Source organism: Rhineura floridana, chromosome 8, assembly GCF_030035675.1.
Source record: "Rhineura floridana isolate rRhiFlo1 chromosome 8, rRhiFlo1.hap2, whole genome shotgun sequence".
Lineage (NCBI taxonomy): Eukaryota > Metazoa > Chordata > Lepidosauria > Squamata > Rhineuridae > Rhineura > Rhineura floridana.
The window spans coordinates 69,548,887-69,693,065 of NC_084487.1; the positions used below are offsets into that span (position 1 = coordinate 69,548,887).

Sequence of the window (144,179 nt, forward strand, 5' to 3'; positions counted from 1 at the left end):
TTTCCAGTCTTCCATAGAAAGAAACGCTGAGGAACTTGAACTCAGGGCACTACAACATGCTGAGAAAGTGGATTTTCAGCAATCTGAAAAATATGATCCCTGGTCACTCTATTAGACTAACCAAAGAGACTCATCTGACCCTCTGCTTCAGAGCCCACCTCCAAGCACAGGATTCCAAATCAGAGGCTGGAAGGGGACTCATAGAAATCGTCCATCTCAACCCCAAGCCCATAACATTATGATAAGCAGCCTTTGCCAACCTGATGCTCGCCACATGTGGGTCTCCGGGAATGATGGGAATTGTAGTCCAAAACATCTGGAGGGTACCATGCAGGTATGTGTTCCAAGGGCTTAGAATTGGCTACAGCACCCTACCTCATGTATATCAAGATGCGGTTATGTTGGATAAATCTTAGAGAAGTGATAGAGAAAAGAACCTATATGGAATGGCTAATTTTAAGCCGAACTATTTACTGACATATTGATCCCCCCCAGCAGTTGTTTTGATTATGCAAAGATTCTTTGGAATTTCAATCTTTTTAAAAACTGAAGTGATATAATACAAGTGGGGCTAAGGGCTCCTCTTGCAAATCATCTGAAGAAAGATAAAGCAATGACAGAAACAAATTGTTTTTCCCAGTAGATGCTATGTTTTAAATTCATTGTCAAGGCCAGATGTAAAATGTATCTGTTTATGGAAATGGTTTTACAATGACTTCCTTTATTCTAACTGAGTTAACATACATGCTAACAGAGTTTCCTTAATTACATTTTTGGTTTATAATCATGAAGCATCCTTCATTTCTGGCGTTCTCATTATTTGATAACATTTGAGCAATTTTTATGGCCTCATTTATAAAGCTTTATTCAGTGATGTTGATTTGCATTCTCCAGAAGCTGAATGTAGAAACCTTTACAAATTACACATCCACCTCTAGTATATTTATTGAAAATTTGGGCAGTGAAGAATCTCAAAAGATAAAGATTAACTGTACACAATACATGGGACTCTTGCAGGAGCATAAGAAGCTACCTTATAGCAAGCCAAACAATTGGCCCATCTAGCTTGGTATTGTCTACACCAGAGTTTCTTAAATGGTGGACTTGGGGCAACCAGTGGACTGTAGCCCACTTTCATTGGGCTTCAATAATAATAATAATAATAATAAAATTTTATTTCTAGGCCGCCTATCTGGCCGAATTAACGGCCACTCTAGGTGGCGTACATAGACTAAAATATAACATAGAGTAAAATATAACATATAATACAAAACAAAACCCCAGTAGTCTATAGACATCCCGAGCAGCAGGTTCACGCACACATACACACACACGGTCTCTGGCCCCTTCAGCAGTTGCTGCTTTTGTAGCTGGAGAGAGACAGGGCCCCGCCCTTCCAGGCCAGGTGGAAATTAGCCAGAAATGCAGGGAGCAGGTCTTGCAGAAACTCACACAGGTAGATGATCTCTGGCCCCTTCAGCAGTTGCTGCTTTTGTAGCTGGAGAAAGACAGGGCCCCGCCCTTCCAGGCCAGGTGGAAATCAGCCAGAAATGCAGGGAGCAGGTCTTGCAGAAACTCACACAGGTAGATGGTCTCTGGCCCCTTCAGCAGTTGCTGCTTTTGTAGCTGGAGAGAGACAGGGCCCCGCCCTTCCAGGCCAGGTGGAAATCAGCCAGAAATGCAGGGAGCAGGTCTTGCAGAAACTCACACAGGTAGATGGTCTCTGGCCCCTTCAGCAGTTGCTGCTTTTGTAGCTGGAGAGAGACAGGGCCCCACCCTTCCAAGCCAGGTGGAAATTAGCCAGAAATGCAGGGAGCAGGTCTTGCAGAAACTCACACAGGTAGATGGTCTCTGGCCCCTTCAGCAGTTGCTGCTTTTGTAGCTGGAGAGAGACAGGGCCCCGCCCTTCCAGGCCTTCCAGGACATTGGGCTTCAATGTCCCCTCACTCTCTTGTCCTGCTGTTCACAGCTGCTGTGAACTGCAGCAATTTCCCCCATCACTTGGCCTTTTAGCCTGGATTGGTATGGCAACAAGAATCCTTTTTTGCTGTTCAATTATTGTGTTACCTTCTGGCATTTAAGCATTATTAACATCATTATTAATTTGTACTCCATGCACTTTAAACTATAAGTTGCCCTTTGGGGTGTTACAGTCTGAACATATTCTTCTTCTGATTGGTGGTACTAGCACTATTTTTATATCTCACGTTGCCCTCTGACTGAGGGTTGGGTGAGAATACTTTGGACTCTCCTGCAGTGGAGGTAGACATGTCAATTCAAAGATGTAATTTACAAGCTCTTCTCTATCATATTTCTGTCAATGTCATTTATTGAATGTATATCCTGCCCTTTCTCCTGAAGGAGCCCTGGGTGGCAATTAACACAATAGCAGATTAACCATTGTTGCTAACTAGTAATATTGGAGAATTCCACTATAAGTGGACATGGATTTGGAAATTCCCTCCATTTACATCCTTGCTCAGTGTTCAGGAGCAGAATTCCTTGATGGTAAAGCAAGCAGCATTCATTCACAGCATATATATGGTTTTTTAAAGTCAGCAGATTATACATAATCAGTGTTGTATTTTTTGATGTGTCTCATTGTTTCAGGTTTCCTTTGTGAACTTTTACTTGTAACTTTAGCTTAAACATTGTTGTCATTATGTTCAATAGAGATGCAGAACCTTGACGGAAGATGGCTAATTGACGGATCATTAACCGCTTCATTTACTTGGAAAGAGAACACACACAAAATATATAGAAAAGATAATGAGGCAGTGAATTACCCAAGTATCTGTTGATGGCTGAGGGAGAGCTGCCAAGGTGATGATGAGAGTCGAGAATGCATAGAATGCCTAATATTATATGTAGTAGTGAGTTGAACTGCTTCAGTACTTGATACATCCTGAAGAAGTGCAGCACACAACACTGTCTACATTAAATTAAATATTGATGACCAAATGAATATTGTTAGAAAAATTAATGGAGTAGATGAATGGAAGGTGGGAGGACTCTAATCCAAGCTACAAGCATATATGCCATTACGAATCAACTTCTAGAAGCACACAACACTTTCAAAAGCAGCACAGCTCTTATTGCAATAGTCTAAATGGGATTAGTTACTTGAATGGGGATGGGTGAAATAATGGGGAGATGCAGAGAATGGCAACCCAGTAATAGCACAGAAAAAACAATGAATAGACTGAAATACTGTGAAATCACACAAAAAGGGGCCACAATAGCAATTACAAAAAAAATGCATAAAATTCCACTGCAGTACAAAAAAATTAATACACTGAAATAAATAGTATGAATCATGTAAAAAGAGGTCTGAACTGCAACAATAATTTGTATAATTCTGCCACAGTGGACAGTGAGACAAATAGCATTGTATTTATTTATTACATTTATATCTTTCATCACAGAACCCAAGGTGGCATACATGTAGTTCCCAGACCTGCTTAGCTTCAGCAATGTGGTGGCCTCATGTGCCTTCAGACCATAGGCTGACAAAACTGGGATTATGTTGGGTGGAAACAACTGCAGTGGAATGGAATCAGCTCAGGTTGTGATGAATAAATGGAAGAAAAAAGGAGGGGGAACCCAAGATGCCGAAGAAATGGATTTCTTGAATGGAAAATCCAAATAGATTTTATTAAAAAGGAAGAAGCCCAATGTGTTTTGGCCACTCCAGACTTGGTCTTCATCGGGACAATCAATCTAAAAGGTTTATCTTGATTATAGACTTAGATTGATTATCCCCTGACAAAGGCCAAGTCTCGAGTGGCGAAAATCCATTTCTTCAGCATCTTGGGGTTCCCCCTCCTTTTTTCTGCTGCTGTCTTTGGATGCCAACCACTCCTGTTGTTTTATGATGAATAAATGTCATTTTGGGACAATTGAGAAGAGATCCTTGCCCTCCTCTGTGTGCCAACCTTTCAAATACTTGAGCAGCGCTATCATATTTCTCCTCAGTCTTCTCTTCTCAAGACTAAACATGCTCAGTTCTTTCAGTCTCTCCTCATAGGAATTGTTTCTAGTCCTCTGATCATCCTTGGTGCCCTTCTCTGAACCCGTTCCAGTTTGTCTGCATCCTTCTTAAAATGTGGTGTCCAGAACTGGATGCAGTATTCAAGAGGAGGCCTAACCAGTGCTGAATAGAGGGGAACCAATACTTCATGCAATTTGGAAGCAATACTTCTGTTAATGCAGCCTAAAATATAATTTGCCTTTTTTGTAGCCATATCACACTGTTGGCTCATATTCAGCTTGTGATCAACAATGATCCCAAGAATGTAGTATTGCTGTGACAAGTATCCCCCATCTTATAACTGTGCATTTGGTTTCTTTTTCCTAGGTGTAGAAGTTTGCACGTATTCCTGTTAAATTTCATGCTGTTGTATTCAGCCCAATGCTCCAGGCTGTCAAGATCCCTTTGAGTTTTGTTTCTGTCTTCCAAGGTATTAGCTATTCCTCCCAATTTTGTATCCATTCCATGCATCTCCTAATCCAAGTCATTAATAAAAATGTCGAAGAGCACTGGGCCCAGGACCAAGCCCTGCAGTACCCTATTCATTACCTCTCCCCAGTTTGAGAAGGAACCACTGATAAGCACTCTTTGAGTACGATTCTGGAGCCAACTGTGGATCCACCTGATAGTTGTTCCATCCAGCCCACATTTAGCTAGCTTGCTAATCAGAATATCATGGGGCACTTTGTCAAACGCTTTGCTGAAGTCGAGATATATTATGTTCACACTGTCTACAAGGGAGGTTACCCAATCAAAAAGTGAGATAAGATTAGTCTGAGCAGGATTTGTTCTTGATAAATCCATGTTGGCTTCTAATAATCACTGCATTGTTTTCAAGGTGCTTACAGATTGACTGCTTTATAATCTGCTCCAGAATTTTTCCAGGGATTGATGTCAGACTGATTAGTCTGTAGTTCCCAGGCTCTCTTTTTTACTTTTTATGAAGATAGGAACAACATTAGCCCTCCTCCAGTCACCCAGCATTTCAACCATCCTCCACGATTTCACAAAGATAATAGACGGTGGTTCCGAGAGTTCCTCAGCCAGTGCTTTCAATACTCCAGTTCGTTGGGCCCTGCAAATTTGAACTCATTCAAAGTGATTAGGTATTCCTTGACCATTTGTCTATCTATTTCAAGCTGCAATCCTGCCCTTTCAACTTCATGTTTTCCAGGAGGGTCATAGACCCTCTTTTGAGGAAGACTGAGCTATAGTAGGAATTGGGTACTTCTACCTTTTCTTTTGTCATCTGTTATCATTTTGCCATCCTCACTGAGTAGCTGTAACACCATTTCTTTTCTCTATCTTTTACTATGGATGTACCTGAAGAAAACTTTTTGTTGCTTTTGGCATCTCTTGCTAACCTCAGCTCATTTTCAGCTTTAGCATTCCTGACTCCATCCCTGCAATTCTGTGATACCTGCCTGTACTCTTCCTTTGTGGCCTGGCCTTCTTTCCACTTCCTGTATGTGTCCTTTTTTGTTTTCAGGTCATCTCTAAGCTTTCTGTAAAGCCACATTAACTTTTCTGCTGTCTTCCCCTTTTTTTCCTTGATTGTGCCTTTAGGATTTTCTTTTTTAGAAATTCCCACCCATCTTGAGCTCCTTTTTTCACTAGAGTCTCACTTGACATGGAACCTTACTCATGTATACTCAGTGAATATTTCTAGTTGCCCCTAAGAGGGTAGGCATATGTGGGACCAAATAAAGCAGAATCAGGAGGTGCTGGCTAAAGGTCATCCCCACGCAGGCTATCCACATGAGGCTTATTTTTTGGTCCCATCCTCAATTCTGCTGCTGTGTTCCCCATACTTATAGGAACTTTGGAAGCCAGAAAAATGCTCCTGGGATAAGCCCTCAGATAGGCTCAGAAACAATTATTTGGGTTCTTCTGATTCCCCTCCCCACAGAAGAAAATGTTAATCCAAGGAGAGTGTTTTGTATGTTTTTCTGGCTCTAATTTTAACCCTTTCAGGCTAAAACCCCTTTGTAAACCCAGGGTGCTGCATGACCACAAGTGAAACCATGTGTGTAAACATCAGTGACCTTTGAGTGAAGTTAATTTTAACAGCAGTGCCAGGGCAATAAATTCAACAGCTGAAATTCAAAGAAGAGTTGGAAAGCAAATCAAACAGAACCCCAATCACAGGTTTTATCTATGACTAATGTATACTGCTGAGTAGGGATGTAGTTTGCAGGTTGCTGCTGGTTCAATTGTCATTTTGATGAACTGGCAGCTGGGTACAGTCTGTTGTAGTTAGCGCTTCATTATCTTTGGTTTTTCCTGGTTTGTCCTTTTCCATTGCTGAAAAATAACATTATTGTTAAAATTCGCAAGTAAATGAGCCAGGTAATTGCCCATCAAGTCAGCATCTTGCCTCAGGGTTATTGTCTGTCTGAGGAGAGAAGACACAAGTCCTCTATCCATGTAATTAAATGAGGCTTGTGCACTGTAAGTTTTATTCAGCTCAGCTATTTGATGTAATTCTGAAAGGTGGAAACTGAACCCAATTTATCTTCAGGCCTTGAGCTGTGCTGTCTGCTGATTTGATGACCTTACAGTTAGCCTATCTGACCAATAGTTAACCAATGTATTTTGCTTTGTCCCTCCTTCCTGCCTCGGTCAGTTTTTCAGTGTGGTGGTGGTAAATTTGGCTAAAGTCACAGAGATTTAAAAAAAACCCACAGATACAAGGGGGAGACAGATTAGGAGTCAAACAATGAATATTAATGGCTGCCATCTTCACCTCAGTGACACAGAAGTTAAAAGGAATGTACATTTCTGCTGTTCAGATTGACTATGTCATCTATAACAATGTTATTATATTCACCACTTTAAAAAAAATCTGGAATGGGGAAAAGCCACAGAAACTTGTAGTAAGCAAGACTGCTCCACAATGATAGTGATTGAGCAAATTGTGGGGTAGTCTGATATACAGTGCGCCTTCATCAAATTTCTCATCCATCCCTACTGCTGAGTCATGCATATAATGATAATGTAGTTCCTCTGTGCCAGCAAAGAAATCTCCAGATGGCCAGCGAATCCATACTGTTGGAGTAGAAATTCAAACTTCGTATCATGTGTTATGGAAATACAGAAATATGCTCGTAATAGATGAACCAGACATTTTTACTATGTTTAGTATAAGTGATAATTTAACACTAGTGTCTCCATATAGAATACTAAAGTGCTCTTCCATGTGGAGAAACAATCCATGTAGTGACTACATTACTTGGGCATAACACTGGCAAAATCTGGTATAGCTGCCAGTGGCATAGTGGGACAATAAGACCAGGCTCCATTTGTCTTAAACAAAAGTTCCATAACTTTCTCAATCCTAACTACATTGTGCAGTAATATATACATTTGCAATTTTATAATACCCTTGGAACGACAATGCAGCAGAATAACTGGAACAGGCTTTTGGGGGGACAATTCTTGTTCAGTGTTATCAGTTCTAATTGTTCCTTTTCATTTTGTTGGACAAACCTCAGGTTTTTCTGTGTCATAATTCAGAACAGTATCATAACTGTGAATTGAAGTCCCTAATTAATCTTTTCTGCAGATGATTTACAGAACTGTACTGATGCAAAAAAACATAAGTGCCCAGAATGGAACTTTACTGATAGATCAAAGTTTTATATTCAGCAGTTCCCTTAGAAACCTTCTAAATAAATTGGAGACAGAAGGTTCCATCCTGTGGGATGGCTTGTAACATGGGGAAATATACTACTGGAGAGTGCTGATAGCATAGTTTACCTATCTTCCCTTGCCCTTTGGGTTTTAGGCTCTATTGTAACATGGCCAATTTCATAAATTATACTGAATCACTTAAAGTATATAGTGATGAAGCAGCAAATAAACAGAGGTTGTTGTTTTGCAAACCACAAATAATCACAGATTATAACATTTCTAGATAAAGGCTATATATTAAATTGTTTAGAATGAAATCTGCTATAACATGGCAGATTTCTGCTGGTGGCAAAATGGTTCAGGCACTGATTACTTCTATGATTGCAGTCTGATTGAATTTAAATTTCATCACATGTGATTTTTACTTTCAGTCTGCCCAGCTATCTGACTACATAAATCACTGCAGTGGGTAAGTCAACAGTAGTAATACTGACAGCATCACTCTGATGAATGCTAGGGGTGTGTGCTAACCACAAGATTTAGTTCAGATCCAAATTTACCACTTTGTAAAACAGCCTGGTTTGGCTCAGGCCAATTTGGAGGCTGTTGAATTCAGTTCAGTGGTCCAAGTCTACTTAATCCCCCCATCTCCATTCACTATTCAGAAATAAAATAATAGGTATAACATTTCTCCCTTTTGACAGAAGTGGATGAAGTTTATAGCCAGTCCAGAATGGATAATGCCTGCCAAATTACAGTCAAATAGGTCCAGGGAATGTTGTGCTGGACATCTCTAAAATGTGACAGCCCTCCCAATGAACCATCGGAAACTTTTAAATTTTTGGCCAGAATTGGATAAAATTTACAGCCAAGGCCTGTCAAGTTTCAGAAGGATAGCTGCAGTGGCAAGGACAGTCAATGCTGTTTTGGAGTGGGTAAAAAAACAAATTCCCCAAGTATTTTTGTGGGTAGTTGGTCTGAAAATTGCAGAGCATGAGAAAGATGCCCTGGCATAAGAAACATGCCAAATTTCAGACAAATAGTTCTGGGGCCTTTTGTGCTAGACACCTTTAAAGTTGATTTTGGAGTGGGAAGAACTAAAAGGGATTCATTTTCTCAGGTAAAATCATTCCCTCTGATTATAGGCTAGACCTGTCACTCATGAAGGAGCTCCCTGTCTCCATCCTGACATCTTAGAGATAAAAGGGTTGCTCTTGCAATGCTGTTCTCTCCCCCAAAGCACTCAAATTTAAGAGTGCTGGAAATATCATTCCATCTGATTACAAGCTAGACCTATCAGTCACAACAGAAACCTTTATCCATGTCCTATCTCCACTCTGATGTTTGCTGTCCCCTGCTCATCCCACCCTGGCATTAGGGTAAGCTTACAGACACTACTTTCACTTTCAGCAGACACTTGTCTGCACCATTTTTCAGTGTCTGAATTGCCAAGGTGCCAAGAAGCACTTATGGCATTCCTGTTTAAGGGGCGTTTTTTGCCTCCACCCTAATTAAATAAGAAGACTCAGGAATGATCTCGAAGTTCAGCAGTTGTGCCACGTGGGATCATTGCGCCAATTAGGACGGGGTTTGAGCAGCGTATTTAAGGCTGCTCCTTCCCCTTAGCGTTTGCCTTTTTCGCCTCGTGGCACCCTCCCTCCCACCCTTATTTATTATTTATTTATTTATTTATTTATTATTTCAATTTATATACCGCCCTTAGCGAAATAGCTCTCAGGGCGGTGAACAAACAAAATAAAATACAATATATCATAATAAAAATACAAAAACATATACAAACAAACAACGAAAAGCACAGCAAAAACAAAATAAATACTACAAAAATTAAAATACAGATTAAAAGATTAAAGATTTAAAGATTAAGATCTTCATTTTACAAGTATTAGACACAGTGGAACAGCTGCCCATTTCCACTGCAGGTAGGGAAGGAGCATTACTGAATGCTCCAGAGAAGGGTAGGAGGGAAATCCCTGCACATAAAAGTAACTTATCAGGAAGAAGGCCAGACTAGAATTCTTCTCCCCAGTATTGAAATTTAAACACATGGAGAGGAATTTGATAAAAGCTTAGATTATTTTTATTGAGACTGTACCCTGACAATTGTTTTTCAGAGAGTTGAAGCTGGTATGTCAGAACCATCATTGCTCGTGGTGTATCCCTGGTCAAACAGGGTTTGCAGGCTTTTTTGTAGTGCTTCGGTCCCTGCAAAAACTGTGGGACAAAAGAGGGTGCATACCACTCGTACCACTTTCTGCTCTGAGAAACTACTATTAATCTTTCTGATTCCTAGGTTGCCATTCTAAATATACTTTGTAAGGAGTAAGTCCCATTGCATTCAGTGGGACTTATTTCTGTGATTAGGTTCACATTTTATCATGCTATAGTGCAAAGATAAGGTCCCCACTTCAAACTTTTTTTTAACTACTTCTATTTAGTTAGAACTCTTTTCTTACGCTGGAGCATAATATCTTTCTCCTTCACTTTCCCACCCTGTCTTCCACTAATCCTTCCTTTCCCTTGCCTTTCTTACTACTCTCCATCCCCCCCCCCGATTACGCACCAGGAATTCTATTTACAGTTGCTTTTATAAGAGACTCTTCTTAGGACACCAGCTGTGGCCCCTCTGCAGAATTTTATGATGGATCTTCCAGGGCCTTTCCTCTCTCTAAAGAATTCTTAGCTGGCTCTTTGCATTTTGGAAACAAAAGGGGCATATATTTCATAATGCTTGCTAAAGAAAAGTACAGATTTTCAGTTTAAAATTCATACTATATATTACACAGCTGTCCACTGAAGTTGATTGTTCCAGACAACCTCTTTGACAAGGTTGCCGATTGGTTTCAAGAGAGTTAGAAACATAATTCATTACACAAACTCTGGCTGTACGTGTTCAGTAGCTTCAGCTGCCAAATAATAAAAGATTAATGAAAGAAGCAGAAATTAAACAATATTACCCTGAAGAAACAGGGCCTAGTTTTTTTATATGAACATATTCCAAACCACAATAGTGCATAATATAGATTTTACCATTAAAAAAAAAAACTTTTAAAGAGAATGAATGACAAACTTCTTGGCATATTACAGTGGTGGTAACCAGCAACAGCAGCCGTTAGGAATTCCTCGTGCCAGTAAGAGCAAAGTATGAGACAGTGTGACCAGGATTTCTCATCTTCTGCTGAGGCCAAATAAAGTGTGCCACAGTGGGAACTGTAACCCCAAAGAACCATATTCATGTATTTTGGATTCTGTCCATTTTATATACATCAGGTGCTAGAATCATCACCATACTTCCCTATACAATCTTTACATCTGTTCAGTACTCATATGTATATAACCACAGCTATTTCAGGCTGTTGTGGTGTCTAATTCCTGGTCCCTAAACTTCAACAAGTGGGTTTGCATCACTTCTGTAGCTAATCAGAGAGTTTCTGAACTAGGATTTTTCTTATCAGATGCCTGCAGCTGCTTCTCAGTCTCTCCATTTAGGTTTTCCTGGTTTCCATTCTTCATAAAAGAATAATCAGATTTCTTCTTTTCCAGATTCTGCTTCAGTTTGAGGGAGGAATCTCTCCTGGACAGGAGTGCAGGACTGAAACCAGGGAACCCTCCACTCACTGCTGTACGCTTGTCTCCTGGGGCAATGGGGTGCATCAGCCGATTCATCTGAACATTCCAGTGTTTTACATTCGTGCTGGCTTGTTGGAGCTTCTGCTGGGCCAACATGACGTCCTGGTCCACCCTTTCTCTGTTAACTCTCACTTCTTCCAGCTGCTGTTGGGCCTCTTCCAGAAACTTGCTCTTGTTTTCCATCTCTTGCTTGAGGACCAGCTTTTCATGTTGGGCCTTGATGATGTACTCCTCCTGCTCTTCCTTCAGCTTCATCAACTGCTTCAATTTTTCTTCCTCTTCAGTCAACAGCCTGGCTTGTGCATATCTCACAGACTCTTCATCCTGACGAGCTTTAACCTCCTGCTGCAGTGCATCTTGGAGTCGTTGTTGCATCTCCTCCAGTTCTGTGATGCGCTTGCGCTGACGTTCCGCCTCTGCCTCTTTCAGAACCATCTCAGCCTGCGTGTTAGCACGAGCCTGTTCAGCCTCCTGCAACTGTATCTCCAGCATCCTCTGCATTTCCTCATGCTGCTGCTGGCGCCGCTGCTCTTCCTCCTGGAGCAAGAGCTCGGCCTGGCGCTGGGCCTCCTTCAGCAGCTCCAGCTCCTGCAGCTTGCGCTCCTTCTCCTCCTGCAGGTGCTTCAGGTGCTGCATCTCCTCCTCCTTGGCGGCCTTCTTTCGCTCTCGCTGCTCTCGCTGTTCCCGCCTCTTCTGCTTCAAATCCTTGTGCAGGGACTTCTTGCTCTCTGCCTGGAGGCGGATCGCCATCTGGATGGCAAGAGTCCACTCCTGCCTTTGCCGGGTGTCGGAGGCGCTCATTTCATAAGTCCGAGAAGCTGTTTTTACACAGAACATGCACCGTTTCCCATCCTTGTCGGGCAAGATCTCCACGCATGAGTTTCTGTCCAAAGAAATGCTCCCCTTTTTCTCCTTCCGTTCCTCACTCACATAGTAAGAGAGATCACTGGGTTTTAGGGTGAACCATCGCTCAGACCAGTTCCGCCTCAGATGACCTTTCTTCCACAGATAGCCCTGTTTGAGCACATCTCCAATGATCTCCTGGTAGACCTCTTCAACAGCCATACTAATGGCCTCACGCTCAATTCCCCGTAAAAACCGGCCTGAGTTAACCAAGTCAAGAAATTGCCAGACTGTCAAACCACTCTGTTGTTGGGCTTCTTGGGAAAAGTAGTCCTCTAACTCACCACTGCTGAGCTCAATGCTCATGGCTGTACAGATCTTCTTCAGGAGGTATTCCACCTCATCAGGAACCATAACAAGAGGGTACTTGTCTTCCGATAAGAAGTTAAAGAGACACCAAAGTTTGAAAGCATCTTCATGGGGTACAACACTGTTCCCATTCCGGTTTGGCTTGTAATTCTTCTTTGCTGTCAATGTCCAGCAAAGCTCATCAAAACTCTCTTTGACGAAAGCACCTTCTTCTACTTTATCCAGGATGTATTTGTTGAGATATGGCATATACCCCTGACTTGATACTGGCCCATCATCATCATCCTTGAAGTGTTCCTCCAGTGCCACAGGATCATGAGGGATGCAAAGCACAGTGTAGAGGTTGTGAGAGAGCACTTTCAGCTGAGATTTGGACACTTTGCCGCTTTTCTCCGCGTCCAAGGCCGTGAAGGCGTACCAGATAGATTTTGTCAGTATGGGCTTTGCCAGTCGCCACAATGGGGCTGAGTAGGAATTTTTTGGGGGGGATTCTGATTTCAGAATCCCTTTGGTTTTGCCTACTCCATACTGCTTGGGTTTAATTCAATTGGCTTGTCTGGTTGGGTTGTGGTGTGTCTGCTTTGGCTGGCATGGAATTCGGGCAGGTGAGGTATATTGGGGTTAAATTGAGGTGGTTAAGGCATTCAGGTAAAGGGCACTCCCTAGGGAACCATCAGGGCTTAATGCCTGGTGGGGATCTGGAGAGTGTCCTTGTGGGACCTGCTTGCGCATCATGATGAACGCCTGTACGGCGGGGCCATGGTGCGGAGGTTGGAACCACAGCTGACTCCAACAGCAAGGAGGGAGGATTTCACCCACATCCTAGACTCTGGAGTTACAGTATGAGGAGAAGTATTTGCCTTTAGAAGGCGAGGGAGTATTCCCTCACAGTAAGGTTTGCCTCACCTGCCCGAAGTAATTTAGATTTGAATTGGATAATTTGCATTTGATGTAGTATGTTATATTTAATAAATATAACATTATTCCACCTCCGTGTCACGAGTCTTCTTGGGTGTGGGGGCAAAGGGTCCCTATATCTCTTAGGTATCCCACTTCTCCTCAGGATTTTCCCCAGTCCAGTGTACGTTCCCAGCGTATGCCTAAAATCCAAAAACTGAATGTCTTTTAATCAGCAAACTGAGCTAACTGTAATTTTAGGGGCTTTGTGAAATATCTTTGTAGAAGAATGTTACTAATTCAAAGTATACCAGAAACATAAATATTATAGACTCTGATTTTCCTCTTCTGACCTTAACTCATATATGTAAAATACCCCCGCCACATTTGGTTTGGCCATACAATTATGACGTTGCATGACCTCCCAATTGTTCTTGTGGATGTATATGATTGAGGCTTAGTAGATATTTGGTAAAGACACCCAATGGGCCTGTTTTGCAGACAGTTATTAAAACAGAATGGGTTTTAGGCCATTGCCTTTCTTTCACTGTGAGAAAGAAACAACAAATCAACTGGGCAGTATTGCATGTATTTGAACATGGAATGTCCCTAACAACCCAACCTGTTCCATGAAACAGTGATGTTTAAACTTGGTGGCCAAGTAGATACTGTGCTCATATAAATGCCATGCAACTCAATTCATTTATTACCTTGGCCTTAATATTATTTATTTACTTGCAAAAATTTATATCCTGCCAACATTAAAAAAAATATATCAAGGGGGTGAACAGTGTAAAATCACAATAAAATTACATTCATAAATAAGCACAACATATATCACAAATCAGTAGATCAGCTCAATACATCAACATAACTGGATCACCAGCTATCCTCAGTTACATTACTGGATTACCAGTCTCCTCTGGGAAAGCCAGGGTGAAGTTTTAAGCAGGCACCTAAATGCCAATACTGCAGGTATTGCCTGGTTTTCATTGGGAGTGCATTCCAAAGGGCAACTGCCATAGCCATAGTAAAGGCTTAGTGGTCTTAGTGGATATAACACAAACCTCTGGCACATATAGCATAATTAAGAATGTCTTTCCTGAGAACTGAAATGACCAGACAGGGGTATACAAGGTGAGGTGTTCTGGTCCCAAGTTGTTCATGGCTTTATATGCCAATAGCATCATACAGTGTAATGGGGATGAGATGCACACCTGGGAATCATTTGACTTTAAGATACTTCAGCCTACAATATAATGCCTGAACATGCCCTGAATTTTAGACATAGATGAACAGATGTTATGGTTAAATGATGTTCAAAAGTCAATGTGGGGGGTTATCTAAAAACAACAACACAAAACTGAGGAGTTTCTATGCCTGCCTATTTAGAATGACAATTTAAAAGGCAGCACTAGCAGGTGGCTAATTACTGTGATTCTTAGCTTTCTAGACAGCCATTATTTTAAATCTTTGACATGATAATTCAGACCTGTCTTGCCACAAAAAAGTGAAGACTCTTCAAGGCTATTAACATTCACTGTTGGGGTTCTTCTGATACCAAATTACTGTACAATGGAGCACATAAGTTTGTTATCTAAGGAATCACCTTATTGTTCTGAAATGTTGGAGGAAGCTTGCCTAAACTTCCTATAGTAGGGTAAGATGTATACATCACCTCCTACATAGGGTAAGATGTTGGATTCAAATTCCTTTGTGTACAGAAATATACTGGTACATCTGTGGGCTAAAAATAGTCAGGGAGGTCCTTCAGGATATACTTTTATTTCTGCCATTTGATAGAATTTCAATGTGTCCTCTAAAATAAGACCCCTCTCCAATTTTAGATCTTCATTTGGGGTAAAAAAGTGAAGGCCCAGTGTACCAACTGCCATAGAGGCCATTTTGTTTCCTGGATGTGGTGGCTTCTTCCTTATAGTAAACAGGTGGTTGTATAGCACATGGCAGTTGCAGGTCACCATCTTTTGGTTGCATACTTACTGAGTTGAATGGGATTTACTCCTTTGCAATCATGCTTGAAAACGAAATGGACTACCTTCAAGTCAATTCCAACTTATGGTGATCTATGAATAGAGTTTTCATGGCAAGCAGTATTTAAAGGTGGTTTGCCATTGCCTTCCTCTGAGAGGCAGTGACTGGCCCAAGGTCACCCAGTGAGCTTCATGGCTGTGTGAGGATTTCTCCCTGGTCTCCCAGGTCATAGTCCTAAAATAGGTAAAACTGACCGTGGGCAGAGAGGAGGGGGAGGGGAGGAGGAGGGGGAGGGGAATTGGAAGGGGATAGGGAGAGAGAAGGGTGAAGAAAGGTAGAGGGAAGGGGCAAGAGGGAGGGGATAGGAGGGGAGGTTTGATCATTTACATGCTTTTTCAGTTTAGTGGGATTTACTCCAGTGTAGTCATGCTTAGGATAGGTGAAACTGACCAGGTGGGGTGGGGGGAGGAGGAGGGCAGGAAGGGGAGGGGAGGGGGAAGGGAGGAGATTGGGTGGGTGGGCACTGGGCAGAGGTGAAGCTCCTTTCTATTCCAAAAGGAAAATATTGTGAACAGTATCATTCTTTTTTAGGGTTTCCCCCACCTTTTTATTCTACAGCAGGCACATGTAGCCTCCCACCCAGATTTAAACCCAGAATCTTGGGAAGTGTAGTTAGTGAAGATTGCTGAGAGTTGCTAGGAGATGCTCTGTTCCCTTCACAGAGCTTCAATCTGAGCGGCTGACTGTTAAACCACTCTGGCCACTGGAGTTCTGTCAGGGGAATAGGAGACTCCTCTCAGCACCCTTCACAAACTACACTTCCAGGATTCTCTGGGGAAAGCCATGACTGTCTCACATGAAATCAAAGTCTGGTGTGGGTGTGGCCCCCTGATTAGGCAAGTCTGTGAGTCTGGCTTTTAGAACACTGACAGTTGGTTCTTACTGAGTGTGCCCGATATTATCATTGAGTTCAAGGCAAAATTTCTTAAATTAATTAAAAATCAGCCAGACATTTTTAAAAAACTTAAACTGCAGAAGATGAAGGTCAGAGTATGGGGCAAGGTCAGTAATGGGATTACAGGCACCCTGTGAATTTGGCTGATTTTTAATTAATTTCAACAGATTATGAGAACTCTGACAGAAGAAAGTCCAAACGGGCTCTGTTTTTTCTCTCTCTCTCTTTACACTTTGAACTCTCGATTCTCTCTGACTGTTTTGTGTATCACCATGAAAATTTAGAGGGTTGTTAAGCAAGCATTTCTGAGTTCAGGACTATAAGTTTTGTAAGGTTTTCTTTTGAAATGAGCTAATGGGAAGGATCAGAATGGCATGGAGGGTATCTTCAATATAACATGGTGGAATGTGAAAAATCCATGCTGACTATAGTATACAGCCACTCTTGTGGCTGTATAATTTATAGGCTGTCCTCCTTTAATCCCTCTTTTAATTAACTTGTAATTACCATCTGAGGCAAGGCAGGTGGTGAAAGAGAAAGCAGTGTTCTTAATGACAAAATACTGATATATGATAGTATTGTTTTAAATACATTTCTGTTCATAGGTTAATTCTACAAGACAAATTCAATATTTTGGTGAGTGACAAATGATCCTCCATTCCCAACGTGAATGTGTGAAATGAATATTAGGTTAAGGCTGTATAATAAAGAGCCGATATTATTTGTTCAGGAAGCGATCATAAGTATAATCACCTTCTTAAATTTCCATTTAGCTCCTGCAGCTGAAATACGTATGAACAAAAAAGTCGTATTTATTCTTTCCTCAGTAGAAGAAGGTAATATTTCACGTACCAATATTATATGCTTTACATGAAACTGAATGATTTAATAAGTCAAGTTTTGATCTGAAGAGGATTGCATACACCTCAGGTAAGAAGATAGACAAAGATGGTCTGATAGGAAAAAAAGTATTAAATGAAAACAGTACCTTTTTATTTCCTTTGCAGGATGTTTTCAAGTTTTATTTTCAATCCCATCTAACAAGTTCTGAAAATCAGAAGATGTTAAGGCTGTAATGCTATGCAATCCATTGACAACTGCCTGACTTACTTCTGAGTAAACATGCGTAGGAGGGGTGGGGACCCTGATCTAGCTGGTGAATTAGATCATTATCTCCCCTTCCCCTCACTGGCCACCCCCAATGTCACCATGATGTCACCAATGTCACAATGATGTTAGATGATTTTTTTTAAAAAAAATAGCGTTTATTATAGTAATAACAAAACAATACAATTCAAATACAATTCTAATACAATTAGGGAATATACATTTTAAAGTTGTTGTCATTGTCACATTATAAAGCCACTCATCTAGTATTTACTGTTAAGCAAGATCAGTAGAGAAACATAACTCTTTTATAAATCACAATTGCGAGGTCCAAATTTCAGATGATTATTGTTGGGATTTCAAAGCACTACGCAGTGCTTGCAAAGAGCCCTGCGTGGTGCTTTGAAGTGCTGCTGATCAGGCTTGAAGTCACTAAGTATCAGCTGATGGGTGGTGACTTGAAGCCTGCTTCCTCCAGGGATCAGCTGTACAATCAAGTTCCCATAGGGAACTGGGTTGCACAACAAATCCAGCTGTACATCTACCTGCCCCACCCCTGATGTACTATATGACAGGTGTAGGGCAAATGGGCATAGTTTGGGCAAAACAGCCTCATGGGCAAAATTAGGATCTGTCCTGGGCTAAATTTGGGCTGGAGGTTCCAATTCATAGGATTATACTTGACATGACTCAGAATAGTGGCAAATAATGTACACCAACTTGTAGCATAGCTGTTGACATTGCATAGACAGCAAGGGATTGTGGCACACCAGTATAGCAGCAGGAAGACCCATGGACCTGGCTAGGACATTGAATTCATGCTTGAATTCCCCTTCATTCATTATTTATCAATTCTATAACCCACTTTTTAAGAAATATCCTTCACAATGTTGCTTACAAAATAGATATTAAAGCACAGCCAATAAAATAGAATTTAAAACCATTTGAAACATGCTTGATAATACTACTAAAAGCTAGCACAAAAACAACAAACAGCCCAACATAACTTAACTGTAGAAAACCCAGACCACAACACCGTTTGCCATTCTTCTGTGTCCTAATCACAGGTTCAGTAAAGTCGATAAACACCTACAAGGAGGCACTGGAGGCAGGGGTGAGAGGAGCACAGTACACAATACTGGGCTGAATGGACCAGCTATTTGGTAATTTCCTCTGTTCCTAATATGGTGGGGAAGGAGAGTTTAAGGGCAGAGGAATGCATGTAGGCTTGAGGGATCCTTCTGACAATTTTAAGTGTCCAGTTACTCTTTGTGTGTGTGTGTGAAAGTCAGACGTGAAGTCACTTCAACAGCTGCAACTTTGTACAACAAAGCTGCAATGATAAGGAAGCCCATGTTCTCGTAATTATAAAAAGGCCTATAAGCGCTTTGCAGCAACAGTGACTTTCTCTTTGAGTTCTTGTTGGCAAGAATTAGGTCAGAAATGCACTGTCAGCATTCAATGAGTCATCCCAGTATATCTGGTATGAGCCAATGATCCACTACGGCTGAAGTATTCTCTAACTATCAGTTCTTTTGTCATTTATTGAATGGCTAAGAAAGATCCTAATTCAATGACTGCATACCTGGCATTTTTCCTGGCTGGGATGAAACTAGAGTTGACAAGTCAGAAGCATCCCAAACCTTCAGATTTCAGGGGCAGGCACTAGTGATGCCATGGGGTTGGCCCTAGTAATGTCACAGGGGGCGAGCCCTGGTGATGTCATTAAACATGATACATTAAGTATCAACCACAGTTGCTTGGAGCATACCACTCCAAAAAAAATCTGATTGGAAATTAAGATAGAAATCTTAGCTAAATGAGGGGGTTTCCAGATCCAGCAGAAGTGATGGGATCATTCCTTTTCACCTGCTTAGAGAGCCTGGGTAAGGAACATTTAATCTAGCCTACATGCTTCTGGCAAAAAGAGTTTAAGTGCCCTCAGTCCAGACCAGTCACCAGAAGGCCATTGTAGGAAGAAAGCCTAGTGTCGTGGAGATGTTAGATGGGAGCACTCAGGAGTAAAGATGGATGCCCCTGAAGGCTGCAATTCTAAACACACTTAATAAGGGACTAAGCCCCATAGAAGGCAACAGGACTTACTTTTGAGTAGCTATGGTTAGGATTGTGCTGTTGGTAAAGCTTGACTAGGGATCCTCTGCAATGATATCCATATCAAAGCAGGGTTGGCAACCCCCTGCCTGGAATGCCCTGCCTGCCTTTTAACGTAGCTGCTCCAAACTTCCTTGCAGACTTGACTCTTTACTGCAGAGAGAGATTTGAGAAATGAGTAACTTGAGAAGATTCTTTACTCTTTCCTAAATTCCCTTTGACAGCCAACCCAATTCCAATGAGTTATAATTGACAGAGAGAAAACACACAGTGTTTGGTCTACCTTCACAGGCAATAGATTGGGAAGAACAGCAATTAAAGCTACACTTCTCAGTATCTGAATTCTCTTTTACCACTACTGGGCAAGAAACAAACCATCATGCAAATAACAAGGTGCATCATCAGTGAGTTTAAGGGGGTTGAGCTGACCACATGGAACTACTGTTAGTGCTTCTATGGATGTAAGGGAGGGAGGTCAGAGGTACATGAAATGCAAATAGAAAAATAAAGTGATGATTTCCTAAATTCAATACCATACAACCACAACAAGATTTCTATGAGTAAGACAGAAAACTCAGCATCCCACAACCAGTCAGGGTTCCTAACGAAAACTAAAAAAATCCTGGCAGCCAGTCAGCCAAGGTCACAGAAATCCCCATGCAGCACAACCTGACCCGGGAACTGCAGTTAGTGCAGAATGCTACAGCACAATTGCTGACATGAGTGAGAGACCAAGTGAGACCATCAGCACATAATACCTCTGCTCTGAAATCTGCACTGGTTGCCGATTTCCTACAAGACCAAGTTCAAGGTGTGCTTTCCAAGTTACAGGTTCCACATAGTACTTGTTCTGCTCTTATAAGAAATCGATCCTTTAGTGTGGCAGTACCTATGCTTTGGAACTCCCTGCCTATTTACATTAGGCAGGCGCCTTCATTGTACTCATTTTGGCACCTGCTAAAAACATTTTTGTTTAGGCAAGCCTACCCAGGCATGTAGAAACTACTATGTTTTTAATCTGTTTTTAACTCATTGTTGGTTTTATTATTTTGAATGTTATTAAATACCTGTCTTCAACTGTTTTTGCCAATAATTTTGTTGTTTTAATTCCTTCTGTAAACCGCTTTGAGATTTTTTTTACAATAAAGCAATATATATATGTTGTAAATAGAATACATAAATAAATTTTGGAGTCACTGTGCCCTTGGGTCTCTTTCCACCTTTAGGATCAAAGGAATCTGTCTTATACTGGCTCAGGCCATTTGGTACCATCTAGCTCACTGATGATATGGACTAGCATTGGCTTTCCAGGTTTCTAGGCAATAATCTTTTCCAGAAATTGAATTTTGGACCTTTGGTTGCAGAGCACATGCCCTACCACTGAGCTACAACCCTTTCCCTGTTTAAAAAAGTAGCTTTTCAATTCACTAATGAATGCACAGCATACCTAGGGAAGATCCACACCATTCATTTAAAGCACATGACTCACACCACAGAATCATGGGAACTCTAATTTGTTAAGAGTGGTGGGAACTATAACTGTGAGGGGGAAACTACACTTCCCAGGATTCTGTAGTGGAAGTCATGCACTTTAAATGTAAGTTGGATGTGCTTTAAATATATTGTGTGGATCTACTCAATATACTTTGCCTGCATGTAGATAGTTTTAATTAATTGTTAAAATGGAAATGAGCTATAAAGTTTACTGAGTGACTATGGGCTACTCACCATCTCTCAGCCTAATCTGCCCTTCAGGATGGAAACAACAGAGGGGAACCATGAACACCCCAAGGAAGAAGGGCATACTTAAAATGTGGAAGAAATGATGTACAACCATAATGTGAAACCAGATATAGTATGAAGAAATATTGATGTAAACATGACTGTCAAAGATGTTTATTATTTACACAACCTGTAAAGGTATTTATAGTTCAATCCTATGCTTGTTTACTCAGAAGCAAGTCCCAATGTATTCAATGTGGCCTACTCAAACATGGAAGCAAGCATGATAAGGAACTTCACTCAACCAACCCAAAATTCGGAATCATGCTACTTTAACATGTTTTGTAACTGTTTATACTTGTTTTTATGGTTATTGGATTTTAAAGGGATTTATTTCTTATTGTGAACTGCCTTGGTTTCCAGTTGGCAACTCTACCTCACAGGGTTATTGGAAAGACTCCATATATATAAATACCCAGGAGATATAAAAATACACACCTCCCATATAATACTAGTTGGTCATTGCAGAACATTTTTAAAAATAAAATAAAATCAGTATTAGTTTCCTATATAATAAAAGCAGTGATGCCTAAGTAAGCAGTGCCTAACTGCTTTAAAAATAGGATTGGAGGGGGAGAAAAAGATTTACAACACAAATACAATTCTTTGCTATGTTCACTTAAAAGTCTCATTACTTTACAGCACAATTCTAACCACGTCTACTCAAAAATAAGCCCTATTGAATTCAATATGTAGTATTAGCATTACAGCTTTACTCCCAGACAAGCACGTACAGTATTGGACTAACACTTCATATTGGGAAGGTTTTCAAAACAGTGTCCTCTTCAACAGCCCAGGAAAATTTAAACTTGTTTGACTCCTGCACACAAGAGAGAAAAAAGACTGAAAGCTATATACTTACTCAATTTATGAGATTTTCATATAAGCAGGAAAAACAGTTTTCTGGCCTTGCAATGAGGTCTAACTACTTTCTGGATATCAACAGAATCACAATCCTGACTTCACTTATTGGCTCCAAAACTGAAAGGGCTGGGTTAGAACAGCCAGCTACGAGCTCCTTTATGAGTTTCCATGGCCACTGGATTGGGCTGATGGGAAGTTGTAGTTCAAAAAAGTAACTTTTCCAAGCTATGGTGGGGGTGGCAGCTGATGTTTTGGTGTATATCTGGTGAATCATATCACCTAGAAACTTAATTTTTTTTAAAATGAAAGCTGAGAGTCTGAAGATTAATGCCACCCACCCGGGAACCCGGAGAGGACCAAAAAAATCTAGAGTCTCTGGATGAAACCTAGAGACCTAGCAAGCCTAGCTGAAACCTTTCAGTCAGTCTGCCTGCCATGAGCATGGTACCATTTGGGCAGAAACACAGAAAAGGATTGAGGGAATTTAGACTAAACTTATTTCGAAGATAAGCAGAGAGGGAAATTGAATGAATTTTATTTTTTTTAAAAAAAATTAAGTTAAAGTAAGGATCAGCAGAAATGTGAACCTTGCAGGTCATGCTTAGGGCCAAAACCACACTATGTTGTGTTAAAACATACTGGCCACTCTTTCTTCAGAGAGGGAGGCTGCAGACTGTGGGGAGTGTGATCTGGATTGGGACTGCAGAATGAAAAAGGGTGAGGAAGGCCTTACTTCTTTTACAAGTGTTACATCCTGAAAAAAATGTTCCCCAACACTGCTACTTGCCTCCCAACAATGTTATTTGCTCCTGAGAGATATTGAGCGCCTGGCCAAAGACAACCTGGAGCTGAAGGAGCTCTGCCTGGCCCTCGAGGAGGAATGCGCCTCCGCACGGCCCAATGCCAGCCCAGCCCCAGCAGCGGCTCCTCGGAGCTTAGCCTGCCCTGCGGGCCCCACGTCCTGAGGGATGGCAGCTCCAGCACCGGCAGCGTCAGCAGCCTGGACCAGTTCCAACCCGCCTGCATCCCCTATGACTAAACCCGCAGGGAGGACGCCTCGCTTCCTTCGCCCCCATGTGGGAAGATAGGCGCGCCCTGCCCTAGCCTGCAGACTCTCTGTCCTTTGCTCCGTGCTCCTGGCGTCAAAGAACCTGGACAGGGCGCTATGTTTGCCTCTGTTCCTATTTCTCCCGCCCAGCTGAAGATGTCATGCCTTGGGAAACCTGGGGAAACTCGTACCCTTCTCAGTCCCAAAGCAGGGCAGCGGTGGATGTATGCAATTTATTCTGAGTTTCTTTCCTGGACATTTTTTTTCTTAATAATGTTATTTGTTATTTAGTTTAATTTTTGTAAATTGTATTGCTTTCATTGATGTATTTTTATACTTGTTTTTATTTTTCTTTGTAAGCCTTTGGCCAAAAGGAGGGTTATTATTATTATTATTGTAGCTGCCTTAGGAGTGTAGTTCATTTTTTTCTTGTTGGAAATATCTTATCTAAAGTGAACATGCAATTGCATATCCGCTGTTTGTCAATACTTTTGTTCTGTGTGCTTATATTTCATCTCTTAAGCTTTGTATTTTAAGTCACTGATGAGTCACTATTGGACCTAATCAGCCCTAGCCTAATGAGGTATCATTTTAAATACCACTCTATAGAAATGTTGTATATGAGTGCTTACAAAATATATCATTTACAAGATGTTTTATTTAGCATGGACTACTTTTTAAAAAATTGATACTGTTGGTTTGCTTTAGGGGAGAAGCTAAAACGTGCTGTGCAAAATATATTTTTTGTGTGCTGTATTGAGCTCTATGTTACATGCTATAACCTTCAGTAAGAAAAAAATCACACCACAACTCAAACTATAAATTGCCCATTGCATTTTTGTTTGGTTCTTTTTCTGTAGGTTCCGTCTCTCCCATCTCAAAATGCTCAGGATGAGTAATATGCAGAAATAGGATATCAAAATATTTAAATCTCTAAAAATATACTAAAAATAAATCTGCCAATAACACGGCCTGCTGATCATTTCTTGGCTTGGAAGGAAAATATGCTTATGTTACATTCTTCTTTGGGGACAATTTGAGCAGCTCCTCTTCATCTTGCACACAAGACCTAACTAGAGTAAGACCTCCTTAGCTTTCACAATGTAACAGCATCATACCACTGACTGTTAGATAGCACTTGAGAGGGTTGAAAGCACTTCTCATACATCAGCTGCAATTCAGTATTATTATACCCATATAACAGATGGAAGATTGGGACTGGAAAGAGTGGCTTGTTTAAGGCCACCTAGAGTCTGCATTTTTCCTCATGGCAGAGAAAAGTTGAAACTGACTACATGCATCAGGTTTCATGGAGTTCAAGACCCCACTGTCTTGACCTAAGCTGTTATACTCACCATCTCAATCAAATTCCTTTCCCTTTTGCATCTGTTCCTATTTCAGTGTAGTTTGCACACAACCTTCTCATGTGTAATGTGTATGCCTCCCCACCACTGCCATTATTATCTGTGACACAAGAGAAGATATCAATTCACATATGATTGGCCCTGGACATTTAAACTAAACTACAAAGGCAATAAATAATACAATAATTCTCTACAGAGAACATCATGTAACAAGAAAGAGCAGGAGGGAACTTAAAATGCAGGTCTTGCTTAGAGGTGGTGGACGATTGTGTTTCCATGGCAACTTAGGTTGTAAGAAGATATTGCTTGCTTTTGTTAGATTTAGTTAATACAGTATTCTGGCAACATGTTGGCACATTCATCCTTATAATCCTGGCCCCTTTTCCATCTTTTCCCTCCTTTCCTTTTTTACCTGCTGGGACCCACTTTCAAAATGTAGATTGTAAACTCAGGACAGGGACCTGCCTTTTCTCTTGCATTACGCAGTAAAGTAAAGTTCCATGTGCATCTATTCTACTCTAGGAGCAAACAGGGCATTGTAACAATGGCTAACAATAACAATAAGAACAATTATATACTTTACATGTAACTATGAACAAACATTTGTATTACCCTAACACCTGCTTTTAAAAGTCATATGAATAAAAGTGGCAAGTGGATAGGATGATTGATATTCAGTGTGAAATCCAACTGTTTTCACTGGGGGACCCTGAAAGGAAAGAAACATAAAAAATACTGTTTTCAGGTTCCTTTGTTGGGGGATTCTCATGCTGTCTCAGGAGTCATTGGGAAAATATCCATGATCTTATTTTTGACAGCTTCTCTTGCAGCTACTTGAAGGAAGGTGTGCATCTGGTGGTGGTGGTGGTGGAAAAGAAAGAAGGAAAGAAATCTAGTGCATCAGCTAGAAATTACAGCAATGGGAAAGTCACTACAATTTACTAGGAAGAACTAGCAGGAGGAAGAAGGTGATCTTATACCATACTGTCCAATTTGGCTTCTATTGCCTTTTCTTTCTTTCTTTCTTTTAAAAAAACCAAACACACCACCTAAAATTAATCTGCACCTTTATCAGTCCAGTGCAAACACACTCCTGCCTGTGCATTTCCACCGGTGCTAGACTCCCTGCTGCCTTGCCCCTCTCTCTCTGCTTCCCAATAAGAAGCAGTAACTCAGCCGTCAGGGGGTCAGGTAAATGGCGCCATCCCATGACACTTTCTGCTACTGATATTAGTATACAAAAATCAAGGTGTATATTACTTCAGCCTCTTGGTACTTGAGATCTGTGCAGTCAAGAAATTGTACCAAGAGAATGCTAAATCACTATAGAGCTAACAACATACTCTCCTCCATCTAGGGATGGGCAAGAAATTTGATTCAGTTTGCATTTCAAGACAAATTTATCAAATTTGCACTTTCCGAAACGATATGAGAACTGAAACACAGCCATCGTTCACAATTCGCACTTCTTTGAATTTTGCAGTGCAGTTCACCAACCAGTGTTTACATACTGTATATTAGGTGAAAGAGTGCATAAACATGAAATATGAGTGAAAATATCATGCAAAAATACATTGATGAGAAATGGCTTGCAAAAATGTGTACTTTAGTCAAAACAGCCTATAAAATGTGTTTATTAGGAGAAATTCATACTAAAATGCTGGAGAATCTTCATGAGCATATTTTTTTTAAAAAAAAATCACAAAGTGCTGCAGAAATGTGGAGGACTGAATTTAAGATGGGAAAATGAGAAACGAAGAGAACCAGAACTGACAGATATTTATATCCCTGCCTCCAACACACTGAGGACAGACACCTTTTAGAAACAATAAGGTATGGAATGTTCTGTATGAACATCTATTTATGTATTTTTAAATTGAGGCAAATGGGAGGTATTGCAAGAAGGAAAAGGGTATACTGATGGAAGTGGTCTCTTATTTCTGCAGAAAAACAAGACAGAGGTAAAAATGACCCTTCCAGTATCCTTAAACCCAAAATTGTGATGGTGTGAGGAAGACACATGCACAGATCCCTCAAATTCAAGGAATGTCTACAGCAGCAAGGAAATAGCACTGGTGGCTCTGCTGCTGGAGAGATTCCAGTGTGTTAACTGAAAAGAAGTGAGCTGAAAGAAAGTGAGCAGCTGCCTATCTCCTTCCAGTCTAACACAAGGTCTTCTGCAGGTTTCCTCATGGGTGGAGTTTGACTGAGTAAGAACATGTTATTGTAAACTGCCCAGAGAGCTTCGGCTATGGGGTGGTATATAAATACAATAAATAAATATGTTGTTATGTGCCTCAAAGATGACAGCGACTTCCAAGAGCATCTGTCACAAACCACCCTGTTCAGATCTTGTAAGTTCAGGTCTGTGGCTTCCTTTATGGAGTCAATCCATCTCTTGTTTGGCCTTCCTCTTTTTCTACTGCCTTCTGTTTTTCCCAGCATTGTTATCTTTTCTAATGAATCATGTCTTCTCATTATGTGTCCAAAGTATGATAACCTCATACATAAAATGAAACTATCATTTTAGCTTCTAGTGACAGTTCTGGTTTAATTTGTTCTAACACCCAATTATTTGTCTTTTTCGCAGTCCATGGTATCCGCAGAACTCTCATCCAACACCACATTTCAAATGAGTTCATTTTTCTCTTGTCCTCTTTTTTCACTGTCCAACTTTCACATCCATACATAGAGATCGGAAATACCATGGTCTGAATGATCCTGACTTTATTGTTCAGTGATACATCTTTGCATTTGAGGACCTTTTCTAGTTCTCTCATAGCTGCCCTGCCCAGTCCTAGCCTTCTTCTGATTTCTTGACTATTGTCTCCATTTTGGTTAATGAGTATGCCGAGGTATTGATAAGCATTGACAAGTTCAATGTCCTCATTGTCAGCTGTAAAGTTACATAAATCTTCTGTTGTCATTACTTTAGTCTTTTTGACGTTCAGCTGTAGTCCTGCTTTTGTGCTTTCCTCTTGAACTTTCATCAGCATTTGTTTCAAATCATTACTGGTTTCTGCTAGTAGTATGGTATCGTCTGCATATCTTAAATTATTGATATTTCTCCATCCAATTTTCACACCTCCTTCATCTTGGTCCAATCCTGCTTTCCGTATAATATGTTCTGTGTATAGATTAAATATAAAATACACCCCTGTCTCACACCCTTTCTGATGGGGAACCAGTCAGTTTCTCCATATTCTGTCCTTACAGTAGCATCTTGTGCAGAGTATAGGTTGCGCATCAGGACCATCAAATACTGTGGCACCCCCATTTCTTTTAAAGCATTCCATAGTTTTTCATGATCTACCCAGTCAAAGGCTTTGCTGTAATCTATAAAGCATAGAGTGATTTTCTTCTGAAATTCCTTGCTCCGTTCCATTATCCAACGTATGTTTGTGATGTGATCTCTGGTGCCACTTCCCTTTCTAAATCCAGCTTGGACGTCTGGCATTTCTTGCTCCATATATGGTAAGAGCCTTTGTTGAAGAATCTTGAGCATTACTTTACTTGCATGGGATATTAAGGCAATAATAAATAAATATAAATCAATAAATATGAAGAGCATGCTAGATCCGGCCAGTAGCCCATCTAATCCAGCAACCTGTTCTGACAGTGGCCAACCAGATGCCCATGGGAAGCCCAGAAGCAGGACCTGAGTGCAAGGGCATTCTCTCCTCCTCCAGCTTCTGGCAACTGGTTTTCAGAAGCATGCTGCCTCTGACTATAGTGGCAGAGCACAGCCATCATGGCAAGTAGCCATTGATAGCCTTATCCTCCATGAATTTGTCCAATCTTCTTTGAAAGCTGCTCAAAAGGCCATCACTGCATCTTGTGGGAGCAAATTCTATAGTAATAAGCCAAGGTCTTAGGCTAGATGCCATAATGGGCAGGGCAGGGCCCTGGATGGAGGGCAGGAAATACAACATTGTTCCCTGATCCCTTCCAATCCCCCCTTTCCAACAGCTAATCTCAGCTGAGATTGCTCTCTTTCTCTCCTTACTCCCATCATCAGAGTGAGAGGAAGTGCATTCTGAAGCTTTTCTGTTCCTTGCTACTCTAGCAGGGAAGGAAGGAAGCCTTTGGAAAAGATTCCCTCCCAGTCTCCAGTTGAGGAGATGAGGAAGTACAGGGAAGAGACTGAATGAGCAAAGGGAAAGAGATAGCAAGCTTGGAAGCAGTAGTGGCTAATGTACTTCGGGATGGGTAGTGCAGAAGGCAGGGAGACCAACGGTAGGTGAAGCAATAGCCAATGACAGGCAGAGACAACTAAGCCTAGTTTTCTTCCCATCCTCCTTCCTGCTGTTTCCTGACTGCTAACTGAGCAGAGGGAGCTGTGTCAGCTAGTCCAGAGGAGATACAAGCAAGCCAGCTCTCAGAGAGAGCGCAAACAAACTGAGAGAGCTAACAGGAGTTTAGCAGAGGTGTTTGATGGGGGAGGTCAAAGGAGAGGTCCCTAAAACTTTTTTCCTTGCACAGTGCACCACATATCAGTTGAACTCTATTTATCTTGAAGGAGGACAGGACAAAGCACAGGCCATTCCAATACAAACAGAAAGAAACAAAAGGCGGTAGAGACTATGGATGGGAAGGATGCTCCAGTGGTGCAGTATGACAGTCTCTCAGTGCTGCAGTATGACAATGGAACCAATTACCTAGGGGGAGGATGGGCTCTCCAACACTGGAGGCATTCAAGAGGCAGCTGGACAGCCATCTGTTGGGCATGCTTTAATTTGGATTCTTGCATTGAGCACAGGGTTGAACTCAATGGCCTTATGGACTCCCTCCTACGATTCTATGAGTTCTACAAAGGCAACATTGAGACTGAGAAGGAGGAAGCTAACATACAGTGCCACACCCTGGACTTGTTGTAAGCTAGGAGGCCAGCAGGTGGGGCTGGCTGAGGGCAGACAGAGGTTGATTGGGCAGTGCCCCATTCACTCTTGTGGGCCAGTTTCTACTGCTTGAAAGATCTGAGGAACAAGAGAGAGAGGAGAGAAGGGAAAGAGGCAAAGAAAGAAACTAATGATGCCCGTTCATCCTACTGTGACACTACTACTACTACTAATGGCATGGGAGAAATGCTATTATTTCTGCTGCTTTTAAACTAGAGAAATAAGTAACAAAATAAGTAACATCTTCATCACTAATGAGAACCTGTTACATATTTCTGTGGCAGATTTGAGGCTGATAGGGTAGTCATGTGCCCTACTTTATAGACTTCTATTTTGAAGGGCTGACAGAGGGCAGTCCTCTGAGGATGTTCTCTATCTGATTTAAAGTTGTTATATGCCTTGGTGACCCTATGGATTTTTTATATATATATATTCATAGGGTTTTCATGGTAAGAGGTATTCAGAGGTGGTTTACCATTGCCTTCCTCTAAGGCTATGGAACCCGTTATTTCCAGGCGGTCTCCCATCCAAGTACTAACCAGGTCTGACCCTACTTAGCTTCTGAGATCAGACGAGATCAGGCATGTTCAGGGTAGTATGGCCATAGGGTTTAAAGTTAAGGAATCATAAAAAAGGAGACTCTTGAAGATGCCCATCATCAATTAGGAGCACCTAATCAGCAGACTGAGTAGGCAGGCACATGGGTCGGCTGAAGTCTTTCCTACTCTGGAAAGATTATTCTATTTAAATTGTAGTAATTATCTCTACTGTTATGCCTATACATATACACTACTATATGCAAATTTTATGCAAATTGGGAATCTATACTTTTTGGTGATGCAGATCCTTTTGTTTAGCAATACATAGCTGGCCACCCCAAATGACAACATTATATTTTCTTCTCTTTAATGAACAAGAGGAAAACATTTCCAGAAACTGAAAGCATGTTTGTAGTTCTAGGACTAAAGAGCGGCGGGGGGGGGGGGAACTGCTTACAACCACTTTATGATGTAGTATGCCAGTAAGAGATGATGATGATGTGAGATTAAGCCATTCCTTTTTCAGATGGACCAAACTGTTCTCCGTGAAGGGTTATAACAAACGGGCAGATGGTGAAGTGACATCATTGCTGGCAGTAAAAATCAAATATTGCTGAGTAACTATCATCCCACTGCACATGAGAGAGGGCCTTCTAGACTCTTAATATTTATTTAAAACAGGAGTTCCCAATCAGGGATCTGTGGACCACCAGCGGTCCACAAGCATTCAGGTGGTTTGTGGCATGTCTGTGTTAAATATTATATGGATTTTTAATTGCTTTTCATTGCTTCTTTTACTTTGTATTGCATTGTAGTACAATTTGAATGCAATACAATACAATATAAGAAACAAAAGAAGCAATTAAAAATCATACAGCATGTAGCCCTGCACATTACAGTTGCCACAACAGGCAAAAAAATAATAATTAAGTGATCCATCAAGACCATTAGCAGTTTTCAAGTGGTCCATGGGGGAAAAAATGTTAGGGGACCACTATTTTAAAACATTTCTAACCCTCATGATTCCAGATAAAATCTTAGAATGAATATACCAGATATCTGTTGAAATGCATCTAAGGAGGACTTCCTGAAATCTGCACTTTTCAAGAGGTTCCTGGAGAGCATTCCTGATGCATGGGATGGCACCTCCTTGTGGAATGTTTATGTAGGGCCAAACAGGTAGAGGGGCTACCCGACTCCCAGTCTGGTTCTGCCTCATGAGCTACTTGTTTGGACTGAGTCGGTGCTCCTAAAAAGGTAAAGGTGTCCCTAAGAGTCCTAATATTTAGTGCACAAGTACTTTTTATTTTTATTTCTTTAGTTCATGCTTCCCCTTTCCACTTCAATCCCTGCTTGACATGTCTTAGGTAGGGTTTTTTTTGCAAGAGTAAAAAAGAGGAAGAGTGGGCATGGGCCAAGGGGAAAGCATTTAACAGATCTTCTAGCTCAGCAAATCTGAATTAATTTGAATAGGATTGATTTGTTCTCCAGAAGCCCAGATAATTGATCTAACATTTCATCATTTAATACTGGGGTATAGAAACAGTGGCTCTTCTGGTCTATAACTCCCATCATTCCTGAACACTGGCCATGGTGGCTGAGGATGATGGGAGCTGGAGAACATCAGGAGGACCAGAATCCCCATCACAGATTTAATGAGGTTTTGGCTGCAAGTCTATACACACTTACTTGGAAGTAAGTTGAAGGAACTTGATGAAACTGACATCTGAGTAAACACACATAGGATTACAGTGACATTGTGTTTTGGACTCAGTAAATCAAGACTGGAGTCCAGTAATTTTAGATGATTAAAAAAGGAAAACACAGCACTGTTAGCAATTATATGTAAGGCACAGAGACAATGGAATATGGAAAGTTTCTCTAATCCAGGACTGAAGCAAATGGTCCACTTATGCCAATCAGTCCACGTATCTGATTTACTAAGATGGCAATACTTTTCTGGGCCAAAGGTTTTAAAACATGATTTGTGAAATATGACTAAGATGGGGAAAGGGTTTTTGTTGTTGTTGTTCTTGAAAAAACCTACCCATTTTTTTTACTGATGGTTCTATTTGTCATATTCTTCATGAAAAAACCCAAACTCTCCATAGTGGTATATAAAATATTGAAATACTTAGCTGGAAGTGACATTAATCTGTCTCCTTCCCACTTACATGCCAAAGTGTAATAAAACTTTGCATGCAATGGCTTTAATCAAAATAATTAGCAAAGAGATTAATCAGCTCAAATGTCCATTGTCAAGGGGCCTTTGGAGTACTTAATGAAATACAAAATGATCTTTCTTTCTATGTAATTCTTATATAACGGATATTCTTTTTTTTAAAAAGCCTGTTTGTTCAGTTCTGGCCAAAGACTAAAATGCATTGGCCATATCTAGTACAGCGTTAAGCATTCTTAAACCCATTAAAATCAATAGGTTTAAGCATGCATAAGTCTATGCTGAGCTATGCCCTTTGTTTTAATCCTTATAAGCTTTATTTACCGCCTTGTTAGAGTAGCTGCTTTTTCACTGCCAGTGCTCTTTTCCCTGCAGAATCAGGAAACAAACAGAATTGCAGCAGAGGAAGCTATATCCTAGCAGGGAAATAAGTGGTAGAAAAAGTTACACTTGCCAACTTTCTGGATGGCATGCAGCTGCTAGATATTCAGGAGAAAGGCTGGTCCATTAGACCACTGAGATCTTGACTCAGATGGTGCAATGGAGAGGGCAGTGAATTTGCACAATCTCACCTGGCCACCCATCTCATCTGCTGATGTTTACCACTTTAGTCACATGGCCACTGCAGCAAAGTAGTCAGTGGCAGTCTTGCAGGGCTCTCCAGTAGCACTTAAAGCAGAATGCCTTCTCTGACGAAGGATCCTTCGTTGCCGGGCCTGGCAACCAAGAGGTCTTCTGTATCTTTAAAAGGTGTGCAGGGGGAAGGGAGAATTCCACCTTGTGGTTTTTCTCATTACAGTGTTGCAAGAAAACCTGCACTTGGCTGACTTTCTCTTCTCCTAAAGATACAGGATCAGTCTCAGGCCAGGAACCTGGCAACCCTAATTCTGGGAGAGGTGTTCTTGGAGATCAACTCAATTGCCACTTCTTTGACACAGCAATACTGTTTATATTTAACAGCAGTAAATTGTTAAATTTTAAAGTTACTACTCTTAAGCCTTAAATAGTATTTGTGGTTACTACAGCAAAATGACAGCAGCACAGTTCCTCCTTGGAGCTACCTCACTCAGAAAGCATTACACTGAGACAGGACCCTCCCTAAGAGTGAGGCATCTGCTGTGCACATCACTGGAGAGGTCTCCAGGAGTGTTGCTGATCACTTTGCTGCAGCAGCAAAGCGGCGGTGATACTCCAAGAATGGTAAATGGCAGAGAGTAGGTAGTTTGGCCACCTCACTCACAGTGACTTGCTCTCGAAGGCTCCTGTGTTTCCTAGCATACTTTGTATACACGATAAATCAGGTACAATAACAAACACAATATACAGAAAGAATGCAAAACAATGCAAAGCTGGAAAATAATACAACAACAGTATAAAGCCTGTGAGTACACAAAATTAATATGCAGTCCATAAATAGTACAAAACCATAAAAGGTTCAATTTCTTTACAACAAGAGAGTAGAAGTTTTATATCAGAAGAGTAAATGTTAATGAATGCTCTGGATTGTGTTTATGTATCAGTGCTACATCAGAAAGATCTACTGTATTGACCAACAGCCAAGTTTGGCTCTCCCACTACATAACAAATATAAATTAGGAAACAGAAAGCTACAGTCCAAAAAGAATAACCACTATAATTAACTTTACCTGTACCCTTCCTAAATTCAGGACCAAAAACAATTCTGCCAGGGAATAACTATCCCTGAAATTATCAAGTGGAAAGTCTAAATTAATGTAATAAATAAATATAAAACTGCTACAAAAATAGCCCTTGAAGCAAACCTTACTAACAATATGTCTTTGAAAAAGGGCACTGAAGTTTCACAGGGAGGTGGCCAGAAGCTGCTGGTAAAATATTGCTGGCCATACTGTTTAAATGGAAAATCAAGATCAGCTGCCATGAATCGTTTAAAGAAACAGAACAACGTTAACAGGCAATTCATAAAATTAAGAATATAACAATAACTAAGAAAAAGTCCTACTCTGGACAAGAGGCTACTGTAAGGACAGAATATGGAGAAACCGATTGGTTCCCCATCGGAAAGGGTGTGAGACAGGGGTGTATTTTATCACCCTATTTATTTAATCTATACGCAGAACATATCATATGGAAAGCAGGATTGGACTAAGATAAAGGAGGTGTGAAAATTGGAGGGAGAAATAGCAATAATTTAAGATATGCAGACAAAACCATACTACTAGCAGAAACCAGTAATGATTTGAAACGACTGCGGATGAAAGTTAAAGAGGAAAGCACAAAAGCAGGACTAAAGCTGAACGTCAAAAAGACTAAAGTAATGACAACAGAAGATTTATGTAACTTTAAAGTCGACACTGAGGACATTGAACTTGTCAAGGATTATCAATACCTTGACACAGTCATTAACCAAAATGGAGACAATCGTCAAGAAATCAGAAGAAGGCTAGGACTGGGCAGGGCAGCTATGAGAGTACTAGAAAAGGTCCTCAAATGCAAAAATGTATCACTGAACACTAAAGTCAGGATCATTCAGACCATGGTATTCCTGTATGGATGTGAAAGTTGGACAGTGAAAAAAGTGGACAAGAGAAAAATGAACTCATTTGAAATGTGGTGCTGGAGGAGAGCTTTGTGGATACCATGGACTGTGAAAAAGACAAATAATTGGGTGTTAGAACAAATTAAACCAGAACTGTCACTAGAACCTAAAATGATGAAACTGAGGTTATCATACTTTGGACACATCATGAGAAGACCTGATTCACTAGAAAAGACAATAATGCAGGGAAAAACAGAAGGGAGTAGAAAAAGAGGAAGGCCAAACAAGAGATGGATTGATTCCATAAAGGGAGCCACAGACCTGAACTTACAAGAGCTGAACAGGGTGGTTTGTGACAGATGCTCTTGGAGGCCGCTGATTCATAGGGTCGCCATAAGTCGTAATTGATTTGAAGGCACATAACAAGAAGAAAAGGTCCACTGACTAAAAGGGAACTGAATCTTATAGGGCTAGTTTATTGAAAAACATACAAATCCAGTGCTGAAGGAAAAATGACTTTCCAGTCAAATTCAGGAGCAGCAGTCGCTGAGACAAGCTTTATTAACATAAAGAAGAAATCATTGATGTACATCAGGAGAGATAGAGTCTCCCTGCCTGTGACATAGACACACACAATTATATAGGCATGGCAAGGATCAGCAAGATTACCATGTATGGAGGGGTTTTCAGAGCATATGCTAAGTGCATGTATCCCTTGTGCTAACTCTATGCTCACATACCTCTGCTGCCCACAACTTCCCTTTCCACCAGCTAGCTAGCAGAGCACAGCTCTTCCTCATCTGACTTGTGTTGGAGATAACTTTCTCCTATAGAAAGTGGAGGAAGCAACCAGAGGATCAGCTATCCTGGACTTGATTCTAACCAATAGAGATGATTTGGTGGATAAAGTGGCAGTTACGGGAACTCTGGGAGAATGTGACCACACCATACTTGAATTCTTTAACAGTAGCAAAAACTGAGAGTAGCCATATGTGCACTGTGGACTTCAGGAAAGCTGATTTTAATAAATTCAGAACAATTGTAAGTACGGTTCCATGGCAAGCAACCGTAATGAGAAAAGGAGTCAAAGATGGGTGGGAGTTTCTAAAAAAGGAAATTCTAAAAGCGTAATGGCAAGCAATTGCAACAAGGAAAAAAGGGGGGAAACAGCAGAAGAAGCCAATGTGGCTTCACAAAAAGCTTAGAGCTGACCTGAAAACAAAAAAGGACACATACAGGAAGTGGGAAGAAGGCCAGGCCACAAAGCAAGAGTACAGGCAGGTACAGTAGGGCCCCGCTTTTCAGCGTTCTGCTAATACGACGGCGCCAGTGGGGCAATCAGATGTAGCGTGGGGAGCTCCATCCACTGTGCTCCAGCTGACAGCGATCAGCTGGAGCACGCAAGCTCCCCATGCAATTGCACTACAGCTGACAGGGATCAGCTATAGCACAAGAGCTCCCCGCGCTACAGCCGATCGCATGCTCCAGTTGATAAGCTGTAATGTGCAATCAGCTGTAGTGGGCAGTTCATGCACTCCAATCAGCTGTAGGGTGGGTAGCTGCCATGCTACAGCTGAGTAGGGCCCCACTTTCTGGTGGTTTTCACTTTTCGGCAGGGGCCTGGAACGAAACCTGCTGTATGAGTGAGGCTCTACGGTATCATGGAATTGCAGGGATGGCATTAGGAGGGCTAAAGCTGAGAATGAGCTGAGGTTAGCGAGAGATGCTCAAAGCAACAAAAAAGCTTTCTTCAGGTATGCCCATAGTAAGACAGAGAAAAGAAATGGTGGCACAGCTGCTCAATGAGGATGGCAAAATGATAACAGATGACAAAGAAAAGGCAGAAGTGCTCAATTCCTACTTTGGCCCAGTCTTCTCCCAAAAAAGGATCTATGACCCTCCTAGGAAACATGAAGTAGAAGGGGCAGAATTGGAGCTTGAGATTGATAGACAAATGGTCAAGGAATACCTAATCACTTGGAATGAGTTCAAATCGGCAAGGCCCGATAAACTGCATCCTAGAGTATTGAAGGAACTGGCTGAAGAACTGTCAGAACCGCTGTCTATTATCTTTGCGAAATCATGGAGGGCTGATGAAGTGCTGGATGACTGGAGGAGAGCTAATATTGTCCCTATCTTCAGAAAGGGCAAAAAGGAGGAACCGGGGAACTACAGACCAGTCAGCCTAACATCATTCCCTGGAAAAACTCTGGAGCAGATTATAAAGCAGTCAATCTGTAAGCACCTTGAAAACAATGCAGTGATTACTGGGAGCCAACATGGATTGATGAAGAACAAATCCTGCCAAACTAATCTTTTCTCATTTTTTGATCGGGTAACCTCCCTTGTAGACAGTGGGAATACTGTGGACATAATATATCTTGACTTCAACAAAGCTTTTGACAAAGTGCCCCATGACATTCTGATTAGCAAGCTGGCTAAATGTGGGCTGGATGGAAGAACTATCAGGTGGATCCACAGCTGGCTCCAGAATTGTACTCAAAGAGTGATTATCAATTGTTCCTTCTCAAACTGGGCAGAAGTTGGGTACCACAGGACTTGGTCCTGGGCCCAGTGCTCTTTAACATTTTTATTAACGACTTGGATGAGGAGGTACAGAGCATGCTTATCAAATTTGCAGATGATACAAAATTGGGGGGCACAGCTAATACCATGGAAGACTGAAACAAAATTCAAATGGACCTTGATAGGCTGGAGCATTGGGCTGAAAACAACAGAATGAAATTCAACAGGGATAAATGCAAAGTTCTACACTTAGGAAAAAGAAACCAAATGCACAGTTATAAGATGGGGGATACTTGGTGCAGCAATACAACATGTGAGAAGGATCTTGGAATTGTCATTGATCACAAGCTGAATATGAGCCAACAGTGCGATGTGGCTGCAAAAACGGCAAATGCTATATTAGGCTGCATTAACAGAAGTATAGTTTCCAAATCATGTGAAGTATTATTTCCTCTCTAGTCAGCACTGGTTAGGTCTCATCTTGAGTACTGTGCCCAGTTCTGGTCTCCGCACTTCAAGAAGGATGCAGACAAACTGGAACAGGTTCAGAAGAGGGCAACAAGGATGATCAGGGGACTGGAAACAAAGCCCTATGAGGAGAGACTGAAAGAACTGGGCATGTTTAGCCTGGAGAAGAGAAGACTGAGGGGAGATATGATAGCACTCTTCAAGTACATGAAACGTTGTCACACAGAGGAGGGCCGGAATCTCTTCTCGATCGTCCCAAAGTTCAGGACATGGAATAATGGGCTGAACTTGCAGGAAGCCAGATTTTGACTGAACGTCAGGAAAAACATCCTAACTGTTAGAGCCATACGACAATGGAACCATTGACCTAGAGAAGTAGTGGGCTGTCTGACACTGGAGGCATTCAAGAGGCAGCTGGACAGCCATCTGTTGGGAATGCTTTGATTTGGATTCCTGCATTGAGCAGGGGGTTGGACTTGATGGCCTTATAGGCCCCTTCCAACTCTACTATTCTATGATTTCCCTTGTGACCACAAAAGGTACCTTAGGATGTGATCAGAAGCCTCTTAGCTTTTATAAGCAGATGTAGGCATATTGATTAGAATCCTTCTGATCAGTAAAGGTCAAAGTTCAGCATTTCCTTCCACACCAGTTTGTCATTAAGACCCATAGGTGATAAGGACCTTAATTTGTGGATCAAACACAGCAGATTTTTCTGATGAAGCATAGAAACATAAACACAATCTGGAATATTCATCAACATTCACTCCGCTGGTATGAGACATCTACTCTACTGTAATAATGAAACTGAACCTTTTATCTTTTTACTATTTATGGACTGCATATTAATTCTGTGTATTCACAGGCTTTATACTGTTTATTATATTCTTATCCAGCTCTGCATTGTTTTGCATTCTTTCTGAATATTGTGTTATTTGTTATTGTACCTGATTTATTGTAGATACATCTTTATACCTATGCACTAGTTGTGTTTTCCGTGGTCCGCAACTTTGGTTTTTTGTGTGTGTTTCATTGATGGATCTCCTCCTTTATTTTTTTTTTACCTTAGCAAACTTTGTCACAATCAGTAGTATAGTGGCAAATTCAGAAGTGCAGGGTCTCTTCATGATAGTCACAGCCATGCCCCCCCTTTAGCTGCTGGGTTGAGAATGAGATCATTGTTAATGCCTATCCATCATATATAACAACAAGCAACAAACAGAACTTCACCCAAGCTTGCTCTGGATCCCTATATACTGAGGTGTCAAAGAGCAGACAGCAACGCATTCCATTTGTGGTGGATTTCCATCCAGCTTCTCCTAACTATCACCGAGCAATCAGGGAGAGCTACCCATTGCTGACAAACTCTAAACATCTTGCTAGAGCCATCAGCAGGCCTCCTGTTGTAGCATTTATTTATTTATTTATTTATTATTTCAATTTATATACCGCCCTTAGCGAAATAGCTCTCAGGGCAGTGAACAAACAAAATAAAATACAATATATCATAATAAAAATACAAAAACATATACAAACAAACAACGAAAAGCACAGCAAAAACAAAATAAATACTACAAAAATTAAAATACAGATTAAAAGATTAAAAAAGTTAAGAAGATTAAAATGCCTGGGAGCATAAAAAGGTCTTTACCTGGCGCCGAAAAGATAGAAGTGTAGGCGCCAGGCGTACCTCTTCGGGGAGGCTGTTCCACAACTCAGGGGCCACCACAGAAAAGGCCCTAGATCTCGGAACCACCCTCCGGGCTTCCCGATGGGTTGGTACCCGGAGGAGGGCCTTAGATTCTGAACGAAGTGAACGGGTAGATTCATAGCGAGAGAGGCGTTCCACAAGGTATTGAGGTCCCATGCCGTGTAAGGCTTTATAGGTCAAAACCAGCACCTTGAATCTCGCCCGGAAGCAAATAGGAAGCCAGTGCAGACGCGCCAGGACAGGTGTTATATGTGAAGACCGACTGGTCCTCATCAATAATCTGGCAGCTGCGTTCTGCACCAGCTGAAGCTTCCGAACTGTCTTCAAGGGCAGCCCTACGTAGAGCGCATTACAGTAATCCAATCTTGAAGTTACCAGAGCGTGGACAACGGAGGCGAGGTCGTCCCTGTCCAGATAGGGGCGTAGTTGGGCTACCAGACGAAGATGGTAAAACGCATTCCGTGCCACCGAGGCCACTTGGGCCTCGAGAGACAAGGAAGAGTTGAGAAGAACCCCCAAACTACGTACCTGTTCTTTCAGGGGGAGTGTAACCCCATCCAGAACAGGGTAAGCATCCACCATCTGAGCAGGGAAGGCGTTCACCAACAATGTCTCGGTCTTGTCTGGATTGAGTCTCAGTTTATTAGCTCTCAGTTTATTAGTCCATTATCGCGGTCAGGCAACGGTTCAGCACATCAACAGTCTCACCTGAGGAAGATGAAAAGGAGAAATAGAGCTGCGTGTCATCAGCGTACTGATGGCAACGCACTCCAAAACTCCTGATGACCGCACCCAGCGGCTGCATGTAGATGTTGAAAAGCATGGGGGACAAGACCGATCCCTGGGGGACTCCACAATGGAGAGTCCATGGTGTCAAGTGATGTTCCCCAAGCACTACCTTCTGGTGACGATCCGCGAAGTAGGAGCGGAACCACTGCCAAGCAGTGCCCCAGACACCCAACTCCGCGAGTCTCCCCAGAAGGATACCATGGTCGATGGTATCAAACGCCGCTGAGAGATCAAGGAGAATCAACAGAGTCACACTCCCCCTGTCCCTCTCCCGACAAAGGTCATCATACAGGGCGACCAAGGCTGTTTCGGTGACAAAACCGGGCCTGAAACCGGATTGAAACGGATCTAGATAATCGGTTTCATCCAAGAGCGCCTGGAGTTGGCTGGCAACCACCCGCTCCAAAACCTTGCCCAAAAAAGGGACATTCGCCACCGGTCTATAGTTATTCAGATTATCTGGGTCCAAGGAGGGTTTCTTTAAAAGAGGTCTCACTACTGCCTCCTTGAGGCTACCAGGGACTACTCCCTCCCTCAAGGAGGCGTTAACCACTTCCTTGGCCCAACCGGTGGTCCCAGCCCTGCTAGCTTTCACTAGCCAAGATGGGCAAGGATCCAGAACAGACGTGGTTGCCCGAACCATTCCAAGCACCTTGTCCACTTCCTCGAGCTGCACCAACTGAAACTCATCCAATAAAGAAGGACAAGGCCGTGCTCCGGACACTTCAATGGATTCATCTGTCACAACATCAGAGTCAAGGTCCCTGCGGATACATGCGATCTTATGTTGAAAGTGTCCAGCAATTTCGTTGCAGCGGGTCTCAGATGTTTCCATAGTATCGTGGGGGCCTTTCACCAGCCTCCTAATTTGTGCAGACTCTAAGTGAGAGCTATGCTTAAGCCATCTATCACCAATCCTGGGTCTCATCCTGTCACTCCAAACGCTGTATCACCTGTGTGTACCTCAGGGAGACAGCTACATTCACAAGCACTAGGACAGGCAGGACATATTGCGTCAGACAGAACATCACCTGCAGGTCTTGCAATATAATTTATGTCATCAAATGCAAAAGACCAGGATGTAGAGCTTGGAAGTAACTAGTTACAAGTAACGAATTACTTGTAATTCATTACCTTTTGAGTAACGAGTGGGTAATTCCTTTACATTTTGATTAATAGAACTAGGAGTAATTTTACTACTTTTGTAGAGTAATTTTCCAGAATTACTTTTGGGCATTACTTGGGGGGGGGAGCAGGGGAAGTCTTCTGCTCCTCTGATTTGTGGATGACAATCATGTGCATCAAACTGGGCTTCTGTGCAGTGTCGCTCTTTCCTCATGCTCTGTGGATGGGTAGGAGGTGACGAGGGAGGAGGCGGAGAGTGAGATGGGGTGGAGTGGAGAAAACAATTATTTAAAAAAACAGATAGTGGTGGTGAAGAATGGAGTGGAGGGAAAAAGGATCCGGAGGTCAAGAACATGGATAAAGGAGGAGAAGGAGGCAGCAGCAGAGTGGAGATAAAGAACTGTGGAGGTGAAAGATGACACGTGTGTGTGTGTGTGTGTGTGTGAGAGAGAGAGAGAGAGAGAGAGAGAGAGAAAATACTGTGTTTGCACATGGCACACAAAGTGGCCTCCACCACCCTCTCTGGCTACTGTGCTGTATTTGCAGTATTTTAAGTTTTTTGCATCTCAGGGGAAAATGTTTGCTTGAGTGAGTGTCCCTTAGTTGGTGGCAGGACAGAGTCTGGGAGGTGGTTAAGAGACAGAGATTATGCTGTCTGGCTGAGTGGAGGGAGTTGCACTTTGTTTGATGTGCAAAAATCTGAGTAGTGGCCTCAGCCTCCCTCCCCACCTCCCTTACCAGCGGAGAGACCACCATTGCTATCTTATGAATAAAAATAATTATTCTACTATCTCTGTATGTGTTTGTTTATTTTTACTGTTGTTTTAGGCTACTTAGATGTGCAGCAGCCGAGGCCAGCACCTTGTAGGTGTTTTTTTAAAAAAGTAACTGAAATGTAATTGTAGTGATTACTTTCGAGGAAAAGTAAAGCAATCAGTTACTTTCAGAGCAATTGAAATTGTAATGGTAATTACTACTTTTTGGGCCATGTAACTGTAACTGTAATTTATTACTTTTTAAAAGTAATCTTCCAAGCTCTGCCAGGATGTCATATCCAATATGCAGGAAAAACCACAACTGACCTACGCACACGCTTCAGAAACCACAAATCAGCAATCTTAACAAAAAAATTGGAGCAATCAGTTGCAAAACATTTCAACACTGAGGGTCACAGCCTGTTGGACTTTTCTATAATAGCTATAGAGATGCCAACAGATCCAGCAGCATTGACTAAAAGGGAGAAGTTTTGGATATACTCTCTGGACACATTGGCACCACATGGCCTGAACCTGGAGGACAGTACAAACATTGTTTGGCTTCTGCAAATAAAGCTTCTCTGAGCATTCCATCCTCAAATTTCTATAACTGCCACCTTGGTAACAGCATTTGTATGTTAGCAGCTGATGAAGGCGGAAGCCGAAACGTTTTGATAGTGTGTATATATATTATACACATATAATACATATCTTGCCAAGGGACTAGAAAATTAGACCACCTAACATTCCAATCCTGACTCTGTTGTGCTAGCAAATTTGTGTCACATATATACAATACCATTTTTATTTACTGTGAATACAGTGCATTCCTCTTCTTGGGAGCTTTGGTATGAATTCATTTTTGTCAAATGAACTATAAAAAGCACTAGCATTAATTACTGCAATCTGTGGCAGATGGTTACCTATTTTTGTTCACTGGAAGCTGCTATCTATAATAGGCACCTACAGTATAAATAAAAGGCTCTGTATTCATGAACTGTGCACACTGGGATATTCTGAAGACTGCAGATGATTCATATTTTCCAGTGCCCTCTGCTCTTCCAGTAGAGTTGTATATGAGTGTGAAATACTCTCATCTACTTCTTAGCTTCAGTTATAAATCATTTTAACAAACTGAACCTAGGAATGCCACAAGTTTTTACGGGTTTGCAGCAGGAATGTTGCATTTTGCTGTGGAGTGGCTAGCAAAAGAGGAGGAGGAGGAGGAGGAGGAGGAGGAGGAGAGGGATAGGGAACAATGTTATTAACAATACTTGGGCTGGTATACACTATTCAGGGCTTAAGTTGACAAAATGGTCAACATGGAGAATTTCTGTAATCACGGACCAAATTGAATAGAAAATGGCAATACCAACAAGACTACTTCACAGGAGGAATAGTCTAGTCATGGAAAGACTTCCTTTTTGAGCAGAAGGGAAACTTCGGGTTCAACCCATTGTCAAACAATACTTTTCTGGAACAGAAACTTTAACCCATGACTTTCGAGTGTGATTTTGGCTACAGTGGATCAACAGGAAATAGATTCACTATCAATTGCCTGAATTCTCAACATACATGTTGTGCATTTCAAAAAAGAAGTTCACTTCAGATCTTCAACTCCTAACTCTTATTCTTCTTTATTTAGTGCTAATGGCATCCCACCTGGAGAAACTATAGGCCCTTATACCTTTATAATGTTGGGGGGAAATTGTGCACAAATGCACTCATGCCCTGATTCTGGATGCTGCTGAGACAATAGGGCACCTTACAGAATGAGGAGTGAGCATTCACTGTTAGATAAAATACAAGCCATATCCTTGAGATGATGCTAGGTCCCAGTACCAGCTTGGGTGCTCCACTGGCACAGAAGTGCAGTACTGCCTCCTTACATCTCTTGGGTGGACCTTGTTAGGAATGCTGGAGCCTCAAATCTGGAAACCAGTTCCTTGTTGGTATAGTAGGTGCCAAAAGACCAGGGTAAAAACCAGCCCTGTTAAGTAGAAGCTGCCACCACTCCTTAAGTCCCAGCAGCCTGGGTCAGGAGATTCCTAACCTGTACTTCAGATGTCACTTGATATTCAGTAAAACAAGCTAGAAGTCAGGCTCTCTGTCCCTTGAGCCCCAAGTCCCCAAAAGATTACTCAGTAGCAGTTGACCAAGAGGCCAAAGAACTGATTTTAGTACCATAACTCAGTTCCAAGAAACTACACCAAACTAGTAGAGGTAGATTTATTAATAATTATGTAAAAATAGCAGCATAAAAGCAGAATCCATATACCTGTGAGAAATATAATTATAAAAGGTGATTAAAAGTACAGAAGTACATTTTGGGAAATATAAGAAAAAAATAAAAATAACAAAAGTTTACTTGTCCAACTCTGATACAAGCCAATAGAGCAACTGACCTCACAGAAACCAGCAAGGAGCACAGAGGTGTTCACAGGTATCAGGATGTGAGGCCTCAGATGACAGGGGCAAACCTGCTTTTATAGAACATGGCCTAGTAACCGCAAGCCAGTCTTCCTAGCCAATCAGAGGACCACCTGGCTGTAACTTTCCAGAATTGGAGAATGTATGTGGTAGCTCTCCAAAGAGTAGGGTTACAAGGTCTCTGGTTTTCACCCGGAGACTCCGGTTTTTGGGGGTTCACTCCAGGTCTCCAGGTGAGTCACCTTAATCTCCAGACTTAGCTTTCATTTTTTAAAAATTAAGTTTCTAGGTGGTCTGGTTCAAGAGATATACAAACATCAGCCACCGCCACCCCCCACAACTTGTTAGAACCCAGCTGCTCTAATCCCTGCCCTTTCAGGTTTTTAGCCAATAAGTCAGGGTTGTGATTCACAAGAGATTTGCTGACCTTCAGGCAAGAGCTAGACCCACTGCAAATTTTGAAAATGGTTTCCTTTTTGTGTGTGTGCACATCAGAAGTTGAGTGAATGTATAATAGATTATACTTTTCTAATTATAACGAATGAAACAAGTTTAAATCTTACTGGGCTGTTGAAGAGAGCAGTTTATTTATCTAATTCATAGCCTGATTTTTAAACTTTCCCAATATGAAATTTTAATCCATTACCCACTTTTCTGGGAGCAAAGTGGCTATGCTAATCCCACATACCTGGGAGTAAACCCCATTGAATTCAGTAGGGCTTACTTTTGCATAGACATAGTCAGGATTGTGCTGTAAATCAGTGGGAGTTTTGAGTGAACATAGCAAAGCATTGTGTTGTATATCTTTCTCTCCCCCTCCAATTTTTTTTTAAAGCAACTATGCAGGGTTTCCTTAGAATTATTATTAGAAATTATTACCCAACCTTTACCGAAAGATCAATGCTTTTATTTGGTATACTGTTTTTTTAGGGAAAAAAAAGTTCTGGAATGACCAACTGGTTTTGATGTGTATTTTTACATCTCCAGTGTGTGTATATGGAATTCCAACAACCCTGTGAGGTAGGGTTGGAAACCAAGGCAGCTTACAACAAGAAATAAATCCATTTAAAATCCAATGACCTTAAAACAAGTATAAAACAGTTGCAAAACAGCTTAAACTGGCATGATTGTGAATTTTGGGTTGGGTAAGTAAAGTTGCTTTTCATTTGAGGTTGCAGTCCTGTGCACGCTTCCCTGTTTTAATACACTGAATACATTGGGACTTGCTTCTGAGTAAACATGCATAGGATTGCACTATAAATATCTTTACAAGTTGTGTAAATAATAAACATCTTTGACATGCATGCTTATATAAATATATCTTCATACTATGTCTCAATACGTATCTGATTTCACACTATGTTTCTACATCATTATTTCCTCTATACTTTAAGTGTACCCTTCTTCCTGGAGGTGGTCATGGTCCCCCTCCATTGTTTTCACCCTGAGGGGCAGATTAGGCTGAGAGATGGTGAGTAGCCCATGGTCAACAACCAGTAAACTTTGTAGCTGATTTCCATTTAAAAAAATAATTAAAATGATTTATACAAAGACAAAGTTTATGAAGTAATGCAGATCCACATAATACATTTAAAGCACATGTAACTCGCATTCAAATCACATGATTCCCTCAAAGAATCCTAGGAAGTATAGTTTCCCCTCACAGTTATAGTTCCCACCACCCATAACAAACTACAGTTCCCATGAGTCTGTGGTGGGATTCATGTGCTTCATGTGTATGTTGAATGTGCTTTATATGCATGATGAGGTTTGGTCCTAGGGATGTTGTGTATTCATTAGTGAATTGAAAAGAGCAATTTTAAAAGATAATTTTTAAACAGGGGAAGGGTTGTAGCTCAGTGGTAGGGCATACGCTTTGCATACAAAGGTCCAAAATCAATCTCTGGCAAAGACTATTGCTTGGAATCCTGGAGAGTACACCAGTAACAACCCTAGTTGCCTGTCTCCTTGGCCTGGCACCAGGTGCAGGTCCTCACAGCCAGCTCCAAGACAGAGTAGTTTCCTGGTGACAGAAATGGAAGTTTTGTAGACTACAGCAACTCCTCCCCCCCCATCCCTACAGCCTGTTCTGGTGTTGCACCATTTATCCAGGTGGGCAAAACTGGGTCAGATCAACTCCTCCCTGCTCACCTACCCAGGTCTTGGTAATGCACACCAAATCGACACCTTCATCTATGATCAAATCATGGATGATCGTGGTCTTATTGTTTACCAATATGGCATTAAATAACAGAACACACAGGCCAGTGGTCACAACAGAAGAGCAACAAGGAACCTGTCCATGAGAGGAGTGGGAAAAAGGAACAAGGGATAGATAGTCTTGCCCCCGTCTTCTATGGTAGTTCACTACCTCCCCAGGACCATTCCTTCCTCTACTCATGATAACTGAAATTGGGGTGGCATCACCCATATTCCTCCTTTCTAAGACTGCTCTTAAATACCTGATATGGACCCAACAAGAGCCCCCCAACAAAACTTACCTGAACTAGTTATCTCAGTAGGCATCTGCGAGAATTGGGAATAGTCAGACCAACTCACTAACTTTCATACAGGGCACACTATTCCCCCCCCCCCGTCTCACACCCAAGGAGGGCCAGCCTTCTGCCAGTTGCAGACTTCACTCTGAAGGCATCTGGTGACTTTCTGCTGTCGTTCAGGTCACTGCACAGGCTCTCGCCCTGCACAGAAGCTACATATGTACCACTTGCCCTCCCCACTTTCAATCTCCTCTAGACTGGTTTTTTAAAAAAAATAGAAGGGGGCAGCACCCTCACCCTTGTGACTCCCCAAGGGGCAACTCCATTTGGTGTCTCCCCTTAAGTGACAACCCCACCAGCAACAGACCTGCCGCCCAAAGGCAGCTGGGCTTTTATGCCTCCTGACCCAGCCAGGAGCTGATGCACGAGGCTGCAAGATTGACTGCAGCCTCTCTCTGGAGTCAGGGTCAGGCAGAGAATCCCAGTCCCTGCAGCATTTACCTGGGACCTCAGCTGTCTCAAAACCCAGAGGAATGAGGAAGCAAGTACCCAAATGCTCAGGTACTCACTCTCAGGACATGTCTTCTGCAGTCCCCCAGGGCTGCAGCTGTTCTCCTACAGGCTCCCTACCCAGGCTCTCTAAACAGGCGAGAAGGAATGATCCCGTCACTTCAGCTGGACTTGGGAACACCATCATTTAGCTAAGATTTCTATCTTAATTTTCAGTTGGAGAATTTCTTTGTTTGAGTGGTATGATCTAAGCAACTGTGGTTGATGCTTAACATACCATGCTTAATGACATCACTAGGGCCCAACCCTGAACTCTTGGTTTGGGATGTTTTTGATCTGGCAACCCTACCAGAGAGGCATTCATTTCAGTTAGCAGGGTTGCCATATTGGCCTTAAAGTATAGCTTGAACCAGATAACACAGGTGCAAGGATGAGCTCATGTCTAATTAGTGAAAAAGAAACCTTTTCACATAGGTCAACTCCAACTCTCTATCCAGAAGTCTGAGCAAAGGAACCATTTTGCTGAACCAAAGAAATATTTTATTTGTCAGACCTAGCAACAGTCAGTTTCAGAGCACACAAAGTGCTCTTCAGCCAATCAGGGGCTCCTCTCTTAGTACAGCCCATAGTACAGGTCTAGGTTTTAGATCTTTTTGGTAGTATGTGGAATAGAACTGAATTATTATTCAACAGATCATAATATAGTGAACCATATCTTTTAACTTACAGATTCTATTTTTCATTCATATTTTATTTCCTTAAACTTTATCTGGTGTGCCTGGTGGCAACACTGTTATCTTTTTGGCGCCAGGTCAAGACTTTCCTCTTCTCCCAGGCATTTTAACATGTGTTTTTAAATTGCTTTCTAAAAATGTGTTTTTAAATTTGTATATTTGTTTTTAATGTTTTTAATTGTTGTAAACCACCTAGAGAACTTCAGCTATGGGGCGGTATACAAATGCAATAAATAAATAAATAATCTGGTGACATAATCATAGAATCATAGAATAGTAGAGTTGGAAGGGGCCTATAAGGCCATCAAGTCCAACACCCTGCTCAATGCAGGAATCCAAATCAAAGCATTCCCGACAGATGGTTGTCCAGCTGCCTCTTGAATGCTTCCAGTGTCAGAGAGCCCACTACATCTCTAGGCCATTGGTTCCATTGTTGTATGGCTCTAACAGTTAGGATGTTTTTCCTGACGTCCAGTCGAAATCTGGCTTCTTGCAACTTGAGCCCATTATTCCATGTCCTGCACTCTGGGAAGATCGAGAAGAGATCCTGGCCCTCCTCTATGTGACAACCTTTCATGTACTTGAAGAGTGCTATCATATCTCCCCTCAGTCTTCTCTTCTCCAGGCTAAACATGCCCAGTTCTTTCAGTCTCTCCTCATATGGCTTTGTTTCCAGTCTCCTGATAGTCCTTGTTGCCTTCCTCTGAACCTGTTCCAGTTTGTCTGCAGCCTTCTTGAAGTGCGGAGACCGGAACTGGATGCAGTATTCAAGATGAGGCCTAACCAGTGCTGAATAGAAGGGAACTAATACTTCACGTGATTTGGAAACTATACTTCTGTTAATGCAGCCTAATATAGCATTTGCCTTTTTTGCAGCCACCTCACACTGTTGGCTCATATTCAGCTTGTGATCAATGACAATTCCAGGATCCTCCTCACATGTTGTATTGCTCAGCCAAGTATCCCCTATCTTATAACAGTGCATTTGGTTTTTTTTCCCTAGGTGTAGAACTTGGCCTTTATCCCTGTTGAATTTCATTCTGTTGTTTTCAGCCCAATGCTCCAGCCTATCAAGGTCCCTTTGAATTTTGTTTCTGTAATAATTTAGAGCACAATTCTAAGTGGGGTTGGATGAAAGTGAAATGGCAAATGATCTGCCACTTCTAAAGCCCTGTTGGCTCATGCTAGATAGGGAGGAAGGTATGATTGTTTGTGGCAGGGGTGAAAGAGTGGGAAACAGATTTATCTTTTTTCTCTAGATGGTTTTCTCTTTTAAAATTTCCAATGACGGCAATATTAGGTATACCAACTCCAGACTGGCATGGGGGGCTCAATTCCGCTCCCAGATGACCCCATTTTGTAGCCTAGTTCTAGCTCTCATAAAACCATACAAGCATAAAACCAGCAGTAAAAGATAAAATCACCATAGGTAGTTACAACAGCACTTTAGATGTATACTTGTTTAGAAAACAAATATTTTGATTGTTTTTGAACTTGCATTATTTTTGGAACTATTCATTGTACTTGATGTTCTTTAGCAAACCTGGCAGGGTTAAGGACATTTCGCTGCTTCATTAGTACACTGTGGGAATTTGCTGACAGCAGCAAAAGTAATGACTGCTGTGGAATGGAGAGGCAATGAAGTATCTTCTATAAGCATGGCTACTTAAAGTTTGGCATATTTCAGAGTTAGCAAAAATTCCGTTCCAGGGGGAAAGGGAAACTGAATGAATCTTTAGATGACAATTGGTTACTACATCTTATGCAAAGATACAGGTAGTGTGCATTTGCTTTGAATATTATGAAATTAAGGAATTTGTTGGTGTTGTTTTTATCTGTTTATGCTCTATGCATATTATGACTATTTTGCATCTATTTATGTTTATTCATACTCATTCATGATTATTTAATTATACCTTGATTATGTGTCTATTTGTATTAAGTGAGTTAGCATAGAGAATTACAGTAAGTGTAATGGCTGTGGTATATATTAAGAAAATGAACGTGCTAATTGGCATTAGATTGTAAGAGAAAATACTAGATATGTATTTGATTGAACCCTATTATGAAATAACTCTACTTTGGTTATTTGGATACCATATTAAATTCCAATATCTATAATGTATTCAGTAGGGGTGTGCACAGGCCCCAAGGTTTGCCTTATACCTTTGCTTTAAAAATTCTGATCTATTTCAGAGTTGCTCTGTGCTTTGGGTTCTGAACTGCTTTGCGTAGAAGAAAGCTCTGTGTTCCCCTTTCACTCTTATGAGACATCGAGAAGCAGCTACAGTTGTCAGAAGCAGATGAAATTTGCAGGCACGAGAACCAAAGAGCCAAAGATATAAAGACCTAAATTGCAGGTTCAAGGGTTTTTGTGAGTGTGTGTGTGTGTGGGGGGGGGGAGTGGAAGTAAGAGGGATTCACTTTCCCGCCACAATCCATATTAGGGCAGTGACCATTATTAGGCCAACTAAAACTCCACAATCTACAATAGTTTCATATAGGGATGGGGGCAGGAGTTTGTCTGTTGTTGTTTCTTACTTTAAACAGTTATGAGATGGCAGTGTGCTGCACATTTTTGCTTGCACTGTTTTAAAAAACATTAGCAGCTTCACACACTGGCTGATTTAATTTTTAAAGCTTTTTTGTATTGTGGAGGGAGTGCCCTCCAATAGGCATTATAAGGTGAGGCTGTCCTTAATGCAGCCTGTGGAGTGCTGAAGAGCTCTGGAGCGTTTTTTTTCCAAGCAGAGCAGCAGATGATTTTTTCAAAAGTTAAATGAAGTTTTTAACTTTTTTCAAAAATTATCTGTTGTTCTGCTTTAAGAAGAAAAAACAACAACAAAACATCTCAGTGCTCTGCAGGGAGCATTTAGATAATTTCACTTGCAAAGTCCATGGAGTTAGAGTAGAGAAATATAGTGTACAGAAAAGTAGAGAGTATGGAAAAACAGAGCAACATGAGACTTTGTGGGTCCTGTATCCAACTCAGGACACTTTGCTAACATTGTGGTTCAATCTGGGGAGGGATAAAATCACCCCATATTCACCTTGTTATTTGGCCCCAGCATAAAGCACTTGTATACTGTACTCTAACATTCACATATTTCATGTCTGTTGGTTATATGATATAATTTTGTGTGTGTGTGTACACACACACACACATATACACACATACATCCTACAAGTACATCCTACATGATGTAATAATTAATACAGAAGGTAAAGATTCAATAGAGAATATTACTGATGAAATGATTTTTCTAACTAAATGACATGGCTGAGTAGTTTTGGTAGAAAATATCTCAGATTCCTCTTATAGTTAAAGACAGGGGTTGGCTCAAGTACAGTAATGATGCCCTCCCCTATTTATTTCTTCATTTGTTGATTTTATATTTTGCCCCTCCTCCCAAAAGAAGCCAGGGTGGCAAACAATAAAAACAGCACTAAAACTTCTTTGAAACAATTCCAATACAGATGCACATTGGGATAAAGGTTTTTACTTAAAAGACTTGCTGGAAAGGGAAAGTCTTCAGTAGGTGCCAAGAATACAACAGAGATAGCCCATCTAATATTTAACAGAAAGGAATTCCAAAAGGTAGGTGTCACAACACTAAAGGCCCAATTTCTATATTGTGTCGAATGCACCTTTTGATATGCAGGAGGCTCTCATCTGCAGAATATTAGGAAATTTGAGTCTATGAAATAAATGCCATATTTATAAGCAGTGATAGTATGATGCTTGTGCTTTCTAATTTAAAGTGCTGTCAAAAACCCTTGGCAATTAAACAATTCAGTAAAACTTATTTGATTTGTCTGTGGAAGGACAATTTGCAGTGGTATAATGCTACTCCAATGCATTACATGACATATGCGTAATAGTATTTATGCACTAACAGGCAAAAAATCCTTGCAGTTTAAGAACGTACCTATAGCCAACAGATATTTCTATCAAACTTTAAAAAGCAGTGAAACTGGGCAGCTATAGTGAATGCACCAGGGGAGCAGGAGACCTGACCTCCTCTCTGAGATATTGGACTGCCCTACAAATTGGTCAAAATGCAAACGCAACATGGGTTGGTCTTTCACAGTCCAATCCACTTCCTGTGTAGCTTGGAAGAATTTGGTAACATGCCTCTGAGCATATGGTGAGTGGTGGCAACACAAGATTTGTAGTCACAATGTGCCCAAGAGTTGATATTCCAGATTACTTTGGCTGAGTTTATAAAAAAAAATGCAGGACTAATAGCTCTAGATTTATTTAGAGTAGCAAATAAATCAACCTGTTTAAAAATGGAAAGGCCAGGAAAAAAAAGATTGTTCTTTTCCATTTTATTTTTCTGGCCTGAGGCAATTTACATACCCATATCCTATTCAGGAGTTTAATTTATCATGTTCAGGAACTATTTCCCCCCTACTGTTTTCAGAATTTCTATAAGGCTGCTTTGGCAGCAAAGTTGAAAACGAGTGGTACAAAAGCAGATCTATTGCAGTCTGGTGTCATGATCCCAGAGCTCTTGGACTCAGACTCCCTGAGAAGTAGTAGATTCAAGGAGGAGATAGATTCACTCCCTGGCACATCCTGACCCACTGGCACTGGCCACTGGCACCAGATCCCACAACCCGCACTCTCAACCCTGAAGATGTACCTTTTCCTTTTCCTTTTCCTATGGACTCTGCATGCACCACTGACTCCTCTGGGGATTAGGAAAGCCCGGCAGAGCATCCGTGGATCACAACTCTACTGCCCCAAGCCCCACCATCTAGAAGGAGCCAATAGCTGCACAAGGGAACACTGGCCGTTGAAGTAACAGGTTGAAGCACTCAGAAGATGGGGCTTGTTGCAGCTGCCAGAACTTTATAGTCTGGAAGATCAGACTGAAGATCCACTTTATGAGTGCTCTGAGTAGAGATGTATGAATGTGCCTCAATCCATTTCAACATTCATTCACACTTTCATCTGGTATTTTCTATTCTGCAGCGATTGGTTTATGTTGCACAAGTCTTTCTTCATTTTGTTGTCCACTGATATAGTGCATGATATGCTTATCTCAGCCATTAGTATATATTTATAAATCATTTATCTTCCCTTTCCCTGTTTCTCTCTTTCTCTATCCTAATGTGTCACAGGCAAACTTGAGTACATCATTTATCACCTACATCAGTTGCACTGTGCTTGCCTACATGAAAGCACATTTAACATGAAGAAGAATGTAAACTTGACCAGTTTCTGTCTGACACGTGCAGGGGATTCTGTGGTAATGCTGAACAAGGCACATGTTAACTCAGTGGGATCCATTGTTGTCTCAGAGATGCAAACTTATGATACAGAAGCAGGGATAGAATTCTCTGGTCAAGATTTATGAGCCAGGGATTCTTATTTGGAAGGCAGAAGTCTTTTTTTTTTTAGGACTGGGTTGTGACCGGTAGCACACTGGCAAATTCAGAAGTGCAGGATCCCTTCATGTTAGTCACAGCCATACTCCTCCTTTTTTTGCTGCAGGATTGAGAATGAGATCCTTGTTAATGCCTTCTCCCACAACAACAGACTTCCCTAGGAGCCAATAAGCATGAAAGAAGAGAGTGTAAGCTACTGAGAAGAGTCTTCTCAGTGGCTGACTCACGTCTTTCATGCTGATTGGCTCATAGGACGCTAGAGACGTTGGGACTCAGCTGGGACCCTGCTCCCAAAAATGTAATGGGTCTAAGCCCCCTCAAGACCCCAGATGACTACATAAAATTAGCAATAATGACTCAATTTATGTCCTTCTACTTATTTTCTTGTGGGAAGAACATTATGCCAGTAGATCTAGTATTTAAAGTTTGGAGTAAGAGCCTTCTACATATGCATTTCCCTTTCCACAGGTCCATAGACGTTCCACTTGAAAAGAACATAATAAAAAAGGGGCAGCGCCTTTTCCTCCAGTGTCCAGTTCAAATACTTTGGGGGACTTACTGTAAGGCAGAAAGTATGTGTCTATAAGTATGAATTGACCGAATCCTAAATGAGAATAACCCTACTTTCATTTGTCACAAATTTGGCTGTTAAATTAAGAAACTATGGATCAATATTGTGATTAGCAGGTGAGTGGAAGGTTACTTACAGTGCAGTTCTTCATATGTCTTCTCAAAAGTAAGCCTCACTGACTTCAGTGGGGCTTACTCTCAAGAACCTGGTTTAAGAGTGCAGCCTTAGTCATCACAGACATATGAGCAGCCCTGCAGTCAGACTTTCTCGTTAGGTGAGGCAGCCACATTTCCAGGTGGCACATTTTTTGGGTGCAGGTGCATAGTACCAGTCGATCCTCCCCCACTTACTGGTGGACAGGATATGAGGGCCTGTCCAGGGGAAGGGAAAGGCAGTGACCTTCCTCCTCACTCCTCCTGCATGCAGAGTGTATTAACTTACATAATGAGCTATGTAAAAGCCAAGTTAATAGAAAATTTATTATGAACACCAGGAATTAAATGACAGGCATATTTTTTTGTTTCACATGAAAAAAGGATGTTAAGGATGTGGTGAACAAGGGGATACCAAATTTATTATTTATTTTTATTATTATTTATTATTTGATTTATATCCCGCCCTTCCTCCCAGCAGGAGCCCAGGGCGGCAAACAGAAACACTAAAAACACTTTAAAACATCATAAAAACAGACCTTAAAATACATTAAAACAAATCAACATTAAAAACATTTTTAAAAAAGCTTTAAAAACATATTTAAAAAGGGTTAAAACATATTATTACAAAAACACATATTAACAAGCAATACCTCATTTCCATTAATATTGTCCTGTTCACTAAAAGGGCCATATAAGTTGGACAACACAGAGTTTCATGCCTAGTCTATCCATTTATCCCAGAGGGTCTTCCATTGAAGATATCTTCTTCCAGATTATATGTTGGCTGTAAAGCTGCATTGCGCTTCAAACAGTCCCAACACACTAGCACCTTTCCTGATGTGAAAGTGGCTGCTTTTGTCCCAGTCCAGGTCCCACATACTGTAAAGACTTCCACCCATGTGGTTGCTTCTTGGCATTTTGACAAGCATGTATCCAGATCCTTCAGACGCTCATTGTTTGTGTGGTATGTAAACACAAGAGGTTGCACTGGCATAGAAGCAATGGCAACCACACCAGAAACATCTCATGTAAAGGGAATCTAACTCTCACATAAGTGTGTTTAGGACTGGAGCCTTAGAAGACATAACACTTGGCTTATTCCAAAGAATGTTCCATGGTGATTCTGTTTCCAGCATCATCCATTAGCTAGCAGATCGAGGAATAGAGCTCACTGTTATCCCTGCTAAAGTTAACATGGATAGAATTCTCACTGGCTCAGTCAGAAGCTGGTATAAAACAAGCAAAATAGTTTATGCTATAACTAAGATGTTAAAAACTAGGGTGGAGCTTAGAATACTGTAACCATTCCCATTTCTGGAAGCATTCTTGTTAGAAAGTATGGCCCTCACTGTTCTTCGGGTGTGAATGAAGTTTAATCTGTTGAATTGTCTCACCCATTTTTGAAAGATCCCCAGGAATACTGGATTCAAAAGCTTAACTTTGCCTATAGCTACAGTCCCCTTTCACCTGTGGTCTGTCCCTGTGTTCTGATTTTTCATGAACTGAACTACTTTGGTAGTGCCAATGAGCTCCTGAGTTTGGCTTTGATGCTAGATTAGGTATCTCAGTAGATTCCACCTGAAAAATAAACTTGTCCACACTACAAGTTTAGGGAAGGGCAGAGACAAAATAAATATTTAGTGTGAGTTTAAGTCCTCCTTGAGGGTCCCTTCTTCTAGTCTTGTTCCTGACCTTTAAATTTTCCTTCCTGTCGGACAATCAAGGGAAAGCTTTTTCACTGGCTGCTATGTAAACAACTAACTAAGCAATTGGAAACTAATTGTGGAAAACAATTGGAATTTCTGTTACTGGTTACTGGATTGATTGTTCTGTCCAGAAACCCTGAAAATGCCTCATGCTGAGCTGCACACATTGGGAAAAACAGAAAATAGGCTTGAGTTAGAGCAACGGGGCCAGCCAGGCACCTAACTATAGTGTGCACAGCAGTGTTTATATTCTTCTAGGGCTGTTTTCATCCTTTGCCATCAAGCAATGATGAAAAAAAAGAGGGGATTTTTTTCCAGATCACTTTAAGTTATCTATTCATTTCATACTTTAGAAAAAAGCACTCAGTCCTGCTCTATTCATCATAATAACTGCAGAATAAATAAATTCATACTTCTTATTGCAAAGAAACATGCTTCTTTATTGCTGGCTGGGTAGACGGCACAACTGAAAATGAAAATGAAAAGCAGAGCAAAGGAAAGTCCAAGGGTTGGAGTCTAACTTTAGCCCATAATACTGTTGTGCGCCTCCCCAATCTCTGAGCGGTGAGATTTCAGGGGTCCCTGCGTTCATCCAGGGTTTAGTTTCCTTTGGGAAGAAGGTCAGTGGAGACTGCACTGTCTTTATGAAATATGGTTTATTTACACACATTCCAACCTGAGCTTAGGATGGTTCAAGGCATCAGCAGTCCAATATCCAGCTTTTCCATCAGCTTTTCCATTAGGATGGAGGCATCCTAAATGCCATGGTGCAGAGAGCCAGTCTCTCTGCCTGCCTCCAGTTCCCAGCAATTCTTCCTCATGACTCTAAAACACAAGCCTCTCCTAGCTGCCGGGGAGGGGGGGAAGGTCTCCTGAAGAGTTGCAATGACAAAGGGTCTTCCTGGCCCATTCACCAGTTGCTGGGCAACTGATAGACCCATATCCTACCTGGCCACTCTATTAGCTTAACAAAAGAGACTCATCTGACCAGCAGAGCGATTTCCTCATTCCAAGGCACAGGATTCCAAATCAGAGGCTGGAAAGGGGACCCACAGGGATCATCCATTCCAACCCCATACTCATAACAATACAAAGTTCTAATATTTAACTCTTCAAGGGTCTTGAATGCTTTCCCCACCCCCCAGGATCACATAAGTAATTATAGGGTGAATGTGATCATGAAAGTCTTGAGTGAGCAGACCTTTGGGGGCTCTTCCAGATGAAACTTTTGTACTCTGCCTTATTCACTGAATTTCTCAGAAGGTCCTATTCTTAAATTGCTCCTATTCTTAAACAAGCTATCATTCTTTAAATGGAAGCTGTCATTGTCTGTCATGTCATAAACTAAAATGACAATTCCCCCCCCCCCAAATCCTAGGAGGGGCAAAGCACAGCTCTGGGGGAGGCAGTGCACCCATTTGCCCCACCCTGGCTGCAGGGCTGCATATTAGAAATGTGGTCAGTATTTGGACCTAGATTTACTTGGGTTGTGTATAACCTCTATAAATCTAGAGTTGTGGCTAGGGCCGTGCAGTGCTTATTTCTGGATTGGTTCCAGAATGTATAACAGCAACGTAGCCAGTCCTATGAGCCTCTGCATGAACCAGGTCTAAGGCCCCAATGGTATCACAAAAGCAGGGCTGGTACCCTCTCAGCCTCAGATCCATTGTCAGCAAACACACTTGATCACAGCTGAGCCTTATGTGGCATCTTGAGGATCATTAAAATAGTCATAAAGTGTATGGATTGGTGTGCAGTTTTGCCATACTTGTGGTAAATAGATTTTATGGAATATTAACAGCAAGTGGAAGAAATGCAGGTGACATAAGTGGATTGAGCTCCCACTCCTTAAATCCAAGCAGCTGAGAAGATTTTTGGAGCAGGCTACAATAACCTATATAGCTATATAACCATTCATAGCATGACCCTTCTCCCCAAACCACAAAAGACGAATATCAGCAGACTGCAGTGGCAACTCTCAAAATAGGGTATAATGTCTGCAGAAACTGGGTAGGGTGATTTTAGTTGAATGAAACTTTCTTTGTAAATACAATTTCTTGGGGGTACCACCACATCCACCAAGTGACCTTTCTTGGTGCAGACCTTTCCTTGCATCAAAGCTTGTGCCACACCTGCCTCTTAAAAAACAAAAACATAAGTCCTCCTAAATGCAGCAGTTAAAGATTTATTGGAATTTGCATTTATTGTTCTGTCATGTCCTCACAGATTGACACTGTATTTTTGGGACAGCTTTGATACAGATTGTAATCAAATTCCATACACCATTTGAATGAAACATGAAAACAGCTTAGAATTTTCACTCCCTGAAATGAAGACTGGGCAGAATGAAGGATGGAAATCAATAGAATGGAAATGCTTCCTGCTCTGAAAGCATGACAAAAAGTAACTAATTTGCTCACTAATCTGCCTTCCCCATGGCAGGAATTTTGGAATGGTTATAGAAAGAACTAGCAGGAAGCTCATCAGTGAAACACTCATCTTCTTTTAGGTGTTATTTTTATAGGACTCAGCGTAAATTGAGAGAGAGAGAGAGAGAGAGAGAGAGAGAGAGAGAGAGGAGTTTCGACAGCCAAATTACCCATTAGGATTTGTGTTGGTTGGGATGAATCATAGAATAGTACTATAGGTTTGAAAGGGAGATGAAGGTCATACTTTGCAAACTGAACTGAGTGAGGACTGAAGAGGTTTAATTAAGTTCTGGGAGTGAATGCATGTGTAGTTCTTTTGCCAAAAGCAGTGACAGCCACAAAGGTCACTTTTTACTCCATTTTGGCATGTCCCAATCAAAAGCCTGCAAATCCTAATTCACTCCAAAGTGAATGTCCTGAAAAATAGTTCTTTCATGTGGTACACTGGCACATATTGGATGCAATCCTCCAAAACAGATATACTGTATATGCAAATAAACCATATGGCACCTACATTAATTTGGGCCTGTGGATTCATCTGGAATTTTAAAAAAGAACATTGAATGGGGGAGAAAAAGTCACCAACTTAACAGCAGACAAGGATGAGACAGATTCATACTCTAGTATCCAAGGCAGAATACTAGCTGCTGTGGAACACAAGCTGAAGAGTGTTATTTTCCTCATGTTCTGATTTGGGCTTCCCGTAGACATCTGGTTGACCACTGTGGGAACAGACTTCTGGTTTAGATGAGCCTTTGGTCTGATCTTATGTCATAAGGAGAGCCCTGCTGGAACAGACCAAAGGCTCATTGAGATTAGCACCTGACTTCTCACAGTGACCAACCAGATACCTTTGCAAAGTCCACATGCAAGGCATGAAACCAATAGCCATATTCCTTCCCCAGCAACTGTAATTCAGTGCCTCTGAAGCTGGACTGTATTTTGACTGCAGCCTGCTGATAGCCATAGAGCCACCATACTAATGGTTAAGTCTGTCTTTCATGAATGTATTTATTTTGTTTTATTTGCAACAATTTCTATACCTCCACATATATATATGGAATTTGTCTAATCCCCATTTAAAGCCATCTAAGCTAGTAATCATTAGCACATCTTGTGGCAGTGAAGTCCATAAACTATGTGTGAAGAGGAGGAAGAGAACATTCAGTCATGTGATCTAGGGATAAGGCATGGGATATTATTCATTGTAATCTGAGAGGGTGGGACAATGGAGAAACAGAGTGAGTTCCTGGGCTCAGGATCAGTTCAGCCATGGAGCTAAGGAGATGGCCCAAATTTTACATATTGAGTAGAAGTCAGAAGTCAGATTTTAACATTTGCCATTTGCACTGCTCTAACAATTCCTTTATACAAAGCTATAAAGAAGCTTTGTTTGCTGATCCAAGCTGGCATGGAAAGACCGGGCCTCTTGCTTCATTCATATTTTGGTACCATATTGCCCTCCCTCATAGTAACCAATGCATCTATACACTTGGAAGAGCTTTGTGCAAACCCTGACCACACTTGCATGTTATGCTAAACCGTGATATGTACGAGCTGGAATGAGCATGAGTGAGGCCCAGGCTTGTGCATTCCATGCTCCCCTTGCCACCTCCATTGTGGTCAAGAGGAGGACATTGACAGCTTTTATTTCCTGTTTCCCTTAAATTCAACTTGCTACATCCAAACTGGAGATTGTGGTTGTACTCAGGTTAGTTTAAACAAACCAGATCCCTAACCCATGGTTTGAAGTTGGCTTGTTCTGAAACTGACCAGAGTTAGAGACAAACCATAATCTCTGGCTCAGACACAAGATGAATTTAAGGGAAATTAAGGGTAAAAGCTGCTGAAGCCATCTTCCTGGCTGTGCTCCTCCTGTGTCAGAGGAGGAGAGAGAAAGGAGGGGTTAGCAAGCCTGAAGCTAATTCAAAGTCATTGCAGCTTGTGCATGTCACTCTAAACTAGCCGGGCCCGATTCACTCACATTCCACCAAATCAGAATGCAGTTCCATCCCGACTTGTTTTGTTTTTGAAAACTTCTGCTTTGTTCTGGTTAGGAATAGGAACCAGAAATATACATTATATAGATTTCCACAGCTCTTTGGATTTCTATTCTCAGGCCTGCCTCCCCCTCTTCAGACTAACCTTCCTGTCTCCTTTCTTGGCTGGAGAATTCCCTCTGTTTCTATGGCTCTCTGTCGGGCAGCGGCAGCTTCCCCTTCAGCACTTAGGGTTGCCAGGTCGGAAGCATCCCAAAACCTGAGATGTCATGGGGTGGGCCCTAGTGATGTCATGGGGCGGGCCTTAGTGATGTCATAAATCATGATACATTACGTATCAACCACAGTTGCTTGGAGCATACCATTAAAAAAAAAATGCCTTTCCTGTCCAAAACACCTTCTCTTAACTTCTGTGCAAGAACCCAGTAAATTCTTTGCAAACTTCAAGAGATGGACACCTAGGGATATTGTTAGGGGTGTGTGGAGAGAGAGAGAGAGAGAGAGAGAGAGAGAGAGAGAGAGAGAGAGAGAGAGAGAGAGAGAGAGAGAGAGGTTCTCTCAAGGACAGATCTGTCCTGTTTACTTGCCGCCCTGGGCTCCTGCTGGGAGGAAGGGCGGGATATAATAATAATAATAATAATAATAATAATAATAATGAACATTAACACTAGCTCCACCAAATAATATAAATTAATGAATTATTTAAATCACTCATTGCATCTTAGAGGAATACAGGAGCATGAAATATGGTCTATCCAGAAAACAAATCCAATGTCTTGCACAAATACCTAGAAGTTCAGATTTGATGAAGATCAAAGTACTGCAGGAATTATTTTAGGTAACTGTGATAATCCTTAGGAGAAATAGTTCTTCCACTATACACACCACGTTGTACATTCCCATTACCCTCTGCTTAAGCCAATAACATTTTCCTAAATCCTGTGATGTTAAAATCTAAAGCTCTCCTATAAAATTTTACATTTTATAAATGATATATTACAGATTAATTACAGAACTTCTGAAATATATTTTCCTTATGCTGGAAGCACTAGTTAGTCTCATTTAAAAATCCCTCCACTTTCTACATTTTCTGGTTTTATTCACATTTTCTAGGTTTATTCAAAATGTGTTGTCCTGGAGTGCTCCAAGCATTAGAGGCCTAAACGCAAGTATGGAACACATCCCTTCTAGTCTAGCACCAGAAAGCACACCAGGGCAGTTGTTCCACAGAGTCTATAAACCTATAATAATTATAGATATGTCATGCATTACTTAGTGCATGGTGTGTGCACATCACCAGCGGCATCTTAAGGCAAAAAGAGGGGCCATGTACCTGAGCCTCAGGGTATGAGGTGCAGTCAATGAAGGGGGGGCATAGAGAGCTGCCTGCCACCAAGTCAAACCATTGGGTACATCTATCTCTGTACTGCCTACACTGACTGGCAGCAGCTCTCCTGCGTTTCAGGCAGGGAGTCTTCCCAAGCCCCACCTGGAGATGAACCTGGGACCTTCTACATGCGAAGCAGGTGCTCTGCCCACTCAGCCACAGTCCTTCCCCAGGCAGTGTGGGGAGTTCCGGAGGGGGGAGAGGATGCCAGGGGTGGCTCAAGGCATGTTTGAGGGAGAAGGGAAACTGGGGGAAGGGGGGCTCTTTGGGCAGGAGCCCAAACTGAAGTCAACCTGCAAGAAGGTGTGGCATGAGGGGGTGCCCACCTGCATTGACCCAAGTGTGCGAGGAGGGTTTGGTTCAGTTTTTTTTTTTGGGACGGGGGGCGGGAGACTATTAGAGGGTGCTTAATCCAGGCTGTGCCCTATCAGTCCTGGGGAGGGAACAGCACCAGGGATCAAGGGTGGCTCTCTAGTCCTCATGGAGGATGGTGGGTTAAGAACCTAAGAAGAGCCTTGCAGTGCTGAATCAGGCCAACGTGGGCTCATCCAGTCCAGCACATCCTCTTCTCACAGTGGCTGACCAGCTGCGGGGCCTCTGCGCTCCTCTTCCACAATCTGTGGCAGGATAGCAGGGCAGAAGCACCCTAAGGAAGGGCCCTTGGCTGCCCTCTGGCACCAGCCCTGCATGCTGCACCGCATTACCATAGCAGCTGGCAACACTTGCAATCTTTGCCTCCCCTCCTCTCCCCTCACCTCTAAAGCAATAGGCCTAGTGAAATACGTACAGCACTTTGAAGGTTATTATTAGACATTAGAAGGGAATCCTACATCATATCTTTAATGTTGGTGAGACTCTCTAGGATTAACCCTTTCTCGGTAGCATTAATACTTTCTGTAAGGAAGACAACAATATTCAATTATTTTATTTTATTTTATTTTAAATCCAGTGTTGGACAGAAAAAGTGGAAATCCAAAACATTCAGGATCAGGCCATTCTCTTTGAAGACGTGTGGGTTTTTAAGAAAAACCCATTTCCAAGTCCAATTTGGGTGAAATTCTCTCCTATCCCTGTTCTAAACCATGCAACATCTAAAAATGGAAATGCAACCATTGTCTTGTTGGCCCTGGTTACTGATCTATATTGCTATCTTTTTAGCTTTATCTGGATTAGTAGAAACTTCCACTGAGGAGGGGAAAGATACCTCTGGAATTCAAGTAGGCCATCAAATGCAAACATGATATATAAGGTAGACTGATACACAATTTTAATTGTAAGAACTGTTAAAGTGACTTTTCTTGAAGAGTTGAATTAATCTTAAAGAGTCTGAAGAAGAAACATTGTGACATTGTAACTGGCAGATCTATTCAAACTGAAGTAATTTTCTTACTGATCTTTGCTGTATATAAAATTCAAAGAAAGAAGTTCTGAACATGCACCACTGTTAAAAATATATTCTATCTCATGGGACAAGAATATTTAAATATTCCTTGTCCCTTGAGTTTATCAGCCTTTGCATTTGTATTTGAACACAGAATGTAAACCAAATTAGAAAGAATCTGATTAGGGGAAAGTGTTAACACAGAGATACAGTTGGATAATTGTACATCTTGTGGGCTAGTTTCCATTATTAAGGATGTCAAAGATTTTCTAGATATTGTATAATCGATAAAGCTACCCCAGGATTCAGTGTCTGACTCTTGTCTTTATATTTAGTAGAACATAAGGCTCAAAATGTGGATGATCCCACCATGGCCAGATGAAATTTGGAAAAAGTTGAGATGCAATTGTGGAAGCTGCGAAGGCTTTCTTTCCAGGAGCAAATTAGCTATTGGTCTATGTATGTTATATACCAGGGTTGTAGTCACATGAAGGCTGCTGCAGTAAAATAATTATCTGAGCTGAAAATGTGGTTATGTCATTCCTGTAACATTTCCCTATCCCCAAGAACGTTATGGCACTCCCTTTATTACATAACACTGAAACAACATAACAGGAAAACTTTAAAATACTGGTGGGCTTGTTTGTTTTAGGCCAGGACTCAAGACATCCAGAAGTCTGAGAATGATGGAGATCCTCACTCTGGATCATCTTAGGATGCATCAACTAGGACCTAAACTTGCATCTTAGGATGCATTCAACTGATTTAGTTTGCTGGTTGTATGCCACTCAGAGATATTTTTATATATTATGTGATATATAAATGGTCTCAACAAAGAAACAAATATGAATTCAGGGCAAGCATGAACCTGTTCCTTTTCCCCACCTGTCCAGAACAAGGGCAATGTGATATAGGAAGCAGTGCACTCTGAACTGGCTTCAATTGTCCTTACTGTCATAGTCACAATGCCAAGTCCACCTAAGTATTTGGCATAACAATGTCAACAAAGTCCTAGTTTTGCTGTTTTAAAAAAGACACATCAGCTGCCCAACAAGACAGTGAGCAACAGATGTAAACAACAATAATATTTTTGTTTGTGGAGAACTTTCAGGAAACCTTTGCTTCCCCCTAGAATTCCGCTTTTGCACCAGAATTGTTTACCTGAAAACTTTCAGTATAGTACTTTATAATAGAATAGTAGCATTGGAAGGAGCCTATAAGCCATCAAGCCTCTTGCTCATTGTAGGAATCGAACTTAAAGCATACCCAACAGGTCGTGGTCCAGCTGCCTCTTGAATGCCTCCAGTGTTGGAGAGCCCACCACCTCCTTAGGTAATTGGTTCCATTGTCATACTGCTCTAACAGTTAGGAAGTTTTTCCTGATGTTCAGTCGAAATCTGGCTTCCTGTAACTTGAGCCCTTTATTCCATGTCTTGCATTCTGGGATGATCGAGAAGAAATTCTGACCGTCCTCTGTGTGACAACCTTTCAAGTACTTGAAGAGTGCAATCAGTAGTTGAAGAGTGCTATCAGCATTGTCCTTGCTTTTTTTTATGTATAGTTTATTAGTCCTTTATTCCATCCCCAGCCATCCCTCCCAGCTCCCCTACTTCCCTCTGCCTTCATGCCCCCTTTTCCTGATGTTCAGTTGTTTGGTGTGTTATTTAGTATTTGGGTTCATATAGTCAGATAAGCATTAAGGTAAATGATTGTCAATATTCTGCTGGAGTCCCATATTAACAACTATTGGGTTGGAGTAGTGTTCCTTCCTGCATTGCATTGTGCCTCTCACTTCTTCCAGTTGTGGATTTTACTCAACAAAGGTGGCTTGCAGTAGATTAAAGCAATTCTTCTCAAAGCGTCCTCTGTCTACTGTTTTTAACTTGCCAACTTCTGCCATTAAAACATGTTAATATCCTCCTGGGAAAAGAAACGGGCCTTCTTATAAAATCTTATGTAAGTAGGAACAGGTAAATTATCTTATTTAAAACCTCTTAAATATTCGACACGCAATGTGCTAAGTATTATTTTTGCATTTTTATTATTTGCAATTAACTCACTGATTTGCATGAGGTACTAAAAAGCAATGATGTAAAAAAACTTTAGTACAAAACAGGTGACTCTATTTAAGTATCCTACATAGAAGCAGGGTATGCATACCTGCCTCTTGTCATATGGCTTCTCAAGAACAGGAGAAGAATCTCAGTGTTGAATGCAAGGGTACAATCTATGCTTATAGTTTGCTGTTTCTATTGTCAGCAGCACTAGTTTTCGTGTTTTGAATATTGTTGTATTTCCCATTTTATATCCTTGGCTGCATGTCATTACTTCTCTATGTAATGCTTTTCTTAAGACTTCAAGTAACTCATGTACATTTGGCCTGCTTCCTACACTATGTGGGTGGCGTTGCTGCAAAAATTATGGTAGAGGCTTCATGTGCCTGTCCTGATGTATAAAAGTCATAGCACCTACTTAACATAGATCGGGCAGATCCATGTGATGAGCTGTTTATATATATATATATCTGATGACAACTGTGAAGCAGTATTCAGTGGTAACAACCATGCTACTTACTTAAATTATTAAGTGGATCTCAGTATTCTTTAAAGCAACCTTGTAAGGACATCAATGCTTGCTCCCATATTAGAGATGGGGCAAGGTGAAATGGATTGGACTGGGAAAAAGAATGGTTCTCCTAAGGTCACCTAGTGAGTTGATGGCTGAGGTGAGATTTACACTGTCTGTGTTTGACTCGTAGCTTGTGCTTGTGACCACTAAATTAAAAGAACTGGTTTGACACTGGCCAGAGATCAAGCACAATTTTGCAAGTGACAAATGTACAGGCACTGGACTGGTGGTGCAAACACTGACATGGTTGGATTTCAGGTGTCTTCTTCTCCAGATCAGTTTTGGATCAAATCTCAGACCCTTCGGTCTTTGGCCTGGTCTGAAAAAGGTGATCAATCAGTAAGAGCTGGTTGACAATTCCATAATAAACCCTTTGAACATTGAACTTGAACAGTGCTGTAGCATTCCCAAGAGTCATTCATTTAATCCCATCTGCCACTTTGGACAATTTTACTGGGATGACACAGCATCGGATTGAGTGAGGGTTGAGACAGTGATTTGCAGCAAATCTGCAGCAGGTCTAGCAACTTGATCTGCCTCAGACTTGATTCTGAGTTTGGATCACTTTTTCATATATTCAATGGAAATTGTCTGGTCTGGGATCAGTCATGACTACTCAGCTGTAGTTAAACAGTTGTAAGAGACAGATATGCTGTGTATTCCAGAAATTTTTATTTTTATTTTTAGTTCACATGCTCATGTCATGGCTGAGACCTGGTATTTAGATAGGCCACTTGAGATGTTACTGAACTCCAACTCCCATTCTCCCTGATAATTGGCCATGCTAGCTGGAGCTGATGGTAGCTGGAGTCCAACAACATCTGTTCCCATCTTTAAAGTAGTTTCTGAGGGCCTGGTGAACCCTGGCTGAAATTAAACCCTGCAACCTGAATACTTTTAAGCTTATTTTCTTTTACATACACTAATTATCATTGCTAATGTTTTAGAAGTGCCTCCTTTGAGGATACTGTCTGATTTCAAACTCAGTGCAACCACATGTTGTTAACTCTGTACAGTAGGGCCCCGCTTATATGGCGGGTTAGGGACCAGGCCCCCGCCGTAAAGCAGAAATCGCCATAAAGCAGAACCCATAGACTATAATGGGGCTGTCGCGCGAAAATGACTTGAAAATGTCACAAAATGTTGCAAAATCGGCTTTAAAAAGTGGAATTCCCTGCCGCTGCATTAGTGGAACGCCGGAATGCAAAATGCCGGTAAGCGGGGCCCTACTGTAATTGAATACTGCTGATTCTTCTTCACTGAATACTTTGAAAATGCATTCTTTATGAAAAAGGACTTTGCAAACTTTGCTTCTTCACTGAGAAGGAGCAATACAAGGAAAACATTTCATTTTGCCACTGGCTTTTAATTATTCAGCTGTACACTAGGTATTCACAAAAGAACAATATCTATAATGAGTCAGAGTTTGTCACGACTTTGCTATTTAGAAAGTACATAGAAAAGATACTGGGTATAGATTTTACAGATCAGAAAGAGGAAGGCAAGCTGGCAAAAGCAAATAAGATTATTGACTATCAGCTAATTTGTACAACTAAAGATGGGTGGGCAGCTAGAGCTCATTGTTTAAAAAAGGTGGTTTACATTACTATATATATATTTAGGTTTGATAGATTATTTTAATCTTTTTTGATGGGGTGATGGGTTATTGTTATCATTCATGGGAGCTGACTTTTTTTTTTGTGCCCACCCTTTCCCCTCCCCTTCTTTTTTCTTCTGTTATATTTGGATTTTGCAATAATAAAAAGAAAAACCAGTGCAAGGGACTCAATCATAAGTTTTGGACTGGCTAATGATGCTTTTCCAGGAGTCCTTCCACCCGAAACTAAGCAAGCTATTGGTATGGGATTATTCCTGTGCCATGTGGAAAGTTTTGTCTTCCTTATTAATGATATGAAAATGAAGCACTTGTAACCAGTGATAAGTTAAAACATTGACAACCTCAAGGTCAGGAATAAAGTGAATTAGAAATTGCATTCTTCAGGCTAATGCAATGCTTTATAATGTCAGGAATGTTTTTTCCATTAATGATTTCAATAACAGGCACTGACTTGATCATTAGTAAGTATCTATTTCCCCCTTGTGGAATTTCAGATTTTTCCATTCCAGTGTTCCAAATGATTGCTGAACAGCAATAATAAAAACAATAAGTTCCTAATATTTTTTCTTTCAGATATCTCTTGATGCTGTTATTGCTACAAAAAGCACCCTAACAGAAAGGTCCTAACCCTTGGCCAGGAGCAGTGGGGTAGAGCAGAATGGCAGATTCACTGCTTCACCTGAGGTTCTGCAGCTCAAGCTGGCCAGGGCAGAAGTCGGTGGTTAATCTTTTGCTCATTTTTTGATGTGCCAGCTCCAGATTGGTGCGCCTGAGGGACCTAAAGACTGGGCCCCTTGGCAGATCAGTGGGATCTCTGGTAGCATGCCTCTATACTCCTTGTTTTGGGGCTTCCTGCTGGCTACCACCAGCAGAAGAACCACCACTGGTGCCTTTATGTTCACCAGGATGAAAGCAGGGTTTTCCACCATGACACAAGCATCCTACCAGTAATGTTCCCCTCTGTCAGTGGAGGCCAGTGGAAAGAAACCTATGTGCCATCCTAACCCCCAAGCAACCAACAAGCTATGTGTGTTAGGATTCTTGTGAACTCTTACTCTTCTGCAATTCAAAATGGATCCTTTCCTGCAATCTGGAAATCAGATTTTCTATTTCAGTGATAGATTTGTCCATTTTAGACCCTGGCTAGTCATCATGTATTTAGGTATGCTAGACTGAAGCTTAATCCAGCATTTTGTTTTCCGTAGTGTCTGTCATGATCTCATTGATCTCCTTTCAAGGCAGACTCTTGAATCTGTCAAATTTTCACATGCGGTGAAAACAGTGATTTCAATCTTGCTACTTCTATGGAAGGGCCAACGGACCCTTTTTAATTTTCAAAAAGTTAGATCAAAGCGTGTAACAGAGAATCTGGGGTTTACTGGAAATTTATCAGGGTTTCTCAGTTCAATACTAGATGACAAGCTTTCTTGAAAAAGAGCCTGCCTGTCATTATCAGTCTTCCCCTCTAGCTTGCAGCCACAGGAAACTGTTGGATGGATTTTAGGTCACAGTTCACATGGTCCTGATCACTGCCCTAACTATAAATCTAAGCTGCATGTGTGAAATGTATCTCAGAATCCTCTGCAACAGAATCCAAGGATAGACATTTGGGGTAGGGCAATAGTTCTAGGACAGAGCACATGCTTTGCATGCAAAATCTCAATTCCTGGCATTTCCAGGTAGGGCTGGGAAAGACCCCTGTCTGAAACCCTGGAGAGACATTGCCAGTCATTGTAGGCAGTACTGAGCTAATGGACCAATGATCTGATTCCAAATAAGGCAGCTAACCATGATCATAAGGGTTCCTCACAGATCATAGAATCATAGAATATTGGAGTTGGAAGGGGCCTATAAGGCCATCAAGTCCGACCCCCTGCTCAATGCAGGAATCCAAATCAAAGCACTCCCGACAGATGGCAGTCCAGCTGCCTCTTGAATGCTTCCAGTGTCAGAGAGCCCACTACCTCTCTAGGTAATTGATTCCAATTGATGAATAACTATGGAGATGTACCCTGAAGTCTTCTTTGGGAATATCATAAAGATAATCCTTAAAGAAAGGGAGTATTGCTCAGGTGAGATTATCATAAAGTGTGGGCTTCTGATTCAAGTGGTATTGCCTTTTTGGAAAGGGAGTTATGGTCAAAACAATTAGTTTCTGGATGAGAAAATTATGACATTTTTAAAGGTAGAAGCAAAAGGCTTAGTTCTACATACTATTGTTGAGTCAGAGTCTAAGCAATGACATTTAATGCCAAACAAATGTAAGAAAAAAGAAAATGACACAAAATTGAGTGATCTAACATGGAAACAGTTTTATTAATGTTTTAGCTATTGGACATTATTCTGTGTCAATGTAAAACTTTGACATGCTAGGCAAAGTTGCCTTATAACCATTACAATTATTTAAAATGGTCTTTGTCTTTTATTTATTAAGCCATTTTCTTGTCAAAGTTTTGGCAGAGTCCAAACAGATGATTCATGCATTGTTTGATTTCTTTGTGCCTCGGTAGCAATTATAAGTTGCCTCATTGCCAGCTCACAAGAGAATGCACACTTTTATTTGACCTAAAGAAGTTCAGCTGAACTCCTGAGTATTTCTGGTGCTGCAGTTTGAAAACAAACAAAGGATCCAGATAGTCCTTGGTTCCTCCTTGTCATTCAGGCTCTTGATATCATGTTTTAATATTGCCAGTATTAAGAGAAATTTGGCTGCAATCATCAACATGCTGACTTAATTAGGATTAGAAATTCCTTCTCTGCCGACTCTCGCTGGTGTCAGAGTCTACCAGTTTCCCAGCCGACTGGATTATAGGCAAGAGATCACTGAGCAACTGTGTTCAAATACAGCAGGTGTGGGGAATCTTTGGCCCTTCAGGTGTTGCTGAACTAGAACTCCCACCATCCCTGGCCATTGGTCATGCTTGCTGTGACTGATGGGAGTTGTAGTTTGGCAACAGCTGGAGGGTCAAAGGTTCCCCATATCTGAAATACAGGTTCTGCATCTCAAGGGCCCATAACCTCCCACCAATTGGGTCTCTCAGTTTCTTCAAAAACGTATTGAATTAGATGATTTGGAGAACTCCAGTTAGCATCCTCTCTTGTGCCTCTCTTTTAAGCCCAAGTACAAGAAGCCTGTCTTGTAGCCCTCGAGATGTTGTTGGACTCCAACTCTCATCAGATTTTGGGATGGTAGGAGCTGAATGAATATGTAGCCCACTGAATAGAGCTGGCAGACCTGGGATCAAAATCCCTGCTTAGTATGTGATAATTCTATTTTTCCATCAAGTGTGGCTGGAAATCCCAAGTTGCATTGCCAGAGGGATGGGTTGTTAGTGGAGAAGGTTTGTATGAAATTGGAAAGTTTCAGAAGTTATAAAAACAAAAGATTGTTTTAGTGAAGTAAATAAGGAGAAGGGCTGTCCTTATTCTATATCAGCAGGGGAGACTCTGTGGGCCTCCAGATGTTGTTGGACTACAATTCCCGCTATCCCTGTTCACTGGCTATCAAAAGCAGGAGTCATAAATGTCCCACCTGCCTGCTTTTGTTATCTTTGTAACCCTGCAGGAAGAATTTGAGCAAACAGAATCCTCTATATAGTGTTTGGTGAACTAGCATGTCCATGTAGCCCAAGTATTCAGTCAAGGGTAGCTATAGGATCCGGTGTGGGGGAGACTTCTCTAAGCAGATAATAATTTTCCCAAACTGTGCATCACCAAAAGCTAGTCCATTATAATGTAAATACATGATGCATTCTCTTATCAACTTGAGCTTGGATGTGGCTTTGTGATTGGATGAATTTGCCTACTGTTCTTTTGATTTATGATGTGAATAATGGAAGTTACATTAATCGTAGCTACTCATTTTTGACCAGAGTAAAAAATGTAAATATTGCTGAATCTTATATTTCTGGGGCTGGAAATATGAGTCCTGGAAGCAACCCAGCACCTTTTCTCTACCTCAGTCTGTATTCCAAGCTAGAGAAGAATGCCACTCATTCCTTCCTAGCCAGTCCCTAACCCTTCCCCTTACATAAGAACATAAAAAGACATAAAAAGACAGGGACCAACCAGTTGCCATTAGGAAGCCCACAAGCAGCATATGTGCACAATAGCATGCTCCCCACTTGTGTTCCCCAGCAACTGGTATTTAGAGACATGATACCTGATACTCAGGTACTGAACAGCCATGATGGCTAGTAGTCAGACAAGCCCATGTGGTGTAGTGGTTAAAGTATTTGACTAGGACCTACCTGTTGATGTGTGTGCGTTGTTGCGTGAAACAGCATACATTACGTTGGAGTTAAGTTGAGCAAGAAACTTCTTCAGAGCATTAGAGCATGTTAAGAGTCTTTATTAAGACATTATGGCTTAAGGCTTTAAGATTAAATACATGTAGAGTTTCTTCAGTCACCCCCCTTCTGGTACCTCTCTCTTCAAAGGTAAACACAGAAGAGAACCTCTCAGTTCAGAGGCAATACACAGAAGACCAGCCTCACAGTTCAGAGGCAATAAGACACAACTTACAGACTCTGTTAGAACTTTCCCAGTTGCTATCTCACGTTACCATGACAACTGCTGGCCTTGGATGTCTGCTCACTCTCAGGCCAAGAGATAACAGTTACTTCTCCAAACTTGCAGGCTTTATGGAAAACAACTAGAGACAGTAATGCCTATGGGTCACAGCCCAACATACCCCCCTTTTTTTCATTAAGACTGCAAATACTTTCCATTGCATCTATAACTTTTCCATTTCAACAATACAAAGGTAATACATTTCAATACATTGCATCATACAGATCCATATTACATCTCAGTACATTGCAGTACATTTCAGAACATCTCTGCACATTTAGCTAAAACTTTATTCAATCAAACTTTGGCTGTACACATGTCAAATACAAAGTGTCAGGATCCATTTCCACCAGTTTATGCATTCCAGGACTGGATACCAACCCCACTGTGAATTTTTCAGGTGGTTTCCCTATGTTTGATCTTGTAGAACGTCTTAAAGGTACCAGAGCTTCTGCTCTCTCGGCCCCCCCATCTGTGCTTGTGCTTGGCACAGCCTGCGCAGGAGATTCCATTTCCTCAGCCTTATGTTTCTTTGATCTGCGTTTTGCACAAATGAGCTCATTCAAAGCATCTCTGAGAGGTATTTGTGTGCCTTCCACTTTAATGTCAAGATCTGGCTTAAATGATTGTTCTTGTGTGTCATCTGACCCTGTAAGAACAACTGTTTCCCTTTGATCCCAAGGTTTTTCTGAGACTTTAATGCTTCTGCTCAGAATTAACTGCTGTGTTTCTGGACACCAAACTCTCAAATATGCATTCTGAAATCCCAAAACAAAACCTTGCTGTGCCCTCGGCGCAAGCTTGCCCCTCCTTTTTCCCTGTGGAATGTGGATCCAGCACCTTGCCCCGAATTTTTGAATGTGTTGTATTTTCGGTTTTCTGCCAGTGATTTTCTCATAAGGAGACATTCCAAGTGCACTGTGTAACACCCTGTTGTGAATTTATTTATTTATTTATTATTTCAATTTATATACCGCCCTTAGCAGAATAGCTCTCAGGGCGGTGAACAAACAAGATAAAATACAATATATCATAGTAAAACAAAAACAAAAACATGTACAAACAAACAACAGAAAGCACAACAAAAACAAAATACAACACAAATTAAGAAGGATACATGTTAAAAGTAGAAAGATTAAGAAAATTAAAAGATTAAAATGTCTGGGAGCATAAAAAAGTCTTTACCTGGCGCCGGAAAGATGTAAGTGTAGGCGCCAGGCGTACCTCTTTGGGGAGGCTGTTCCACAACTCAGGGGCCACCACAGAAAAGGCCCTAGATCTAGTAACCACCCTCCGGGCTTCCCGATGAGCTGGTACCCGGAGGAGGGCCTTAGATTCTGAACGAAGTGAATGGGTAGGTTCATAGCGAGAGAGGCGTTCCACAAGGTATTGAGGTCCCATGCCGTGTAAGGCTTTATAGGTCAAAACCAGCACCTTGAATCTCGCCCGGAAGCAAATAGGAAGCCAGTGCAGACGCGCCAGAATAGGTGTTATATGCGAAGACCGAATGGTCCTCGTCAATAGTCTGGCAGCCGCGTTCTGCACCAGCTGAAGCTTCCGAACTGTCTTCAAGGGCAGCCCTACGTAGAGCGCATTACAGTAATCCAATCTTGAAGTTACCAGAGCATGAACAACAGAGGCGAGGTCGTATATAATTCGCATAAAGAATTGCTTCTGCCCAGAAAGAATTCCCTAAACTGCAATCCATCAGCATGGCTCTCATTGCTTCCTGAAGCACCCTATTTTTTCTCTCAGCAGATCCATTGGAAAACGGGCTAAAAGGAGCTGTGAAAGTCTGGCGTATTCCCTTACTCTCAAGGAAGTCACTTAACGCTTTGCTTGTGAATTCCCCCCCCTGATCTGAATGAATCGCTTTCACAGTGATGTCATGTTGAGTTTCGATTCTCTTAATGAACAGTTTCAGCTTCTGCTCAGCTTCACTTTTTTGCTTAAGCAAATAAACATGAGTGTATTTCGTAAAATCATCAACCAGTACCATAAAGAATTTCGCACCTCCTCATGAAGCATTTATTGGCCCTGATAAATCAACTTGAACTAGCTGGTAGGGAGCTGTTGTGGTTCTTTCAGCCTCCCGGTTAATTGGTGCAATAGTCATTTTAGCTTTATGACAAGAATCACAATCCATTAACTGTCCACAATCCTTCAATTTCATGTTTTCACTATGCATGGGGGTTTTCTTAATCGTGTCAAGGTTTGCATGCCCCAGCCTTTGATGCCATTCATGGACGCAGCCCTGATGTACCTGTGTCTCAGAGTTTAACACAGCACACCCTGCTTGACTGCTCTTTATTACAAACTGTGAATCATTAAGGCTTCCCTGCAAACACACTTGATCTCCCCTCATTATATAACATTGGTCTTTGTGGAACAATATAGAAAAATCACAACTCACCAGTTTTCTGACTGACAATATGTTATGAGCCAATTCCGGAACAAACAAACATTCTGACATTATCCCAAGTTTATTAAATCTCACCAGCCCTCGGGCTTCCACCCGTTTATGTGATCCATCTGCAAGTTGCACAAAATCCTGCACTTTTTCTGAAGCATAAAACAAACTTCTGTCTTTAATTAATATATGGCTTGCCCCGCTGTCAAGAAGCCAGTTAACAGGTCCTAAATCTTGAGACTTCTGTTTACAAACAAAGTTCACACTTCCCTGCTTCAAGCCTCCGTCCCTGGAGTTGCGCTTGACTGCACAGTCTTTTCGGAGATGCCCACGAGCCCCACAGGCATAACAAGATTTCAGCCGCTGCTGCTCCCACTTGTTTTCCTGTCTGCTGCTGCTTTCTTCTTTCAGCTTGGCTCTTTGCTTTTCCTCAGCACTTTTCGCCTCTTGTCTCCGCTGCCATTCCTGGGTCAGCTTTTCCTCAATAAACGCAACGTTCAGACCTCCGTCAGGCATGGCTTCGAAAGCCATGACCATATTATTCCAAGTCCCATCGAGCGAAGCCAGGATCAAATAGGTCTTCTGAAGTTCAGAGTGTTCGACGCCTCGGTCCGTCAGCTCAGCAAACAGGCGTCTGAATTCCGTGAGATGCTCACACATTTTGCACTCACCCGTGAAGCGCATTTGATAAAGATTCCATGCCAAACACAATCTAGATCCCGCAGTCTGTTGCACATGAAGAGCCTCCAACACGTCCCACATCTGTTTGGCGTTTGTAACATCTCTCACATGTAGCAGTTGAGAGTCAGATAGAGCCAGAAGTATAAAAGCCTGTGCCTTCTGATCTCTACACGTCCAGGCCGCAGTCAGTACCGCCGGAGTGGGTCCATCTATTGTGTCCCATAAATCCTCTTTTATCAGCAAAGCCCGCATCCTCAGCTTCCAGCTGCCATAATTCTTTTCCGTCAATCTTTCCATTGGCAAGCCTCCCCCAGACAGGTTTACAGCCATGTTGCTCACCTCCATCTGGTACAATCAATCAAGCTGCCCTCTGGAACTCCGTCTGCCGTTCAGACCAGCAACTTACTCCCATGTAATGCGCTGTGGATCTGGGCCCATAAACCTGTTGATGTGTGAGCGTTGTTGCGTGAAACAGCATACATTACGTTGGAGTTAAGTTGAGCAAGAAACTTCTTCAGAGCATTAGAGCATGTTAAGAGTCTTTATTAAGACATTATGGCTTAAGGCTTTAAGATTAAATACATGTAGAGTTTCTTCAGTCACCCCCCTTCTGGTACCTCTCTCTTCAAAGGTAAACACAGAAGAGAACCTCTCAGTTCAGAGGCAATACACAGAAGACCAGCCTCACAGTTCAGAGGCAATATTCAGAAGACACAACTTACAGACTCTGTTAGAACTTTCCCAGTTGCTATCTCACGTTACCATGACAACTGCTGGCCTTGGATGTCTGCTCACTCTCAGGCCAAGAGATAACAGTTACTTCTCCAAACTTGCAGGCTTTATGGAAAACAACTAGAGACAGTATTGCCTATGGGTCACAGCCCAACACTACCTGGGAGGCCAGACTTAGAATCCCCACTCAGCCATAAAGCTCACTGGGTGACCTTGGGCCAGTCACTGCCTCTTAGCCTAAGCTACCTCGCAGGATTGTTGTGCGGATTAAATGAGATGGGAGAGAACCATGTATGCCACATTGAACTTCTTGGAGAAAATATGGGATATAAATGCAACAAATACAATACAAATACAAACTGCTTTTAAAGCCATTCAAATTGGTGACTAGTCCTACATCTTGTGACACAAATTTCTGTAGTTTACCCATGTGGGGTGCAGGGATGGGTGAATCTATCCGTTTTGGTTTCTCTCTGTCTCTCATTTTTCCAGTCTTCAGCTCTCCACGTTTCCACAATGCAACTGCAATTTTTAAAAGTGTGCTCATGAAAACTCATCAGCATTTTTGTGCAAATTTCTCCTAATATACACATCTTTGGATGCCATTTTCCACACTATACACATTTTTGCAAAACAATGTTCCCATATATAATGCATGTTTGTGTGTTGTTTTCACAAGTATGTCTATTTTTAAGCATACTTCACCCTAGTATATGCATCTTTAGACACATTACTTTGCTGGAGAACTGCATTGCAAAATTCAGAGAATTGAGAGTTTTGAAGGATGTCTGGGTTTCAGTGCATGTATTGTTTCAGAAAGTGAGAATTAAGTAGGTTTACCTTTAAATGCAAACTGAAATAGATTTCTCCCTTATCCCTAGTGCTATGTTGAAGAATTACTTCATTTTGCCTATCCTGCATCTTCCAACATTCAGCTTCACTTGATAACTCCAAGTTCTAGTATTGTCAGTGAGGGAGAAAACTTCTTTCTATCCACTTTCTCCACATCATGCTAATCATGCTCTCCCATGATCATTTTAGTTGCCCTTTTCTGCAGCTTCCCCAGCTCTATGCTATCCTGTTTGAGTTGTGGTGATTAGTTATGTACACAATATTTCAAGTGCAGTCGCACTATAGAGTTGTGTAATGACAATAAGATATTATCAGCTCTATTTTTGATTCCTTTCCTAATGATAATAATAATAATAATAAAATTTTATTTATGAGTCGCCTATCTGGCCGAATGAACAGCCACTCTAGGCGACGTACATAACACAGTAAAATACAATATAAAAACAATGAGGACCACAATCAATAATTAATCTAAACACCACCCTTCCAGTTAATAACAGCATTAAAAGCTAATCTACCCCAGAGATCCCGTAGGCCTGCCTGAACAGCCAGGTCTTCAAGGCCCGGCGGAAACCTATCAGGGAGGGGGCATGGCGAAGATCGAAAGGAAGGGAATTCCAGAGGGTGGGGGCCACAATCCAGAATGCCCTCTCTCTGGTCCGCACCAGCCTAGTTATTTTAACTGGTGGGACCGAGAGGAGGTCTTGTATGGCTGATCTCGTCGGGCGGCATAATTGGTGACGCTGGAGGCGCTGCTTCAGATAAACTGGGCTGAAACCATATAGGGCTTTAAAGGTCAACACCAACACCTTGAATTGGGCCCGGTAAACAACTGGCAGCCAGTGTAGATCTACCAACACCGGAGTAATATGATCACAGCGACGGCTGTTCTTAATCAAATGTGCCGCCGCATTCTGTATCAGCTGTAATTTCCAGACCGTTTTCAAGGGTAACCCCACATAGAGCGCATTACAGTAGTCTAAGCGGGAGGAGACCAGGGCATGTATCACCCGTGGGATCAGATGGATAGGAAGGTAGGGTTGCAGCCTCCGTATTAGATGTAATTGATACCAAGCTGCCCGGCTCACTGCCGAAATCTGAGCCTCCATGGACAGCTGGGAGTCAAGAATGACCCCAAGGCTGCGGACCTGGTCTTTCAAGGGTAATCTTACCCCATTGAACACCAGGTCTATATCTCCTAACCTTCTTTTGTCTCCCACGAGTAACACCTCGGTCTTATTGGGTTTAGTTTCAGCCTATTCCCTCCCATCCATCCACTTACGGCTTCCAGGCACTTGGACACGGTGTTCACAGCCAACTCTGGTGAGGATTTAAACGAGAGATAGAGCTGGGTGTCATCCGCATATTGATGACACTGCAGCCCAAATCTCCTGATGATGGCCCCCAGCGGCTTTACATAGATGTTGAATAGCATGGGGGAGAGGATAGAACCCTGTGGAACTCCACAATTAAGAGGCCAAGGAATTCATCTTTTTCATAGCTGCCACACACTAGCTCAACCTTTTCATTGAGCTATTCACCATGAACCTAAGATTTTATCCTGGTCAGTTACCACCAGTTCAGACCCCATAAGCATATATGTGAAGTTAGGAATTGTTTTTGCCCAAACATACCTCACTTCACACTTGCATACATTAATAAATAATAATAAACTTTAATTTATAGGCCGCCTATCTAGCCAGTGGCCACTCTAGGCGGCGTACAATAAAACATGATAAAATACAATAAACAATATAGCCAGTACAGTACAATGTAAAAATTACAGTATTTAGTAGATTGTTCATATTACAGTTCTAGAACTAGTTCACCTTGGAAGTCTCAAAGGTCGTAAAGGCCTGATGGAAAAGCCAAGTTTTCAGGCCCCGGCGAAATATATCTAGGGAAGGGGCATGTCGAAGATCCATTGGGAGGGAGTTCCAAATCGTGGGGGCTGCCACAGAAAAAGCCCTCTCTCGAGTCCTCACCAACCTAGCCACTTTAGTCGGCGGAACCGAGAGAAGGCCCTGAGTGGCAGATCTTGTAGGGCGGCACACTTTATGACGTTGGAGGCGCTCCTTCAGGTATACTGGGCTGAAACCGTATAGGGATTTAAAGGTTAATACCAACACCTTGAATTGAGCCCGGAAAATAACTGGAAGCCAGTGAAGATTGTATAACACTGGGGTAATATGATCATAACGGCGGCTATTCGTAAGTAAACGAGCCACCGTGTTTTGTACCAGCTGTAATTTCCAGACTGTTTTCAAGGGTAACCCCACGTAGAGCGCATTGCAGTAGTCTAAACGAGAGGTGACCAGAGCATGTACTACGAGTGGGAGCTGGTGGACAGGAAGGTAGGGTTGCAGCCTTCGGATGAGACGCAATTGACCCCAAGCTGCCCGGCATACCGATGAAACTTGAGCCTCCATGGTCAGCCCGGAATCAAGGATCACCCCGAGGCTGCGGACTTGGTCCTTCAGGGGCAGTTTTACACCATTAAACACCAGGTCAATATTTCCCAACCCTCCTTTGTCTCCCACGAGCAGTACCTCTGTTTTATCAGGATTCAGCTTTAGCCTGTTTCTTCCCATCCATCCACTCATGGAGTCCAGGCACTTGGACATGGTCTCCACAGCCAACTCTGGTGAGGACTTAAATGAGAGGTAGAGCTGAGTGTCATCCGCATATTGGTGGCACTGCAGCCCAAACCTCCTGATGATAGCTCCCAGTGGTTTTACATAAATGTTAAATAGCATGGGAGAAAGGATAGAGCCCTGTGGCACACCGCAGTTGAGGGGCCAAGGGTCTGAAACCTCATCTCCCAATGCCACCTGCTGGTGTCTATCGGAGAGAAAGGAACGGAACCAGTTTAATACTGTGCCTCCTATTCCCAATCCCTCCAGACGATCCAGTAAGATACCGTGGTCGACGGTATCGAAAGCCGCTGAGAGATCAAGGAGGACCAGAAAGGTGAATTCTCCCCTATCTAGTGCCATCCTCATATCATCCACCAGAGCGACCAAGGCTGTTTCAGTTCCATGTCCAGTCCTGAAACCCGATTGGTATGGATCTAAATAATCCATTTCATCCAAGTGCGCTGACAGCTGATTGGCCACCACTCGTTCAATGACCTTGCCCAAGAATGGTAAATTTGAAATTGGGCGAAAGTTGTTTAGATCTTGGGGATCCAAGGAGGGCTTTTTCAAGATGGGCTTTATAATTGCCTCCTTGAGGGCTAATGGCAATACACCCTCATTCAAGGATGCATTTACCACCGCCTTGATCCCTTCGCCCAATCTCTCTTTACAGCTCATCACGAGCCATGATGGGCATGGATCAAGGAGACAGGTGGTAGGCTTCACAGTTGACAACACCTTGTCCACATCCTCAGAAGGAAGAGGCTGAAACCGATCCCATTGGATCACATTATGACTGGTCAACTCTGGTCCACTGTCTGCATTCACGGTATGTGAAATCGAGCTTCTCAGATGTTCGATTTTATCAGCAAAGTGTTTTGCTAAATTGTCACAGGAGGCCTTCGAATATTCCAAGGGTTCCTGAGCAACTGGACCGACCAGGCTTCGGACCACTTGGAATAACCTCCTGGGACAGCACTCTGCTGATGCAATAGAGGCAGCAAAGTAATCTTTCTTTGTTGCCTTTATTGCCACATGATAGGCAGCTACTGCTGCTCTAACTTGTGTCCGGGCATCTTCGGAGCAGGACTTACGCCACCGGCGTTCTAGTCGTCTCACCTCCTGCCTCAGAACACGCAACCGTGGTGTGTACCATGGTGCTATCTGGGATCTTTTCAGGGGGAGAGGATGTTTCGGGGCCACTCGGTCTAATGTCCCGGTGATCCTTGTATTCCACTCCATCACCAGGGCATCGACTGAATGACCTTCAGCAAGTTCCAAATCCCCCAGTGCAGTCAGGAATCCTTCTGGATCCATCAGGCGCCTGGGGCGGACCATTCTAATAGGTCCTGTGCCTTTGCAGAGTGTGTGCGGCATCGAGAAGTCTACGTTTACCAGATAGTGGTCTGACCATGACACAGGGGTAAAAGTAATGGCCCCTAACTTCAGAGCACTTTTCTCCTCTCCCAGGACAAATACAAGGTCGAGAGCATGACCGGCTACATGGGTGGGCTCAGCATTACTAAGGTGCAGTTCCCAGGAAGTCATGGTTTCTAGGAAATCCCAAAGGGCTCCATTGAGAGTGGCCTCGGCGTGCACATTGAAGTCACCCACCACCAACAATTCTGGGGACATCATGCGCACACCTGAGACCACCTCTAGCACCTCAGCCAGGGATTCTGCCGTGCAGCGAGGCGGGCGGTACACAAGCAGGATCCCTAAACTGCCCTTCGGGCCCAACCTCCAGTACATGCAGTCAACAAACTTGGTCCCATGGAGAGGAGACCTGGCAAAGACCAATGACTCCCAATAGATGACAGCCACTCCCCCTCCCCGCCTTCCTTCCCTCGGCTGATGTGCATAACGGAAACCTGGTGGGCACATCGCCTCTAGAATAGGTGCCGAGGCTTCGTCCAGCCAGGTCGTTATACATGCCAGGTCTGCAGAGTCATCCAAGATCATATCATGGATGCAAGATCTTTTCTGTACCACAGACCTGGCATTACACAGCAGCAAACGAAGGTTGGTTGGAATCTTGCATCCCCCAGTTATCTTCGGGTTATGGGCAGACCTGGAACAAGAGATGGATATTATGCATCTATCCCTCTATTCTGACATGGTGTGCCTCCAGCACCACTCCATCGTCTGCCGCCCAATGTTTGTATACCTTGGCCCCCATCCCTTTTTGTCACATCCCCCCCAGATCTACACATGTCGCTATCCCCAGACTCCGGAGAATTGGATCAATTCTGAGATTGAATCCAGGTCTGGATCAAGATCCAGAACCTGTTCCCTATAAGTTCGTACAGTATCACTGTCTCACGAAGTTAATTAATGTCAATTTATCTACTCATCTAATCACTATAAAGACTATAATAACTGCTAAAATATAGGATGGGAATTGGAATATTAAATGCCCATACCTATTTCCATGAACAATAGATATCCAATACATTTGCCATTTCAATGCCCATTTGGCCAGTTCGGAGAAATCCCTTTGGAGGTCCTCATAATCTTTTTTTATTCTTACCATCCAAAATAATCTCCATAATCCTCCAGGCCCCTCTTCCCTGCCATTCCCTTACCTGCCTGCTGCTGTCAAGTGACAGCATGAGAGAGGGAAGAAGGGCCAAAAATAAACCTGGAAAATGTAGCTTCCAGGGCACTGGATGTCACTATCCTTAGTAAATATGCCTGGCAATGTAGTTAGAAATCAGGTTTGATACTGATCTTTCTCTGATTTACTTACTGATTTAAAGTTAATTTGTTTAAAGCTAACTTGTGAGTTTCCCCTCCCTGTTGTTAGGACATCATGTGGATACTATCACCAGTGGAGTCTAGTGGCTCCAATGTCAGTGGGGCAGTGAATCCACTCTGGGTTTTAGTCCAAATTTTCAGTACCTTGGACAACTCCTTCAAAGTTCAGACAAAAACCTGGAGGGGATTCATTGCCTCACTGATATTGGAGCCACCAGTTTCCACTGACTATAGGCATGAGCATTAATCATGTGGATATTATAGCTGTGATAGGATGAGCATTAATCATAGGCATCCTATAGCTGTGATATTATATGATATCTGAAAGATTGCCTACTTTCCTATCAACCTTTGATCAGCAGAGGGGACTCCCTTGGGAGTTCTGCCACCCTCAGAAGTATGGGGGAATGGTGGCCTAAGAGAAAACTTATCTGTGGCAGCCCCTAAAATGTGAAACTCTCTCCCCACAGAGGTGCGTCCAGCATCTTCATTGTACAATTTTTGCTATATGGTGAAAACATACCTCTTTACCCTGGCCTTTGATAGTTAAGAGATTTTGTTTTGTGGAACCGACATCTTTTTGCTGAATTTATACTGCTCTGTTCCATTTGCAATGGTTTTAGTTGTCTTGTGATTGTAATGGTTTTCTTTTCTTTTATAACAGTATACTGTACTGTTGTAACCCACCCTGGGACCTTATGATGAAGGACAGGTAAGAAATCGTATGTATGTATGTAGAATGAATAAATGAATAAATATTAATCTATTTGATTTATAATAAACGTTTCAAATTCATTTTAGTCAAATTTCCTAAACACATTTGTGGCCTATTGGTGAAGGGCAGGTAAGAAATCTTATAAATAAATAAATAGGCATTAATCTATTTGAATTATAATAAACATTTCAGATTCATTTTGAATTCAAATTTCTTATACACATTCCCCCCATCTGTCTTCTTTGGGGATGGAGAAGAAAGCCACAATGACCTTTCTCCCTTCCTTCTTTGGGGCAGAATCAATTTCTGCAAGTCTAATTGAATGATCACCGGTCTCATGATTGTAATTAATTATCTCACAATTGATCTGCAGTTCTGCTTCTTGGTTCTCCTTGTGCCCTTGCCAGTCTGGGACTGTTTTTCCCTTCCTCCTAAGAAGTTTCGGTGGTCTAGAACTGGCACTGAGGAAAAAAATTGAACAGACTTTTTTTAAAGGCATATTCAATGTTGCTTAAAGATCAATAAAATTATCAGGTCCAATACTGGAGGTGTAAAAAAGCCATTGAGAAATCTTGATGAATGATACTTAAATAGGAAAATGATTCAGGAAATTCAGACTGATGCCTGAACGTGAATGATAAGCAGATGAAAGAGAGGTGAAGCAATGTCAGTTGTGGCTTAAAATAGCCCAGTGGAAATTCAGAGAGTAGGCGGCCTTACTGGGGAGGATTGAGTGCTTTGACAGCATATCTGTATCAGTGACATTGATTCCTAATTCTAGTGGCTTGTGTCACGAATCTCAGTTTGCCAGCTTAGCCAAACTGCAAATTGCTTGCTATATCATTAATTTGGACCAATTTTAGGGAAATATGCCTTTAAGTGCATTAATTCCGATAAGTTGGAAAAGCTAGTGATATCTTCTTTCCTGAATATTAAGGTCCTATTTATTTATATTTTTTACATTGATTTTCTGCAATGATTTTTACGTTAATTTTACGCTGATTTTCTGCACCCTTTGAGGTGTCTATGGGGTACATCCCATATTCATTAAGTGTTACATGCAGGGAAAGATTGTAGCTCTGTGGTAGAGCACCTTCTTTGCATGCAGACAGTCTCTGGCTCAGTTCCCACCATCTTCAGGTAGGGCTGGGATGTCTCCTGTCTGAAATCCCAGAGAGCTGCTTCTAGTCAGTCCAGACAATACTGAGCTAAATAAACCAATAAGGCAGTTTCCTACATTCCTATTCTCTGCTTGGCTAGCAAAATTCAGTCTGCTCATACAACTCATCTCCCTATCCTCCTCTCTGGCTTCAGGAAACGTATGCATATGTTTTCAGGAGAAAGGCCAGCTGAGATCAATCGAATTTACTTGGCAATGAGAAAGCATGTAAAGGACTGAAACATTGGATGTTTTCTGGACACATTTTCTTGGGAGTAGAGACCAGCTCACACATATACGTACGTCATTCGCTCTCTCATTACTTGATTATTCAACACTTACATGTTATGTTACACCAGGAATACAAATACTTTTAAATAAATAAATACAATTTACACAGGGACTGGCATTCCTGTGATGAGTTCTTTAATCCTCTAGCAAAGCAGCAAACAAGTTACTGTGTGATTCAGAACCATCTTCTAGTAATATGCCAGTTCCAGGGAGATTTATTTTCACTGCACTTTGGAATTTATCAGTGCTTATTGATTGTTTTTAATCAGTGATAATATATGGAATTTCTTGACATAATTTTATTTTTCTTTATAAAGAGTATTTGACACTCTGTGAAGTAAACTGAAATAATTGTATGCCATTCATAAGTCACAGAACAACACAAACTTAGGACAAAACTTTGGCATAGGTTTTGAGGGGATGTGGCACCAGTGATTTTGATGCCCCCTGCCCCATATGGAGCATGCTGAGTTAAGTACTTGGGTGTTCACTAGGGTCCCTTTCTGGATACTTCAGCTACACATGTAGAATAGTGACAAAAAACTTGGGGTAAGTGGCATTAAACTGCACAAAACTGTTTAATGGTGTAGGTTTGGAGGGTATATGACAGTGTTGGGATGTTCGCTAGGAACCACAGGGCTCATCTACACAGGAGCATTTCTTTGTAGCAAATACACTGCTTTTACCTTTGCTATTGATTTGCACCGTCCGCAGTTCCTCCTCAATGGTAGCTGCCAATCGTTTTTACCCATTCACACAAGTAGGCATTCCTCTGGGAAGGATTAGTCTCACTGTTTCCTTGTGGCCCACTCTCTAATTATACATTTCCACTCCATCTGGTTGTTACGTGACCAAGCATGCTCAATCTGTTCTACCGCCTGCAGTAGGTTCCTTTAAAAAAACCTGGAAGTGTGACTATCTGTGTTTTCCCTGCCTATGGTTGGTAGGATACAGCTGAAATACTAATCTTTGTTTGAGCAGTGCTGTGGTTTTGCACACAAGTTAGGAGAAAAAGGAAATAAAGGCAGTTTGCAGAAACAAAAAAGGCCAGCAGAATGCAGGAGAGCAGCTGGAGGTTGCTTGTCAGCCCACAGGAAACAAAATGAAAGAAGGGGGGGCCGAGATAGTGGGCATGGAGAGGGGAACAATTGACACACCCACACAAAAACATCAGAGCAAAGCATCTGTAACCACTAGGGAAATAGAGTGGAAACTTTTTTTCTACCACATTTCGTATTATCAGTGAATTGGGTTAGTACAGATTTACAGGGGGGAAACTGTGTGATAGCTTCTGTTTGCCAGTAATGTCATGCAAATTTAAAGGAGATATGAGTAGCACCTAACACATAGTAAACCACCTTGTAGATGAGCCTCCAGTTAGATATATCAGTACACCATCGTGAGTGGCCGCACAAAACTCAGGGTTTGTGGCATTAAAAAAGAGCAAAATTTTGGCATAGTTTTGAGGGGATACCAGATTTGGGGGTTTATCACTGATACTCCATTGTGTGTATATCTGCTTGAGAAATATGTTAAATCAAAGCAGCTGTAATTTCAACATCTAAATTATATAACTTTAAAAAACAAGTTTTTACCACCTGTTCACAGATATCATTGGGAGGTATAATCACTTTCTCAATGTAAAAGATTAATTACCAAATATCCTTATTTTTAATCATTTGTTACATTTGTTGAAGTGTATGAACTTTTTAAAAAACCTCTGTCAGATAGTGGCTACTGTTCTAATAAAGTAAGACTTAACCCAATAATACATATGGATATAATTAGTATGCATGTCTATAGCTGATATATGTGTCTATAGGAATAAAGACAACAGCTGTGCTTGATAAATCACTGTAAATGGATTGTGATTTCTTCAGCAGAAATGGTTAGAGGGGACAAATAGCTTGTAATAAATAACTAATGAGCATAGAAATAGTTTATTGCTGGAGTAGTAATGAACATATAGTGAAAGCGAAACACTGGAACTTTCTACAGAGAATCATACTTGGGTGCTTGCGTAGATCTGCCCCAAACCTAGATCAAACTGGTTGACAGTCACCCTGTGTGGGGTATGAGACTGGCTGGGTTCAAAGAGCTGGAATATGGGTAAAACCATGAGCTAATTAGAACAAATCTAGTTATTTGTTGTGGGATATTATTGAACTAGCAACACAACTGGGGTAAAAAAAGATGGTTTCTTCTCTAAGATATACAATTTTCTTCATATCCAGCCTGATAACCTCATCCCAATCTTCTTAAGACAGACCAGACTGGGTATGTCTACAAGCGAGTTTTGTTTAGAGTGGCCCAAGCAGCAAGTCTGCTCAGGAAAGCCTGTGAGATTTCTAGGAGCATGGTAATAGAGGCAGCTGAGTACTAATGTTACAACAGATAATTGCCTTGTCTGCAAGGTAATAGCTCTATTTATATTCACTAACAGGCAAAACCCCCTTGCGGTTTCCAGACTAAACCCTTTTCCTCATGGGAATGTATTCCAACCCTTTTTGTGAGAAAGCTAAGATCAAGCAGGTTTATTTTTGCTTTCCTCATCACCTTGCATCCTCAGTCAATTGCCACTTAAAATGTAATCGGCAGCAGAAGGTGTTGTGGGGCACCACTGCTCACTCCATCTCTGGTCGGTTGCATTGCAGCTGCTTGGTGGGAGGTACAAAGTGAGGGGCAAAGTGGCAGCAGGGTTGGTGTGGTGCAAATGCACTGGCAGAAGCGCTGAATTCTAGAAACTAGAATCCCTAGGCATGATAACATAAGAACAAAGAAGGTTATGTACTTTGCTCCAGTAAAGCGCTTTGCTGAATAAAAAACCTAAAAACAAGCTTTGGCTTCATTATTGGGTCTCCCCCCCAAAAGAACCCGGTTGAAAATTCCACAACATTTCCTGGTTAGAAGTGGGATGTGAGGATTTCCTGTCTAGGGGACCCCAAAGGGGGAAGGTTGGAGCGGCAGACTGCGTACACCCTGAGAGGTAAGAGGACCTCATTTTGATCAAATCCTCCCACCTCCAACCCCAGGACTTCTGGACTGGCGGTAAGAACTTCCCACAGTTTTTCGAAGCCCCTGTGTTAAGGTCTCCCTGATTAGGTCAACATTCATGATGAAGGGTAAGCGGTCCCATTGTCACTGGTTTGGGTGTTAGGATTGGTTTTGGAGGATGTCCTAATGACCAGTGACTGAAACTGATACTGTTCCTACTTTCTCTTTGTCTGTCGGGGATGCCCGACTTTCTGAACTGCTTTTTTCCACCACTTGATCCGTTTCAGCTCCGGACAAAACATGGGTGGGGGTGTGTCTTGTCCCAATGAAAGAACTCCTTCAGGTTATATGTGCCAAAATTATGGGACCTGTCTGGGTCCAAAAACTGGTCAAAAGCTGGTAAAGCTGGCCCATTGGTGGAATGGGTACACCTTTGACCAGCCGGATCTTCCATTTCCAGAAAGTGGCACCGTTGACATTGACAAGCTCACCTATTTATGGGGAATTCTGGAAACCACAAAGCCTAGGCAGATTTCTGATTTTTGTGGGATGAGGAGGCGGAACGCAGGAAGCAGAAATCTATAATTGTGAGTCTTCAGGACTCTAACAAAAAGTCAAAAGCACAACTGGAGGAAAAGAAAAAAGAAATCGAGAAAGAAAAAGAGAGAAATGCATGTCAATGCACCTTGCAGCCTTTGTACCCCTGCTTGCCAGCTACTGCCCCCTGCCAGTCTATAATGAAGAAGCAGAGGACATCTTGGACACATGGGCCCCAACGGCTGAGCAGGTTGAGCCTCAAGCCATTTTACAGTCAGAGCAGGTGCCGCCTTTTCCAGCTCAAGCAGGCACCATTTTAAGCTCTGAAAAGCCTAAACACTCTATAGACAAGCCGATGGCAATGTTAGAAATGCCCCCCCACCTGAACTAACTAGAGAAGAATGGCCATTGTCTCCCAAAGAATTTACTTTTAAGGAACAGTTTTCCCAATTGTTGATGCAAGAGTTACGAAAAGGGCTTGTGCCAGAATTAAAAGCAAAGTTTGAAATTGTGGGTACTTCTATGGATAGCCCTGTGATGTTCCTGTATTAATGTAAATATGGTAAGTGCTGTTTGTATAGAAGATATATGGTAAGTGGAGTGAAAGAGGAGGGGGGAGTAGATGAGCAGTAGAATGCTGGATGATTGGCTGAGCGTTTGAATGGCTGGGAGTATAAATGGAAGAATGACAGTTGAATCTGGGTGGATGTTAGTCGGTGGATGTTAGTCGGTGGATGTTAGTTGGTGGATGTTAGTCGGTGGGTGTTAGTTGGTGGATGTGAGAGGAAGAAGGTGTTTGGTAGTGGATGTTAGGAGAGTGTGGAGAAAGAGGGAATTGGAGTTCTAGTTAATAATAAGACAAGTATCACAGGAATAGATGAAACCATATGCTTATGTACCATTATAAAAGTAATCTTGTTATTTCTGATATTTAATAAATACTATTTTGGTTTACCGAAGGCCTGATCCTTGGCTGGGGTTTTCACAGACCAGAAGGGAGGGCAAGGTAATTACCAAGGCTGAAGGGAAACAGTAACGAATGGTGGCAGCGGTGAAGAGAAGAAGAATAACATTACAAGTATCCAGCGCAACCCAGAGTTATATGAGTTATCTATATAGATACAAAGGGGTTGGGAACAGCATAAGCACGGAGTCACAAAAGTAACCAGATAGAGAGAGGCTCAGGCAAAGTCTCTGGGGACATTGGTTATAGGACGTGACTGGTGGTGCTGCCTAGCAGAGGGATCTAGTGAGATCTGTGCTAGAGCGGAGAGAGAAACCATAAAAAAGGACAGTCCGGACTGGTGGAGTCCCTGGTGGTGCCTAGTGAAAGGTAGTAGCCACAAGTGGGTAGGAACCTGACAGGGAGAACCAGGGAAGGGCGTCACAGGTGGTGGCTGTAGCGGTGGGATACGAACAAAAGAGAGTCCCTAAAAGTGGTGTGGCAAAAAGAAATAACAAATAAAGATTACTTGTGAGAGTGACTGGCAAAGAGTATGTGGCAAAGAGTGAGTGAACTCCAACACCATGGCTGAATATATAAAGATGAAAAGAGAGGAGCTGGTGGAGAAGTGCATAACATTCAATTTACCTCATGAGGGTAAAGGGGTAGATGAATTGCGGGTAGCACTAATAGCATTTACAACTGTCCAGCAAAAACAACCTGTCAGGGAAGAGACCCCAGAAGGGTATTCAAGCAATCCCGCTTATATAGAGTATTTGAGAGAGAAGTTAAGATTGGAAACTGAGAGATTGAGGATGGAAGGTGCAGAGAAGGAAAAACAGAGGGAGATGGAATTTGAGAGAATGAGAGTGGATGCTGAAATACAGGTGGAAAAGTTAAAGTTTGAAAGAGAGAAGTTTCATTCTGATGAAACAAGAAAGGACAGAAATGAAACAAAAATGAAAGTTACACCGAAAGATTTTGCAGTGTTTGAGCCTGGACAAGATCCACAAATTTACCTCAGCACTTTTGAAAAGGCAGCTCAAATGTGGGGGCTACCGGAGGATAAATATATACAATATTTATCAAACCTGATCAAAGGGGAATTGGCAGAGGTATACCAATATTTCCCCTCAGACAAGCCCGTCACATATGCCGAGTTTAAAGAGGCAGTATACAAAAGATTCAGACTGGGACCTGACTATTTTAGAAAGTTATTCCGAAACTGTCAGATCCAAGCAGGGAGGTCTTTTGTTGAACTAGGAGCAAAGTTGATGGATATATTTGGAAAGTGGATGAGTAGTGCCAAAGCTCAGTCAGTGGAAGAGGTGAAAAGCCTCATGATACTGGATCAATTATTCCATCAGTTACCACCAGAAATAAGGCTCCTTGTCAAAGACCGTTCCCCTACATCGGTGCAGGAGGCCGCAGAGATGGCGGATCACTTTGCCTCCAATAGAACTGGCTGGGTGGGGAAAACATCAAAAGAGTTTAAACCCAGACCATATAATGGTGGCAGAAAGGATGTAGTACCACAGCGAGTGAGTCCTCCAATAAAATCTGAAGGGCACAGGACACACCAGAGTGGATCTATGTACCCTAAAATGGAGGAGAAATTATGCTATAAATGTGGTAGACCGGGGCACCTACGTTTTCAATGTGAGGTTGCCAATCCCATTGGTAATCCTGCTCAGGGAAGGGCAGTGAAAACAGAACCAAAAGAGCTGGAAACGAAAAAGGTCCAGTTCTGCCAGATAAACTGGACAGAAGTAAAAGACTTTGATTTGAGTCTAAGAGAAGAAGTGAGTGTGCAAGGGGCAAATTATTGGGCATTGCTTGATACTGGTGCCGCTCAGACGTTACTGAGGCCAGATTTAATAAAATCTGAGGAAATACTACCTCAGGAAACGGTGACTATCCAAGGAGTGAGGGGTGAACCAGAAAGCATACCCATGGCCCTAATAAGAATAAAGTGGAGAGGTAGGGAGGAAAAATATAAAGTAGGTATTAATGCCCAACAACAAGAACCGGTGATACTGGGAAGAGATGTTATGGGGGCACAAGGAAAAATATATGTGGTGACCAGATGACAACTTGGCAAAGAAACGGAAGCCATGTTAAAAGAGGCTGAGGAAAACAGGGTAGAACCTGTTATCGAGCCTAAGGTCGCCATAGCAACCCCTGGAAGGCCTGCTGAAAGAGACAACTTGTATCAAATGGTCTCTAGTGAAGAGGCAGAGCAGTTCAGGGAAGAGCTGGAGAAAGATACAAGTTTGAAGCAAATAAAGGACCAAGCCCTTACACAAAAGATTCCCTTTACTGACAAACTGAGGAATCAAATTGTGTGTGAGAATGGGATTTTATATAGACTGTGGATGCCTGCTGAGAGAGAGAATGAATGTGAACCAGTGAAACAAATGATGGAAGTTGTGCAAAAGAATTTGAGTCAAGCTCAGGAGAAGCAAAGTTACTGGTATGACAGAACAGCCAGGGAACGTGTGCATGATGTGGGAGATATGGTTATGGCATTCATACCCAGGAAACACGATAAATTACAGGCCAACTGGGAGGGACCATATACCATAAGGGAAAAGCTTGACACAGTGACGTATGTGATAACCACAGACCAATTAAAAAAGCACAAAGTGGTTCATGTAAATATGTTAAAACCTTATCACACCAGGGATGCAAAGGTGTTGCAAGTTGCCTTATTCCCTGAGGGAAGTGGGCCTGAACTTCCAGATTTGGTACAGAAAAGCAAAGCCAAAGGGGGGTAGATCAATTGGAATGGTCGGAGGAGGTGGAGGAAGAAGTAAAAGAAGAGTTTCTGAGAGTTTTGAAAAATTATGGAGATCTCTTTAGCAATAAACCTGGCCGAACCAGTATAGCCAGACATTCCATTGATACTGGAAATCATGCCCCAATCAGATCTGTTCCGTACCGTGTGAATGGGAAAGTTTTGAGTGAAATTAAAAAGGAGATTGAAGACATGCTGGAACTAGGAGTGATCAGGGAATCCATCAGTCCCTGGGCCTCAAGTATTGTGCTGGTTCCGAAAAAAGATGGAACCACAAGATTTTGTATTGATTATCGTTTAATCAATAAAATTACTGTCCCAGATGCGTATCCTATGCCTAGGGTGGACACAATGTTAGAGTTATTGGGGGCAGCAACCATTATCTCTACGATAGATCTCTGTAAAGGATTTTGGCAGATGGAACTAGACGAGCAATCCAGAGCCAAAACTGCCTTCAGTACACCAGATGGGTTATATGAGTTTGTGACTTTACCCATGGGACTAAGGAACTCACCAAGTTCATTTCAGAGGCTAATTAATACTGTGTTGCGAGGCATGTCAGATTTTGCAGTGGCCTATATAGATGACGTGGCCATTTTCAGCAAGTTGGTGCCTGAGCATGTCCAACACCTGATGGCAGTATTAGAGGCATTAAGGAAAGCAGGACTAACTATAAAAGCTACAAAATGCCAGTTTGGGTTGAATGAAGTAATCTATTTAGGACATAAGGTGGGGAGTGGGAAAATAACCCCCTTATGGAGCAAAGTTGAGGCAATACAATCGTGACCTATCCCATTAACCAAGAAACAAGTTAGGGCATTTCTAGGTGTGGCTGGGTTTTACCGAAAGTTTGTGAAGGATTTTGGGGAAATCGCAACCCCCTTGCATGAGCTGACAGAAAGAAAAAGTGTGCTGAGCGTGTGGTATGGACGGATGAATGTCAAAAGGCTTTTGATCTTCTGAAGCAAGCCTTGTGCCAAGGACCTATATTACTAGCACCAGATTATGAGCAACCATTTATCGTGGCTACGGATGCGTCGGACCTTGCTCTGGGAGTCATCTTGCTGCAGGAGAGAGGAGGCACCAGACATCCAGTGGCGTATCTTAGTCGCAAGCTGACATCGAGGGAGAAGAATTATTCGTCAGTCCAAAAGGAGTGCCTAGCGGTTGTGTGGGGGCTGAGCAAGTTGCGCCCATACGTGTGGGGACAAAGATTTATGGTGACGACGGATCATCGGGCCTTGTTATGGTTACAGACTATGAAAAATCATAACACTATGCTGTAGAGGTGGTCCTGGGCTCTACAAGACTATCAAGTGGACTTCAATTTCATAAAAGGCAAGGACAATGTATTGGCCGATGGACTTTCAAGGCAGGTGGCCAGAACTGCAGTGACGTGACCCAGAAGTAGGAACAAAAAAGACATTTTCCTCATAAAGACTTGGTTTTATTGTTAACGTGACGTATGAATCCTAGAGCAGGAATAATACTTTGCCGTTATTTTTAAGGGGGGGGAAATGTGATGTTCCTGTATTAATGTAAATATGGTAAGTGCTGTTTGTATAGAAGATATATGGTAAGTGGAGTGAAAGAGGAGGGGGGAGTAGATGAGCAGTAGAATGCTGGATGATTGGCTGAGCGTTTGAATGGCTGGGAGTATAAATGGAAGAATGACAGTTGAATCTGGGTGGATGTTAGTCGGTGGATGTTAGTTGGTGGATGTTAGTTGGTGGATGTGAGAGGAAGAAGGTGTTTGGTAGTGGATGTTAGGAGAGTGTGGAGAAAGAGGGAATTGGAGTTCTAGTTAATAATAAGACAAGTATCACAGGAATAGATGAAACCATATGCATATGTACCATTATAAAAGTAATCTTGTTATTTCTGATATTTAATAAATACTATTTTGGTTTACCGAAGGCCTGATCCTTGGCTGGGGTTTTCACAGACCAGAAGGGAGGGCAAGGTAATTACCAAGGCTGAAGGGAAACAGTAACGAATGGTGGCAGCGGTGAAGAGAAGAAGAATAACATTACAAGTATCCAGCGCAACCCAGAGTTATATGAGTTATCTATATAGATACAAAGGGGTTGGGAACAGCATAAGCACGGAGTCACAAAAGTAACCAGATAGAGAGAGGCTCAGGCAAAGTCTCTGGGGACATTGGTTATAGGACGTGACTGGTGGTGCTGCCTAGCAGAGGGATCTAGTGAGATCTGTGCTAGAGCAGAGAGAGAAACCATAAAAAAGGACAGTCCAGACTGGTGGAGTCCCTGGTGGTGCCTAGTGAAAGGTAATAGCCACAAGCGGGTAGGAACCTGACAGGGAGAACCAGGGAAGGGCGTCACAAGCCCCACCCACCCCATTTGCAAAATAACATTGAAAAAAGGCTGCAGTGGAGGACTTACCTCTATCCACTTTAATCTGGAAAACTTCCCTGGGTGTTTTCACCAAATTTAGCTGGCCGGCATGTGTCTGCTTCGCCAATATTCCCCATAAATTGCAGGGGGAAAAACTACTTTTGTATATGTGCCCTGGACCACGACGGACCTCATGAACTGGTCCAATACCTTTCCAAAACTCAGGAAGGCTCGCAATGAATTTAAAGAAAAACTCGAACAAATCATTAATGTTTATAATCCAACTTGGGCTGATATGAACCAGCTGCTCTCCGGACTCCTGTCCCCAGAACAGAAGGCAGCCTTAGTAGCCCAAATGGGAGTAGGAGAGGGCAATGAGGGGCTTGCAGACATTCCACGCAAGCTGAGAGAATGTGCTTAGCCAACCTGTGCATCTGGCTAGTTAAAGCATGCCTGGAAGTGCAGCCGACTAAATTAGATTGGACCCAAGTAGAGTTGTGCAAGCAGGGAGAAAAAGAAAATCCTGAAGATTATTACACCCATCTGTGCATGATCCTTAGGCACCATGGGGGGGGGGTCAATAGATGAATACAGACTTGAATGGCTTGATGGTCAGTACTTTTGTAAATGGGCTCCAATCCGCTGTGCACAAACATCTTGAGACTGTCATGTTAGGATGGGCTGGGATGCCTGTACCAGCAGTAGTTAAAGCTGCTACCCAGATTTTTGATCAACAGCAGGCTGATCAAAGTAAAAAGAAGAAATCCCATTTAGCTCTCCAGCTCTCTATCAGCGTCCCAGCCGTGGCAAAGAGCAAATGGCTCAACAAGGAAGTTACAACTGACCACCCTCCACTGGGCGGGGTTGGGGAAGATGGAGGGCTCAGGGACTGCCCCCTTGGCCCCTCCCTCATGATTCTTGTGCATATTGTTGTCAAACTGGTGACTGGAAGCATGATTGTCCACTTTGTCCAGCAGGTGGCGCTCCAACATCAAAATTCCCAAATGTGAATGCCAAACCATTTCAACCTCAGGAAATTCAACAGCAATGACAGGACAAAAGGGCAGAGTGTTGGTTCTTTTCTGTTTCCCCTGCTACTTCTGATGTCTTTATTAATTTAACTGTTGCTGGTAAAACTCTTCCTTTTCTCACTGATACAGGTGCCTCCCTCTCAACTGTTCATACTGCTGACTGCACCCTCCCTGCTTTTGGTGAAACAGTTTCTGCTATTGGAAAATCTGGCAAACCGAATACTTACCAGCTCTCTGCCCAAACAGCTGTAACTTTGGGACCTCTTCTTGCTGATCATGCTTTTCTTTTATCTTCCAGCTCTCCAGTGAATTTTTTGGGATGAGATCCCCTTTGAAAACTAAGGGCTACTATTTAATGCTTACCTGATGGGGTGTACCTGGATGTCCCTGCACCCAATGTGCACTCTTTAGTTGCCCTCCTGACCTCACCAGCTGAAATATCCAATCCTACTGCTTTGGATGAGGATGAATCTGCTCTTTTAACCTTACCCCTTTCCCTTTGGGCTACAGATGCCAATGACATTGGAAAAGTCTTGTCTGCTGAACTGGTTGTGATTCAATGAAAACCCAAAAACTGACCCTTTCCCTCAGTGAAGCAGTACTCCCTCTCTTTGGAAGCAATTGATGGTATACATCCAGTTATTGAATCTCTCAAGTCTCAGGGTATTCTGGTCCCAACAACCTTACCTTGTAATACCCAAATACTTCCTGTTTGAAAGGAAGGACGCTTTGATCCCCAAGGCAAGCCAGTCTTTCATTTTGTACAGTATTTGTGCGGTATTAATTCTTTCATTATTACTATACCCAAACCCTGCTACTGTCCTAACCTCTATCCCTGCCTGTGCTAAAACCTTTACAGTTGTAGATCTTTGTTCTGCTTTCTTTTCTATACCTCTACACCCTGATTCCTGGTTCCTGTTTGCTTTCTTCTGGAAAAATTCTCAACTAACTTGGTCCAGATTACCTCAGGGGTTCAGAGATAGTCCATCCTGGTTTGCTCAGGCATTACAAAAGGATTTAGACACCCTTACATTCTCCTCCAACTCTACGCTGGTGCAGTATGTGGATGACTTGTTAATTGTGTCGCAAACGCAACAGGATTGTCTTTTTTTTTTTTTACAATAATTTTTATTCAAATTTTCATAAAACATACAAAACAAAATCATAAAACATTCAAAGACAAAAAACAAAACAAAACAAAAATAATTAAACAAAAAAAATAAAATATTGGCTTCCCATTTGTCACAGATCAAATCAGTTATAGGTCTACAGGATTGTCTTAATGACTTTCTATCTCCTTCAGCATCTAGCAGCAAAAGGACATAAAGTTTCATGGGCAAAGCTACAATTCTGGCAACCTGAGGTTTTCTATCTGGGACATCACTTCTCCCAGGGCCAGTATGAACTTGCTCAGGACCACATCTCATCAGTTTTGGACACCCCCAGACCACAGACCAAACACCAACTTTGTGGGTTTTTGGGAGCTGCTAATTATTGTAGACACTGGATACCTAACTTCTCTGCCCTTACTAAACCTCTGACTGTTCTTACAGCAGGAGAACTTCATGGCCCCCTTGACTAGACTGCAGACTATGAACTGGCTTTTACTTCCCTGAAAAAAGCATTGGCTCAAGCTCCTGTGTGCTTTCCGCATGAAGTCCTAGAAGCCTTTTCTTTACCTACTCTCCGGTCTGCCCAAGCTGCAGAGCTTGTGGATTTGCAGAGAGCCTGCACTCTGGCATCCAGCTGCTCTGCTAACATCTATACAGATTCCTCTTATGCCTTCAAAACCTGTCATTTTGTGGGTCAGATTTGGTCACACAGAGAATTCCTGACTTCAGCTGGCACACAAATCTCCCATTCAGCTCTTATTTCTGCTTTACTGTCTGCTCTTCAACTTCCTGATTCTGTTATCATTATGCACTGTTCTTCTCACACTGCTGCTACCGATCCTGTCAGCTGTGGCAATCATATGGTGGATGCTGCTGCAAAAGCCGTTGCTTTCAGTGCATCTCCTTCTCCCCACCTTCCCTCCCAACTGATTCTTCTCTCTTCATCTGTTCCTGAACTATCAGAACTTGCTTTGCTTCAAGAAGCTGCCCCAGAGCATGAGAAAGATATTTGGCTCCACTTTGGCTGTCGTTTGCATTCTGATTCTGTCTGGTGGGATGTCTCAGGCTGTCTTGTAGCCCCACAGGTGCTTCTTTTCCTTCTTGCTCAAGCGACCCATCACTCTTCTCACCTGAGCAAAGGGGGAATGCTATTGCAGATTTCAACGTTCTGGTTTGCTCCTAAAATCACACCTGTTTTGGCCCAGGTAGCATCCACTTGCTCAGTGTGCTTACAGTTCTCTTACTGGCACCACACCTTAGGCCTATGGACCATTTCAACATGTTCAATTGGATTTCATTGAAATGCCAAAGTGCCAGAATTACAGTTATGTATTGGTCACAATCTGCCATTTTTCTGGTTGGGTAGAAGCGTTCCCATCACGACATGCAGATGCCACAGTTGTTTCCAAGGCACTGCTTAGACACATTATTCCTCGATTTGTCTTACCAGTCCAACTGGATTCTGATCAAGGTAGCCACTTTACAACTAAAGTGGTACAACAGCTTTGTCATGCCTTAGGCATTCAGTATAAATTACACACTCCTTATCAGCCCCAGTCATCTGGTTTGGTTGAACACTGCAACCAGTCTCTGAAGATGAGATTAGCAAAGCTGTGTGTTGAAACTAATTAATCTTGGCCAGATGCACTCCCGCTAGTTCTTATGGGGATGCAAAATACACCTAACAGAAAACATGGATTGACACACAAGAAATTCTCTTTGGCTGCCCCATGAGAGTGGGGGTGGCTCCCAGACTAGCCCAATTACAGTCTCTATTGGAAGGCCAGGAAGAACTCCTGGTCTACTGCACTAATCTTACCAAAGTGTTGAGAATTCTTTCCCCCAGGTCCAGGAAGATGCTCCTGTTCCACTAGAAGTGTCTGCCCACCAGATTGGGTCCTGGTTTGTGAATTTCAGAGAAAAAATTGTCTTCAACCTTGATGGAATGGTCCTTACCAGATTCTCCTAACAACCTTCACTGCAGTGCACATTGCTGAGAGGACAGCTTGGATACACGCGTCTCACTGTCGGAAGGCCCAGCCACATCAAGAGAGCGAGAGAGGCCAACTGGATCCTGACTGAGCACCAGAAGAAAAGAGTGAGGAAAAGGAGTCCCTCCCTAAGGACCACCATCACTACAATCTGAGGAAGGGCTCCCACTCTACCAGAGGACTTTCTGAGTGAGATCCTATCCTCTTGAGAGAAGTGAAGACTACAAATTCGAAGAGTTTCTGAGAAGGCAAGACAAAAAATATCTATCCCAGAGCCAATGAGGTGCAATCCCTTTGGCAGACGAGCTCCCCAGGTCGATTTTGAGCTTGTCAAAGAAGTGTGTGGCCCATTGGACTCTTTTGGACCTCATCACACTAAGGTGGTGGGGCCAGTGACTTGTTTAGGTAGAGAAAAGTCAGGCTTTATTGTGGTTTGCTTGCTATTCCTTATTATCACTGCTATAATATGGGTCCTGTGGGACTTAGGCTTGTGCCCCTAGTATTGTGCAGCCTTTTTTTGCAGAGTGCACCCAGACTGGACCCAGAACACATTCTTAAAACCAATGGTAGACCTTGCTTGAGGAATGAATAAGAATACTTGCTGGGTTTGTATACACACTCCAACTTATGAAAAAGAAGGTATCCCACTGTTTGGGATCCCATTGAATTCAGCTGGTCTTATCTCAGATGCATGGCTTAGATGTGATGACACCCTGAAAAGTCTTAACGCTAGTCAGTATGTGGCCCTGTCCAGATGGACAAAAGGGGAACTTTGTTTAAAGTTCATGGGAAAAACATTTGTCGGGAGTAGCCAATGCGATTGGGTTCTTCATCGAACCAAGGGTAAATGAAGTCTCAGCAATTCCACAGGGCAGGTCATGAAGGACAGGTGAAGGGCATGGGAGCCATGGTGTGCAGCTTTTGTGCCCCAATGGAACTCATATTATAATGAAACCTGTACCAAAGATGAAGCTACTTTAGCTGTGGCCATGTATGGTGAGGTAGGGGTAAGGCAGGATGGACTTACCCACATCCTGTCTACCCTACTTGGAATAGCACATCGTTATTGGTGGATCTGTGGACAGAAGGCTTGGAAGAACTTACCTGTTAATGCAAAGGGAACTTGTTATATTGGACTTCTGGCCCCTGGAATCAGAATCATGGAAACCTTTCCTAACGGACTGGTAAGAAATTATAAAAATGTACCTCCTAGCCATAAGATCCTGGAAGCTTATAAAGACCTTAAAACTCCAGGAGAGTCCTGGCTGGGAGGTATCATTCCCTTTTATGGAGCAGGAGCAAACCATATGGATATTTTAAGGATTTGTGCTCTACTTGAGAACTTTATAAATGAAACGGCCAGTGCCCAAGCTATGGTTAACACTGAACTCCAACAGATCCAACAATTTACCTTACAGAACTGCATAGCTCTAGACTACCTCCTAGTCTCACAGAGGGGAGTCTGCAGTCTTATTGGCCCTGAATGCTGCACCCACATTGTTGATGGTTCTGTGAACATTACCGGATCAGTTGAGAATACAGTAGGGCCCCGCTTATATGGCGGGTTAGGGACCAGGCCACCACCGTAAAGCGGAAATTGCCATAGAGCGGAACCCCATTAACTATAATGGGGCTGTCGCACGAAAATGACACGAAAACGTCGCAAAATGACACAAAAGAGCAAAAATTGGCTTTAAAATGGAAAACGAAAGCCGCCGCATTAGCGGAATGCCAGGAAGCGAAGTGCCAGGAAGCGGTGCCGTACTGTATTTGTCTGTTAGGATCCAAGGTGTATGAGGTTAGGACATCTGGGTGGCAATGGAGTCTGGGAGATTGGTTCAGTGGATTAAAAGGTTGGATTAAATCAGTCCTTTTAGGACTACTGTTGGGTATATTGTTCCTCTTTGCCTTATACATCATGGTAAATTGTGTGTTGTTTTGTTTAACAAGCACCATGCAGAAGACCACCAAAATGTTAACACCTGCTGAAGTGAAGCAAATGTACTTGGAATTTGCTGGACAGTGGATGGAGGAGAAGGAGGAGGTGTTATCTATCATGCAAACTGGGATGGGATTTGAAAATAGTCCCAAAGGGGAGAATGAGGAGGATTCTGGCCACCATTCCTTCTAGGCAGGGGAGTCATGTAGACAATAGTGAATAGAACTGCTGTAGCAGACTGAACATGTGCCAAGGATACTGATATCGCAGGAATGCATAGAGGAGGGTGGCTGGTATAGGGGGCAGAGCATCACAGTAGCATAGAATAATTGGATGAGACCATTGCTATGGCTATGATGAATGTAGGGATATATATATGTCTGCATCCACCAGCCATTTTAGTCATGTTATCTACTTTGCTCCAGTAAAGCGCTTTGCTGAATAAAAAAACCTAAAAACAAGCTTTGGCTTCATTATTGGGTCTCCTCCAAAAATAACCCAGTTTGAACATTCCACAACAATATCTACTGTAATCATAGAATACTAGAGTTGGACAGACCTATAAGACCATTGAGTGCAACCCCTTGCTCAATGCAGCTTTCATTCCTGGATAGTTAATGTCATGAACCTGTAATGGTCATGAGTTATTAAAAATCTAATAACAATACTTTGGCTCCAGTAAGGGATTCTGGGAGACGGTTACAGTTAGAAAAGACAAGCCTTTGCCAATTTGCAAAGTTGAGTTTCACTTCCCAGCTGAAGAACATTAGAGAAGCCTTAACAAGCTGCACCTGTTTATCTTTGCTGATTAGCAAGTGCCTGGTACCCAAGGTCATCCTTGGCCTGTACAGTTGGAAAAACACAGTTGGGAGGGGGGCCTGAAGGGGCGAAAATGTGAGAAACATCGGGAAGAAAGTTACATCAGCCAATTCCTGATTGGTCAATTAATCTTGGACCGTTGGGATCCTTTTCCCTTAAGTATAGGGCTAGAGACCCATAGCCGTTGTTCTCTGTTCTCTGCCTATGCTGACTGGCACCAGAGTTCCAAACCTTTCTGCCTTATGGTTCCAGGGGTTGCTTATGGGAAGGCAACCTATGTCTGGTTCCATTGCTTTATGTTGAACATCCATCTCTCTTAGGAGAGGTGCCACGCAACCAACTACCTTGTGAGTAAGTAGTTAGGTGAGTTAGTTTGTTATTTTCTTGTTGTATGTATGAATTCTCTTGTAAGAACCTAAACCCCTGTTGGGTGAATGGTCTTAAAGGATTACTTGCTGCTATATGATATGTGCACTTATATTTCTTAATAAAGCTACTTCTATTTAACCTGGTGTGTTCATTTGAGAGAAGGTGTGGTTCTGAATTCAGTACTTTGTCCCATCTCAGTCACTCACTACCAAAGAGGGTTAAGAAGTTGAAGGCTTGGATTTTAAGTGTTAAACCAGAGGTGCCTGGCAAGGAGTGTAACTGTGACTCTTGCCTTTTAGGACCTTGGTTTTATATATCTTCTGGGCTCAGAGATCCCCTGGCTCTGAGTGGACCAGTATACAGGGGTGGTGGCAGCCTACCTTCTACCTTGCAGGGTTGTTGTGAGCGTACACAGCCTTGGCAAGGGTGAAGTAATAGCTTTTTGGTTCCAGTCTCATTTCCCTAAGGGTGGGGGTCTGAGTCTGATGCATGAACCCAGTACCTTGAGGGTCTGGGGGGCATGACAGTTAATACCTGTTCATATTCACCAGTGTACAATCTTCTCCAAGTCTGCACTGTGACTTTGGGTGTGTCACTTAACTTTGTTGTGATAAAGGGCTGCCTGTTGTGAATCAGATATGCAGAAAGATAAGATGCACCAAATGAACTATAGAAAATCCAGTTTAGATGAAGTGCAAAAGACAAATATATAAAAAAGAAGTACGACTGATTAACAAGGAGAAAACAAGCACCTTGGGGTAACTGAAATAGAAATCAAAGTAAAAATTGGAATTCACAAGCAGAACCTCAGGAGAACTGTCTTGAAGGGATGTTCTATCAATTGAATGAAAACAACCTTATTAAAAGTTTGGTACAGAAATAGATAAATGTCACCTCATATCAATTTAAGAGGCCTAGAAGTGTAATAGAAGTTGATAAAGAGTTCACACAATACATTTTTTGGCCACGTAAACTTGCCTTGATTGCCTTACAGTAGATGCCCATGGAGACAAATACAATGTATGACTATGTATAGCAATGCTGAATGTAGTCAGCATTAATTCCTATTAGCATGACAGTACTTTTTTCATCAGATATTACCACGGGTTCACACACTGTCCCTGATCAAGCTGTGTACATGTACAGCAGGTAGTGATGAATGTTTATATTCCTGTCAAATAAGATGAAAATTGCTCCACTGGGTTACTTGAGGGAGGAAGGAACTAATTTGACCCCTGTTTCCATCCCAGCCTGTTTGAGAGAGTCAGGTATGCACAGTTTCAACTGGTGGATCAGGCTTGGAAATCATATTGTGGCATCTGTTTGTATGCAGGAAATGTGTTCCCATGTGCATATGCCTCCTACCCAGCTTGGGGTGACAGCTTTGCTTGGATAGGCATGAATCTGAGAATGTTTGGCCTTGTTAGTGTGGGCAGAAATGTATTGTGTGATGCATCCGTAGAGAAGATATGCCATGGAAATCACTGGGCAAATTAAGATGCAGGGAAACTTGAAGGTGAAGTCCAAGCAACTATGAGGCAATGAGCTATTGACTATAATTAAAATTACCGAAACTGACTTTGGCAAGTGTTGATATTGTAAGATATTTATAATCATGTGCAGTAATACAGCACACTAAAGTACAATATTTACTGACAGAATATGACATTTCACATTGTTCACATCATTTAAAACATTTTCCTTCAGTTCAGTAAATTCTATTTCAATGTCATAAGAAATCACATGTGAATGTACAAAAGCAAGTGTCATCATTTCCGTCTTTCAAAGAGCAAATTAAATGCATCTGCAAATGATTATGCTTGTTATTGAATGCATTTGCCTCCAACATAATGATTTATTTTGTACATTTCAGTGAGTGTCTGTATTTTTTGTTGGTGCTGCTGTAAAAAACCAACACAAATGCATTTGTTGCTTGCTAGCTACACAATAAATCAGAAAATAAGGTGGCTATTTTGCTTGTTGTTTGTCCCTGAATTTCCATAATAGATAGAGACACACATGATGTATGTGTGTCTGCATGTATTGGGCTAAATAAGTATGTACTGTGTAGCTTGGGGAAAAGCAATTGAAGGTTACTTCTCTCCAGCTCCAGCCAACTGCACCTCTCTCTCTGTCTCTGGTTGCCACCTCCACTGGCTCTGTCTGAACTTACAGTGATAGAGATCAGTTCACTAGGTCATCCTTGCCCACAAATCAAGAAGATAAACACAATGACTTCTTTCCTGCTGTATCCCCTGATCTTAGGAGCGCAAGGGGAGTGGCAGCAAGGAGAGCCCTGTCTCTGAAATATGGCCATGTGGGTTCTGGATTAGCCATTGCCAGTTCTGGGTCTCTCAAATTCATGCAGAGTGCTCATCACTATGTCTCCCTTTCATGACCTTACAGGGCCACTTGAGCATAGGATTAAGAGAAAGATGTTAACTGTCCAGTTTGCTGCTCCAGTGTTTACCCAGAAGGCAATTGCTACTCACTTGAAGCAAGCGGATTACAAAGAGGCCAATTACAAAGGTGCTCTAGTTGCACCAGTCTTTTAAGTAAATACTGTGCTTTCCTTCTTCAGCTAATGGAAACTTCTTGGGTTTGTCTCTAGCCTGAAAAGTTGTGCTTCACTCAAGTGGATTTGTCTAAAGATATACACCTTTTCAAAATTTTATGTAAATCATTTCCCACCCAGCTCTTGACAGCCAAATAAACTATTCTGTGTCCCCATTCTGTCTGCATATATTTGCTCTAGTATTATGCAAAAGCTGTATTTTCAGAGGCAAGTACTGATTCTCCCTGCTTTGATTGTTTAGCTGCTCCCATCGGCAATGCCTTCACTGGATGAATGGATGCTTTCAGTTCATCTCAGCATCCCGTCTTGCAGGGCAATTGATAAAGGCCACTGATGAAGTATTAACTGTGGACAGAGAACTACAATGACCTCTCCAACACTGCTGGACAAACCCAGACAAACAGTTAGATGGAGCACATGGCTGCAGCCCCATCTCCTCCCTCTTTCTCCTCAGTGACAGTTAAAGAAGACAAATATAGCCTCACACCAGGGTATCAGAACTGTGCCTCTGGAGAGCAAGACTACATTGCCATTATATGTGTCCCTCATGGGTGCCTTGGTACACAGGCTTCCATTTTGACTATGAAGGTGAACTAGCAGAGATGTAGGTAACTAGGACAAATCATGCTTGTAAGTTTCCCTTTGCAACTTTCTATTGATGTGGGTGAGGAGCCACACTAGTTATTAAACTAGCATGGGATCTCCCGAGTTCATTAATACCAAACCTCCCTCTGGTTCTAAGTCTCAGTGTACCTATTTGATAGTCTATGGAGAACCCTGAGATTCTACATGATGCTTCTAAGAAATACAGAACACTAAATTACAAGTCAAATATCTTACTTTTGCTACGTAATAATCCCTTTGAGGAACTCCTGGGAATTACCTTTCCAGGGCTGTTTTTGGCCACAACAAGCTTTTGTCATCCAAATCTAGGACTGATCTGGAAACTCTGAGCAGTCCTCCTCCCCTGAGTTTGCATTTGCCCTCTACACATAGGGACATAGTAAGCTGCTTTATACCATTGGTCCATCTAGCTCTGTATTGTCTGCAGTGGCTCTCCAGGGTTTCAGGCAAGGAATCTCACCTGGAGAGGCAGTTTCCTTCTTTTAATCTTCCTTGGAGTCTTTTGTTCCCCCTTTTCTTCTTAACAGTTCCCTTCCAAAAGATCATTAATCCTGCACCCTTAACTGCTGGCTGAGTGTATGTTCCTACACCATCAAATCATTGCCCTCTATCACTGGTTGTCAGACAGAAACAACAGGATGGATAGGTAAATCTGCCTCCCTAATCATTGATTTTTTAACCTTTCTCTTTGTTTTTCAAATTGCAACCTCCCCTCTTTTCTCCATCTCCTCTGAAGCCAACCCACTCACCCCACAACTCTATCTGCCCTTGATCCTCTCCATTTTGGAAAGCATTTGACAGTTAACCATCTGATTGCAATATTGTTGTGTTTCAGTATATCAGTTATATTTTATGATAACTGTCTTATATCACCTTGAGATGCCCACTGAACAGGTGATACATAAATGTTTTAATAAATAAATATTCTAGGAAAGCTCCCTTGAGTACATTACTTGACTATCCTGACAAAACAATCCTTGCTACTTAACTTTTTTGTGGTTTGCTTAAAATTTGCCAGCTCTTGTTGGAATGGAAGACAACAATGCTTGTAGTTAGTTACCTGAACCAGTGGGGGGTGATAGACTGAAAAAGTAATCCTTATGTTCCTCTCTCTGACTCTCTTGTAAACTTGTTGATTTGTTTGTTTGTTTGAGCTTTTCTTCCTCCTTCTTCTCAGCCCCCCTCTCTTCTTTGTTCCCTGTCCATGTGTATAGATGTGCCATCCTGAGCTCCCACTCAGAGATGGCATTGTATGCTAGAAGTAAATAAACATTTAACTTTCTTTCTCACCTTTACCAGGGGTCTTAACCAACTATTTTGTTGAAACTGCTGGGTACCTTTGCTGACTTCCAATAGGCCTGAGCCAGCTCTATTAGGCCAGGATCACAGTGGAAAATGGTTCACCTAGTGCAAGGGTGGGCAATCTGCAGCCCTATGGCAGGTGTGGGGAGCCTTTGGCTCTCTAGATGATGCTGAGCAACAACTCCCATCATCCCTGATCATTGCCCATGCTTACTGATGGGAGCTTTAGTTCAGCAACATCTGAAGGGCCAAAAGTTCCCCACATGGCCGCACCTGCCCTAGGGCTACAGACAACCTAATTTTATGTGGCTCTTGGCTTAATTTCAATAGTCCTCTGCAAGATCAGCTCAGATGTCTTCCATCCCCTGGCAGCCCACTGGGTGAGGAAGAAGAGAGACCGAGAGAGGGAGAGAAGAAGGCATCAGAAAGAGAAAGAGTGAGAAGGCACCAGGTATGGAAGGACCTGTCAGTTTAGGTTCTCTGTTTCACATTTTTCTAATCTTAAATTTAGTTCTCCGCATTTCTGCACCAATTTATGCCTTTTTAAATTAAAAATTCTCATGAAAATTCTTCAGCATTTCAGTGCAAATTTCTCCTAATAAACACATTTTGTATGCAGTTTTGACTAACGTACACATTTTTGCAAGCAATTTATCCTAACATAATGCAGTTTTGTATGTTATTTTTATATATGTCAATATTTATATATTTATTTTTATACATCACAACTGCATCACAAAATGTGGATAAGTGTAAATTTCAAAGAACGGCTGTGTTTTGGTTTTCGTATTGTTTTGGAAAGTGCAAATTTGATAGATTTGACTGCATGTTAATTACATCAAATTTCTTCCCCATCCCTAGAATACACTGGCAGAAAGAGAAAGGAATGGGTTGGCCCACTCATTTTTGGCTCTGGTTCTGGCCACTGCAGTCTTCTGCCCCACCTACAGTCAGTGGGTAGCCCCTGATATATTGTCCAATTAGGAAAGTGGCTGTCTGCCGAAAATAGGTTCCCTGCTCCTCCCCTGGTGCATCATCAAGTAAATCCTTTCAGTGATTCCTGTTCTAGAAGGACTCCCTGAACCCAGATAAGTACTCTGGAGATGTGTCTGGAAATGCATGTCCCGAGCAAGCAAGTAACAACTGTCTTTTCCCACATGAACTTGCTGGTCAATGAAGATAATTTTCTGCTGCCCTTTTCCAGATTACAGGGCACATAAGACTGCAGATTTGAGGAACTAAATCCCAAATAACAGCTAGAATCACTAAAGGGGCAAAGCACAATCAAATATAACTTACGCTGAAGTTTAAGATAGGACTCACCTGTTTTTTTTAATCCTGTGCCTTTCCTTCTTTATAAGTACTGTAAAGTGTCAAACCATATTTTGATAAATGCTATGTATTTCATTCTTTACACCCCCAAGGTCATCCTTTAATCGGACACTTTGCCTGATGCAGGAGTGAGATAGGGAGAACTACTCAAAAGAATCTGGTAGCTGCACAAATAAGAGAGTAAAAGGCTATCCAGTTAGCATTTTCAAAATATTTGATTTGTATCTCCTCCAGGTCAGAGGAAGGCTCATCATTGTTAGCTAAATTGATTCAGCAATAAAGAAATAACCCAGAGCTTTGTACATTTTGTCATTGCCATTTAACAGCAAAAGACTCTAGCAGACTAACTGCACAATCTTATGCATGTCTACTCAGAAGCAAATCCCACTGAGTTCAATGGGGCTTACTCCCAGGGAAGTGAGCACAAGGTTGCAGCCTCAAAGCATAAAGGTGGAACAAGTTTAGTACTCAAATGAAAAAAAGTGCAAAATAGTTTAGAAGACCCCAAGGAAAATTTTAAAAAGGGTGGTATTTTTTGTTTGTAACCCCCCCTTTAACTCAGGAACACAAATCATATGTCTATTTATGCTTTATTTATGCTAATTTTAAGTTTAGTAATCTCAACTCAAAGCCCACAAATTAAGTGCATTTACCATATTTCAGTCTCTTGTGCTTAATAACCACTTCAGCCTAAGTGAACTATAACATTTTCCCCAGAGCCAAACAATATGATTTTCTTTGGCGCTTCCACTGAAATTCTTAAAGGTGATCGAGTGTGTTGTTGACTTGTTTGCTCCATTACAATCAGTAAACACAAACTCTAATACTATACGAATAAGAAACTGCCAGATTCAGTCAGATGTTCTTGGGCCTTGGCTCTTACAGTATTTGGAAGAACTAATGATTGTTGCAGAAAACACCCCTCTTTGTCCAAAACCTGCCCTGAAGTGTAGAAATTGTTCTCCTACTCTACCAAGCATCCTCCATTTAGGGCATCTTTCTAGCCCAAAGGTTGGTTCTATCTTTACCAGAAAAACATACCTAAAACATTGTACACACCAGTTGTTAATTTGCACAATGTGGCATGATGCATGCCAGACCAAACCTGGAATGCTCACCTCAAGCTCCCTCCTCCCTCCCTCCTCTCAAATGCTTTTAGGAGAACAAAATGGAAAATGGAAATAGACTGCCTTCAAGTCGATCCCAACGTATGGCGACCCTATGAATAGGGTTTTCATGGTAAGCGCTATTCAGAGGTGGTTTACCATTGCCTTCCTCTGAGTCTGAGAGGCAGTGACTGGCCCAAGGTCACCCAGTGAGCTTCATGGCTGTGTGGGGATTCACACCCTGTTCTCCCAGGTTGTAGTCCAGCACCTTAACCACTACACCACACAGGCTCTCTAGGAGAACAAAGGAAGGCTCAATTTGTCTTAGAGCAGATTGGGCAACCTGTGTTCTATGGCCCTCTAGACTAGTGGTTCCCAAACTATTTCCCCCATGGACCACTTGAAATTTGCTGTGAAGGTGTTGGCAGACCACTGAAATCATTGTGCCTGCTGTAGAAATTGCAATATGCTGTGCTAGATGCTGTATGATTTTTAATTGCATTTTTACAGACATGCCATAGACCACCTGAAGGAAGATCACAGGCCACTGGTAGCCTGTGGACCACAGTTTGGGAACCCCTGCTCTAGACGTTGTTGGATTACAACTCTTATCACTCCTAACTATTGGACATGCTGGCTGGAAGTGATGGGAGTAGGAGTCCAATAATATCTGCAGGGCCACAGATATTTCCATATCTTAAGGAAAAAGTAGCTCTGTATCAGCCGGCTTCTTACCGCAGCCCCAGAAGTGTCAGGGCAGGCATTTGCATTCCCTCAATTGACTCCTAGCTTTAGAAGGTAGAGACCAGAAATCACATTCAGTCAAGTATAAATGATCAATGGTGGGTGTCTTCCAAAATCTCTCCATAATTCCTCCAGTAGTTAGGAAGAAGGAGGGGAGCACAGTTCATGCAACTTTGTTTAAGATATCTCACCCTATTGAACTTGACATGCACATTTCTAGAGCTTCAGAGGAAGTTTCTTGTGCTTCTGAGAATTCAGAGGTATGGGTGGGTCCTGATGGTTCTTCCAGTGACATTACCTGAGAATCTATTATATAAAACTACAAAATTCTTCCACTGACTGGTATGAACGGAAGTGCATGTATTTGTCATTTCAGCATTTCTCCCTTCATAAGGATTTAATTTGTCATCTGCCAGTAGCTGTGAGTAACATTATAGCCAGACACTGGAAGGACTGTAAAGATTTCATACTTGATGAGTAGTACCAAAAAGTTTGGCAATTGGCTCTGCTGGAGAAATTAACCCAGAAGATCAAGATGGTTAGAGGTCAAAATAATAAAGACACTTTTACAAAGGCTTGGTCTGACTTTATTGGTTTCATTAACATTGCTGAGCATGGATGAGCTCCTCCAGGGCCGTACACCTGTCTGTGGTCCTCGTAGCTGGGTCTTTACTTGGAAAAGATAACAAGTGTTACTTGAACTTATTTTCTTTGAAGCTATTGCATTATACCTGTATATGTGAGTGTTCCTCTGTTCTTTACCTTGCTGTATTGATCGCTCAATTATTCTGCTGATCTTGTTTGGGATTTTTTGGTTAGTTTAGGGGTTGGGAGTTTTGCTTTGCTTTTCAGTGGCAAGGAATCTGCTCTATTTATATTGTTGTTATGTTTACGTTTGGTTTTAGGAAAATGAATAAAAATGTATACAAAAAACCAAACAGCATTTCCCCAGGGGAGACAGGATGCCCAGGGAAGCCATTGCCTAATCAAATGGACATACAGCCAAAAAGAAAAGCAAGGCAGAAAGAGCATGTGAGTAAGAGCCAGCATTGATCCATTAGTAGGGTTGCATTTTGGCTTATGCATAGAAATAGAAGGCCTTGGGCTAGTCAGAATGTCCAGTCTTGGTTTTATTTGGTAAAAGAGAGAAATGGTAATTAGAGAAAGATGGCCACAATATCAGAAAACTGCATCAGACATAACTACAAGCAAGCTGTCTCTCACAAGAAACAACAAAATAGTGATGAACCTCTACTCTCAGGACCAGTTATGGCCCCTCAGAGGATCCTGTTTCCCCTTCCCGGTCATTTCCTTCAAACCACACCAATCTTTCCACCAGCTGACATCACTAGTGATATCACTTGATGGCCAGGAAGATAGGGTTTAATTCTGCCTTGGTTGTGTGATTCTGCTCCCAGCAGGGAACAAGATCATGCAGCCAAAGGAGAAGGATTTAATTCCCACGCACCAGATGAACAGAGATTAAGGCCCTGTGCAAAAGAGGTTGCAAAGAGGCTTTTGCAAAGGCTTTAAGAACTAAAAGCAGAAGTGTGGGAAGACTTGGAAGAGGATTTTCCAAGTATCTCTCCCCTTTCAGTCCCTGACCACAGAGGCTCAAGGGAAGCACAACAGATTTTGGCAGATGGGTGGCCTTGCCTGCTAATCATGTGATATTATAATGACATTATGTGATTGACAGGTGGGTGGCTTCACCCACCTGTCAAGTTTGGCCCACAAGGCTGATCTTGATAAGGATCTGGCCCATGGAGCCAAAAATGTTTCCCACCTTTGATTTAAAGGCATTGTGTATAATATACTTTTAAGTAGCGCTTTTAAAAAACTATTTTTTTAAAAAAACTTGCATTTAATGCAAAATGCACAATATAAGGGCCAGTCCAAGGTTTTGTTGGTCTATTTTTGCTGCCGTGGGTAAATGAAAATGTTTTTGGTTCCTCTCCTTTCCCTATTTATGTCTCATCATATGCTGACATATTAAATGGTTGGGAGTTGACTACAATATCACTTTATTATTTTCATGTTTAAAATCTGTGTCATGTCTTCATTGTCTTCCCATTAAAACTGTGTCTGGATCTTCAGCTACTGAAGATCAGAAGGATCTGGAAATGTACTCCTGCTGGAATTTATTTAGAACATGTCGTTTCCAGCAGATGGCAGTATATCTAATACAATTAATTCTTACTATATATCTGAACAGTTATTTTCTATTCCAAAAAGCCAGTTTTACCTGCTACTGCTGGAGTTACATCCTCAGGCAAGTTCAGAGTATTATATGCAATCACCTGCAAGTAACATGCTCAATTTGGTTCTAATTACCTTAAATCGGTATTGCTATTATTAAAAACACTTTGGTTTTTTAAATAGATGTGATTGCTCAAGGAGGCGGGAAATAAACAAGCCAGACACATGTATGGGATAAACTTGGGCCACTTTATTAACTACAACTTAAAAACTTAAGAACATATGAACCCAAGAACTTATAAACCTCTGACTTGTAAAATGCATAGGGAATTGAAACATGTGCGGGAAATCCATTAATCCTTGTCAGGCTCCTAAGCCTGTCATGCCCAGGCGAGCCTACCCCACAGGGAGTCAAGCTGGCCATGCTTCCAGCTCTTTCCCCCTGCCACACCCTTCAGGTGCGGAGGGAGGTCTTCTTGATTCATGCCCCGCTGAAGCCCCAAAACTCCAGGTGAGTGACACAGGTTAACCTCAACAGTGTCCATACCCTGCCCCCCAAGGTCCCACAGCCCTGTGTGCAAGTCTCTGGGATAACTGTTCACCTGAAAAGTGCCTGAGGGTACTCAGCACTTGTACTCCCCTCCGTGCACACACCTGCCACAGGAGGAGGACAAGTCTCAACTTAGTCCTTCTTCCCCCACCTGGCCCAAATGGCCTCTTTCAATCCCCTATGCAGGTCTTCTAAGAAAATGTCATTCCCTAAATTGGAAAGGTGAACCCCATCATCTCTATAGAGCTCTTCCCTATAATGCTTGATCTCCGGGTGAGGAATTATTCCATCACCCACTGTCAGCAATGCCAACCTGAGCTCTCTATTAACTTTCCTGCCTGCTTTATCCAATGCCCTAGGATTCCCACCCCTCCAAAGTCGCCTAGGCAAAATATTAGACCATAAAATAACCACTCCAGGCCATCTTTACCTTATCAAATACAGATCCCTCAACGCCTGTAGAATGAGGGCCTTTCCTTTCAACAGACCAAGGTCATTGTCACCAGCATGTATAATTAGTACTTGTGGCTTTATTCTGACCTCACCCTGGTGAAACAGAAGAGGCAAAAGCCTATCCCAAGTTAACCCTCTCCGGCCCAACCATTGGACCACTGCCATCTGACTGCATCCCAGCTGGGTCCCCAGCCTAGAGCACCGTGCCCTACGACTGGCCCAGAATATCATATTGTGGCTGGCGATGAGTACCTGAAGGTGCTTGTGATGTCCCTCCCTGGCTCTCCCTGACAGGTTCCTACCTGCTCGTGGTTACTGCCTGTCACTAGGCACCACCAGGGACTCCACCAGTCCGGACCGTCCTTTTTTATGGTTTCTCTCCCCGCTCTAGCACAGATCTCAACAGATCCCCCTGCTAGGCAGCACCACCAGTCACGTCCTATAACCAGTATTCCCAGAGACTCTGCCTGAGTCTCTCTATCAGGTTACCTCTGTGACTGCGTGCTTAAGCTGTCCCAATCCCTTTGTATTAATGCTGATAATTCTGGTTTGCTCTGAATACTTGTGGTGTTATATTTCCCTTCCCTGCTGCCACCATATGTCACTCTTCAGCCTTGGTATTTACCTTACCCTCCATTCTGGTCTGTGAAACCCCAGCCAAGGATCAGGCCTTCGGTAAACCAAATATAGTTTTTATTAAATATAACAAAGATAACAAGATTTCTTTATAAAGGCACTTAAGCATATGTTTTCATCTATTCCTGAGGTACTGGTCTTAGTATTAATCCGAACTCCACCCTCTCCTCACATCCACCAACTCTCCACACAATCTCCTCTCAAAACCCACCAAAACAACCCTCTCAAGTCCACCAATGTCCACCTCACATCCACCCAGATTTACCTGACATCCTTCCATTTATACTGTCAGCCATTTTAAACATTCAGCCAATCATCCAGCATTCTACTGCCCATTCACTCCCCCCTCCTCTTTCATTCCACTTACCATGTATCTCCTATACAAACAGCACTTACCATATATACACTAATAGAGGAACATCACAGCTCTCACCTCCATCCCAGCCACCTGCAAGAGAAGGAACAATATTGTCAATGTTGGGCCTATTACTTCTGTGCTTTCCCGCCCTTCATGGGCAGAACATAAGCCTTATAGGCCACTGACCTCCATCTGCCAATGCTGTGAATGACATGTGCTGGCATACCAGCCTGTGCAGTGGTTGAAGCTGCCCTGATCCAAAATGAGTGGGTACCGAAATCAGTGGGACTCATGACCAGGCCCAGCAGGGCCCTCTTAGTTACAGCCCAAAATTGAAACTTGGTCAGTCGCCAGCCATCCTTATGGCAAAAAAGGTATCCTGGGGCATCACCCCTGTATGCCCCATATTCTTTCAGCGTCTGTACTGGACATATGTCTCCTTCAGTAGATGGCCCCAAAACCAACACAGATCCCTTCCTTTTCTGGTCTGTCTTGGACCCTCGAACTCAAAGCTGTACCCCTAGGCCTATGAATTAAATATCCTTGAACTGCAGCTCCCTATCTGACAGGTCAGCTCTCAAACCTGCTACCAATTCCCCTGTTCTAAATGCTCCAAAAAAAGGCTGTCAATGCAGTCACATGGAATAATGCAGCCTCATATGGAGTAGTGCATAATTTATTCCACTGTAAACTTGGAATTTATTCCCTAAGTAAACTTGGTGAGATGGGCGCCCTCTGATCCTGTGTCCTGGAGCGCTCCCTCAACCACCCCTCCATCATTTTCTTAATGCAGAAATCAACTGAAGTATCTTGGATCCCTTTCATCTTAGCTATAAAAGCTAAACCCACCAACTTGCCTCTTACTGTGCCTATGGGTAATCCTCGCTCCCACAAGCATACACTGTACTCCATCAATTGGTCCACTTCAATGGGCCATGCCTGCTGCCACCCCTTACCTGCTCTAAATTCTGCAAATTCCTTACCTGCCCTGTCATAGGCTGCTCAAATACTGGGTGCAAGTAACCTCATGGCTATCTCTGCTTCACTCTTCCAATCTCCCACAGCTCCTCTGGCATTGGGTCCGGATGCTCCTGAGCCCAGAAAGCTTACTGTCAAAACCTGTCCATCTGACCACGTGACAAGGTGTCAGCTATGCCATTATCCAAACCTGGCACATGTTGTACCCTGAAAAGAATATTGAACTGCAGGCACTGCAGCGTGAAGGCCCTAACCAAAGCCATAACCCTGGAATTCCTGGATGTTAGTGTATTGAGTACTCGGACTGTGGCCTGATTGTCACACCAGAAGTGTACCACTTTATTTGCAAGGACCTTTGGCCTCAAGTATACAGCCACTACGATGGGAAAGAACTCTAGGAAAGTTAAATCCTGAGTCATCCCTTCCTGGTGCCAGATTACTGGCCACTGGGCAGTGCACCACCTTTCCCTTAAAATGACTCCAAAGCCACATGAGCCTGCCATATCTGATGACACTTGTAACTCAGCTTCTAACAACAGGTCATCTCTCCAAAACAAAACCCCATTGAAATGTTCCAAGAATTCCTGCCACACAGCGAGATCCAAACGGATCTCAGCTGTCACCCTCCATCTGTGATGTGGCGCCCTCAAACTCCTCATGGCATCACAAAGGCATCTGATAAATGCTCTGTCTGGGACCATTACACGACACGCAAAGTTAAGCGATCCAACTAATTCCTGTAATTCCCTCAATGTAACTTTCTTAGCTGACTGTACCTGTTGAATCGTATTCCCCAGTGATGACAATTTGTCCACTGGCAACCGGGAACACTGCATAACTGTATCTAATTCAATTCCTAAAAAGGTCGGAAGGGAACTAGGCCCCTCCGTCTTCTCTGGAGGCAAAGGCACCCCCAATTCCTTGGCCATCTCACGAAATTCTTTCATCAAATGCGCACATGCACCCGACCCCTTATGCCCAACAAACATAAAACCATCCAAGTCTGCCTCCTCATAGCCCACTCCAAGAATGAACTAAAACGCTCATATGCGGCACAAGATATAGAGCAACCCATAGGAAGGGCCCTATCAACGTAATACTGCCCTTCATGACAAAAACCCAATAAATCAAAATCCTTTGGATGAACTGGAAGGAGGCAGAAGGCCGACTTGATGTCGCACTTCCCCATCTGTGCCCACACCTGCACACCACCTTCACTGCACTGTCAAAAGATGTGCAGCGAACTGAACATAACTCTTCCAGAATGTAGTCATTCACGGAATCGCCTTTTGGATAAGACAGGTGGTGCACCACCCTAAATTGCCCTGGCTCCTTTTTTTGGAACCACAAGCAGAGGAGATGTGCGCAGCGTTGGCAAAGGTGGGGAAGAGAATGGACCCAGTACTCTATCTGCTTGTACTTCCCTATTTATCTTATCTCTAATTACCCCTGGCATTCATTCAACTGATTTCAAATTCTTATTAAAACAAGCAACCCTTGGCCCCTGATAGGGTATCCTAAATCCTTCCTTAAAACCTTCCCACAGATAACACCTATCCCCAACCTGGGATAGTTCATTAACAATTTATTCAAAACTACTAACTTAATGGGACTGGGGGCCCAAGCTTTGAGCAGGGCCAGCTGCCCCTGGTTTCCTCCCTTGGCTATCCCTTGTGGGCCTCAAATTCCTGCCCCTGGGGCAACCGGTGAATTGGTGAGCCCTCCCACAAATGGAGCATTCATGCCTGAAGCAGCATGGCTTCCTAGCACAATGTCCCCAGGAGCTGTACTCCCAACAGAGTAAGCGGGGTTGAACCACCTGTACTGTGCTTCCACGGGCTGTGCTGGTAGCCTGTAACTTAGATACCAGATGACCACTATCTGCCCTATCCCCAGATACAGCCTTTGCTCCGGACATGAATTGTAGCCACAATTCTGACTCCTGCCTGTCCCCCCTCAAACTGGAGTCAAAAGCTACCTACATCCTAAAGGACTCATCATAAGCCAACCAGGCTCCGCCCTTGGATTCATTATATGCTCTAAATACAATATCAATGTATTTCATGAGCACAGCCCCTTTATTGGGCTGTTTTTCTAATACCACCCCCGCATAAGTCAGGAATCCTGCCAACCAATTAGAACAATTCCTATCCACTTTCTTCCTTTTATACCTTTCTTTCTCCCTTTGTTCCCATGTGTTTTTATCCACTTGCTCCGGTTCTCGAAAAAGGAGTGAGAAAACATCCACAAACTTTCCCTTCCATATCTTCTCCTTTGTTGCTGGAAGAAGATGATACCCTAACCGAATAGAGGCCCTACTATATGGAATGTCTGTATCCCTCATCTTATGCATCCTTAAATTCAAAGCCCACCTTCTCCACTCGCTTTTCCTCTCCTCCTGTCTGTGTACCTGCACTAACTGTTGCAGGTGTAATTAGCTGCTGTTCTGTTGTTGATGGCCTCTGTCCTTCCCCTGGTACATTTCCTGCAGCTGTACATGAGGATGGCCCTGTAGCCCCCCCCCCCAAACGGCCATCCCCACGGAGGAGGCTGGCCTGAAGCCGGCCATCCCCACAGTTGTGTAGGTGCATTGGCTTCACCTGCAGGGGGGTTTCCTGGTGGCTGTGGCTCCTGAGGACTCCCCTCCGCTTGCAGTGGCTGAGGTCTCCTCTCTGCTTGCTGTTGCTCTTCCTCAACTGGCCTTTCCTCTGGAGGGGTAGTTTTGCTTGTTGAGGCCTCTAGTGCATCTAGGTGTGCTGCGACATCCAACAACATTTGCTTAGCAGAGGTCTTCCTCAGCTTTTCAGGCTTCTTGCTTGCAGCCCTCTCCATAGCCTCCAACTTTGCCAAGATACTCCCAATATTAGGGCCATCTTTCTCCTCTGAAGCAGAGTCCTTTGCCACCCTGTGCCTAAAGGGCACCTTAGCAGGCTGCTTTGGGGCTTTACCCTTATTTATTTATTTATTTATTTATTTAATTCAATTTTTATACCGCCCATAGCAAAGCTCTCTGGGCAGTGTACATCAAGTAAACACTTTACATTCAATTTAAAACCACCTGGTCATCAAATCAACAATTTAAACATACAACAAAAACTAAGATTAACATAATTAAACCCATTAAATACAAGTCAAAAAGTAATTAGAAAAAGATGAACATATAACTATCTTTACAACATTAAATACAAAATACTAAAATATTAAAATACTAAAAATACTAAAACGCCTGGGTAAAGAGGAAGGTTTTCACCTGGCGCCGAAAAGATAGTAATGTAGGCGCCAGGCGTACCTCGTCAGGAAGGGTGTTCCATAGTTCGGGGGCCGCTACCGAGAAGGCCCTCTTTCTTGTAATCGCCTTCCGGGCATCTTTCTGAGTAGGCACCCGGAGGAGGGCCTTCGATGTTGAGTGCAGTGTACGGGTAGGTTCATATCGTGAGAGACCTTCCATCAGGTATTGTGGGCCCGTGCCGTGTAAGGCTTTATAGGTTACCCTTACCCTTTTTACCTCCAAGACCCTTTTTTGGTGCCATGTTAACCACTTCCAAATAAACTCTGTCACCCCAAAATAACCATGCCAAACTGCCAACCCCCTAAACCCCTTAATCTGGGCAATCCCCTTTTAGGTGAAAGTCCACCCTTCTAAGCCTACTATCCACTCTCCTCCCTCCAACGCAGATACTTCTCCCTCCTCCCCCAAGGTAGGTAATACCCAAAGCCCCACAGTCCTGGGGCTCCCTCCTCCCCCAAGGTAGATAGTACCTAAGGCCCAGCAGTCCTGGGCCTCCCTCCTCCTCCAAGGTAGGTACTAGTTAAGACCCCCACTAACCCGGACCTCCCTCCTCCCACTTGGACCTCCCCCAAGCTCCAAACCACCAAGGGGGCTAGGCCCCACTGCTGCAGCCTTCCCTCTCGCCTAGACTGCCGCCACTGCCACTCAATGCCAGTGTGCTTGCCTAGGCACATGCCTCCACCACCAGCCTCTGCTCATGCCGCCAGCCGCCTCTGCTGCCTTCGCAGGCTCTCTCCTAGGCTGCTGCTGCCTAGCCTCGAGCTGCAGCAGCGAACCTGGAGCCACCCAATGGCCGAAGGCAGCGCGGCCACCCCACTGCCGATCTCCAGCTCTAGCTGTAGCTGTGCGGGTGTGTGTGTGTGTGGCCAGCTGTGCAGCTGCTCGCAGCAGAATGCGTGGCTCGGCTGCAGGAGGCTAGTCACAGTCACGATCCATGAGGTCATGATCCCTGAAGAGAAAGAGGGGGAGGTCAGCAGGGGCATGGCCTTACATAGCCTCCCCTGCTCCTCCCCCTCGCTGGCGCTCTTGGCACCAAAGAGGCCAGAAGTGGCTTCATGCCCTTCTTCCTGCACCTCACGCAAAAGCGCTCCCGCCCAGACCCTTTTCGGTGCCAGAGAGGAGCGGATGTTTTTAGATACACCACTTCCCAGGCTGGAGTAAAATTCCACCGTCAACAAGGGCATTGGTTGTGGATATCAGGGGCTAGGATTCAGTGTAAGAGTGCCCCTTCCCACCCCTGTCCCACTCATGACTCAGGCCCATTTTGCCATTCCTCCAGTCTACTTGAGGTGTCCTGGCATACCTGGGCTTCTAATGGATCTCAGATATGGGATGCACCCTAACAGATACAACATGTTAAATGGGACCCACACACTGATTTAAACCCACTGAAATCAAGAGGGAGGAAATAATTATCCTCCCTTGAAAGCCTTGAGGAACTGGTTGAGGCTGATTTAGTAAAAGACAATTTGTGTATAATAATTTCCAAGTTTTTCAACACATTTATATTTCAACAGTCTTTATTGTTTACCTTTATAGTAGCAGGGAAGTCCCCATGGAAGACTATATTTTGAACAAGTTCACTAAGCTGATGGTTAAATGCAAAAATTCATTGCTGGGTTATAGCAGGAGTATGAAACACACTCCAGCAATTTCAAGTAATAGAAGCATGTTATGGTACATTTCAGAAAAATGATCTGGGCTCTAAATAGCTCATCTTTTATATATATATATATATATATATATATATATTCATCATTTAAGTTGATGGCAGTGTTATGGCATATACCAGGGTTACTGTATTTTGGGGTCTGTTGAATACAGCCCATTAAGATTTTAGGAGCCATAGCACTTCTGTCTATAAGAATCAAAGGCATGAACAGTGCCTGAAAAATGGGAGGTGGAACACAAAAGTTTGTCTTTTTATATAAAAAGGAACACTTACAGTACTAAAGGTTAGATTGGGTTGCTCTCATACGTAACTCAGTGTTCAGTGTCTCTAAGGGCCCTGGGGCAAAGCTTTTAGCAACATTTGAACATCAGATAGGCCCCTTGTAGGAGATTAGGCAAGTGGGGTTTTTTGTTTAACCCCAGGAACTGGTGAGTGTGCTGGTTCAATGAACTATTTCAGACTGGAGCCGTCTCTAGTTATAAAATATCTGAACATTCATATTTGAAACTGTTTTGGGAAGAATAAGTGCGGCAAATCAACAGTAGAACATATGCTTCAGTTGTAGACTCCTGACATCTCTCAGAAGGGCTGAGAAAGACTTCTCTTGAAACCATAGAGAGCTGATGCCAGTTAATGTAGACCTCTGACCTGTGGGTCTAATTAGATCTGACAGGCCTCTGAATTTAGCCCTCAAAGCAATTTTGGGCAGTATTGTCTAACTCAGATGAACCAATTGTCTGACTCAGAGTAATGAAATGAGGATTCTGATTATATCATTGTCATTCAATTGTGTTTTCATTTAAACTACCAGGTATCAATGTTCTTAATTTATGGATCCAATACATGTTCTGGTATATATTTCTTTACCTGATTCTACATAAGGCAGCCTCCTATGACATTATGTTAGATTTAGAAATGGGAAAGTTATTCTAGTTATTTTTCTTTTGTAAATATTACTTTACAATCCTAACTTCTTAACAGGTAAGCTGCCCCATACCACATCTGGAGTGGTTTGGGGAGAGAAATAAGTATCGTCCATAGGAACATAGGATACTGCTGTACTGAGTTAGCCATTTGGTCCATCTAGGCCAGTGTCTATATTGCCTAGGGGTGACTATTCAGGATTTCAGACAGGGAGTCTCTCCCAATCCTACCTTGAGATGTCAGGGATTACAACTGGGACCTTTTGCATGCAAAGCCCATGCTCTACCACTGAGCTATGGCCCATCCCAACCAACACATAGATTCATGGTCATGGCAAGATACTCAGGTAATCAAATGTATTTGAAAATTTAATGGATGCAACATGAGCAAGGCAGGGCCTTTGCAGAGCATTTGTCAAACCGCTGCCTATTCACATAGAACACAGAGGGATTTGCACACTGTAATGACAAATGAAAGCCTCTTGGTGTATAGCTAGCTTAGCCTCACTGCCAGTTTTTATAGGTACTACCTATTGCACTTCCTATTTTGCACAAAGGCAGAACAAACAGTACAGGAAGTCCCAGTGCAGCCATACCCCTCTATTTAAAGCATCCTTGACAGACACAATTACTAAAGTATTCATTGACTGCACAGACAACAGGCCGCAATGGCTTGAAAGCTGTGATTTCTGGAAGATGTACTGCTTAGACAACAGAAGGGCTCTTTTGAGAGCCTACAGGCGAAGGTATGGCATTCTGATAATGCTATAGGTCACCTCAGATTATGAAGTCAAAGATGTCCATAAAGAACAGTATTCCAATAAGTGGGAAATAAGCCATGCCACTGTTTCTATCTTTTGTTGAAGACAAGTTGTTGGACTGAAAAATCCTCTAGAGCAGAGAAAATACTGCCATCATAAAATATATGAAAATGGCAATGATGAAATTATTGTCTGTTGTTTAACTGTAATGACTTTGAATTTTCATTTTGTCTGCAAGTGTTCGGGTTATGTCATCATCGTGTAAGATTTGCAGTCGTCGTTAAATCAGAATGAATAGCTGTGCACACCAGCTGGCTGGTAATGAATCATATACTGTATCAGAGATGTAGAGAGGCCTGCAATGGGCTTTTAGCCACAGCTTATATCTAACTGGTAGCAATGGCTGAAACTGCATTTTGGCCCTGTGAGGGAACCTAGTTCCACAGGGATCCCACTTCATGGTGATTTTGTTTTATTTATTTTATTTACACATTTTACACCATACCTTTCATGGTGGCTTTGCATTTCAGCATGGGGGACTCCCACCAGTATTAAAACCATTCAATATACCAAATGATATTAAAACAAAACAACATATTGCAGAACATTCTGAAATAAAATAGGCAAGTAGCAACAGCAACTGAATTAAGACATTAAAATATTAGAAGTCCTTAAATTAAAAAGTGGTCTTCACCTAGCTCTTGATAGTGAAAAATGTGATGTCCTCCTCCCAAAGATGGGGTGCCACAATTGAAAGGATCCTCTCGCTTGACCCATGCCAAATAACTGATGGTGGGGATACCTGGAGGAGACCCTCAGATCCATAGAGGATGATGTGGTGGGATTCCGTCACTCACCTGACCTCCTGCTGGCTGAGCCACAGCTGCATACTGATACAGAGTGAGAGAGGTAGTGGTTTGCAATGCAAAGGTCAGGTGACTGGTGCAGCCTCACAGTTGCTATCCCCTACTGCCTCAGATGACATTAACACAGCCAGGCCAGTTGTTCTTTAGATAGTCAGGCCTTGGCCTTAAAATGTATAGGTTAAAATCAACATTTTGAATTGTGTTTGGAAATGGATCTGCAGCCAATGAAGTTGTGGTCTGCTGCTGCCACCACCCTCCTCCATCCCTGTTACTTGAATAGGAATGGATCCTAGAGATATGAGTTACTCACAGAGGGGGCAGCTTCCAGCCAACATACCTCCTGTTATGTCAGAATAGCTTCTGTTTGGCTTGTGCTGGTCAACAGTTTAGCAACTGTATTCTGGACCAACTGAAGTTTCTAAGTCATTCTCAAAAGCAGCCCCATGTATAATGCATTGCAGTAGCTTGATCTGGATGTACTTAGAGAATGGGTACCAGTAGTCCATCGATCTTTGTCTAGGCTGGGCATTCCATCTCAGGAGCAAACCCACAGTTTCACATGCTATCACATTTCATTTATTTATTTGCAGCTAAATATATCAACATAGCAGAATCACCTCCTCAGATAAAGCCTGAGCAACACATATGAGAGAGAATGAGAGTAGAGTACATGAGTGTGCTTCGTTTATAGCAGGCAGGGTCCATGATGGCAAAGCAACTTGGCTGCTACAATTGTGGAGATATTTGTGTGCAAGTTCCGATGTGCTTCCATTTTGTCCCATTTCTCCATTTTGTCTGTTTCTCACTGCCAAGCTGGCAAAGGCTGGCAGGCAATGCTGAAAGGGTTTGACTATCAGGACAAGCCTTTGCATGTCATTGAAATGGAGAGGAACAGGAGAGCTCTGCTGGATCAGACCAAAGGCCTATGTAGTCCAGCATCCTGTTTTCCACAGTGGCCAACCAGACCCCTATGGAAAGCCAATAAGCAGGACATGACAGCAGTAGCCCCCTCCTATTCATGTTCCCAGTAACTGGTATGCGGAGGCCTCTGATCCTGGCTGTGGTATACAGTCATCATGAACAGTAGCACTGACAGCACTTTCCTCATGAATTTGTTTAATCCCTCTTTTAAAACCATTTAAGTCAGTGGCCATCACATCTTCTGCTGGAGAATTCCATAGTATAACTATGTGCTGTATTCATTGGATGGCCTTAAGTTCTAGTATTATGAGAGATGGAGAAAAACATCTTTTTATCCACTTTCTGTATACCATATATAATTTTATACACCTCTGTTATGTCCCCACTCATTCATCTTTTTCTTAATTAAAAAACTGCAAACATTGTAACCTTTTCTTGCAAGAGAGTTGCTCCAGCCCCTTGGTCATTTTGGTTGCTCTTTTCTGCAGCTTTTCCAGCGTTACAGCATCTTTTGTGAGATGTGACAACCATAATTGTACCCAGTATTCCAAGGATGGTCACACCATAGCTTTGTGAGGGGAAGCAGCTTTACTTCAGAGGTAGAACATATCATTTGTGTGTAAAAGGTTCAATTCCTGGTGTCTCCAGGTAGGGCTGGGAAAGAGTCCTGCCTGAAACCCTGGGGAGCCACTAATAGTCAATACTGACAATAAGGAGCTAGATGGACCAATGGTCTGACTTGGTATAAGACATCTTCCAATGTTGCATCAAGAGCATTATGATAGTAGCAATGTTTCCTCACAATGATCTGTTGGTTCTCAGGAACTTATTTCCTAAACATGGAAATAGGATAAGACATATGTTAGAGACGTTGTTACGACGGACCTTGAGCTTCCTCATGAGCATAGCTCACTAGAAATCCAAGTCCCCTAAAGAGAGCAGCAGGATCTTTTGCTGGAGTTAGCCGCACGTCACCCCCCAGAGCATGTATAATTTTACCCTTAACCCAATAACACATACACTGAAAGTAAAATAAAGAGTGGTTTTATTAAGAGAAGGAACAAGGAAAAATATTGCAGTATACAATTGCAGTTAACAATGAGCAGCTTTCTAACTATTATTCATTCATTCATTCAGCAACGCTGGATAGACTAAAGCAAAGAGACTAACCCTATGAACACTTTCACATTAAGCTCACCCACACAGAAAGAAAAAAAAGGAAAGAAAAAGGCCCAGATAGTTGCATATACCTTTCCTGGAGAGTTGCTGCAAGCCTAAAACTGAGAGAGACCTTTCGTATCTAGTCCAATGAGCCAAAAGCTCTGCCCTTGTGTAACCAGCGCTAGATTTGAAAGATCTCACCCAATCCTTAGCTCTGAAGCTCTGCAATTTGTCCCAAAGATACTAGAGTACGTTGGTAAGTGAAGCAGCAACTGGAGCCCTCCAGAAGAGGCACCCACCTCCCCTTTTCACTCCTCATGTTTTATATCTTTTCCTAACTAAACTGACCCCAAAGTAAACCCAATGTAAATGTGATCAGGAAGGTGGGAACCCACTCATTTCCTGATAAGTTCCCAGATGATAGGTGTGATCTCCCTGCTGTAGATTCCTGATGATTCCTCAAGGTTAAGATTATCATAATCCTTGTGTAAAACAGTTTGTTTGACAGTAGTTTATCCTGTCTTCTCCAAAGGCTTAGAAATGCACAACACCTCCTAGTTTGAAAGGAGCTATTCCGTTTCCTCCTGATGGCCTAGATTATCATATGCATTTCCTTTGTTTGAAAGGAGTGCCTATTCTTACTGGGTGACAAATCCAAATTTCCATGGGTCAGGAAGTTTATACCTTCAGGCATTGCAAGATATGTACTCAGAGGTCACACAGGGGCTGTTTCCCAGGAATCTTTGCTGTTGCAGGCCTTTTCAAACTCTGGTTCACTGAGATGAATCAAAGATTAAAAATCCTCAATATTTTGATTCCTCATTACAACGTGAATCCCAAGCAAGTGTAGTAGCAGCAACTTCATCCGTATCAGAGCATAAATACAATTCAGTGTGCTGTATCTGCTAGCACAAGTCAGAGGAGCAAACAGAAAGGGCCTTTAGGTCTGCTCTGGGAGTGTGACAGGCTCTGATCCCCTTCTTCTTATTGGCTATTCTCTAGCTCCACACCAGAATTTGTGGAATTTGGCAGTCTTAGCTACTTGGGGAGAATGAGGTAGAGAGGCTGGGGGCTAATAAGCAAAGTGGAATGGAACTAGGAATGGAAGGATCTGTCAATTTCAGTTCTTTTTGTTTCTCATTTTTCAAATCTGAAATTCAGTTCTCCACATTTCTGCAGCAATTTGTGATTTTTAAAAAAATCTTATGAAAATTCTCCAGTATTTTAGTGCACATTTCTCCAAATAAACACATTTTTGTAGACAGTTTTGACTAAAGTACATATTTCTGCAAGCACTTTTTGTCATATAATACGTTTTGTATGTTGTTTTTACTCATATATTCACTTTTATGCACACTTTCCCTGAACATATGTATTTTTGTAATCATTGTTTGGTTAACAAAACGCACTGCAAAATTTGAATGTGCAAATTTCAAAGGGCGGCTGTGTTTTGGTTCTCATATGGTTTTGGAAAGTGCAAATTTGATAGATTCAGTGTTAAATGTGAACTGAATCAATTTTCTCACCCATCCCTAGCTGGAGCGCAAGAAGACCCAAAAGTTCACATTGAAGGGTCAAATTAAAAACCAATGATTGCCAAGTTTTTGGCTACAGATTACTGGTAGCATTGAATGTTCCAGGTTTATAAAGCAAGCTTTTATAAAGAGTTTATGCATCCTAGATTTGGTCCCCAAAGCATATCTGTGTTCATATTTTTTCATGATTAACGGAATAGTTGAGTTTTTACATGGCTTTTCAGGATTGTGGACTACGCTATTAGCTTTTTTTTAAAAAGTATATAGCATACACCCAGATGATTCCAGCTGCCCTTTACAAGTTTACCAGACTACTTTTAATATATAATACTAATTTATTATCACTTTACTACTCAGGTTCCATCTGTTCCTAATTCAGTTGTACAAATTAAGCACAAAAAAGTTAATTGGGCACAGTTGGTAAAGTAATTCTTGATTACTTCATTGTATAAGCAGATATTGGCAGGCAGGATTGAGGAACTGCTTTTATGTTTCTCAGCTTCCTTTTTAAGGAAGTTAAGACAGTATATGTTTTTTTAAAACAAATTGCTGTACTTAAAATTAAGTTGGTAAGACACTTGTACCAATATTCTGTTAATATTAAAAACAGGCAACAGAACTGAGTGAAACTGAGCTATAATATAAATCCTCAGGACAGTGAAATCACACTGTGCATAATGAAGCTGGTTTTTAATTCTGTCTCCAAACAGATGTTTGTTTCCAACTATCATTAAAAGTAATAAAACTAAATTTAATGGAAAATAATTAAATTCAATGAGATTTAGGTTTTAGGAATGTTCATCTGTGTCATTATTAGGAGTTCCACTTTGAAGAAGGAAGTGCTGTGATATAAATAAGTTTGAGCTATTTAGTTCCTTATGCTGAGAAAATTATTAAACTTCGATTGTTGTACTTGGAACTTTATTCAGATTACAGAATGGACCACATGGAGCTGGGGGAACTATTTCATAAGCCCCAAATGAACATTGCTATATATTTCAAGTGTATGCAGATAAAGCCATGGATAAGGTGGTCTGAATCAAAATTTCAGAATGAAACATGAAACCCTTTATCTAATGTCAACATATTACATTGCTGTGGATCCCATTCACAGAGTAACAAAATCTATAAGACAGTGGTGGGAAACCTTCTTCAGGCCAAGGGTTGAAAAAGGGTTGCCCCCTCTGGATGACCTTCCAGGGGCACATGCCAGTGGTGGGCAGGGCCAGACTCACAGAGGGAAAAGTTGACAGAGCAATAAATGTGAACTTTACCTTTGTATAGATGGCTATTTTCTACACACACTCAAACATTCTTCTCTATCCTCCAACCAGCAAGTGGCATTATCAGAATTCAGGGTCACATTCCATCTGGTCAAAAACACTCAAGGAGGGTGCAAAGCAGGACCAGTAAGAGGTATGGCCTGGGAGAAAGGGTTGGTCTGGGAGGGGTTAGATCTACAGAGAGTCCCAAGGGCCAGATGAAGAGGCCTGGAAGGGTGCATTGGCTCTCAGGATGAAGTTATCCATGCCCGCCATAACAGATTATAACATCTATATATTAGAATAATGTTTGCCACTGATAGTGTTTTGATACATCAAAGAGCCGTCCCAAATGGATTCATGACGATTTGTGATGTGTATAAGCAATTTGGGCTGAGTTCAGCCAGTGGTTGATAGTAGGACAGAACATTTTATTTTATTTTATTTTATTTACGTGCAACATTTTTATACTGCCCATTAACAAAGGGTTATTTGGCCAGAAATATACCTGTCCACTTTATCTATTGAAAATGTGACACCTTTCTGATATTAAATGGCAAGACACCTTGACACCTAGCATCCGATATATGATATGTCGGTGGTATGTCCACTTATATAACTCTGGTTCAATTATGCATGAAATAAGAGATGAAGATCCAATTTTTAGAGGATCAGGGATGCATGGGTATGTTCCTGTGCTAAATCCTCTATGGTCCATGTTTTACCTCTGTTCCCCCCCCCCGGTAATTTTTCGGGAAGGAAACTCAATTTATTTATTTTAATTTATTTATTATTTTATTTATATCCTGCCCTTCCTCCTAGCAGGATCCCAGGGTGGCAGCAGGAGCCAATTGGGTAAAATGCACTATGGGAAGGTAAGCAGTTGGCACAGGAAGGGTTTAGGTCCCTGACCATAACTTTGTTCTGAAAATCAGGAGCCTGTCCTGTCCATGTGTCTTTTACTTTAAAATCAGGCCTCAATCTATACATGATTGGGGCAAACCAAGCTTTAAACAAATGTACCTGCTACCATCATGTCTAGTTTGGCCCTAGATATCACCAAGAAGAAATACCTAGTAGCAGTGCATTTTTGGTAAAAAAAAAGGTGCCGGTACTCATATCTTGCTAAAAGTGCTGTGGGTGCTGTGACGCCCTTCCCTGGCTCTCTCTGTCAGGTTCCTACCTGCTCGTGGTTACTGCCTGTCTCTAGGCACCACCAGGGACTCCACCAGTCCGGACTGTCCTTTTTATGGTTTCCCTCTCCACTCTAGCATAGATCTCAACAGATCCCCCTGCTAGGCAGCACCACCAGTCACGTCCTATAACCAGTATTCCTAGAGACTCTGCCTGAGTCTCCCTCAATTAGGTTACCTCTGTGACTGCATGCTTAAGCTGTCCCAATCCCTTTGATTTACTCAGACTGCTTATAATTCTGGTTTGCTCTGAATACTTGTGGTGTTATATTCTTCCCTTCACCCGCTGCCACCATTTGTCACTCTTCAGCCTTGGTTATTTACCTCACCCTCCCTTCTGGTCTGTGAAACCCCAGCCAAGGATCAGGCCTTTGGTAAACCAAATAAGTATTTTATTATATAACAGAGATAACAAGATTTCTTTAAAAGGCACTTAAGCATATGGTTACATCTATTCCTGAGGTACTGGTCTTAGTATTAATCCGAACTCCACCCTCTCCTCTCAAAACCCACCAAAACAACCCTCTCAAGTCCACCAACGTCCACACACGTCCACACCACATCCACCCAGATTTACCTGACATTCTTCCTTTTATACTGTCAGCCATTTTAAACATTCAGCCAATCATCCAGCATTCTACTGCCCATTCACTCCCCCTCCTCTTTCACTCTACTTACCATGTATCTTCTAAACAAACAGCACTTACCCTATTTACACTAATACAGGAACATCACATTCCCCCCCCCCTTAAAACAACAGCTGAGTATTATTCCTGTTCCAGGATTTATACGTCGCGTTAACAATATAAACAAGTCTCTATGGGGAAAATGTCTTTCTTTGTTCCTCCATCTGGTCACGTCACTGCAGTCCCAGCCACTTGCCTGGAAAGTCCATCGGCCAGTACATTGTCCTTGCCTTTGATGAACTGGAAGTCCACTTGATAGTCCTGTAGGGCCCAGGACCACCTCTGCAGCATAGTGTTATGGTTTTTCATAGTCTGCAACCATAACAAGGCCCGATGATCCGTTGTTACTGTGAATCTTCGTCCCCACACGTATGGGTGCAACTTGTTCAGTCCCCACACGACCGCTAGGCACTCCTTTTGGACCGACGAATAGTTTTTCTCCCTCGGCGTCAGCTTGCGACTCAGATACGCCACTGGATGTCTGGTGCCTTCTCTCTCCTGCAGCACGACGACTCCCAGCGCGAGGTCTGACGCATCTGTAGCCACGATGAATGGTTGCTCATAGTCTGGTGCTATTAATATGGGTCCTTTGCACAAGGCTTGCTTCAGCAGATCAAAAGCCTTCTGACATTCATCCGTCCATACCACATGCTCAGAACACTTCTTCTTGGTCAATTCATCCAAGGGGGTTGCTATTTCCCCAAAATTTTTCACAAACTTCCTATGAAAACCATCCACACCTAGAAATGCCCTTACTTGTTTTTTGGTTAAGGGGATAGGCCACGCTTGTATTGCCTCCACCTTGCTCCATAAGGGGGTGATTTTCCCACTCCCCACCTTATGTCCTAAATAGATTACTTCCTTTAGCCCAAACTGGCATTTCTTAGCTTTTATTGTGAGGCCTGCTTTTCTTAAGGCCTCTAATACTGTTGTCAGGTGTTGGACATGCTCAGGCACTGATTTGCTAAAAATGGCCACGTCATCGATATAGGCCACTGCAAAATCTGACATGCCTCGCAACACAGTATTGATTAGCCTCTGAAATGAACTTGGTGAATTCCTTAGTCCCATGGGTAAGGTCACAAACTCATATAACCCATCTGGTGTACTGAAGGCAGTTTTGGCTCTGGATTGCTTGTCTAGTTCCATTTGCCAAAATCCTTTACAGAGGTCTAACATAGAGATAATGGTTGCTGCCCCCAATAACTCTAACATTGCGTCTACCCTGGGCATAGGATACACATCTGGGACCGTGATTTTATTGATTAGCCGATAATCAATGCAAAACCTTGTCGTTACATCTTTTTTCGGAACCAGGACAATACTTGAGGCCCAGGGACTGATGGATTCCCTGATCACTCCTAATTCCAGCATATCTTCCACCTCCTTTTTGATCTCACTCAAAACTTTCCCATTCACACGGTATGGCATAGATCTGATTGGGGCATGATCTCCAGTATCAATGGAATGTTTGGTTATACTGGTTCGGCCAGGTTTATTGCTGAAGAGATTCCCATAGTTTTTCAAAACTCTCAGAATCTCTTCCTTTACTTCCTCCTCCACCTCCTCTGACCATTCCACTTGATCTACCCCTCCTTTGTCTTTGCTTTCCTGTACCAAATCTGGAAGTTCAGGCCCACTTCCCTCAGGGAATAAGGTAACTTGCAACACCTTTGCATCCCTGGTATGGTAAGGCTTTAACATATTTACATGAACCACTTTGCTTTTGTTTAATTGGTCTGTGGTGATTACATACGTCACTGTGTCAAGCCTTTCTCTGATGGTATATGGTCCTTCCCAGTTAGCCTGTAATTTGTCATGTTTCCTGGGTATGAACGCCATAACCATATCTCCCACATCATACACACGTTCTCTGGCTGTTCTGTCATACCAGTAACTTTGCTTCTCCTGTGCTTGACCCAAATTCTTTTTCACCACCTCCATCATTGATGTTAATTTATTGCAGAATTCCAATACAAAATCTACTACAGATGCTTTGTACTCTCCCAGGGTTCCTTCCCATGAATTTTTTAATAGTTCCAAAGGTCCCCTCACTTTTCTAGTGAACATGAGTTCAAAGGGTGAGAAGCCTGTTGACTCTTGAGGGACTTCTCTGTATGCAAATAAGAAGCATCCCAAACGTTCATCCCAGTCTTGTGGGTGATCTTGTACATAGCTCCTTATCATGCCCTTCAAAACCCCATTGAATCTCTCTGTTAGCCCATTAGTGGCAGGATGGTAAGTAGTGGTCTTTAGATGTTTTAGACCACAACATTTCTACATACATTGCATCACCTCTCCCATGAATACACTGCCTTGATCCGTCAGCACTTCATGAGGGAAACCCAGCCTCATAAAGATTTTTAATAAAGCCTCTGCCACTACAGGGGCTTCTACAGATCTCAGTGCTTCTGCGTCTGGGTACCTGGTGGCAAAATCCACCACCACCACTAGATATTTCTTGCCATGCCTTGTGGGTCTGGAAAAAGGGCCCACCAAATCTATTCCCACTCTATAAAAGGGTTGTCCAATTATAGGAAGGGGCTTTAAGGGTGCCTTAGTCTTTACTCCACTTTTCCCCACCTTTTGGCATATACCACAAGATAGACAATGTTGTTTTACATCTTTGGAGATGTTTGGCCAATAATAGTGTGCAGCCAATCTCCTCTTGGTCTTTTTTATTCCCAGATGTCCTGCACATGGGACATCGTGGGCTACCTCTAGCAATCTGGTTCTGTATTTGCTAGGTACTATCAATTGCTTCACTGGTTCACATTCATCCTTTCTCTCAGCAGGCATCCACAGTCAATATAAAATCCCATTCTCACACACAACTTGATTCCTCAGTTTGTCAGTGAAAGGAATCTGTTGGGTCAGGGCTTGCTCCTTTATTTGATTCAAACTGGTATCCTTATTCAGTTCTTCTCTGAAATGCTCTGTCTCTTCCCCAGAGACCAGCTGATACAGTTTGTCTCCTTCAGCAGGCCTACCAAGGGTTGCTATGGGGACCTGAGGCTCGGAAACAGATTCCACCCTGTTTCCTTCAGCCCCCCTTAACATGGCTTCTTTTTCTCTGCCAAGTTGCTGTCTGGTCACCACATATATTTTCCCTTGGGCTCCCATAACATCTCTTCCCAGTATTACTGTTTCTTGTTGCTGGGCATTAATGCCTACTTTATATCTGCCCTCTCGGCCTCTCCACGCCATTTTCACCAGGGCCACAGGCAAGCTTTCTGGTTGACCCCTCACTCCTTGGATATTCACCGTTTCCTGAGGTAATATTTCTTCAGATTTTATTAAATCTGGCCTCAGTAACGTCTGAGCGGCACCAGTGTCAAGCAACGCCCAATAATTTGCCACTTGTACACTCACTTCCTCTCTCAGACTTGAATCAAGGTCTGTTACTTCTGTCCAGTTTATCTGGCAAAACTGAAACTTTTTGCCTTGGGCTCTGTTTTCACTGCCCTTGTCTGAGCAGGATTACTAATGGGGTTGGCAACCTCACATTGAAAACGTAGGTGCCCCGGTCTACCACATTTGTAGCATAATTTCTCCTCACTTTTAGGGTACACAGATCCACTCTGGGGTGTCCTGTGCCCTTCAGATTTTACTGGAGGACTCACTCGCTGTGGCACCACATCCCTTCTGCCAGCATTATATGGTCTGGGTTTAAAATCTCTTGATGTTTTCCCCACCCAGCCAGTTCTATTGGAGGCGAAGTGATCTGCCATCTCTGCGGCCTCCTGCACAGATGTAGGGGAACGGTCTTTGACCAGGAGCCTTATTTCTGGTGGTAACTGATGGTATAGTTGATCCAGTATCATGAGGTTTTTCACCTCCTCCACTGACTGAGCTTTGGCACTACTCATCCACTTTCCAAATATATCCATCAGCTTTGCTCCCAGTTCAACAAAAGACCTCCCTGCTTGGATCTGATAGTTTCTGAAAAGCTTTCTAAAGTAGTCAGGTCCCAGTCTGAACCTTTTGTATACTGCCTCTTTAAACTCAGCATAGGTGACGGGCCTGTCTGAGGGGAAATATTGGTATACCTCAGCCAATTCCCCTTTGATCAGGTTTGATAAATACTGCATGTATTTATCTTCAGGTAGCCCCCACAACTGAGCTGCCTTTTCAAAGGTTGTGAGATAAATTTGAGGATCTTGACCAGGCTCATAGACAGCAAAGTCCTTTGGAGTAATTTTTATTTTTGCTCCATCTCTGTCTTTCCTTGTCTCATCAGAATGAAACTTCTCTCTTTCAAATTTTAACTTTTCTGCCTGTAATTCCGCATCCACTCTCATTCTTTCAAATTCCAACTCCCTCTGTTTATCTTTTTCCTCAGCCTCAAAGACCCGCTGCTTTTCTTTCTCACCAGCCTCCCTCCTCAATCTCTCAGTTTCCAACTCATGCTCCCATCTTAACTTCTCTCTCAAGTACTCTATATAAGCGGGATTGCTTGAGTATCCTTCTGGGGTCTCTTCCCTGACAGGTTGTTTTTGCTGGGCAGTTGCAAATCCTATAAGTGCTACCCTCAATTCATCTACCCCTTTACCCTCGTGAGGTAAATTGAATGTTATGCACTTCTCCACCAGCTCCTCTCTTTTCATTTTTATATATTCAGCCATGGTGTTTGAGTTCACTCACTCTTTGCCACACACTCTTTGCCAGTCACTCTCACAAGTAACCTTGTTTTGTTATTTCTGTTTGCCACACCACTGGTAGGGATTCTCTAGTATTCGTATCTCACTGCTACAGCCAACACCTGTGACGTATTCTCCTGTGTTCGTATCCCACCGCTACTGCCACCACATGTGATGCCCTTCCCTGGCTCTCCCTGTCAGGTTCCTACCTGCTTGTGGTTACTGCCTGTCTCTAGGCACCACCAGGGACTCCACCAGTCCGGACTGTCCTTTTTTATGGTTTCCCTCTCTGCTCTAGCATAGATCTCAACAGATCCCCCTGCTAGGCAGCACCACCAGTCACATCCTATAACCAGTATTCCTAGAGACTCTGCCTGAGTTTCCCTCAATTAGGTTACCTCTGTGACTGCGTGCTTAAGCTGTCCCAATCCCTTTGATTTACTCAGACTGCTTATAATTCTGGTTTGCTCTGAATACTTGTGGTGTTATATTCTTCCCTTCACCCGCTGCCACCATTTGTCACTCTTCAGCCTTGGTTATTTACCTCACCCTCCCTTCTGGTCTATGAAACCCCAGCCAAGGATCAGGCCTTTGGTAAACCAAATAAGTATTTTATTATATAACAGAGATAACAAGATTTCTTTAAAAGGCACTTAAGCATATGGTTACATCTATTCCTGAGGTACTGGTCTTAGTATTAATCCGAACTCCACCCTCTCCTCTCAAAACCCACCAAAACAACCCTCTCAAGTCCACCAACGTCCACACACGTCCACACCACATCCACCCAGATTTACCTGACATTCTTCCTTTTATACTGTCAGCCATTTTAAACATTCAGCCAATCATCCAGCATTCTACTGCCCATTCACTCCCCCTCCTCTTTCACTCTACTTACCATGTATCTTCTAAACAAACAGCACTTACCCTATTTACACTAATACAGGAACATCACAGGCGCCAGCACAAAATGGCTGCTATAGGCATCAAAACAAGAGTGTTGGGACTGAAAGTGTTGCCAGGTGTCCAGTTCCCCCCCCCGAGACTCTGGATGTTGTGGGCCCTCTCTAGGTCTCCGGGTTAGTCACCTTAATCTCCGTACTCTTAGCTTTCATTTTTTTAAAAAATCAAGTTTTTAGGTGGTCTGGTTCAAAAGATATAAACCAAAATGTCAGCCTCCCCCCACAACTTCTGTTAGTACTAGGTGGTCTAATCCCTGCTCTTAGATTCTTCTACATGCCTGGGTAGGCTTGCCTAAACAAAAATGTTTTTAGCAGGTGCTGAAAGGAGTTCAATGAAGCATCTGCCTAATGTCAATATGCAGGGAGTTCCAAAGCATATGTACTGCCACGCTAAAGGATTGATTTCTTACAAGAGCAGAACAAGTAATATGTGGAACCCAAAACATGGAAAGAACACCTTGAACCTGGTCTGGTAGCAAATTGGCAACCAGTGCAGATTTCAGAGCAGAGGTATTATGTGCTGATAGGGTCTTGCTCTTGTCAGCAATCATGCCACAGCATTCTGCACTAACTGCAGCTCCCGGGTCAGGTTGTGCTGCATGGGGATTTCTGTGACCTTTTTAGTTTTGACCCTGGTTGTGGGAGGCTGAGTTTTCTTTCTTACTCATAGTAATCTTGTGGTGGTTGGTGTGGTCAGAGCTTGGAAGTAACTCGTTAAAAATAATGAGTTACTTGTAATTCGTTCCTTTTTTAAGTAACGAGGGAGTAACTTCACTACATTTTGCTAGTAATACAACGACTAGCAATTTCCCTACTTTTTAGCAGTAACTGTAATGTTTCTGATGTTATATTTGGATGTTACTAGGGGCGAGAAGAAGAGGAAGTCTTCTGCTCATGTGATTGGTGGACAGAAGACATGTGCCTGACACTGGAGGTTTCCGCAGCGTCACTCTTCCCTCGTGCTCTGTGTTAGGAGGCACGAGGGAGGAGGTTGTGGAGTGCTGGAGAGAGAAAAAATGGACGGAGAAGGCAGCAGCAGAATGGAGGGGAAGAGAGCTGTGGAGGTGAGTGAGGATGGTGTGTGCGCGTGTGCCCTGTGCGTCCTGCCGCCCTCCACTGCTCATACCCCCACAGCTCCTGCCGTCCCCACCGCATGTCCTGCTCCCGCCCCTGCCACCGCGTGCCCCTCCGCCGCCACCGCGCCGCACTTCCTCTTGGAGCCACCACCGCTGTTCCCCTTCTTTCTCAGGAAGGCTGAGGAGGGCGCCCTGGGGCACCAGCCTTCATGCCATCTCCCCTCGTGGCGTGCGGCAACTACTTTCTGCTGCCGTCGAAACACATGCCTTGAACAACCCAAGCCGGCTGTGCCTTGTCCCGCTGCGGCTCCCAGGCATGTAGAGCTGTGTAACGCTCCTCCGCAGAGTCTCTTTTGCCGGCCGAGCAAACAGCGGGCGACGGCAATGCTTTCCCTCCACTCCCCAGCTTGCCCAGTCAGAGCTCCCCACGGCGGCTTGCCTCATGGCTGCTGTGCCAGAGTGCGCCTTTCTCTCTTCTCAGGCGAGGGAACACACGCAGACAGCCACCACCCCGCGCAGCCTCCGCCGCAAGGCAGGTGGTCGGTCTGTGGGTGTGCCAAGGAGTCTGCTTCATTCTAGTTCTTGTACACCCCTGTTCACAGATGGATTTTTTTTTTACTGATGTGGGTAGGTGGCTCTGTGTGTGTGGAAGCGGAATCATATTCTTTTAGTGACACAACTTGACCCAAGTTGACCTTTGTTGATAAGGAAGGTAGACTTTTAATCAGGGTATGTGTGTTTGTATGTTGGATGTTACATACACGTGTGTGTCTGTGTGTGTCAGAGGAGTTAAAATGAATAGATGTTATAGTCCACTGATTTCAATAGGTCTACCTGAGTGTCATCGGCATTGGGTATCTTCCATACACACACCCATGAACTGGGCAAATACCTTCTAAAGACACTCAAGTGGCTTCCATTCTTGTTGGCAAATTCCATGACTTGACAAATTGGGGAACATGTAATATGAGGATTTTCTGCATTTACCTTTTCATGTGTCTGCTTTGAAAGCTAAGATCAAGAGTGTTCCCCCACATTTTCTGGTTCCAACACAACAGCAGCATTCATCAGTAAGATCAGCTTGATGATGTTGCGAAGAATTTTGTGCACTTGGCCAGTTAGCTGTTTGAATAGTTACGCTCAGGCTGCAATCCTAAACACACTTACTAGGAAGTAAGACCCAATGGAGAAAACAAGACTGATTTCCAAGGTTTGTGTAGTTAGGCTGAATCTTATATACAGGATTGGACTCAGTGGGATTTATATCTGAGTAGCATGCACAGGATTATGCTGTCAAAACTCTTGTCACTCCCAAAAGCTAAAAAGACTTTTGTAATGCATGACAAAGCAAGTCTGTGTATGAAGCCAGAATCTCTGTCTGAAGACTCAAGCTATCAACAAACTCCCACCCGCTCAACAAAGTCATCTTCAATATGCCCAATAGGTTGTTTCAGTCCCAAACTAGAATTTTGTTCATGGGCATAGCTCCTGGCTCCATCTCCAGAGAGTTTTCGCTGGACCAAAATGGGAAAAGCAAGGGTGCCACTTTAGATAACAGTTCCAGAGGTCTTTAAAATATACAGCAAGCTTATCCTGTAATAGCTTTAAAAATATTTTCAGTGATCTCACAAATGATTCCCATTCAGGCAGTGACCAGACCCCAGGCTTACTTTCAGTTCAGGTTGTTGCATCATGTGATCTCAGACCATGCCCTGAGACTGGTCAGAAATACATTTTTAAAGATGTAAGTCATAAGGAGAGAATATAGGGAAAGATCAGTGTGTACATGATGTGTCAATGTTTCCAAAGCAAGTTGTAACTATTTCAAACCTCCCTGAGTTTCTAGTGATTGTCTGTTTTCCCTCTATAAGCTAATGATTAGGTTTCTTAAAACAGTTTTTCAAACTACTTTCCAAATGAGTTATATGCATTGATTTGTAAATCACCAAATCTTGTTCTTGAAAAAATATATTGTTCATTCTTTCACAGTCATCGGAGATTTATACTGTCTTCCACAGATGTTCAAATATAGTTGCTAACAGTTTAGATATTTCCACTGCCTGTGCCTTCAGCACCCTGAGGTGTAAGTCATTAGCACCTGCTGTCTTAAAATCATTAAGATTAGTTCTGCTTTGTTTCTACCCTTACCTGCACCTCTTTCCCTCCAACTACCATGACTAGCATTTTTGTGAAGCTAGAGACAAACCCCCACACTGCTGCCTGGATCTAAGATGCTATTCAGCAAGAGAACTTTGAGCTTAAGTCTATTCTCTGCTAAATAAAATTAGTATTTCATAGGAGAAACTCATTCCACGCCCTCCTCATATGGAGGTTTCATTATGGGAAACTGCAGCTGAAGACCTTGTGACAATGTTAATTTGACAATAAGATGTATTGATTTCTCACTTCTGTTCAGACTTGTAGGAATCTATTGACTAAAAAAATTCACTTCAAGTGAATGAGCATCTGTCAAAAGAAAGCAAGCAAGCTTCAGAAAATTCTTTGTGGAACTGTTACTGAAAGATTGGTACAACACACACATTTTGCATACCACGGACTGCAAAAAAGACAAATAATTGGGTGTTTGAATAAATTAAACCAGAACTGTCACTAGAAGCTAAAATGGTGAAACTGAGGTTATCATACTTTGGACACATAATGAGAAGACATGTTTCACTAAAAAATACAATAATGCTGGGGAAAACAGAAGGGAGTAGAAAAAGAGGAAGGCCAAACAAGAGATGGATTGATTCCATAAAGGAAGCCACAGACCTGAACTTACAAGATCTGAACAGGGTGGTTCATGACAGATGCTCTTGGAGGTCACTGATTCATAGGGTTGCCATAAGTCATAATTGACTTGAAGGCACATAATAACAACAAAGCTTGCTTCCAAGAGATAACTTTTCTTGCTCTCCCAACAACCAGCTCTTAGAAGCCATAATTCTTAGATAAAACTCCTGGCTAGGCTTGCCTGCCTTTACCTGTGATCAGAGCTTGGAAAAGTTACTTTTTTAAACTACAACTCCCATCAGCCCCAGCCAGCATGGCCACTGGATTGGGCTGATGGGAGTTGTAGCTTAAAAAAGTAACTTTTCCAAGCTCTGCCTGTGATGCTCTGCCTGACTTCCTTCCCTTGCAGACTGATATGCTTAGGGAAGCTTATCTGTCCTTCCTCCTTCCACCCTTTCTCCCTCTTCTCTTCTTCAACTGTCTGAGAGAGAGGAGACACCTTTGTCTCTGCTCTCTCCCTCTTTGGGGTAACAGCCCACTGGATCAACCCAACTACCCTGAAATGTGAGGTCGGGGTTGGGGGATGTAAGATTCTGTTATGCCATTCTGTTAATCTTATGGATAATTTTTTTTATTCTACTATCCCCTGTGTGTGTGTGTGTGTTTATTTTTAATATTGTTTTAGGCTATTTAGATGTGCAGCAGCCAAGGCCAGCACTTTGTAGGAGTTTTTTTAAAAAAAGTTACTGAAATGTAACTGTAGTGATTACTTTTGAGAAAAAGTAAAGTAATCAGTTACTTTCAGAGCAATTGTAATTGTAACGGTAATTACTACTTTTTTGGGCCAAGTAATTGTAACTGTAATTTATTACTTTTTAAAAGTAATCTTCCAAGCTCTGGGTGTGGTATTGCATTAAGAAATCATCACTGTCTTTTCCTTTTTCTATTTGCATTTCAGTTAGCTCTGACCTTAATCCCTTACATCCATAGAAGCAACAACTGTGGTTGCATGTGCTCAGCTCAACCCCCTAAAACCCACTGATGATGCACCTTGTTATTTGCATGATGGTTTGTTTCTTGCCCAATAGTGGTAAAAGAGAATTCACATACTGGGAAGTGTGGCTTCAACTGCTGTTGTTCCCAATCTACTGCCTGTGGAGGTAGACCAAACCATGTGTGTTTTCTCTTTGTTAATTATTAGTCACTGGAATTGAGTTGGCTGTCAAAGGGAGTTTATAGCAGCCCACAGGGTAGGCAGGAAAGAGTAGACAATCTTCTTAACTCTTACTCATTTCTCAAACCTCTCTCTGCAGTGAAGGGTCAAATCTGTAAAGATGTTTGGAACAGCCATATTAAAAGGCAGGCAGTGCATTCCAGGCAGGGGTTTGCCAACCCTGCTTTGATATGGATATCTTTGCAGAGGATCCCTAGTCAAGCCTTACCAACAGCACAATCCTAACAATATCTACTCAGAAGTAAGTCCTATTGAGTTCTACGGGGCTTAGGCCCTTAGTAAATGTGTTTAGAATTGCAGCCTTTAGGGGCATTCGTCTTTATTCCTGAGTGCTCCCATGTAACATCTCAATAACATTAGGCTTTCTTCCTACAATGGACTTCTGGTGACTGGTCTGGCCTGAGGGCACTTCTTGCCAGAAGCAAGTAGACTAGCTTAAATGTTCCTTATCCAGGATCTCTAAGCAGGTGAGAAGGAATAATCCCATAACTTCAGCTAGACCTGGAAACACCCTCATTTCAATCCTAATTTCCAATCAGATAATTTTTTTTGTTTGAGTGGTATGCTCTAAGCATCTGTGGTTGATGCTTAATGTATCATGTTTAATGACATCAGCAGGGCCTTTCCTATGACTTCACTAGGGCCCATCCCATGACATCACTAAGGCCCACCCCTGAAATCTCAGGGTTTGGAATGCTTCTGACCTGGCAACCCTAGACATAGAGTGAATACTGTCACCAAAAAAACCCTGCCTAGTAGCAAAGAGATGGCATGTGCTTACACTCCTATTTTTGCTATGCCAAGTGGACTGTGTGCAGCTGATCTGCCTGTTTACACTGAAAGTGGCAGCAAAAACCATACAATTTATTTTTCCAGAAATTGAAAATATTTTCATTTCAGTGCAGCTTTAGTTTGTAGTTCTAATGTTTTTATGTATTTATTTGTATGTGTGTGTGTGTGAAAATGCCCCTTGAAGATTGGATTAATCTTTGGAGTAGGCAAATTTAAGTATTTTCAGGTGGGATGAGCCTTTAATACGAGTTGGCCACTGGTCTTCCTTTCTTTCCACATTAAAAAAATCACCTTCCTGTAAGGATTTTAGTAGCCATCAAGTCAGCTGCCTTAGAAAAGAAGGGTATGTTAGGACCAGCCTTGCGTTCTTGGCCTGGGCTTGGCTCCCAATCTGATGGTGAGGTGATTTCCTGGGGAGGGGTTGGTCTCTAGACACCAGAATGTGCACAGAACTATGTAACAAGAATAAGTTTAATAACTGGTACCTGAGATTGCATTATATTTCTTCCCTCCCATCCCCTTTTTCTTTGTGTGTAATGTCTTTTTAGATTGTAAGCCTGAATGGACTGTTTAACTACTGATTTTGCAAGGTGCTTTGGGGGTCTTTTTGCAGGGTATAAATGCTTTAAATAAATATCTCAGTTCAATTCAGACATATGTAAATTAAATATTAAATTGTTGAATTCCAAAATACATAAAATATTCACTCGATTAGAACCTTCTCCAAATCCACTGTCTTTCAATACAACCTTACATATAGCAGAACAGATGAGAATGATGAATTTATTGAATGAAATGTATTACTGTTGCATTTACAAATAGTCACCACTAGGTGGCAGAAAGAAACAAAATACAAATGCATTAAGCTTATTTTGAGAAATGAGTAGGAACAAAAGTGTCAGGTCCAAGATATACTGAAATAATTAAATGTCTCTGTGGCACTTAACTTGCTGCAACAGTGAAAAGTCCAGCAGCTGAATCAATAACCTAGTGAAATCATGAAACTTGATTTGGTCCCAGTGAAGTCAATGAGACCAGAATGTATTCAACAAATTAACTATGTTTTACCTAAAGTAGCACATTGTCTGACCAGGTAATGAGGGGGAATGGACTAGTACTACTGAACTGAGTTTATTTCTGTGCGATACACATCTATTCTGTGTTTATCTCAGAGCCAACAAATGGGACTTCAAATTCTCCATGTTTGAATACTTCAGCCATTTCAGAAATTAATCTGTTGCACATGGGATAGCAGGCAGCATTCTTTACACAAAAGCTAAAAGATAATCCTATCCTTATCTACAAACCCCATGGCTTTTATAATCTCTGCACATGATCAGGAAACTTGCAATAGCAAAGTTCCAGATCCCATCTGACTCCACCTGTATGAACTGGGCTCTCTAAACATGTCATCATGAACATGCATTCTTAAGTTGAGACAGTAGAAATGCTTCTCACAGAATGATTTTTCTCAAGAGCATAATGTACGCTCAGCCATGAATGAAAATAGGTTTATATGAAGTAAGATGGAAAGCAACAGGATTTACCTATCTTTAAATTCAGAGCTTTGTCTTCATAGTACATCTGGACTACAAATTTTGGTGAAAACCATCTTCAGTTTCCCAGGATAGGCAACATCTTTGTTTTCTTGACATTTTACTATTTTATTACATTTAAATTTCTTACATTTTCCCACCACCTTTTGAAGTTTTGCCTCTCCCTCGTTTTGCTTCCTAGTGTTCGGTTTGGTAATATCCTCCTTTCTCTCTCCCCCTGCCCCCCATGGGCAATTCAGCCAACTAGACCTTAATTTCACAATGGAAACAAAAGAACACATAGTATCATGATCATCTTAACCAGACTCTCTTTTTTTTCAGTTGAAGCTAACGAGAGTGAAAGTGATTTCTTGCTTTTGAATGGAGTGTAGGAGGGACAATAATCAGTGTAATGTACTGTATGTGATAGAGGCACTGTATGGTTTATGAACACAAACTTTCAGGATCTGGATTTTCACATTTTGAGATTTGCCGATTAGTAATTGCCTGGTACAGATTATTTTGACTCATTCCATCTGGCAGCTGAAAAGCTAACAGTTAAGAGTCTTCATTTGCTGGAGACCAGTGGAGTACTGTAATTAGCTTCATTTGGCATTCAAAACAGTTGCATGCAGTTGGTCATTTATGGCTTCCTGAACTGAATTTCCTTGGCAATTTGGACCTCTGCAACTTCTATAATTACTGCACATGTGAAATATTGTGAGATCCTTAGCCTGAAAACTAAAAGGCCTGAATCAGCCAACTTATTTTGAGTAATAATTCATGATGGCTTACATTAAAATCAGAGATACATCTGCAAGTTGGAATACCAATACTTGAGAAAATAAGGAATAATGTTTCTCAGTATATGCTTATGTGCAAAGTGCTCTACAAGTTCTGGCTTTTGTGTTAACCCCTTTTGCCCTCTTGCATTGAAACAAAACAGCTGTAAAACTAGAAAGAATGAATGAAAAAAAAATGGTTGGAGGACTGATGTCATGCTGATTAGGATTTCTGACTCTGCAAGTCTTCCAGTGAATGGTTGAAGGATAAATCCATCAGCTGGTGAAATGAAATCCACATTCATATAAAGTAGGTTATGTTGGGCTTGCCTGAGGTATCCCAGAGCTTATTGTGCTGTTTATTTCTCCCTAATGATTGTCTAGTCCTGTCACAATATCCTGAATTAAATGGCTGTATTTTATTTTGAATTTTAAAAACCCCTAGTTTTCATAAAGGCCAGTTCCCCCAACCACTATATGCATAGTCAAGTGCTCACTGTCTCGCGTTCCTCCAATTCCTAACCATTCATATTTGCTGTACCTTACTACCACTATATGCAACTGTGTCCTGTGATATGTGAGTGCAATATGTTTATCTATGGCTAATCTTAGCAACTTGCCTGAATGCTACTTGCATGAATGCAGCTGGTGCCCAATGGGGTTAGAAAGGCAAAGAGCATGATGGCACAGAGTAGGCAGAGCTGGAACCAATAGTAGGTGGAGCCAGCTAATTTTGGTTTTGTCCCCATCTTCCTCCCTTGCAGCGACACTATGAAAACTTGAGGACTGTGGTACAATTCTTCAACATCTAACTGAGCTTAAGAATGGACTCTTATCTTGGTTTAGTAAGCCTGCATTCTGTTGCAATTGATTTTCAGCTGGGAAAAAGGTGTGGCCCCCACAACCCTTTCTGGTCACTTCTGTACTCCAGTTAGGCCCCCATTCTAGGGCGGAAAAGGCAGTCTTAGAGTGGAACTATGGGTATATGTCCAGATCGCACAGCTGTAGGCTCCATCAACCTCCTACACATGAATATAAAAATAAGTTGTTTCCAGAATCATCTTCTATAATTGGACTTGCAGATGATCTGCAGCAGAGCTTGGAAAAGTTACTTTTTTGAACTACAACTCCCATCAGGCCCAGCCAGCATGGCCACTGGATTGGGCTGATGGGAGTTGTAGTTCAAAAAAGTAACTTTTCCAAGCTCTGATCTGCAGTAGTGATGAAACATCCTTGATACGGTGCAGTTCTTGCCTCCTGTACAAATTTGAAACTTTTGTGTTTGTTTGTCTTTCTGCTGTGTCAGCAGCCTGGCGGTACTCCTTGATTCAACACTGTCACTGGAGGTTCAGGTGGCTCCGAGTGCCTTTCTTCCAGCTCCAGCTGGCCTCTTTTGGACAGAGATGACTTGGCCACAGTGCTCCATGCTCTGGTAACTTCAAGACTGGACTATTGCAATGCACTCTACGTGGGGCTGCCCTTGAAGATGACTCAGAAACTTCAACTGGTCCAAAATGCAACAGTCAGATTACTGGCAGGGGTTCCTTTTAGAACTCATATAAACCCTGTTTTAAAACAGCTGCATTGGTTGCCAGTTCATTTCTGGGCCCAGTTCAAGGTGCTTATATTAGTGTTTAAAACCCTAAACGACTTAGGTCCCAAATATCTGAAAGACCACCTTCTTCCCTACAGAATCCCTCAGGTGCAAAGATCAGCAGAGGGGACCCTTTTGGTAGTTCAGAAGTCTGGGGTGGTGGTGGCCCGGGAGAGGGCATTCTCTGTGGCAGCCCCTAAGCTGTGGAACTCCCTCCCCACCAAGGTGCATCTGGCAACCATAGGACAACTTTTGGTGAATGCTGAAGACACATCTCTTTACCCTGGGCTTTGACACCTGATATATTTTTAGGACCCACCCTATTTTTTGTGATGTTGTTTGGGTTGTTTTTAACTTTATAATTATATGTTTTTAAATTGAGAGACCCAGTGCCTGCAGGAGGAAGGGGAACACC

General features: G+C 42.3%; 1 protein-coding gene and 1 pseudogene across 1 annotated transcript; both read right to left on the reverse strand.

The window, feature by feature from the left end:
• Window positions 1-10,327: 10,327 nt before the first annotated feature.
• Window positions 10,328-115,076, reverse strand: LOC133363337 (differentially expressed in FDCP 6 homolog). Its single transcript, XM_061582739.1, has 3 exons — window positions 114,924-115,076; window positions 113,245-113,259; window positions 10,328-12,964 (listed from the first exon to the last, which is right to left on the reverse strand). The coding sequence occupies exons 1-3, from the start codon at window positions 115,074-115,076 to the stop codon at window positions 11,102-11,104; spliced, it is 2,031 nt and encodes a 676-aa protein (XP_061438723.1). The 3' UTR covers window positions 10,328-11,101.
• Window positions 30,033-30,151, reverse strand: LOC133363452 (5S ribosomal RNA; annotated as a pseudogene).
• Window positions 115,077-144,179: the final 29,103 nt, after the last annotated feature.

Excerpts from the sequence above, each read along its gene's own strand:
- LOC133363337 (XM_061582739.1), bottom strand. The coding sequence starts at position 115,076 with ATGGCCAAGGAATTGGGGGTGCCTTTGCCTCCAGAGAAGACGGAGGGG.